The sequence below is a fragment of the Saimiri boliviensis genome, chromosome 2 (genome assembly GCF_048565385.1).
Source record: "Saimiri boliviensis isolate mSaiBol1 chromosome 2, mSaiBol1.pri, whole genome shotgun sequence".
Lineage (NCBI taxonomy): Eukaryota > Metazoa > Chordata > Mammalia > Primates > Cebidae > Saimiri > Saimiri boliviensis.
The window spans coordinates 200170545-200314723 of NC_133450.1; the positions used below are offsets into that span (position 1 = coordinate 200170545).

The window sequence follows — 144179 nt, forward strand, 5'->3', positions numbered from 1 at the left end:
AGAGGCAACAGTGTACCTGCGAAGGATAATATACTATCTTCTTTTTTTTTTTTCAAGACGGTCTCGCTCTGTCACCCAGACTGGAGTGCAGTGACACAATCACAGCTCACTGCAGCCTTGACCTCCAGAGCTTAAGTGACCATCCTACCTCAGCCTTCCAAGTATCTGGGACTGCAGGTACATGCCACCATATGATTAGTTGTTTTTTTTGTGGTTTTTTTTTTTTTTTTTTAGGGACAGTGTTTCACTATTTTACCCAGGCTGGTCTCAAACTCCTGGACTCACATGATCTTCCTGCTTTACCCTCCTAACATGCTAGGATTACAGGCATGAGCCACCACCACACTGGGCCTATACAATTTTCAAAGAGTGGAGTCATCCATTACATCTGTAACACATGTGTTAATTAACAATTAATATTCTAAGTATAGTTCCAAGCTCCCTTTGGCAACATAGAATAAATGGAGGGTTTCTGATGGATTTGACTTTCTCTGTGAAGACTGATACAACATCATATGAGCATAAGGAGGCAGTGTGAAGTTTGGAAATTCCTTTAAGGAAAGTAGAGATGCTTAAGGTAGCTTTGCAGAGAAGAGTAGAGCATGTCCACCAAACAAATGTTATAGGATTCCCATAGCTTGAAGGTTGAGACCTACCTGTGGATGATTGAGATGATTCATGTATTTAATGATACTAGCAGAATGATCCCTGTGAGCAAGCTGGACTCCTAGGATGCACAGAGAAAATAACTTTATTCTTCACCTCCAACTGGCCATTTGAGTCCTCTTTGGGACAGTTCTTTCCCCCTCCCTAACTGCAAATGAAATAATAGAAAGGTCTCTGGACTCTCTGATCATCTCAGATAATAAAATGTCCTCTGGTTACTTCAGTTCCAAACCACAACCTCACATTATAAATTAATCTGTCCAGAAACTCCCAACTTCATTGCAGGCTTGGTGATGCTTTAGACCAGGCGTCCCCAAACTTTTTACACAGGGGGCCAGTTCACTGTCCCTCAGACCGTTGGAGGGCCGCCACATACTGTGCTCCTCTCACTGACCACCAGTGAAAGAGGTGCCCCTTCCTGAAGTGCGGTGGGGGGCCGGATAAATGGTCTCAGGGGGCCGCATGCGGCCCACAGGCTATAGTTTGGGGACGCCTGCTTTAGACTAACAGGCCTAGAGTGGGGAATGAGATACTCACTTCTATATTCCCTTTAATGCTACTTCTCCATGACTCTGACTTTGTTTCCCCAGCACTTAGCTACCAATGTGTCCTCCAGGATGGGAAGCAGAGATGGCAGGAAGGGAAGAAGAAGAAAGGTCTTATTTGACCTACATACACATAAGTTGGTGTAGCTGCCCTCTGGCTCTGGCTAATGTTTCAAGTTGACTTTTATGCTCTCATTTCAGTATCTGTGGCCTCCTCAGACACTCACCTTCTGGACCTGTCCAACTGGAATTCCTTCACTCAGGTAGTGCCTCTCCTTTAATCAGCTGTTTACTATCTCCCTCTACTTCTCTGTCTAGTAAAACCTTCAACCTCTTTTTGTCAAAGACACACCATCCATTACAGAAAGCCCTCTGGGTTAGAATTCCTTTTAAAACAACTCAGACTCACACTCCTACTGTGGATTTTATTTGGTCCCAGGAAAAATGCAGCTTTAGCCTGGCATAGGCCAAAATGTGCTTACTTCCTAAATGCAGCCCTCTGCTGTGCTGACACAGTTCACTTCAGCCAGCCTCTCACTCAAAGACTTTCTCTTTGGGTATGAGTCAATGCCTGCCTATGTCTCCATGTTTCAACAGATACCTATCAAGATCCCTTTGAAGTTCTCACATGGTGGAGGGTCTGGGGGCAAGGTGGTAAGGAGTGTCAAGTAGGAAGACTTCACAGCTAAAGGTAAAGTACAGATCACAAAACCTGTTTTCATGCAGTTTCTTTAGAAGTCATTGATAGATGGACTAATACTTTGCCTTGGAATTTGACAGTATTTGGTATCTTTGGTTTGGGGGCCTCAGTGAAAACTAGAACAAAGAGTCCTATTTTAATTCTGTCTTCCTTCTATGCAATTTCTCCAGTACTGCTTAGCCTCCTAGTAGAAGAGAAAGATGGTTGGGCTCAAGTTGTGTCAAATAGAAATGATGAAAAATAGAGCAACCAGTGGCTTTGGGCTCTGGAAAGAGTGACTGAATCGATGCATCACAGAATCAAACTGGAGAAGGAAGAAAGGGAGATGATCAGTGGCTTAAAGGGCTCAGGAGGTTGAAGAATGTAGAAGAAATAGTTGAGTAAGCATTCTGGAAAGATACTGTTAACAGCTGATTGGCTAAAGGAAAGGGAGATGAGAAACAGTGGAATGGTCTTTGGGATATGTAGCTAATTCTCTCTCTCTCAGCTATTTTACAGGGTCAGAAGCTTCCAGTTGCTCATCACTGAGAGCAGCCTATCTTCAAAATTCCCCATTGGCAGTGACTCTCTGGCTTTTGATCTCTCCAATAGACGGCAGCTATTACCAGTTTAATTGGAGAGTAATTATCTTCTTGGCCCTCGCAATTAGTTCAAAGAGCTCTCTTTGGCTTCCTAGCTTATGACAAATCAGAAAAAGAAACATTGAAATGTGACCTATAAAACTTTTTTCTATAGTGGTTTTTTGTCCCATTGTGAGTTTCTCCATCAGTTTTCTGTTGTTATTGTTGCTGTTGTTTGGACTAGGCCATACTTCCCATAAGGACCTATGTGAATATTTTGTACTCATTAAACAAATACTTTTACAGGCAAATAGTTAATACTTGTTAAGTACATACTATGTATTAGATGTCATGCTAAGTACATCATCTCATTTAATTTTTTAGCTCAAAAAGGTAACAATCATATAAAACAATAATAATATAAAATATAAAGTAATAATATAAAACAATAACATATAACAATAATAATATAGCCGGGCCCGGTGGCTCAAGCCTGTAATCCCAGCACTTTGGGAGGCTGAGGCGGGTGGATCACGAGGTCAAGAGATCGAGACCATCCTGGTCAATATGGTGAAACCCCGTCTCTACTAAAAATACAAAAAAGTAGCTGGGCATGGTGGCGCGTGCCTGTAATCCGAGCTACTCAGGAGGCTGAGGCAGGAGAATTGCCTGAACCCACGAGGCGGAGGTTGCGGTGAGCCGAGATCGCGCCATTGCACTCCAGCCTGGGTAACAAGAGTGAAACTCCGTCTCAAAAAAAAAAAAAAAAAAAAAAAACAATAATAATATAAAAAAAGTCGTGCCGGGCGCGGTGGCTCAAGCCTGTAATCCCAGCACTTTGGGAGGCCGAGGCGGGTGGATCACAAGGTCGAGAGATCGAGACCATCCTGGTCAACATGGTGAAACCCCGTCTCTACTAAAAATACAAAAAATTAGCTGGGCGTGGTGGCGCGTGCCTGTAATCCCAGCTACTCAGGAGGCTGAGGCAGGAGAATTGCCTGAGCCCAGGAGGCGGAGGTTGCGGTGAGCCGAGATCGCGCCATTGCACTCCAGCCTGGGTAACAAGAGCGAAACTCCGTCTCAAAAAAAAAAAAAAAAAAAAAAAAAAAAGTTAGAGTGCTTGCTATATTCCAGGTACTTTTCTAATCTTTTGTGACAAAGTTAATTTAAGAAGTTAAGGCCAAGAGTGCTAAGAGATGGGAAGTGCTAAGAACAGTGCCTAACACTAAGTATTCAATAAATGTTAATTAATATTTAATCCTTGCAAAGATCATGTGTCATTAAAAATGACTATCATTCCTATTGTATAGATAAGTAAACTGAGACTTAAAGACCTTAAGGTATTTGCCCTAGATCAGCTGTTCTCAGTCTTTAATGTGCCCCAAAAATCATCTGGAGGGTTTGTATAGACAGATTGCTTGGCCCCACCCATAGATTCTGATGTAGTAATCTCCAGCAGGCCTTGAAGATTTACATTTCTAACAAGTTTCCCAGTGTTGTTCATGATGCTGTCCAGAGGATCTCACTGCTCTAGATCATTGATTTAATAAAAATTTCACCCCTAGCTAGGCATGGTGCCTTATGCCTGTAATCCCAGCACTTTGGGAGGCCATGGTAGGTGGGTTGCCTGATGTCAGGAGTTTGAGACCAGCCTGGCCAACATGGTGAAACCCTATCTCTACTAAAAACATGAAAATTAGCTGGGTGTGGTGGTAGGCACCTGTAATTCCAGCTACTCAGGAGGCTGAAGCATAAGAATCGCTTGAACCCAGGAGGTGGAGGTTGCAGTGAGCCGAGATTGCACCATTGCACTCCAGCCTGGGCAACAAGAGCGAAACTCCCTCCCAAAAAAAAAAAAAAGATTTCACTTCAGCTCTTCATACTCTGCACCAGTAGTCAACACTCCCTCTTTGTCACATTGATGGAGCTTGAAATGTCTAACATTCAAGCTAATGTCAACTTAGACAACTTTAAGTAAACCATAAAAGATTTTAAAGAGACAGTAGAAAATGACTGGCTCATATTAGATATTGGAAAACTCTGAACAAAACGGAGTATCAGTTCTTTTTTTCTTTTCTTTTCTTTTTTTTTTTTTTTTTTTTTTTTTGATACGGAGTCTCACTCCATCGTCCAGGCTGGAGCACAGTGGCACAATCCTGGCTTACTGCAACCTCCGCCTCCCCTGTTCAAGTGATTTTCCTGCCTCAGCCTCCCAAGTACCTGGGACTACAGACACACACCACCATACACAAAATACACTAATTTTTGTATTTTTAGTAGAGACGGGGTTTCGCCATATTGATCAGTCTTGAACTCCTGACCTCAGGTGATCTGCCACCTCAGCCTCCTAAAGTGTTGGGATTACAGGCATGAGCCACCGTGCCTGGTGGCATCACTTCTCTAAGGAGCATGCTCTCATTAATAAGCATCTTTTGCTCACTTCCAATATCTCTATTTTATAAAGTTTTCTGTTTTAGTAACTCATAGATGAGTTTTAGCTACCCAGGTATGCTGGCAAAGTTGAGTAATATCTTTCTTGGATATGTATTTAGATGGACCTTGCCATGCAAATTATGGCTTGTTTGTGCAGAAGAGTGATACACTGCTGTGTAAGAAAACCATCATGAGAAGTGTTTTCTGCAGACAGGAAAGGAGGGCTGTGAGATTGAGAGGAATTCACAATGCTTTTAATTAAAAACCAATGTTTTGTTCTTTAAAAAAAGTTTGAAGCAATTCTAGCAAAATATTGGGATTTGTTAAAACTGACCATTAAATACACAGGCATTTATTATACTCTTTGGGACATTTTTCTAAATCTTTGAACTGTTTTCTAACTACATATTTTTCAAAGGCCAAATGCCTACTATTTGCTACCAAAAAAAAAAAAACCCACAGAGAACACAAACAGATATAGCCCCATCTCCCACAGGAGTTACTGCCCTCTGAAACAAGTAGCCCATAATCAGATAATCATAGATAGGTACACAGTTACACAGTTACAAACTGCGATCAGTTTTACAAAGCAAAGGGCTAAAGAGCTATGAAAACTTCTAACTCTAGTACCTGACCAGGACTTCAAGTCAGGGAATGCTTTTCCAAAGAAGTGGAAATTCAGCTATGAGCCAAAGGGTACACAGGTGTTAACAAGGACACATGGGTTGGGGCACAGAAAGAACTATAAAAAGGCCAAGTGAGGCCGGGCATGGTGGCTCACACCTGTAATCCCAGCACTTTGGGAGGCTAGGCAAGAGCATCATTTGAGTTCAGGAGTTCCAAACTAGTCTGGCCAACATGGTGAAATACCGTCTCTGCTAAAAGTACCAAAATAAAATTAGGTGGGTGTGGTAGTGTACACCTGTAATCCCAGCTACTTGCGACGCTAAGGCAGGAGAATCACTGGAACCCAGGAAGCAGAGGTTGCAGTAAGCCGAGATGCTACCACTGTACTCTAGCCTGGGTGACAGAGTGAGATTCTGTCTCAAAGAGAAAAGAAAGAAAGAAAGTAAGAGAGAGAGAGGAGAGGAGAGGGGAGGGGAGGGGAGGAGAGAAGAGGAGAGAAGAGAAGAGAGAGAGAAAGAAAGAGACAGAAAGAAAGGGAGAGAGAGATGAGAGAAAGAAAGTGAGATTGTGAGAGAGAGAGAAGGCAAGAAAAAAAACAGATTGGAACTACAAATTTTAAACCTTGGCTGGGCATGGTGGCTCTCATCTGTAATCTCAGTACTTTGGGAGGTTGAGGCAGGTGGATCATGAGGTCAAGAGATCAAGACCATCCTGGCTTACACAGTGAAACCTTGTCTCTACTAAAAATACAAAAATTAGCCAGGCATGGTGGCAGGTGCCTGTAGTCTCAGCTACTCAGGAGACTGAGGCAGGAGAATCACTTGAACCCAGGAGGTGGAGGTTGCAGTGACCCAAGATCGTACCACTACACTCCAGCCTGGATGACAGAGCAAGACTCTGTCTCAGAAAAAAAAAAAAAAAAAAAAAAAAAAAAAAAAAAAAAAAAAAGTTAAATCTTGAGTATTAAGGATCTGTTGTATAACCAGTGTCATAATGGCAAACTAGCTCTTCAAATTGGGGGAAAATATGTAATCAAATCAGAAGAACTACAATATCAATCTAACCTTGAGTTTATAAATCTCATTCATCCCTTGCTTCCTTATTTGTAGAATGAGGAATCCTTTGAAGGGAGAAAATCTTCATTATTTTATGAAATGTGGTCTTTTATATATAAATCAAGATTTAGCTATGACCATTAAGAGTGATAGCTTTCTAGTTTCATTGTCAGGGTGTGGGGACACAAAAAAATCTGCCATCTGCTCGCTAGTGGTTGCTGACTCGTAAAATGGCATTTTCCCTCTTCTCTTTACATAATCATCACTGAGACTAGTTAAGTGATTTGACTTTGCATTTTTAACACCTAGTCCTGAGCCTACTGTGAGGAGTTATCTAATAACTCAAATATCTGTCTAACTACTATAAGCATTTTTTGTATCCAAAAATTTTTCCTCCAGAACCTAAGATTAATTCTACCATTAAAATTTTAGGCACCTGATTTTCCAGAGCCACTCTGGGACCTGGCTTACTGTATGCAATTCTCTGAGGGCCTCAGGCATTCCTGGCTTTCTAAAGAAGTTTAAAGGAAAAAATAATAATAATCAGGGCTGATGCTGTCTCATGAACCCCAGTTTGGTACACCATAGCTGTTTTCAATAGCTTTTATGCTTCAGGTTATACAGAAAGTAGAATTTCCCCAATTACAAAGTTTTTTTTAAGACTGCAATGCAAGAGTGGTCCAAAGGATCTCCCAGCATCAGTGACAACGGGCCACAATAATTACTCTTCTAAGATATTCTTTATGATTCATTTATTGCACTAAATAAAAGTGAATGGTGGCACATGCTCACATGGAATATCATTTGAAATCTCTCCAAGGACTTTTTATTACTTTTAAAACACCCCATTACAGTAATTTATCGTGATATCTTATTCACTTGTGTTTGCTTCAAGGGCTGTAATTAGAACCTGGAGAGCCATCCAGGGCACATGGCCATAGGTTGGCCATATTGCTTCAAGAAACTTTCTAAATTTTTATTATGGACATGAATCTTCAAACGGACCCCAAATTAGAGGGAACAGCAGAATGAACCACCATGTACCTAACACTTAGCTTTGATAATTATCAATTCATGGCTTTTCATGATCTCACCCTGTTTCCATTCACTCAATCACATTTTATATTCCAAGGAGGCTTTGAAAGGAAGTCATGGAATCTTCTGTGGCAATAACAACCATTCACATTCACTCCTGGAGATGTAGACTTTCTTGTGGCCTTACAGTTTGAGCACAGCCAACAAAGAAGGAATGAACATATTTCCCAAGACACTCTATTTACATACTCAGGGTGTTCCATCAATCATGTAAAAGAGGGTTACATTTTCAGGTCATATCAAAGTGACTCATCAAACCAGAGGGGTGAGTCATGGATGACATATGACACTTTCCAGTTTAACCTGCTGTGTGACTATGAACACCTGTAATAGTCATCTTGCCATAAATCTCTCCCTGACCTTTCTGTGACAAGAGAAATTGTTTACCAAATCCTGAATCCTACCTGTATAGTAAAAAATGATTTGTGTTTGTTGTAGAAATCCTCAATTTGGGGAATTTAAATCAAATTCAGAGGCAAATTCATATCTTACTTTGAAAGTAAAGCAAATCATTGGGAAAAGCATTGGGGAGAGAGATTGTAATAGAGAGAGAGATTCTCTTTCAATCAGTAATTCATGTCTATTAGCTTTTCTTGAAGAAGTAAGCAAGTCCTAAAAGATATATGTACTGGGTGTTTATTGCAGAAGATTGAGTATTAGAAAAATATTGAAAACAATTATTCAAAAATTTAAGACTGTGAAACTAAATTATGAAATATTCATACAATGAAATATGAAGTCTTAAAGAATAATGGGTAAATGTGATATATTGTTTTAAAAGCTGTATCTTCAATAAATAATGAAAAGAAAGAGATATCAGAAAAACCTATAGATTAAAAGAGACTTATGAAACATTTTTTTGAGGGAGGTTGCTCAGGCTGGAGTGCATAGTGTGATCATGGCTCACTATAGCCTCAACCTCCTGATCTCAAGTGATCCTCCTGCCTCAGCCTCCCAAGCAGCTGGGACTATAGGTGCACCCTACCATGTCAAGCCAGAAAACATATTAACCAGTTGCAATGTTATTGCATTTCCCTTGTAAGTCTAAGCATGCACACATATATAATATTGAGGTAATGTAAACACTGAGCAGTTATAGAATTATACTATGGAATTTTTATAAATATTTTTAAATGTGGTAAAAGTATGCTATTTTTGAGTTCTATACTTAGAGAAAAAATGCTATGCTGATTGGGGAATGCAAGGATATAGATGAAACAAGATTGATGAAGACAGAAGGTTTATTATACACTTATCTCTACTTATGCACATGTTGAAAATGATCCACTTGTTAAAAGGGTTTTCTTAAGTTGTAAAAGAATATGTATACTGTGACCCTATGTGTTAATATATTTTAATATCTTTTTTCTTATTCTTCTATATAAAACATGACAACATTTTTTTTTTTTTTTTTTTTTTTTTTTGGAGATAGGGTCTCACTCTGTCACCCAGGCCTGAGTGCAGTGGCATGATCTTGGTTCACTGCAGCCTCTGCCTTCCAGGATCAAGTGATTCTGCCTCCGCCTCACTAGTAGCTGGGATTACTTTTTTATAATAAATGAAAAGTAAAAGTAAAAGGGTGAGCCATTATACCTGGCTAATTTTTGTATTTTTAGTAGAGATGGGGTTTCACCATGTTGCCCAGGCTGGTCTTGAACTCCTGACCTCAAGTGATCTGCCTGCCTTGGCTTCCCAAAGGGCTGGGATTACAGGCTTGAGCCACCGCGCCCGGCTTGAGCCACCGCGCCCGGCAATTTTGCTCTTTTAAGATGGCTGGATTTACCTCAGCTCTCAGAAAAAAAGCAAACCGCCACAACGTAACATTTTCACACTCCTAAAAGAAGCTTTACATCTTATTTATTAATTTATGTATGTATTATTTATTTTTGAGACAGGGTCTCTCTCTGTTACCCAAACTGAGTGTAGGATCACCTGGGCACAAGTGATCCTCCCACCTCAGCCTCCCAACTAGCTAGGCCTACTGGCACACAACACCACACTTAGCTATTTTTTTAATTTTTGTAGAGATGGTGTGTTGCCCAGGTTGCTCTCAAACTCCTAGATGTAAGTGATCCTCCTGCCTCAGCCTCCCAAACTGCTGGATTACAGGCATGAACCACCACACCCAGCCAAGTTTTAAGTGGGCCTTCCTGAAAGTGACTGTGCACATATGCAACAGAATTGGAATAAATTAAATGTAACGAATGACCTTCTCATATCAACCTCTGTTGATGGGTGGGCTGTGCTATGTACTTGCTCCTGCTTCAAGACTCAACCACAAGTCCCATGTGCAGGAAAGACAGCAGTTTGGAAATGGAGGACTGTGATTCCGCTTGTGCTTTCCAAGGCTCCAAACTGTTTGACTAGAAAATTCTGCTGTACCTCTGGCATTGGTCTCTCCTTGCCAGGCCTCTCAACTGCAGGCCCTGAGCCCTATCTCAAGTAACTAAGTTCTACCCCACTCAACTTCTGCATCCAAGTTCACCATCTGTCCAGAATGAGTCTTTGTCATACCAAAGTGGGGTGGAGTGGGCCTTGCTACCCTGTCCTGTAGCCAGATGAGTGCTAGGTCTGGAGGCTTCTCCCCTGGCCCCTTGTCATTCAATAGCACCTCAAGACTTCTGTTTTGGTTTTCTGACTGTTCCCCTGGCCCACACCCAGGGAGAAGACTGTAATCTTATCCCCCCAGAAGTGGCCCCTTTCCTTTCTGTAGTAACCACAGGCTGAGGGCTGACTCCCTTATACGGAACCACCTGGAACCATACTGCCCTCTCCTGGATGCCATTCCTCTTGCTGTGACATCCATGCAAGCAACTCCCCACTCCAGACACCCAAAAATTTTCTTGGGATGGGATTGAATTCTAATTTGCTATGCCTGTAAAGCATAATTAGAACCACAGGATATGCCTCAGTGGTAATACAGAAGCAGGAGCTGAATGAAACATTTTCAGCTTTTTGCAAGTTGGACTGTTAAACACCCCAGTATTAAAATTTGAGTCATATAAACTTATAATTAGTTGACACTAAAAAAAGGTGATACTCAAAACTCATCATTTCTTATCTTACTACATTTTACTACTGTCTATGCTCTGGGTAATTTACATTGGCTGCAGTGTTATTTGCATGGTGGAAATTACTCCACTTATCAAATCATGGTTGAATTGTAATCAACAGTTGACTATGGAGACAAGAGTTAAGTAAAAATCAATGAAAGCATTCTGTGAGAGTCAACTGGCCATATGGGACTTAAAATAAAAGGTACTGCATATTTTATTATTATTTATAAATTGCATGCTACTTATCCTTTGTATCAATAAAATTTCTCAGCTGATGTATTTTTTTCTCACAGAGCCCACTGCTAAGCATTTCCCAGCATACTACTGTATCCCATCTACAGGACCATGAGCCCAGTTCTATAGTCTCATCCACTCTCTCAGTTCTGCTCACCTCCCACATTGATTCTGAGCCTGTTGCAGGAGGCTCATGCCCAAAGCACTCTCGATTTATCTCATCCATGTGGCAGGACATCCATTAGCATAACACACCTGGCTTCGGCTCCTTGCCACACTCCTCTAGGCAAACTGAGTTGCCCGGTTGGTGAATCTGGAAGAAAAAATGGGTCATATATAGCTTAGCTCTTTTCCTTTCCTTAGGAGCTACCTGCAGGAGGGGCATCTTTCTCCAGAGGCAAAGCCTGCCCTGTTCTGATATTGCCTAAGGCTGATGGGCAAGTTGGTCAAATCCCAAAGTTTAGTTGATAAGAACTGCACTTGCTTGAAGACAGAAGCTATGCTTTCCCAAGTAGCATTGAATCAATAAGGAGCTCCCCACAGGTAGGTATGTTGGAGGTATGTTGGCCTCCATCTGCTGATGACTTGGCTTTATTTCTCAATTGGCTCAAAACTTGAGTGGGGGAAAAGGAGTATTCTTTACTGGGCCCCTTAGAAACTCAACAGTGATCCTCTCCCATCAGCCTTTGCTCCTGAGGTCCCAGAGTGCCTTGTGACCGTGCCCATATTTCTTGACAGACATAAACCCTTTCTAAAAGTAGAAAAACTGAATGGCAAATTTACTTTATTCCGATCCCCTTATTCTCAATATGTATACATAATCATCATAATGTTTACACAATTGAGCACCTTTTATATGTTAGATATTGTACATACAAATAGCAAATAGACCTTGGAAAACGAGTGTTATTATCACTTTACAGATGAGGAAATTATGTCCTAATGTGCTTAAGTAACTTGCTAGGGGTCACAAAATGACTGAGCCAGTTGTCAGATGCCAAGGCCCTTGCTCTTTCCATTCCAATTTCTGTCCCTTCCCTTTCTCTTTCCTCCACCCCAAATCCGCCCGTCTTCTTTCCTCTTCTCTCTCTCGCCCTCTCTTCCGCCGAGCTCTCTACGACTACCTTTCCTCATTGTCACATTTTCTAGCCCTTTAACACGTCAGAAAATTGAAGAAGCATTTGAAACCTCAGATATTTCAGTATATTTAAAAATATCTGCAAAATCTTACCACAGCAGCTGGGCCCCCAAGAAACCTGGCAGCAAGCAGTAGGAAACTATGGCTGTCTTTTTAATATCCTCCTCAGGTTTCTCAGGAGGAATGTCCAGCATCCCATTTGAGGTCCTGGGGGAGGAGGTCACAAAGAAACTAGTACATACAGAGAGGGAGGCCACAGGACTTCATCAAGCTGGGGTCTGCCCAGGCATGACCTAGGAGCTGGGCCCTGTGTCAAAAATGCAGCCTTTCCTCAGATGGAGTGTGTGCCCATTACCTCTGAATCAAGGTTTTTTTCCCAGGGGTCAATAGTTGTGCAATAAGCTCAGGGACTGAGCAAACAGTTTAGCAATTGCTTGGGGAATGACTGAGAAAAGAAGAAAATATGTACATATCATGCATTCTCAACCAGGAAGTATTTCCCCCTACAACATAAAAGTTGGTTCTTGGGAACCCAGAAAAATACACAGTATATATATGATATTAAAATTTCATAGAGGAATTAAGAAAAATATGTCTTAAAAGGCTCCTTGGGAGAGCAATGATTTTGTTAATGGTTGAAAAACATAGATGAATATAAAGAACTTAGCATAGCATGTGACACATAGTAGGTTTTCAATATATGAGAATTGCAGTCACTATTATAGTCATTAGTTTTTATGATTGTCCTACAACCGAATTAAGAGAAGTCATGCAGACCCATCACAGTCAGGGCAAAGAAGGTTGTACTGTGCCAAGTTCACAGATGAAGCTAGCTGTTGGTGGATTTTGCCTGAGTTAGAGGTCAGAACTGCCCAGGGTTCTAGAAAATAGAAATATTCTCACACACTGCTGAGATGAGCAGAAAAATTTGTGTATGCAGTGCTAAAATTAAAAAAAAAAAAAGGCGGGGGGCATGGCATGAATGTTTGGGCTGTGTTCAGACTTTTGCAATGCCTGCTATCATCCTCTGGGGAAAGGATATGATTAAGAAATTAATGAATGTAGGGTTGCAGAAAATGCAGTGCTCTGTAGGCTTGTAAAAACCTAAATATCCAATGATTATTCTTAAAACCTATGTTTGCATGACTCTTAGTGTACAAAGGGGTTTCATGTAAATTAGTCCAACAATTGTGGAAAGCAGTGTGATGATTCCTCAAAGAACTAAAGAGAGAACTACCATTCAACCCAGCAATGCCACTACTGGGTATATACCCAAAGGACTATAAATAATTTTACCATAAAGACACATGCAAATGTATGTTCGTTCACTGCAGCACCATTTGCAATAGCAGAGACATGGAATCAACCTAAATGTCCATCAACAGTACTCTGGGTAAAGAAAAGGTGGTATATATACACCATGTAAAGCTACGCAGCCATAAAAAAGAATAAGATCATGTCCTCTGCAGGAACATAGATGAAACTGGAGGCCACTAGCCTTAGCAAACTAATGAATGAATAGAAAACCAAATACCGCATGTTCTCACTTATAAGTGGGAGCTAAGTAAAAAGAACACATGGACATATAGAGGGGAACAACAGGCACTGGAGTTTACTTGAGGGTAGAAGAGGGGAGAAGGGAGAGGTTCAGGAAAAACAAAAATGTTGGGTACTAGGCTTAGTACCCAAGTGACAAAGTAATCTGTACACACTAAACTCCCAACTCATAAGTTTACCTTTGTAACAAATCTGCACAGGTATCCCTGAACCTAAAATAAAAGTTAAAATACTTTTTAAAAAGTGATTTTGAATACATAGAACACAGGGAGGGAAGTATCACACATGAGGGCCTGTCAGGGGGTAGGGAGGACTAGGGGAGGGATATCAGTAAGAGAAATACCTAATATAGATGACAGGGTGATGGATGCAGCAAACCACCATAGCATGTTTATACCTATGTAACAAACCTGCACGTTCTGCACGTATACCCCAGAACTAAAAGTATAATAATAAAAAAGTCGTTTCACATTTCTTATGAAATCATCATAATAACCCTGCAAAGTCAGTACAAGATCCCTACCTAAAGGATGAAAAAGCAGAGGCTTAGAGTCCTCTCAGTTATTTGCTCTTTTTAGCTACCCAGTAGTAAGTATCAGAGCAAGCCTTCTTTCTACTGTACTCCACTCCACCACCTCTTTAAAATTCCTTTCCCACAGAGGAGGAGGACATAGTAATGGTAAAGCTATGGAGCAAAATCACATATTGGGACTTGGGGACTCCCTGGTAAGGGATATTATAGTGCATGTAAAGGGACACAACCAAACCATGCAAGAAGTGGTTATTATGTTCATGGAGTATGAATCTAGCCTATGGCAGAACCTACTGAGGCTGGTCAAAATTATCTACTTCCAAGTTATAGGGAAATGAAAACCCATCAAAATAGAACATAGAAGCATCACAAGATGCTGTGAAGTCTGGAACATAAATAAAAGACTTAGGGGCATAAACATTGAGAATAAAAATGTAGTATGAAAAATGAATGACTAGGTACATAGTTGGTGCCGGCTTTTAAGGCTGTAGCTTCAAATGTAGGAATGACAGCTATTTGGCTAAGAGTGGAGATAATTTTTCAAAGACTGAAAAGAATGTGTTTAGTCAGAGACTAACTCATCTGGCCAGAAGGGCTGTAAATGGAAAACAGATGGGAAGGGAGAAAAAAACACCTAGATAAAACTGAAATGGGTTTCCATGGATGATATTAAGGAGGGCCTGAAAGAATTTCAACAGTGAGGGAGGTGCCGAGTAGTTCAATGAGAAAACAGTTGGGAAGGACATCAGAAACAAAACATAGGCAGCAGATGTCCAGATATCATGCACAGAACATGAACAACATGGTAACCTTGAGATTACAGCACAGGGTGACAAACAAGACCTCACAGATGCCACTGAGAGTTGGCAGGCTGGAACAGATCCATGGGAACATAGCGATAGAAGGGTGTGCTGTGTACAAAAGATCTGTTGAGAGGAGGAGGAGCAGCACTGTAGGCTATGGTAACAATAGATTCAGAAGAATCTCTGAACACTTGGATGAAGATGAAAGGACAGAGGAACAGAAGTGATGTTTTTGTGGAAGCACAGCTGAGCCACATGGAGGAAAGCCACAAAATTGGCATGGTACACATGATTAACAAGGATAAAATTCAGGATACTTCACTCAGATAAAAGCAGAGGTTTTCACTTGCCTCTCTAATAATTTCATGTCCTGGAAGGTAGAAGAAGGAATAAAAATAACTGTGCTCTGACTGATTCCAATATGTAGCAAGAAGCCACCTGGCAGAGTAGAATGGACGACAGCTAGAGAATGTGCCTGTCATCTTCAGGGGAGGGCAGGCTTGAGCTAGAACAATGGTGGATACAGGACTTCAGCAAGTTAGACTTCAAAATATTTTAAGAAAATATGGCATAATTCCACAAGTTTCTAGAAAAGAAAACAGTATCAAGAAGCACTCAGAAGCATGGCTTTGGGTAATTCCAATGAGAAGAAAAAAGAGATGGAGAGATTCTCAAAGAAACTAATAATGGCACAGAGCATTTTAAGTGAGGATGTAGAATGGATGTTCAGAAAGATGGAGGTAAATGATCACTGCATGAGAGTGGCAAAGAACAACAGAAATAGTAGCAGGGATGCTAAAATCCTGGTAGGATCAAAGCATGCAAAAATGGGAAGGACCACAGAGAGTGTTATGTGGCCAAGGGGATTATGATAATGGATTGTAGAAAGTATGCACTATTTCTCAAGTATGTCACATTCTTTTAGGCCCTGTCAAGGGCTGTGATTGTAGGGCTGAAAAGGTTGTACAGAAGTAAATAAGAGTATGTTGAAATCCAAGTTTGGGGAAAATGTTACTGATCCTCTTTGAAATGTAATCTAGGATCAAAGTTCCTGGTCCACAGTCTGGGAATCAAAGAGCATATATTTGCTGATTTCAAAACTTTCTTATTCCTAAGTATTATGAATTGCATTTCAGCTAGTCGATCTTCAAATTCATCTTGCAGAAGCTTGGGAGTGAACTTGGGAGTGTAATTCATTTGGGTGAGAAGAACTGATTCCATTTTTGGATTATCTGCATATTCTCTTTTATTATCAGAATTTTTCAATTGGTATGTCCAGCTGAAGGCTTAAAACTAGCTAACTAGATGTAGAAGGACAGTTTCCAAGGTCCTCAGCAGGATGCTGTATGTATCTCCAGGTAAAGAAATGTTACTTAATTAAGGTATTCCATCTTTAAGAAAGCAAATTGCAATGTGTTCGAGTTTCCTAAGAATATTTAGAGTGGCTCTTCATAAAAGAACTAGTAAAAGTGGCTATCATTGCCTTGCATAATGGTTATGGAATTTTTCTCTAATTAGTACACCATTTCATAAAGTTCAATAATAGGCAAAACTAACTTGTGAGGATAGAAACCATAATAATGGTTGCCAGGATAGACAGGGGGCAGTGATAGAATGAAAAGGGACACTAGTGAGCTTCCTAGGATAATGGCACACTCTGTTTTTCATTTGGGGTATTGGTTACATGGGTATATGCACAGGTCAGATATCATCACTGTATGTCAAACTGTCACTGTATGTCATACCTCTGTAAAAATACATACAAATATATAAATCTGAGCAGTGATATGAAAAGCAAAAGAATGATTTTTCTCTCATGACTTGACAGTAAATAAATGAAGTTAACATAAATAGTTAAGGAATCAGAGAAAAGCAGAATCTCCGAGTTTGAAATCAGCTATCTTCCTCAAGTAGATTTGGGAAAGTGTAAGTCTTACCAACACCCTCAAGTTGCTAATTTCCTGTTGGCAATTTCTTCCATATGGAGAAGGTGGTGCATTGCTACTTTCTATCCTGGTTCCACTGGCACTAGGTACCATTGGTTTCTAAACTTCCATGCACATAAATAATCACATTGGATACTTGCTAAAAATGCAGACTCTGGGTTCATACCTGGAGATTCCTATGAAGTAGGTTTGGCTGAGTGTCTAGGACTTGCATTTTAATGATCATCCTTGATGAGACTGATGTAGGTCCACGGACCTACACTTGGAGAAACATTTCATTAGACAATCAAATCATAAAACTACCACCTACTTGCTCTAATTTTAGGCTCTCCAGACAACCTTCTAATAATGAAGTCTTTTTCATGGCTTCATGGAGAAAATATGTTGCTTACATCAACCTGTATTCCAGCCCATGTGCTAGCATTCTTTCTCATCTAAATAATAAATAGGCATTAGCTCTGTATCCCAATCTGATGAGCTTGCTAAACACTGGTTTGCCCCAATAGACGAATATGCTTACTATGTGATACTAAAAAAATCATGCCTCTGAGCTTGCAAGAGACAAAAACATGATTTGTGCTAAATTTACAGATATAAAGAATATTTCCAAAACAGGATTTCTTTTTACAAACTCTATGCTTAACATCATAACTATTTTATTTTTTAAAGTAATTAGACTTAACAATAAACATGTATATATAAATATAACATTTTCATTTTAAACATGTCAAATGAATCTTTTAATAATGTATATTGTGGTTTATGATACAAAATAAATGTTTATTATTGAAATTTTGGGAAAATGGGAATGTATTTTTTAAAAATTACCTGTTCTACCACCCTGAGCTAACCATGGTTAACATTTTAACTTTTTTCCTTCAAGTCATTTTTCTATGTCTTTATGTACATCTATTTATTGTACTGGTGGTGGTGGCACTGGTTCATCACCTAACAAACCTGGGATTATGCTAAATAAGTATTTCCTAACATGATATCATTGTATCATAGCTTAACATGATTTGCTCTCCTCTAATCTGATTTTATTTTTCTTCTTAGGTTATGTATCACTGCAACCTCTGCCTCCTGAGTTCAAGCAATTCACCCAGCTAATTTTTTATATTTTTAGTAGAGATGGAGTTTCACCATGTTGGCCAGGCTGGTCCGGAACTCCTAAACTCAGGTGATTCGCCCACCTGGCTTCCCAAATTGCTGGGATTACAGATGTGAGCCACTGCACCCAGCTTACGTCTTTTATTATATAATTTATTCCTTATTTTTGTACTCAGAAAGATAGGGATCTTGAGATAAGGTAAATATTCACCTCTACTTCTTGCTTGTTGTTTACAGGTTTCGTTTTTCACACATCAGCCCCTCATCTATTTGGAATAATTTTAGTCTATGGTATAGGATATAAATCTAACTGATTTTTTTTCATTTAATTAATGGTCCCAATATAAATTTAACCGAGTAATCTTCTTTTTCTTTGACTGTCATCTTTCATCACATAATCTTTTTCAGTATTCAGATTTGTTCCATTTTGTTCCAGCATTACCTTGTTTGACATCTTCCAACTTGATATGAATAAGGTATATTGCCTCAAATTATTTCCTTGTCAGTTCTATGTGTGATAACTAATATGTTGTTATCATTTCTGTTGAGTTTGAATACTGGTGAAGTGGAATGCTTTTTTAAATTTTGTTTATTTATTTATCTATTTGAGACAGGATCTCACTCTGATACCCAGGCTGGAGTGCAATGGCATGATCATGGCTCATTGCAGCCTTGATCTCCCCAGCTTAAGCAATCTTCAGCCTTGGAGTCTCAGCCTTGGAGAGCTTTTTCCTTTTCTTTTTTTTTTTTTTTTTTTTGAGGCAGAGTCTCATTCTGTCGCCTAGGCTGCACTATAGTGGCACAATCTCAGCTCACTGCAACTTCTGCCTCCTGGGTTCAAGGGATTCTCTTGCCTCAGCCTCCTGAGTTGCTGAGACTACAGGCATATGCCACCACTCCTGGCTAACTTTTGTGTTTTTAGTAGAGATGAGGTTTTACCAAGTTGGCCAGGCTGGTCTTGAACTCCTGACCTCAAGTGATTTTCCCACCTCAGCTTTCCAGAGTGCTGGGAATGATTACAGGCATGAGCCACTGTGCCCAGCTGGAGTGCTTTTCAAATGTGTATTTATTGCCCATTTGTATTTTTCATTTGTTCGTTGTCTATCCATATAATTTGGCAAGTTTAGGGTACTCATTTTTTTTTTTTTTTACTGATTTGTAATCACACTCTATTAATTAGAGATATGAACATAGCACGTGGTTTATCTTTGTCTTCATTTTAATTTTTCTTTATATTTTTATGCATAAAGGTAGCTGGAACATTTTACCCACCTATAACTGGCCTAATTTCTGCATTAGAAACCTGCTATTATTGAGGAATCCACTTTTTTCCCACTAATTTGAAATGTCACTTTTATCGCCTTGTATTCATAACTCTAAGATCAGGCTCCTGTCATTCATACACCACAGACCTCTTTACCTCAGTTTTCTATAAGGTTGTGAGTGAATTGGAACAGTGGCCTTTAACACATGGTAAATGGCATGTAAGTGATAGCTCTTATTATTGCACTGGCTAAAAGATCTCTCCTATTGTGGTTTTGTTTGTTTTCACTTCTTCCTTTATTTGGTGAGAACGATAAGCTCAGTAAGGCTCAACCTTTGCTCTTTGAATACGTTCAGCTACTCACCTCCCTAGAGGCAGTTTAGAAACTCCCTGGAGTAGAATAAATAAAGCTCTCCAAATTCTTTGTTTTGATGTTTCTGCCCACACCCACACTCCCGACATTGTCAAATATTCCAGCCTCTGTCTTTGGATCCTAAGAGACAAGTGGGAAGTTACTGTGGAGGTGACACACTCAAAGTATAATGGCAATCTGAAGGGGTACTGATCCCACCAAATTCCTTAGCACCCAACTTAGAAACTGACTGTGGCAAATCTCTTAGTTAGCAAGTACATCTAGCAAAGTGAAGGCTAGTGATTTCTGAAGTCCTGCACTTCACTTCCCAGCCTCCAATTCTATGAATTGGCTCAGGGCTGGCTCCTGACAGCAGTGCCTGGGCTCTGAGCTTGGAATTTTCTTCTTTGAACTCATACAGAAAAAGTTACCTATTTTTTTTTCTGTCAATATATTTCCAGATGCTTTGTATCTTTCAGAAATATAGCTGAGTACAATCTACCAAAAACTTAGTGGTTTAAAACAACAATTTATTATCTCATGAGCCTCTGTGTTAACTCAGTTTACCTGAGCTGTTCTGGTCTCACCTCCGGTCTCTCATGCTGTCATAGCAGCTAGCATAGCTGTCATAGCAGATAGCAGCTAGGACAGCAGTCCTCTGGAGGCTCTGCTGCATGGAAGCATACAGGATGACTTCTCTCACATGTTAGCAATTTGATGCATTCCAACATGGCCTCTCTCCTCATCCTTGAGGGTATCTCATCCTCCAGGGTTTCTACACATGACCTCTTCCTACAGCATGGTAGCTGGATTTATGCATGATGGCCTGCTTTCATGAGTACAAAAAAGGAAGGTGCTAGGCCTTTTAAAGGCTTAAATCCAAAATGGCACAGCATCACTGTCATTGCATTTTATTGATTAAAGTCCACCTGCAATATGGGAGGAGACTATACAGAGGAATAAGCACCAACAAGCGTGGTTCACTGGGACCATTTCTGTAAAACTATTACATCACTTTGTTTTGGTTTCCAGAGCTGTTGTGTTTTGGGAGGTTTTTAAAAATTACTTCAATGCCGGGCGCGGTGGCTCAAGCCTGTAATCCCAGCACTTTGGGAGGCCGAGGCAGGTGGATCACGACGTCAAGAGATCGAGACCATCCTGGTCAACAGGGTGAAACCCCGTCTCTACTAAAAATACAAAAAAATTTAGCTGGGCATAGTGGCACGTGCCTGTAATCCCAGCTACTCAGGAGGCTGAGGCAGGAGAATTGCCTGAACCCAGGAGGCGGAGGTTGTGGTGAGCCGAGATCGCGCCATTGCACTCCAGCCTGGGTAACAAGAGCGAAACTCCGTCTCAAAAAAAAAAAAAAAAAAAAAAAAGCCGGGCACGGTGGCTCAAGCTTGTAATCCCAGCACTTTGGGAGGCCGAGGCAGTTGGATTACGAGGTCAAGAGATCGAGACCATCCTGGTCAATATGGTGAAACCTCGTCTCTACTAAAAATAAAAATAAAAAAAATAGCTGGGCATGGTGGTACGTGCCTGTAATCCCAGCTATTCAGGAGGCTGAGGCAGGAGAATTGCCTGAACCCAGGAGGCGGAGGTTGCAGTGAGCCGAGATCGCGTCATTGCACTCCAGCCTGGGTAACAAAAGCGAAACTCCATCTCAAAAAAAAAAAAAAAAAAAAAAAAAAAAAAAAAAAAAACTTCAAAAAATTCAGAGAAGAGAAAAATGAATTCTAGTTTTAATTCACCATCTTAAAGTGGGAATCCAGTATTTGTTTTGAAAACAGCTATGGAAATTATTTTTTGGCATTTATCTTATTCTCTTTTTACTATGTGCATTATGTAATACAACGTATACAGTAATCTCATTTTCTAATCCTGTCAACATCACTTAATTGAAAAAATGTTTTCCTTTGAAAATAACATCTCTCAGAATAAGAATATATTTAAATCTTTAATTCAATAAACCTTTAAAAAAATACTTCTTACATGTTGGGTCCTATAATCAAGGTGCAGAGTGACTAATATTTTCAATTTGATTCAGTGATCAGTAATCATAAAGGATTCATTTTTTAAAAAGAGTACATTAAGCTCTTTTTAAACACACAGAACTATATGGCTATACAGGATTAAAAGGCAGCGTTGTCCTGAGGGGGCCTTAAAATAGGAAAAATTATTAAATGTAATAAAAATGAACACATTATACGTACACAAAAGACATTCTTGGGACCTTACCTAACACCACATATAAAAATTAATTCAATATGGATTAAAGACCTAAAGATCTAAAACTAAAAAACTTTTAGACAAAAACATAGGATAAAGCTTCATGACATTGACTTTGACAGTGATTTCTCAGACATGAACAAAAACCACAGACAACAAAGAAAAAAAAGTAAACTGGACTTCATCAAAATTTTTTAAATTTGGACATCAAAGGACACTGTCACCAGAGTAAAAAAGCAACTCAAAGAATAATAAAGTATTTCAAAAATCACATATCTGATAAGGGAGTAACATTCAAAATATAGGGGAGCTGTAAAACTCAACAACAATTAAAAAATGTAAAAATGAGCTAAGGACTTGAATGGACATTTTTCCAAAGAAAATATACAAAAAAACAATAAGCGAATTAAAAGATACTCAACATCACACATCACTGAGAAAATGCAACCCAAAGATACAATAAGATATCATTTTACACCCATCAGGATGACTATTCTGTTTTTACTACGTGAATTGTATAATAAAACATTCACGGTAATCTCATTTTCTAATCCTGTCAACATCACTTAACTGAAAAAGTGTTTTCAATTAAGATTTCCCCGCATTCTCACCAACACTTGTTTTCTATTTAAACAAGTGTTGGTGAGAATGCGGGGAAATCAGGACCTTTATGCATTGATAGTGAGAATGTAAAATGGTGTAGCCACTATGGAAAATAGTATGTCAGTTGCTCAAAAAATTAAACATAAAATTATTATTTGATCTGGCAATTCTACTTCTGGGTACATACGCAAAAAAATTAAAAGTAAAAACTCAAATAGATATTTGTAGATCCACATTTACAGCATTGTTATTATCATCATCATTATCATCATTTTGCTAGTTTGTGAGACTAAATTATCTGGTGATTTAGGGGTTTTTGTTTGTTTGTTTGTTTGTTTTTTTCTTCTAAATAAAAGGTCTCGCTATGTTGCCCAGGCTGGATTCAAACTCCCAGGCTCAAGCAATCCTTCTGCCTCAGCCACACGAGTAGCTGGGACTGCAGGCATGCCCCCACTGCTCCTGGCCACAACAGCATTATTCACAAGCCAAAAGGTGGAAAAATCTCAAATATCCATCAACAGATAAACAGATAAATAAAATCTGGCATATTCTCACAATGGAATATTACTCAATCTTAAAAGGAATGAAATTCTGATACATGCTACAACATGGATGAAACCTGAAGACATGCTAAATGATATAAGCCAGAAACAAAAAGACAAATATTGTATGATTCCATTTCTATGAAGTACCTAGAGTAGTCAAATTCATAGAGACAGAAAGAAGTATAGTGTTTGCCATGGCTGGGGGGAGGGAGAAGTGGGGAGTTATTGTTTACTGGGTAAGTATATTCATACTTACATGCAACCAACACCCATATGAATCTCCAGAACACTGAACTATACATTTTTTAATGATTAAAATGGTAATTTTAATGTACTTTATATTTATATTTATATATTTATAAAGTATTTATATATTAAATATAAATACTTTATATTTAATTAATGTACTTTATATTTTACTATAATAAAAATACATAAGTGAATGTACCCACACGTAAGTGTGAATGTACTTAATTTACTGGGTAAGTACATTCACACTTACGTGCAACCAACAACCATATGCATCTCCAGAACACTGAACTGTACATATTTTAATGATTAAAATGGTAATTTTAATGTACTTTAATTAATGTACTTTATATTTTACTATAATAAAAATACATAAGTGAATGTATCCACATATAAGTGTGAATGTACTTAATTCCACTGAACTGTACATTTTTAATTGATTGAAATGGTAAATTTAATGTAATTTATATTTTACTACAACAAAAAGTAATTTTTTGGCCGGGCATGGTGGCTCACATCTGTAATCCAAGCACTTTAGAGGCCGAGGTGGGCGGATCACCTGAGGTCAGGAGTTCAAGACCAGCCTGACTATATGGTGAAACCCCGTCTTTAAAATAATAATAATAATAATAATAATAATAATAATGTTTTAATGAACACATAACATGGAAAGTGATAAATGCTACAAAACAAGCACGAATAGGCTTTTCCAGAGTTTTCTTCAGAAGCCTATCTAAAATTTGAATTCTATTCCCACCCTGATAACTTCTTATCTTTTATATCAGCTTTATTTGTTCCTTATGGCTTATTACTATTTAATATTTTACAAATGCAACTTTTAGTGTTTGCTTGCCTCCTTAGACTGTAAGCTCCAAAAAGGCAGAAACTTTTGCCTGTTAATTGCCTTATCTTAAGTGACTAGAACACATAGTAAATGCTCAATAAATATTTTTTGAATGAGTAGATAAAATGCCCAGGGAAATGAGAGGAAGGAAAAATGACTTCCTGAGCAATTGAAGGAAATCTTTAATGACAATGTAGATTTAGCATTGCCATTTTGTTCATTGTGTTATAGTTGTTCAGCAGAATCGTTCCTTTCTTCCTCTCTTGCTGGCTTTTAAAAAATAATTTAATAATTTTTTAAATAATGGTATGCTTTGATTCCTTCTTCTTTATCTTTTGTGTATATCTACCACAAGTTTTTGTTTTGTAGTTACCATGATGCTAGTATAACATTATATAGTTATACTAGTCTATTTTAGGATGATAACTGAATTTTGATCATGAACAAAAGTTCTGTACTTATATCCTCCCATTTTATATTTTGATGTTTCACTTAATGTCTGTTTATATTGTATATCTATAAACAAGTTGGTGGAGTTATAGTAATTTTGAATACTTTCGTTTCAACCTTTATCCTAGAGTTGAAAGTTACTTACATACCATCATTACAACAGTTGAGTATTTTGAATTTGACTATTATTTGCCTTTACCAGTGAATTTTACATTTTTACATAATTTTATGCTGCAAATTAGAGTTCATATGAGGTTGAAGAACTCTTTTAACATTTCAGATCTAGCAGTGATAAATTCCTCAGCTTTTGTTTGTCTTGGAAAGTATTTCTTATTTTTGAAAGAAAGTTTTTTGAAACAAAGTATTATTGTTTGGCAGCATTTTCTTTCAGCACTTTGAATATAACATCCTACTCTTTCCTGGTCTGCAAGGTTTCTGCTGTGAAATTCACTGATAGCTTTATTCAGATTCCCATGTATGTCATATGTTTCACACAGAGACTGAATGTACTTTTAAGGATGCATAGAATTTGAATTATTGAGAGGCAAGAGTTATTTGCTCCTCAGCATGGCAAGAAAGAAAATTATAGAACCTATTAAGTATTGGCCAGGGGGCAGGGGAAACTGCTACTTTCAGATAGTGTTGCTAGAAGTATACATTAATGCAGTAATTTGGATGGAATTTTAGTAGAATATATTAAATTTAAAATGCACATTCTCTATGACCTAGATAGCTCACTTTTTTGTGCCTGTCATGGATAAATTTTTAGACACATACACAGAGGAAGAAAACAGAGGCACAAAAAGATTAACTAACTTGACAAAGGTTATTTCATAATTGACATGATTAAAAGTTAATCTCTAAGACATTTAGAAGAGGCCTTGGCACATAATAAGCACTACATAAGTGCATTTGCTCTCATTTTTATTTATTGGTTAATTGCACTTTATTAATAAATTTTCTGTGTAGTTTTTCTGCTCTGCTTAGTTGGCTCTTAATGCCTTCACTTTCAAGCTGTATGAGTAATTTGTATATTAACAATGTTAACTTTGTCATATGTTGGAAATAGTTTTCAGTTGCATGTTTTTTATTTTGTTTTACTACATAATGAGATATTAAAACTTTTATGAAGTCAATTCCATTATGAATATTTTTTAAACTAGAATATTTGCTGGCAATCAGAAATTTTGCAAATATTTGCTTATTTCTTCTGTTTTCATAGTCTGATTTTTAACATTTACTAATTCATGTGGATTATTTGTTTATTTATTTATTTTTAGAGAGTGTGTCATTCTGTTGCCCAGGAGAAAGTGGAATGGTACAATCTTTATTTTTATTTATTTATTATTTTTTTTTTTTTTAAAGACGGGGTCTCACCATGTTGGTTAGGCTGGTCTTGAACTCCCAACCTCAGGTGATCCGCCCACCTTGGCCTCCAAAGCACTTGGATTACAGGCGTGAGCCACTGCGCCCAGCCCAGAATAGTACAATCTTAACTCACCACAGCCTTGACCTCCTGGGCTCAGGTGATCCTCCCACCTTAGCCTTCCCAGTAGCTGGGACTACAGGCACACAGCACCACACCCAGCTAATTTTCAGTATTTTTTGTGGAGACAGAGTTTTGCCATATTGCCCAGGCTGGTCATCTGTCTGCATATTATGTAAGTATACATCAATAGGTTTTTATTCATTTCCTAAGGATGTCATAGCAAATTACCACAAACTGGGTAGACTAAAACAGCAGAAATTTATTGACTTACAATTCTGGATATTAGAAGTTTGAATTCAGGCCAGACGTGGTGGGTCACGCCTGTAATCTCAGCACTTGGGAGGCAAAGGTGAACAGATCATGAGGTCAGGAGATCAAGACCATCCTGCCCAACATGGTGAAACCCCATTGCTACTAAAACTACAAAATTAGCTGGGCATGGTGGCATGTGCCTGTGATCCCAGTTACTCAGGAGGCTGAGGCAGGAGAATCCCTTGAACCAAGGAGTCGGAGGTTGCAGTGAGCCAAGATTGCGCCTCTGCACTCCAACCCTGTAATAGAATGAGACTCCCTCTCAAACAAACAAACAAAAGAAGAAGTCTGAATTCAAGGTGTCAGCAAGGCCATTGGTCTCTCTGAGGAACATTCCTCCTTACCTCTTTCTAAGTTCTGGTAGTTGCTAACAATTCTTGGTGTTCCTTAGGTGGTAGCAATATCACTCCAATCTCTGCCTTTGTCATCACGTGGCATGCTTCTTTCTGTCTGTTTCCAAATTTCTCTCCTTATAAGTCATTGGATTCAGGCCCACTGTAATCCAGTATGACATCGTCTTAACTTGATAATATCTTGAAGACCCTATTTAAAAATAAAGTCATAGTCACAGGTACCAAAGATTAGAATTTGAACACATCTTTTGAGGGGACACAATTCAACCCACAACAGTTTTTAAATACCCAACAAATTAGTCTAGTCTTGATACTTTTCCTTATTAAAGATTGTTAAATAATATTCTATTGTGCCATTAGATCCCATATTAAACGGATATATACTAGCGTATCTTTCAGACTTTTGTTTTTGACTTTGTGATCTGTCTATTCTTGTACCACTATGAGTGGGAAACATATCTTTAAGTGGCTTTTAATAATTTTGACAAGTAGTTGAATGTGAAGACTTAAAAATGTCACATAATGCAACAACACAACCAAATTATTTCCCTCTGCCAAAAATCTGTACTCTGACCAACAGCCTTCTTTGTTTCTGACTTTCTTAGAGCCACTGGTTTTGTCATTAAAGTTATGTGGAAAATTTAGAGACACAGTTTTTGCTATGATAACGAGCATGTCCCATCCACAGACCCCCTATGTTTTTGGTTTTATTTTTAACTAAGCTACGATGTGGGCTACATTCAACTCTAGTGAGGAAACAAAGAAGAATGAGACAGACTGGAAATATAATGGGAACAAGAAACTATAAAATCAATTTCACATAATATTCATATATACAAGAAGAGACGTATCCAGCCAGGCAGGGCGCAGTGGCTCATGCCTGTAATCCCAGCACTTTGGGAGGCCGAGGTGGGCAGATCACAAGGTCAAGAGATTGAGACCATCCTGGCCAACGTGGTGAAACCTTGTCTCTACTAAAAAATACAAAAATTAGCTGGGCATGGTCGCACGCATCTGTAGTCCCAGCTACGCGGGAGGCTGAGGCAGAATTGCTTGAACCCAGGAGGTGGAGATTTCAGTGGGCCGAGATTGTGCCACTGCACTCCAGCCTGGCGCCTGGCAACAGAGCAAGACTCTGTCTCAAAAAAAAACAAAAAAAGAAAAGAAAGAAAGAAAAAATGTATCCAGTCCAGCCACCGTGGCTCACAACTGTAATCCCAGCACTTTGGGAGGCCAAAGGAGGCAGATTACCTGAGGCAGGAAGTTCAAGACAAGCCTGACCAACATGCAGAAACCCCATCTCTACTAAAAATACAAAATTAGCTGGGTGTGGTGGCACATGCTTGTAATACCAGCTACTCAGGAGGCGGAGACAGGAGAATAGCCTGAACTACGGAGGCAGAGATTGCAGTGAGCTGAGATCGTGCCATCGCACTTCAGCCTAAGCAACAAGAGCAAAACTCCATCTCAAAAAACAAAAAAAAAAAAAAAGAAAAGAAAGAAAAGATATATCCGTGGGATAACTGATATGTAAACTTTAAACACTTCAGGTCCCGGGGCTCTCCTTAACTATGGCTGACCCTTGAACAATATGAGATTGAACTCATGTATAACTGAAGGCCCACTTATTCATGGATTTTCTTCTGCCTATGCCATCCTGAGACAGCAATACCTCCTCTCTTTCCCGTCCTTAGCCTACCAACATAATTGTATTAATTTACTCAGAATTTGTGAGAAGATAGTATTCTAATGCTAATATAATTTTCAGAACATGTATCCAAAACATTTACTAGATAACCACCTGTGAAAGTAGGATATAGGGAGAGCTGGAAAAACACTGAGTCCCCTGTCCACATCCCACCCCACTCAAAGCCTATCAGGTCTCACAAGCTTTCTGGAACATTCCTTAGTCCCAGCACATATCACAGGTTGTTTATTTGTTTATCTTTCTTGGTAGGGCTCCCCAGGTCAGAGATTCAAAGACTCACCTATCATAGGGCCTGACATGTCACCACATCCCAAGAAATGTTGAAGAATAAATGATAAGTTAATTAACAAATAAACCCAATTTCAACCAAAGACCAGCCATGATTTTTAGCTCAAAAGATAAGCCAGGGATACTTGAAATAAATTATGTATTAAAATCTTTAAAATCAGCTTTAGCTGAAAATAAGAAAACCAGTTAGAATGAGAAAACAAATGTTGAGGAGAAAAGAATGCTTAAACATACTGAACTTTAGCAAAAGATCTATTTCACAATTTATTGCGAACAACTTTTCTACTCTCTTGCAAAACGAATGAGAAAATCAGTTCAAATGAGAAAAGGGAATGTTGAGTTGCGTAAACAGTGCTGTTTAAACATTAAAAATGTGAATGCTAGGCTTTTGCCCCAGTAGCTCGCTGACTGCACCATAAAACCAATTTTCCAAATCTTAGTTAGGTAGCTAAGCTGAGAATTGCTTCGTTTTAGGGGTATTCGTGTGTAATTGGCAAGGCTTTGGTGTGCACAAGAATTAAAATTCTAGAAGTTAAAAACCACCTGTACGGCTAAGTGGCTTTCCAAATGCTTGTAACAAGTGTAAACTCATCAGAAAACTATGAAAACACCATTTCCATCCACTTATGATATTATTGTGGGTTATTAGTCTTGATTGTTTAATTTCTCTATATAACAATATCATCTTGTTTCAATTTGCTTTGTTTTGATAGGTGACTAAGTTTGCCTTTCATTATTAATTGAGCTCATTCTCTGCTTCAGGTACATTTCCTGATGCTTAAAGAATGTGACAAAGATCTCTGTCTTCTAACAGGGGAGGTGACACTATACAAAAAATACAATAAACAAATAATATAGTGTAGTAGAAGATAAGAAGTTTAAAGGGAGAGAAAAGAAAGGCAGGATAAGGGGCACTGGGGAAAGCTGCACTGAGAAGTGTTGGGCATTTTGCTGTATGAAATAAGGGGTTAGGGTTCATTGAGAAGGTGGGAGGTGAACAAAGACTGGAGCAAGTGAAAGAAAGGGTATATAACTGCCGAGGGGGTTTGCATGGTGCAAGTGACATCCCTGTTGCAGCCAGGGAAGTGAACTGCTCAGACTGTACTTCCAAAAAATCAAAAAAGCACAACTTAGCTGTGAGAAGCACAATTAGCTGGCAGCTCTTCTAGGGCAGCCCCTAGCTACTGAGCATGGTGACAGCACCAGAATCTGGCAATTTTATCCACTGACTGGTGAGATGGGCAGTGTTGGCTCCAGAGCTGCCCATTAGGTTGGCTGAAACTGTCTGATCTGCAATACAATCTGACTCTCTCTCTGTCCAGTTCTGCCTCCTTTCCTCATTCCTTTCACAGGCAATATTATTGTGGTCTAAGGCTTTCCTTATCAAAACCTGCTTTCTTCCTTCTATTTTTCACAATTGATATCCACCAAAAAAGGGGCTAGTATTCCTAACTGTTTTAGCATCTGCTTCCCAGGTACCTGAATTTACACAGTGACTGAAAAATGTGTAAGAGATTTATAGGAATGAGAAGCTTGAGCTTTAAGAAGCAGGATGGAAGTTGAAGAAGCCAGAAGTCTAAGACAGAAGACAAAACATTACTAATAATTTTTTTTTTTTTTTAGATAGGGTCTCACTCTGTCACCCAAGCTGGAGTGCAATGGTGTGATCACAGCTCACTGCAGCCTCAACCTCCCAGGCTCAAGTGATATTCCCACCTCAGCCTCCCTAGTGGCTGGGACCACAGCTGGGCATTTACCACCACACCCACCTAAATTTCTTTTTTTGTAGAGGCAGAATCTCCCTATGTTGCTCATGCTGGCCTCAAACTTCTAGTCTCAAGTGATCCTTCCATCTGAGCCTCCCAATGGTTGGGATTATAGGCATGAGCCATGATACACAGTCTGACAAAAGATTTTTTTAAAGCTCAATTGTTGCAGGCTGAAATTGTTTTTTAAAGTGTTTAATTGTAGGATGCTGAAATGCTTTCAATAATGAGTTGAAAATTTTTGTTACAATGAGGCACTGTTTTTGTACTTAACAAAATGTCACCACTCTACAAGCATCTATAATTTGGAAAGAGGTTCTAAGAGCATAAAATTTATGTCATAAATCACAAATTTACATACAAGCAATGGGAAAAGGAGGAACACCTCAATGACTAGGCATTTGCTGTGACTTCTATTGTTATGATTTCTTTCTAATTTAATCTGAAGCTTTCTCTCGTCAGTGGCCATAAGCCAAGATAGCCACTCTCTAGAAGAGTCCTGACTGGAGCAAAGTTAGTTCTGGTGTGTTGGTCAGGGGAGACATAATGAGGAAGTGAAGCCAAAATGCACAAAACAGAATACATTTATTACTTACAGATCCCAGAGGCATTAGGGGTGCTGAGAAAGTCTGGAAGTGGCAGAGAGCTCAGCCAGTGGGTAGAGACAGACAGAGACAGAGAGGGAAAAGGGGAGAAAGGGAAATAAGGAGACAGAATGACAGAGGAGTGGAGTGGAAGAAAGAAGAGCACAGGCGAGGGAAGGTGAGAGAGGACCTGTGAGGCTGTGCCTTTATGAAGGTTCGTGACCTTTCCTGAAGAGGGCTGGGGATTAGCTAGTTTGTTTTTTGTTTGTTTGTTTGTTTGTTTGTTTTTGAGATGGAAGTTTCGCTCTTGTTACCCAGGCTGGAGTGCAATGGCGCGATCTCAGCTCACCGCAACCTCCGCCTCCTGGGTTCAGGCAATTCTCCTGCCTCAGCCTCCTGAGTAGCTGGGATTACAGGCACGCGCCACCATACCCAGCTAATGTTTTGTATTTTTAGTAGAGACGGGGTTTCACCATGTTGACCAGGATGGTCTCGATCTCTTGACCTCGGGATCCACCCGCCTCAGCCTCCCAAAGTGCTGGGATTACAGGCTTGAGCCACCGCGCCCGGCAGGATTAGCTAGTTTAAGGAAAACAAATGCAAAGGGGGAAACTTACTCACCGGCCCCTGGCGTTGATCATTAGGTTTTATCATGGTCAACATCTGTAGAATGTGTTGGGTTTTGGGTTAGCAAGATGGGGAGCAGAAAGGCTTATATTTCAAACAAACACAAGGGGACGTTTTCGTGGTTTTGTTTTTGTTTGTTTGTTTTAGATCTCACTCTGTCACCCAGGCTGGAGTACAGTGGCATGATCATAGCTCACTGCAGCCTTGACCTCCTGGACTTAAGCAACCCTCCTGCCTCAGCCTCCTGAGTAGCTGCTGCTACAGGCACACACCACCACACTTGGCTAATTTTTTAAATGTTTTGTAGAGATGGGGTCTTGCTATGTTGTCCGAGATTGTCTCAATCTCAGGGGTTCAAGGAATCCTCCCACCTCAGTCTTCCAAAGTGCTGGGATTGCAGGCATGAGCCACAGCACCCAGCCAGGAGGGTAAGTTTTAACTAAGTCCAAGGTGATAAGGTACAATTGGGTTTCAAATAACCTATGTCAAGTCTAAAAGTGGATGCCAAGACTGCAACTATATTAAATAAATTTATACAGTGTGTGTTCTGCCTACAGAAGGGGTTAAGTGAAACACTGCTATTTTTCTTAATATGATACAGAATCAAATCTTGCCTATTATTATATTTTCAACACTATGCCTTGTTCAGAATAGGTGCTCAGAGAACATTTGCTGGATAGATCAATGTCTGCAAAACACTGTGAGTCAGGGTAGACACATGTGAGTGAGGAGGATCAGAAGACGCCTAGGAAGTTTCCTAACATGAACTTGCATTCCGTGAGCCTCTTTCTGTCATATACCACATCAACTCCATCAGCAAAGCCTATTGGCTCTAGTTTCAATAAATCCAGAATCCAACTGCTTTTTACCACTTGTACGGCTTCCACCCTGATATGAGTTACCACTCTCTTCTGATATTATTGCCATAACCTCCTAACTGGCTTCTTTCCATCCACCTTTGCCTTCCTCCAGGAAGTTCTCCATACAGCAACCAGAGCAATTCTTTCAAAACTTAAGTCAGATCATGTCATTTCTGTCTTAAACCTTCCAATGACTTTCCACATTACTCAGAACTAACGCCAAAGTCTTTTCTTTACAATGGCTCTCAGCCCACTGCCCCACCTCATGTCTCTCTCCTCCTTGCTTCCTTGGCTCCTTCATGCCACCTCTTCCCTATTCCTTCAATCCGCCAAGGATGCGGATGCTCCTACCTCACGGCCTTGCATCTACACGTGATAAGTACTATATGAGTATGAACATTTATGGATATTATTGCTGTTCCCTTTATTCAGTTCTCTCTTTCTCCAGCATTGGCATGACTGGCTTCCTTGCTTTACACTACTCCAATATCACTCTCTTAAGGAGACTTTTCTTGATTAATGGGTATATCAGTCTCAGCAGAAAAACAGACATCACATTTAAATTAGATATTTTACGGGTTAAATTGTGTTCTCCCAAAGATTTGGTGAGGACTGACACCCCACTACCTCAGAATGTGACCTTATTTGGAAATGGGGTCATTGCAGATACAATTAGTTAGACAAAGTCATAGTGGAGTAGGGAGGGGCCCTTAATCCAATATGACTTGGTATCCTCATAAGAAGAGACACAGGGATAATGAACACACAAGGACAGATTATGATGGAAGCAGAGGCTGAAGTGCTGCAGCGGCAAGCCACAGAACACCAAGGATTGTCGGAAATGCACCAGAAGCTAGAAAGACATGAGGAAGAATTCTCCAAATCTCAGAGAAAATACAGCCCTACCAATACCCTGATTTTGAACTTCAAGCCACTAGAAATGTGAAACAACAAATTTTGGTTATTTTAAGCTACCCAATTTGTGGTACTTTGTTATAACAGCCCTAAAAAAATAATACGGATATATATTCTGAAAACATTCATGAAAGAGACACTTTGTAATGATGTGGAAGAGAGCACAGAGAAACTGCAGGGAGAGTACATTTCCCTGGAGTGAGAAATAAGAACCCTCTAGGCTTGAGGGGGCAAAGTGGGGAGCAGTTACCAGAATGTCATGGAGAGGAGCCACCCTACAGAAGTGGTGACCTTGTATCAAGTGCACTGCCAACCTCAAAGAGGCATAACAATTCTCTAACTTCACTCTCCTCCCTCAAACCTGTCTCCTGCAGTGATGCCACAGAAAGCCAATTGCGGTAGTCCTACAGATCAGCCTTCTTGCGGCTAATTTCTGGGTAAAGAAAGAGTCAAAAACATTGCTGGGGGTGGGATGAGACTGAAACATAAATGGAATAATCTGTAAAGCAATATTCCTTTTGCAGAGCACTATTCGTCCTCTTCATGCATTTGTTTAAATGGTACTTATCATCTGATGTATTACAATTGTTTTTATTTTTAGCATATTATCAGTTTACTACCATACTAAAATATAAACTCCATGGGTGCAAGAACTTGGTTCTGTTTCCTACTGAGTCCTTAAAAATTATTTGTTGAGGCCAAGTGCGGTGGCTGACGCCTGTAATCTCAGCACTTTGGGAGGCCGAGGCAGGCGGATCATGAGGTCAAGAGATCAAGACCATCCTGGCCAACATGGTGAAACCCCATCTCTATTAAAAAGTACAAAAATTAGCAAGACATGGTGGCATGCACCTGTCTGTAGTCCCAGCTACTCAGGTGGCTGAGGCAGGAGAACTGCTTGAACCCAGGAGGCGAAGGTTGCAGTGAGCTGAGATCATGCCACTGCATTCCAGCCTGGTGCCCAGCAACAGAGCAAGACTCTGTCTCAAAAAAAAAAAAAAAAAAAAAAAAAAAAAATCTATTTGTTGGATGAATGAGTTGTCTAGTCTGGCATTTTTACTCTGGATTTTTTAAGTCAGCAGCTGCTGTATCTCTTCTTGCTCAGCCTCGTCCCTAAACCGTTTGATGGATTTCCAAAAATGCAAGCAATGCTTGTTATCGAGCATTTGGAATTAATGACTTCCTCCCATCATTTAATCTTGGCCCAATAGCTCTAGAAGAAAGGCTCAAGGCCTATCCTACAATGCTTTGCTGACAAGAGCTTCATCTTGGTGGTTTTTGTGTTTTGGAGTAGGGGTGGAGGTCTTATTATCTAGCACGTCCAGTGTGCAGTTTTTCCAGAAATTCAAAACAAAATTTTATCTTTTGTACTTCAGAAAATATTGTGCAAACATTTTAATTAATTGACATCTAAAATCTACTGTTGCCACAGCTACAGTCGTGTGCCACATGACGTTTTGGTCAATGCTGAACTACATCTATGCATTGACATTTTAATGGAGCTGAAAAATTCCTAATGCCTAGTGACATCTTGGGTGTCGTAACGTCATAGTGCTATGTATAACTCACGTGTTTGTGGTGATGCTGGTGTTAATACACCTATTGCAGTGCAAACCATATAAAAGTCTGGCACATAAAATTATGTATCATATGTAGTACTTGATGATAAATGATTATGGGTTTATGTATCAACATACTAAATTGAAATTTCAAGACAAGGTCTCGCTCTGGCTGGAGTGCAGTAGCACCATCACAGCTCACTGCAGCCTTGACCTCCTAGGCTCTAGGGATCCTCCCACCTCAGCCTCCAGAGTAGCTGAGACCACAGGTGTGTACAACCAAGCCTAGCTAATTAAAGAAAATTTTTTTTAGAGATGAAGTCTTCCTATGTTGCTCAGGCTGGTCTTAAACTCCTGGGCTCAAGTGATCCTCCCATTTCAGCCTTCCAAAGTGTTGAAATTACAGACATGAGCCACAGCACCCAGCTTGTATTATACTTTTTTGTTTTTTGAGACAGAATAGAATGCTCCGTAGCCCTGGCTGGAGTGCAGTGATACAATCTTGGCTTGCTGCAACCTCCACCTCCTGTGTTCCAGCGATCCCCCTACCTCAGCCTCCCAAGTAGCAGGGACTACAGCTGAGTGTCACCACACTTGACTAATTTTTTGTAGAGACAGGCTCTTGCCATGTTCCCCAGGCTGGTCTCAAACTCCTGAACTGATGCATTCTGCCAGCCTCAGCCTCCCAAAGTGCTGGGATTACAGGCATGAGCCACTGTGCCAGGCCTTGTACTATACTTTTTATTTTCTTTTAGGGAGTACTCCTTCCACCTATAAAACAAAAGTTAACTGTAATACAGCCTCACGCAGGTCCTTCAGGAGGTATTCCAGAAGAAGGCATTGTTACTATAGGAGATGACAGCTCCATGGGTGTTATTTTGTACCCTGAGGCCCTTTAGTCTGACAAGATATGAAGGTACAAAATGGTGATATTGATGATCCTAACTGGTGTAGGCTTAGGCTAATGTGTGTTTCTTAGATCTTAAAAGTTTAAAAAACAAACAACAACAAAAAAAACAATGGCCAGGGGCAATGGCTCGTGCTTGTCATCCTAGCATTTTGGGAGGCAAAGGAAGTAAGATCTCTTGAGGCCAGCAGTTTGAGGCTGCAGTGAGCTATGATCATGCCACTGCCCTTCAGCCTCAGTGACAGAGCAAGACCCTGTCTCCCCCAAAAAAAAAAAAAAAAAAAAAAAAAAGCTTACAGAGTAAGGACATAAAGAAAAATATTTTTGTATAGCTGTACAATATGTTTGTATTATAAGTACCAGAGTCAAAAAGTTAAAAATTAGAAGTTTATAGTTACAGCAAGCTAATATATTACTGAAAAAGAAACATTTTACAAATAAATTTAGTGTAGCTTAGGTGTGCAGTGTTTGTAAAGTCTATAGTAGTGTACAGTAACACCTTAGACTTTCACAGTCACACACCAGTCACTCATTGATTCACCCAGAGTATTTTCTACTCCTGAAAGCTCCATTCATAATAAGCACCCTATAAAGGTGTGCCATTTAAAATCTTTTATATCTTTTTTTAAATCATATCTTTTCTCTGTTTAGATATACAAGTATTTACCACTGTGTTACAATTACCTACAGTACTCAGTATAGTAGCACGTGGTGCAGGTTTGTAGCCTGGAAGATATAGACTATATCATATAGCCTAGGTGCATAGCAGGCTATACCACCTAGGCTGTGTACGCACATTCTATGATGTTTACACGACATCGGAATTGCCTGACACATTTCTCAGAATATATTCCCTTCATATTCCCGATATATTGGGGAAATATATTCTTTTATATACCTAGAAAGTTTCTAAGAACTCAAAACAATGCTTATTTCTAGGGACGTACAAGTGGGATTTTATTTTCAATCAATCCCTCCCTTTCTTTTTTTTTTTTTGAGATGGAGTCTCCCTCTATTGTCCAGGCTGCAGAGCAGTAGCACAATCTCAACTCACTGCAACCTGCACTTCCTGGGTTCAAGCAATTCTCCTGCTTCAGCCTCCTGAGTAGCTGGGACTACATACAGGTACACGCCACCACACCTGGCTGGTTTTTTCGGATTTTTAGTAGAGACGGTGTTTCACCATATTGGCCAGGCTGGTCTTGAACTCCTAACCTCGTGATTCACCCATCTTGGCCTCCCAAAGTATATGAGACCCCACGCCCAGCCAATCCCTCCCTTTCTATACTGGCTTTTTTTCTTTTGCCATGAGCAAGAAAAACCCCCAAAAAACAAAAAACAAACCCCCCTTTTTTTTTTGCATGCACTAACATATGGAAAGGCATCTCTCTCATCCCCTTTTTTCCGCAGACAGTAATAGCTGTAGCAGGAAGTTGTAGAATTGAATATTATAACAACTTTCTACAGCATATTCCAGGTTTTAAAATATTTTCACATTTTCTTACAGCTGTTGTAAATTATAACTAAAGTGACTATCATGTTTTCAAACAATATGTATAGAGTATCTGTATTACGCTAGCTTCTTCAGATAACAAGATGCACAGGACTGACTCAGCCTCTGTCTCATGGAGTTTACAACTGAGTTAGGTGTCAGTCAACCTACACTATTGAGCACCTACTGTGTTCTAGGCACTGTTGCAGGTGCTGGGAAAACAGTTGTGAATAAGAGAGTGTCTCTCGCTAAAAAGAAGTGCCTTGCCTAGAAAAAAGGCTTAACACATGTTTATTATATATTATTAAATATGTTGGAGAAGTCCTCTCTACAAACGTAAAATTTGAATTGGAACCTGAAGACGAAAAGGAATTAGCCATTCAAAGATCTGGGAAGACAGTTTCAAGCTGCAGGAACCTCAAGTGTAAAGTCCCTGAGGCTAGAAGCAGTTTAGTCTGTTTGGGCTCGGAAAGGGAAATGGATGACAGTGAATGAGAGGATGAGAGAAGGAAAGAGATGAGGTCAGAGAAATTGACAGGAGTCAGATCCTGTGGGCTCTCCAAGGCCACATAAAGAGTTTGACTTTTATGCTAAAACGTAATTAGATATTAAGCATAGATACAACATGCTCTGATTTATGGGTTTAAAAGGCCACTCTGGCTGCTGGGGAGGCTGTTGGGGGTAAAGAGTGGAAGTGGCGAGACCAGGTGGGAGGCAGGTGAAGGATAATGATGGATTAGCTTAGGGCTGTAGAAGTAGAAACAGTGAAAATAGGTTGAGTTGGGGATACACTTGGAAGAATAAGGTTGACAGGAGTTGATTATAAATTGTATGTGGTAGCTGGGATTGGGTGAAGGAGGGAAGACACTTACCAGGGATGAGGACCAGATTTTTGGTCTGAGCACCTGGGTAGATTGTGAGGCCATGAACTATGATGGGGGAAACTGGGAGAGGAAGCAGTTGCTCTCTTTGGCCATATTAAGTTTCAGAGGCTTGTTACATATTCAGTGAAGATATTGCTTAAGCAATTGGCTAACTCTAAAGCAAAGGGGAGAGATCCAGGCGGGAGGTATTTCAAAACAAGGGCCAAGATGAAACCACCTGGTGACTAAGAGAGATACACAGGAAGATAGAGGGCAGAAGAATGCATATTTAATTACTATGAAGGGAATTACCTGCTGTGAAAGGGGAAATACCACGTTAGTGGAGGGGGAGGCTGGTCAAGGAAAGTTTCACAGAAACATTAAACCCAAGCTCCTAGAAGCCACTGAAAACCAAGCAGTGACATTGTATTAGTGAGGATGCTGTCCCAGAGAAGTAATTTGTAATGGTCCCTGGATGACAGAGACCCTTAAAAAAATAATATTTAAAACAAAAAAGGAAGGGAAGAGTGGCGCATCCTGGGACACAGGCTCTGGAGTCATCCCGCCTGAGGTCACATTCTGGATTTGCCACTTACTACTGGCTGGATGATTCCAGGTACGTTACTCAACATCTCTGTACTTCACTGTTCTATCTGTGGAGCTAGCGGCCTGACTAGAACTGTGTTTTATCCTTGAACTAAATCAAATGTGCCACATGCGCAGTGTAAAACACAGGAGAAAAGCTGGGCGCGACGGCTCACATGTAATCCCAACACTTTGGGATGCCAAGTCAGGAGGATTGCTTCAGCCCAGGAGTTCAAGAGCAGCCCTGTTAACATAGGGAGAGCATATCTGCACAAAAAATACCAGCTGGTAATAAGCAGAGGTGTGTACCTGTAGTCCCAGCTACTCTAGGGGCTGAGGCGGAAGGATCTCTTGAGCTCAGGAGACTGAGGCTGCAGTGGCCGTCTTTGTGCCACTGCACTCCAGCCTGGATGAGAGACCCTTAAAAAATATATATATTTAAAACAAAAAAAGAAGGGAAGAGTGGCGCACCCTGGGACACAGGCTCTGGAGTCATCCCGCCTGAGGTCACATTCTGGATTTACTACTGGCTGGGTGATTCCAGGTACGTTACTCAACATCTCTGTTCTTCACTGTTCTATCTGTAAACGGACATTCTGCTAATAGTTAACCGCTTACAGACTGTTTATTATGATCCTGGTACTAAGATTTTACATACAGTACTCAACTTACCCTCCAATAATCAATGAGTGACACTGTTCTTCTCATTTTACTGCTGAGGATCTGGAAGCACAGTCACGCATTCCACAAATATATACTGTGCACCTGCAGTATGCCAGCCATGTTCATGGGTGGACAAAGCAAAATCTTTGCCTCTGTGCAGTGCAGCTTCAGTCTGGGGTTTACAGGAAAGGGAGAAAGATGAGAAACAAGAGATACATACATTACTTGGTAATTAAAAGGGGATACCCGCTATGGAAGAAAACAGCGCAATAACAGATAGCAAGTTGCGATTTTAAGTAAGGCAGCCAACGCAGACCTCACCAAGAAGGCAATATCTGAGCAAGGATTTTAAGGATGGGAGCCAGGACAGGAAGTGCAAAAGGAAGCCCTGAGGCGGGGACAGCCTAGAATCCACCAGCGGGAAGAGTAAGGCAACGTGGGGGAAAGGTGAGGGGCTAATGCATCCGTTCTAAGAACTCTGACTTTTAACTCGGGGCTAGATGGGGAACCACTGGACAGTTCTGCCCCAAGGTGTGACAGAACTTGACCTCCGTTTTATTGTTTTAAAATTACTATCATTATTTGAGACGGAGTCTCACTGTCGCCCAGACTGGAGTGCAATGGCGCGATCTCGCCTCACTTCAACCTCCGCCTCCAGGGTTCAAGCGATTCTCCTGCCTCAGCCTGCCGAGTAGCTGGGGTTACAGGCGCCTGCCACCACGGCCGGCTAATTTTTGTATTTTTAGTAGAGACGGGGTTTCACCACGTTGGCCAGGATGGTCTCGAACTGCGGACCTCAGGTAATCCGCCCGCCTCGACCTCCCAAAGTGTTGGGATTACAGGCGTGAGCCACCACGCCTGGCCGACCTTCGTTTTAAATCGGCCCATCTGTTTAGGCCCAACGTCCCAAGCCTAGTGAGAGAAAACAAGATTTGAACACGGGCAATCCGGCTCAGGAGCCTGTGCAGGCGGGATTAAAGACTCAGTCGACACCCCGGGGCTGAGTCCCGTAGCGAGCCCCACGCGGGCGCCGGCCCCTAGCTGTAGTTACAGCCATCCTTACACTTAAACTCCGCCCCGTGACTCCCCCGCTCCAGGGCTCGGCATCCACTCCGCCGAGTCTCCACGTAGCGCTTCCCGGGCTACAGATTGCGTAACTTCGGCGGCCGGGCGGAGTCTGGAAAGAGGCGGAGCGGCGGCGGGCGGAGAGAACTCTCTGCAATAGCTGCGAAGAGGAAGCCGGGAGAGCCCCGGCCGCCCAAGGAACGCCGCGCCTGCGCAATCCGGCTCCAGGCTGCCGACATTCCAGAGCCGCCTTCCGCCCCGCCCCCAATTCCGGGGCGGAGTCCTCTGCCGCGCCGGCGCAAAGCGTCGCCGCAACCCCCTCGCGCCTGCGCGCTTTGCCCGCCCGGCCCCATCCCCCGCCAAGGTTTTTCGGGTGGGGGAGGGGGCACGTCTCGGCGAGTCACGATGATGGCGGCCACCATCCTCTGGTGAGCTAGCGGATTCCTCGCTGGTCTCGCAGAGCCCCTCGCGCCTCCTGCAGACTCGGTGGCTGGCGCCCGGCGCGTGAGGAGGTACGGCGGCCCGATATCGCGGGGAAGACCGCGGTCGCGGAAGCAGCGGCGCAGGCCGGAGCACGGGCTGGGGGAGAGGCCGCTCCGCTAGGCGAATGTGACAAGCCCCCACCCCCACCGCCTTCCTCCCCAGAGCGCGAGGAGCGCGGGCGACCCCGGGGCCCCGCCAGGCCACAGACCCCGCCCAGCGGCCAGCACCCGGCGCAGGCCCGGCAGCAGAGCTGCGCGGCGGCACCATGCAGGTCACCCTGAAGACCCTCCAGCAGCAGACCTTCAAGATAGACATCGACCCCGAGGAGACGGTATGCACGCGGGCCGGGGGCGGGGGCGGCCGCGTGCGGGCCGCGGGGAGCGCCAGGATCGGGGAGTGCAGCCGGGCGGGGCGCTTCCGCGGGGGAAGCCCCGGAGGGTGCGGGGAGGGCCCTGCGTCTGGGTCTCGGCCCCGGCCCCGGCCCCGCCGGCGTGCCGCAGAGCCGACCCTCCCGGCTTGGCCGGGGGCTTTGTGGCAGAATAGGGAAGCCGTGGCCGGACGCAGAAGGCCTGGTGGCAGATGGCGTGGAGCGCACGCCCGCGGGCCCGGGCCTAGGAGCTGGTGCTGGCAGGGCCGGAGGGGGATGGGGAGGTCCGGGCAGCCTCGGCCGTGGTGCCTGGCTTTCTGGTGTGGGTGCACAGGTCGGGGAGGGGGACGTAGGCGTCGCCACCACTCCTGTGTGGACCTGGTTAGGCGCTTAGGTCCCAGAGTTGGTAACCCGAGAAGATGAGCTTTAAGAAAAAAAAAAAAAAAAAAAAAAGCATCAGGTTTCGTTTGCCGCCGAGTTAGAGGTGTGCGGTGGTGAAAATGAATTTGCCCCTTTACCCCCAGAATTGCTAACTCTTTTATTGGAAGTGAATTGTTCTGCTGCCTTCCTCCCGGCACCCAACCCACACCCTGTAGATTGCACTTTGAGGCCTCTTTGGTGGTGAAGGTTTTAGCGTTGGAGGCCTCAAATCCATTCCAAGCTCAAACAACTTCAGATTTAACGGGTTCTCTGCTTTATCTTCAGATTGTTAGGAGTTGTAACCCTTCACTCACACTCCCCCAGGCCCCCAAACAGTAGCTGTTGAAGGGGGGAAAAAAGAAAAAAAACAGCTTTGAATCCCTTCTGCAGTTTAAAGTCTTACACATTTCGGAAGTCCACGTTATACATTTTTCTGTATTTGTGACTGCATAAAGAGACACTGTTGAGGTCAACACAACTTTATGCCAAGAATCTAATAATGCCATGAGTGTAAATTTACTGCTTCTGTTCTGGAATACACCGCTAAGATTGTCATAATACTAAGTTTAAACCAGCAGTTTCCTGCCCAACTCTATTTTTTAAAGTAGTTGTTTCTATTTCGGGTGGAGATCAGGGGCTTTGGTGTTAATTAAGTAGACCTGAGTTCCATTTGTGGTTTTGTAACTTACTTGGTTTGACCTTGGGCAAATTACGCTTAGTTTCATCCTCTGTACCATAGGGATAATACCTGCCTTGCGGAGATGAGAGGATTAAATGGTATGTATTTACTTGGTGGTCAGTAAATGGAATCGATTGTTTAAACAGTGGATTCCTTTGAGTGGAGATACAGCGTTACGTTGTACTTATTTAATCTTAAATTTTGCACATCTTTGGTTAAGAAATAAGGAGAGGTCCCCCAACCTTTTTGCGATTTTGGTACAAAATTATTTGATTTCAAAATATTTATATGTAGGTGTAGCCTGTGTGATTAACTTCTTAAAGGTACAGGAGATACCAGTTACACATGAAAAACTTCTGTGTCCTCAAGTAATTGACAACACCCTGTGGACTGACAGTACTAACAGAATCAAATTCCTCTTGAATATTTCTTTACTGCTTAATGTGAGTTAATAAGTTGAAGGGTGAAAGTTAAAATGGGGTTTGTTTGATGATTTCAGGCAAACTTCGTAAAATACCTATTTATTTGCCTTTGGTTCTTTGTGGTAACAAATGTTGGGGCCACAGTAACTTAATCAGCTTATAATAGTTTAATTTTAGAATTATTGAAACCTAAAGAAATACTGTGGCTTTTTGATAAATATGTGTGAGTGTACTGAAGTTACGCAGTGATTCTTTCAACAGCTCCACTAAAGTATTTATATTCTGTAAGATTTGTTTAGCGTTTTAGGCACTTTCCACCTACAGTGTTAACTGAGAGCCAATGCTACATCTGAATTTGTACAAATTCTTTTTTAATGTTTTTAATTTTTTTTCCATTCTCCACCCAACTTGTACAAATTCTTAACTATTTTTGCTATTTTCCAGTTTATTTCCAAGGAAAAGTAGTATGTTATACATTTAGAAATAATATTTTTGAAAAGCTCATTGTTAGGGAGTGGCTTCTACAGCTTTTGTTGCTATTTATATAAATATAATTTTGTTGCTATTAGCATAAAAAAACTAATATTGTTAGTCTGAGGCAAGAAATTAAAGCATTTCCTCTGTGATATATGGAATGTTTGCATTTAATGACTTGTCAGTTTTTATTTTAATGATTTCAGGAAATTTTTTCAAGGCAACTGTTTCAATTCTATGTAGTGGGTTTTAATTATTATTTATTTTTGATATGACACCTCAGGCTTCCAGTAAGAAAAGAAACAGTGAAAACTATATTTAATGGGGCAACACTAAGTGTCCTGTTTTTAAGTTCTTGTGAGAACTGGGTAACCAGGGATATTAGAAGTAGATCTAAAAGACAAGATAGGATCTTACTGAGACCCGTTTTTGTTCTTCTCAGAGGTTTGTCCTTGTTTAATTTTTACCTAGGAAGAACCAAGGAAATTTAGTGACTTAAGTAGTCAGTATAGAAACTCTTGTGAACTTGAGATGAGTGTGAGCAAAAATGGAAGAAAGGACTATGTGATAAGGGGAATCATGGTACTGATTCATTTGTTGAACAAGTAAATGTTGAGTGAGCTTTGCTGGCAGAACTGGAGGAGTTACAGAACGTGGTCTGGGGCATCTGGGAGCTTTATTGAGTTAAAGTGCATGGCTATAGAGTAGGGGATATACAGAGTGGAAAAAACAAGATAATTTTAAGGTGTTTTTATTTGCTCTAGTTTTAACTAACAAAACTTTCTTAGACTTATTAGGCATTTTGTACCATTTACTTGACTATTACCGTGATACATTACGTGACCACTGCCTTTAGTGTTAACCTTTACAAAGATCTTTTTGTTTTTGCAATTGTAATGCTAACCTTCTTATAAAATATTCAAACAATGCAGAAACAAAATGAGAAGGTGGTGTGTATGCAGTAGGGAAACCATTGCTCTATTTTTTTTTTTTTTTTCCATTATATGGTATTCTGTCTTCTGTAAAAATTGTGGGAGACATTCAAGTAGCCTACATATTAAAGCATTGTGAGATGTGTAATAGACCACTGCTTCTCTGAAATTCTTTAAAATTCTGAGGTTTAGTGGTGTGATGGACATTTAGAGGGGCATGGAATACAGTTTTTAAGCTCAGTTTCATAGTCACTTAGTTTTTTATATTGCTGTTAAAGCCACTAAGAAAGGTATGTTTAAGAATAAACCTTTTGAGTTAGAAAAAAAATACAGTGCAGCATTTTATTGCATCAGTGAAATGACAACAAGAAAGAGCGTGTGGTGTACAAATTAATCCTGCAGTCTAACTCTGGACACTGTTTGCTTTGAATAACTAAAACCTCAATAAATTTGAGATGAGACTTTAAATGCAAAAGCTGAAATGGGGTTGGATTACTATGCAAGTGATATTAAAACTGTGCATATACATTGGATTTTTTTTGCTAAGAATTTTAAAGATACTGTTTTAATATCTATAAATAGCATATTAGTGTGCTGTGAAGAATTACCTCATTTTGTGGTTTATCTCTATAATGTGATTGTTAGAAAATATTGCTTTACCTTGCACTTTGGGAGGCCGAGGCAGGTGGATCACTTGAGGTCAGGAGTTCAAGACCAGCTTGACCAACATGGTGAAACCCCATCTCACTACTAAAAATACAAAATTAGTTGGCGCATGGTGGCGCATGCCTGTAATCCCAGCCATTTGGGAGGCTGAGGCAGGAGAATCGCTTGAACTCTGAAGGAGGAGGTTGCAGTGAGCTGAGATGCACCATTGCACCCCAGCCTGAGCAACAAGGGCGAAACTCCATCTCAAAAAAAAAAGTGTGTGTGTGTATAGCTTTAGTACTTCCGTATTATACAGTATTTACTAGCTATCATTTATTAGTGATTTACTTACTAGCTATCATTTATTATTCCTGTGGTGGTTTGTTATATTTTTAATACAGTCATGCTAGTTTCATATTATAGAAGTTTCCTAGATTATTAAGGCAATAAGTAGTAAATATTAAAAGTTATCACAGGCGAAATTAAAAGTTCTTGGCATACTGGTAGAACAAGACAGGAAGAAACTGAGAAATCTAGTATACTTTTTGCCAGACTTCTGCTGTGTTGATGCCTTGCACACAGTAAGCATTTAGTAAAGATCTTTGAATGAATTGAATATATTCTTTTGGTGAACTGGCAAGTGTGATCCCCCAATGTAGAGTGTTTGCATGTTGATTCGTTTATTTAATAAATATTTTCTGTGTACTTAGTGGTCAGGCCCTGCTGTGATGGTGTATGCATTCTAGTGGGATAAAACCATCAAAAACAAATTTTAAAAACCAGGTAATGTTAAGTCCTATGTAGAAAGTTGAAATAGGATAAAGTATGTGGTAATACTTCACTGGGTGGCTACTTTTAAATTAACTAGTCACTGAAGGTCTTTCTGAATAAGGTGACATTTTAAGCTGAGAGCTGAATAAAAATGAGCACACAGGATAAGAAGAATGTTTTCTGTAGGGAACTGCTGGGGTAAAGACCTTTAAAAATGTGTTTTGGAAACTTAAAAAAAGCCTCATTGCTAAGGTGATGGGTAAGAGATAAAAGAGTGAGTTAGGCAAGTGGCCAGAGCATTCCTCGTAGGCTAGGGACTTTCAAGGTAAAATTGGAAACATTTACAGGCAGGACAGAAATCTTTTTCTCTTTTCTTTTTCCCTCCCTCCCTCCCGTCCCCGCTTCCCTCTCTCCCTCCCTCCGTTCCTCCCTTCCTTCTCTCCCTAACTCTCCTTCCTTCTCCTTGCCTCCTCTTCCTTCCCTCCCTTCCTTCCCTCCCTTCCTTCCCTCCCTTCTGTCCCTTCCCTTCCTTCCTTCCTTCCCTCCCTTCCTTTTTCGACAAGGTCTTGCCCTGTCACCAAGGCCGGAGTACAGTGGCATGATCATAGCTCACTGCACCTCCAAACTCCTGGTTTCAAGTGATCCTCCACCCTAAGCCTTCCCAGTAGCTGGGAGTATGGACGCATGCCACCACGCCCAGCTAATTTTAGTTTATTTTTTGTAGAGATGGGGTCTTGATGTTTTGCCCAGGCAGCTCCAATTCCTAGCCTCTAGTGATCTTCCTGCTTCAGCTTCCTAGAGTGCTGGGATTACAGGCACGAGCCAGCACACCCAACAGAGAAATACCTCTTTTAGCATTTTTGAAGGTTACTTTGATACTGTGGGGTGGGTAAGAGTGAAAAGCGGAGAGATCAGTTACGGGGCTTATGCAGTAGTTTTAAGTTATTGGAGCTTGAACCAGGGTAGTAGGAGTGGAGATGTAGAGAAGTAGTTGGAATTAGGGTATGTTTGAGGGGTATAGTTGGCTGTGCCACTTGCTTTGTGACCTTGGGCAAGTTACTCAGTAGATGCCTGTTGGTCGGTCCTCTTCTATGAAATGAGAATGCTAGTACTGAAAGTACTAAGCTGTGGAGTATGTGAGTTTGAAATAATATTAACAGGGCTTGGCAATGTGGTCCCACTCTCCTTCCGTTGTTCTTGCTTAGAAAACCTCAAATGTGATTAAATTTTCCTCAGTGTACTTGCACCTGAGCAGCCAGAGATGCACCTGTAGCCGCTTTGACTTGTCTCGCCTTAAATTCATGAACGTTACCCTTAATTGGGTCCTTAGTGTGCAGCACCTGACAGTCTTACAGTTTACTAGTCCAGTCACTCTTCCACTGCCACAGGACAGTTTCATATCATCTGCTCTCCTTATTTTCACTTGATGGCCCTAGTTTTTATTTGATTGATAATTTAGAAGTAATCAAGACAATGTCTTCAAGGTCTTACCGTAGCTACCTACCTGCAAGCCTCCTCTTACTGTAGGTAGTTCTGAATTGTGGATGGTGCTATCAAAGGCCAGTCCTTCCACTTTACGTTCTTTCTTCCTTTCTTTCCTTTCTTTTCTTTCTTTCTTATCTCGCTGTTGTCACACAGGCTGGAGTGCAATGGTGCGATTTTGGCTCACTGCAACCTCGCCTTCCTGGTTCAAGCAATTCTCCTGCTTCAGCCTCCTGAGTAGGTAGGATTACAGGCCTGTGTGCCACCAGGTCCGGCTAATTTTTTTACATGTTTAATAGAGATAGGGTTTCACCATGTTGACCAGGCTGGTCTCGAACTCCTGACATCATATCCACCTGACTCGACCTCCCAAAGTGCTGGGATTACAGGTGTGAGCCACCGCGCCCAGCCCTCCACTTTTCCACTGTACTTCATCCCCTGTCATGTGTGAATGACGTTACTCCATCAAATCTTTCTCTTTATCACTGATTTTTCCCATTTCTAGAGTATACAAACATTTTTTCCTCATCTTAATGATACACTCCCTTGTCTCCACATCCCTCTTCAGTTACTGCCCTGTTTCCCTGCTTCTCAAGCAAAACTCAGGAGTATCTCTCAATTCTGTTTACTTTTTTCCACATCTTTCTCTTTTCAGATCCACCATACTGCTCATAAAAGGGATTTCCCCCACCTTTGTACTTGTGCTTTGTCCTTAAGCACGATACTTTTTTTGTTGTTAAGATGGAGTTTTGCCATGTTGGCCAGGCTGGTTTTGAACTCCTGACCTCAGGTGATTCGCCTGCCTCTACCTTCCAAAGTGCTGGGATTACAGGCGTAATCCCACGTACAGCCACTGTGCCTGGCCTAGCACAATACTTCAAAAAAAAAAAAAAAAAAAAAAAAAACTTTTTCCTCATTATTAAAATGGGAGTAATTATAATTGACCTGCTTTCCTAACAGTTGTAAAAATCAGGTAAGATCAAAGTCATGGAAATATTTAGTGAATTGTGAAATTAGAAATAAATTTTGCAGCTTTTAAATAAATCCTTTCATCAGTTTTTGTTTTGATCATTCTTTTCACTATCCTTTCTGAAAAAGGTTTGTATGAATGAAATCTTTTCATTCTCTTAGCTTGACATAATCAGCAATTTTGAACAGTGTGTAAAAGCAGTGAACAAGGTCCTGCTGTGATAGATACTGCATAGGATTCCGGTTAATTTCTGGAAAAAATTTGCTAAATTTAAGCCTACTGTGGCACAGTGAATTCTACTGAAGCACACTACTTCATTTGTTCCCTATAAGTTTAGATAAATAAATGTCATTTGTAGTGTCATGAAAGCTAATTTTACAATTGAATCAACTTTATAAACCTCTTAAACATTATGTAAACTTATTTCAGCAGAGGAGATAGACCAGCTACAAATGACTGGTAATACATGAATAGATCCTAGAGCCTTAAACAGGTAGATAAAATTGTTCTTACCTATTATTCCCCACACACTTCTGGTTGAATTGGGTAGGCACCTTGTTTTTGCTAGTGCACTGGAGCAATCCATTATTTGCCTATATAGAAACTTTAAAAGTTACAGGTGTCTTGGGAATTCAAATTCTTATGTTTCTTTTGGCCTTGTTAGAATCATACTGTTAGGAATATATTTTAGAATAGATTAAATTGGCATATATAGGTTGGCTTAAGAGCCTAAATACCATTTTACATAGTTTCTGCGGGAAAAATGGGTTTTGGATTTCAAATCATGTATTTAAGATAATAAATAGCCTTTGGATTATAACCCCAATTGGAGGATTGCCTTTTTTTAGTGTCTGCCTCTTCTCACATAATTAATGTTATACTATTGGTTATTGTTTGAATTATAAAAATCTCTTGTACTAAATTACTTTATTCCTTAGGTCCAGTGAGGAGACTTTTCCTGTTTTTACTGACGTCAACTGCCATTTTTTAAATCAAATTTGTATTTGTAGAATTAGCAGGAACCTACCTTGGGACAGAAATTCAGGAAATAACTCTGGTGCCTATACCAGTTTCTGCAGTGGAAGGACGCCAACCAAAGAACCAAAAAACGGAAAGCATTGCCTGCAGTGTAAACATAAATCCCTTAGTAAAGATATTTGGCTTTAGGAATCTCCTTTATTTTGCTGATTGTTGATTGCCAAAATTTAGTTGCTATTATTTTTTAGTTAACTAAGCCATGTAGTATTAGAACTGCCTTAGACCTTTTTCTTTTAAATGAAATAAATCTCTTTTTTCTCTTTGAAACTCCAGTTTTCCCTAAATTACTCAGATAATTCAGGCTTGTTATAGTAAATAAAGTATATATAGTAAAATGTAAAAGGCTTTTGCCTCTGGTCTGAGTAACCACTGTAGACTGTATATCCCTCTAGTCCTTTTAAAAAATATGTTTACACATAATGAGTGAACACAGTAATGCTGTTTTAAAAAATTAATTGCTTAGCAACTAGCTGTTTTCCTCAAAGATACAGATATTTCATTATTTATATTGCGTAGTGTTCTAATGAATGTATGTGCATTAATTCATTTTTCTCTTTCCCCTTGATGGATGTTTAGGGTTGCTTTCAATTTTCAGTATTGCAAACAGCAGTGTAGGGCACATACTTTGCACCTTTGTCTTTGAAGTTCTTACATGAGCATCTCTAGCATTGATTTCTAGATGTGGAATTATTTGGTCAAAGTGTAGCAGATTGCCTTAAAAAGTGCCTGGTCAGTGCTCACAAATTTTAACAATATTTGTTATGTACAAATACCATATGAGTAGCCAGGATTCAAATTTAGGTACTCTGCCTCCAGAGCCTATGTGTTTAACCTTTCTGTTTCATCTGCCTTGTGTCCCCATCAGTAAAAGAGGATAATAGTGTCTACCTGTGTACCAGTTAACCTATTACTGTGTGACAAATTACCCCTTAGTTAATTAAAAAAGTAAACATTTTCTGTTTGATAATTTCTATGAGTCAGAAATTCAGGGATATTTTAGCTTGGTGGTTCTTCAGAGTCTCATGAAGTTGCATTAAGGGCTTCATTCTGTGCATTAAAGGCTTGACTGGCTGGAGGATTCCCACTGAAAGTGACTTCATCAATGGCTAACAACTTGGTGATGGTTCTTGACGGAGACCTCAGTACCTCCCTGTCGGGGTCACCACCTGCCAGGGGTTTGTCCTGCAGGCCCTGACTTAATGAGGATGAATAAATTCACTCACACAGAACACAGGGAACAAGTGTGCTGGAGGAGAGTGCTGTAAAGAGATAGCAGCCACTGGTCCCTACTAGCTGCCCCTTCAGGCATTTTATTCAGTATAGATTTAGTAACAGAGGCTCTAAGTCAGCACACTTAGGGATAATGATTAAAGGCCAGCACACATTAAATGACAAAGGTGTTGAGTTAACACTAGAGGGTATAGATTAAAGGCCAAGTTCTGAAGCCTAAAGCAAACACCATTAGTGGGGTAATATCCCTGGTTGACCTCCCCCCAAGAGAGCCATCCGGAATGAGTAAGGATTAGTTTATAGAACCACTTGGATACCCAAGTTAGGTAAATTCTCCACATTCCTTTGTTTCTACTCTTAATTTATTTAAGGGGAAAAGGCTGCCTTCAGCTAAGTATTATAGTAAAAACCCTTGGGCCTTCCAACAGGGTTGTATATATTCTCTTGTAACTAAACTTTGTCTCCCCATCCTGACTGAATCGCCACTCCTCACCATATGGGCCTCTCCCCAGGATTCCTTAGTGTCTTCATGACATTGTGGCTGGCTTCTCCCAGTGTGAGTGATCCAAGAGAGCAAAATAGAAACAATGGCTTTTATATATAAACCAGCCTCAGAAGTCACACACTTTTACTTCAGCAGTATCTTACTGTTCTTGTGGACTAGCTATAATTAAGTATGCAAAGGGTATGTACAAAGGCTTGAATACCAGGAGATGGGCGTCATTGAGGGCTGTCTTGGATGCTGGCTACTATGACCTTATAGAGGTGTCATACAGATTAAAAGAGTTAATTATTGTGAGGCCCTTAGTACACTGGCTGGCATATGGCAAGTACATAGCATACATTAGCTTTTATTCAGATTTTATATTTCAGGGCTACCCATTAAAACTTTACACAATTCTTTATACTGTATGTAGTTACAACAGTGATAAGAAATAACATAGTTACAAAAATAAGGAAAAATAATACTGTAAGGTTGAGCAAACTGTTACATGAAATATGTAATTGCTGACCTAATTAACAAGCAGTAGCCTAGAAATCTTATGCAAAGTGCTGTGGAAGAAGATTGACATGGCAGCCCATTATACTATCATAGGAATATGATTTGCAAGGTACTATTTTGATGTCTCGTGCTTGACCTAAATTTGTTGAAAGAAAACTACTTTATGTTAAGAGGCAGGGTCTTGCTCTGTTGCTCAGGCTGGAGTACACTGACAGGGTTATAGCTCACTCTAACCTTGAACTCCTGGGCTCAGTCGGTCCTTTCCCCTCAGCCTCCCAAGGTAACTGGGACTACAAGTGGGCACCCATCTAATTAAACATTTTTTTTGAGATGGTGGCTCACTATGTTGACCAGGCTGACCTTGAACTGTTGGGATTACAGGAGAAATGACCACTTTTAATGGTTGTTGGCCTGAACTAGAATAGTGCCAGTGCATCAGAGATGCATGGTAGTGCTCACATTAGGAAGTAATTAGACGGTAAGTTTAGCTATGTGGTGGCAGTTTTAAATACAGTATTATGATTGTTTTCCTTAGGAGGAAAAAAGAAAAACCATGCCCATAATGTTTAATATTACATTGAGTACATTTTTATTTTTTTTTATTTTTTTTTATTTTATTTATTTATTTATTGAGACGGAGTTTCGCTCGTTACCCAGGCTGGAGTGCAATGGCGCGATCTCGGCTCACCGCATCCTCCGCCTCCTGGGTTCAGGCAATTCTCCTGCCTCAGCCTCCTGAGTAGCTGGGATTACAGGCACGCGCCACCATGCCCAGCTAATTTTTTGTATTTTCAGTAGAGACGGGGTTTCACCATGTTGACCAGGATGGTCTCGATCTCTCGACCTCGTGATCCACCCGCCTCGGCCTCCCAAAGTGCTGGGATTACAGGCTTGAGCCACCGCGCCCGGCTATTTATTTATTTATTTTTTTTTTTGAGACGGAGTTTCGCTCTTGTTACCCAGGCTGGAGTGCAGTGGTGCGATCTCGGCTCACCGCAACCTCCGCCTCCTGGGTTCAAGCAATTCTCCTGCCTCAGCCTCCCGAGTATCTGGGACTACAGGCGTGCACCACCATGCCCGGCTAATTTTTGTGTTTTTAGTAGAGACGGGGTTTCACCTTGCTGACCAAGATGGTCTCGATCTCTTGACCTCGTGATCCACTCGCCTCAGCCTCCCAAAGTGCTGGGATCATAGGCGTGAGCCACCGCGCCCGGCCCCATTTTTATTTTTAAATACATAATTTTGTAAGAGAGATTTAAGTAGCTAGAAAAAAAGTCTGATTTCTTGAATGTTAACCATGCCATTGTCTCTAGTGGAATTGATGATAAACCACCATTATTTATATAGGAGGGAATAAGCAGCACAATGGAAGTTCTAGCCCCACTTATATACTGAGACTATGGTGCTCAGGTTTATATTCACCCTTGAGATGGCTTACTGGAATGGGAGCATTGGCGTGGGGTTCAGCACAGTTGGAGGAGTTCTAATTGCATCTATTGGGGGCCACGTTTTCCAAGAGAAACCTTGTGCTAAGTTCCTATCTCTGCCATTGAAGCATCCAGAAAGAAGGCAGTCTTTCTTGCTAATCTATTTTAAAGTATGCTCAATTTGGTTGTGTTAGGGGTGATTTAGACAAAGTAATTTAGACACAGTTGTTCCACAAATACATTGTGGTTTAAATGCCTCTAGGACATCCAGTGAAGGTATTCAGTAGAGAGTTAAGTGTGCATAAATGAAGGTTGAGTAGAGAGACCTGGGCTAGAAATACAGATGACATCTGCATGGTTATTAAAACTAGAAGTAGACACAGTGGATTCTCCTGGAAATCTAAATAATACTTAAAGGCTGGCCAGGGAAGAGGATTTTGTGAAGCAGTGAACAGAGAGATAGGAAAACCAAAAGTACGGCATCATGGAAGCCAAGGGTTGGTGGTATGTAAAGAAGGGACAGCTCAGTGCTGTTGCACATGGCAAGAATAAGATAGGCGAGGATTAAGAAGTGTCTTATGAGTTTTGCGCAGTGGCAGTATCATCACCAATGAGGTTTATCTGAGGCGTGATTATTGCTAATTGAAAACTTTTCCCAGTGCCCCGCCATGACGACTTGAAATATAGTCAGCATTGGCAATTTTTGACAATCTCTATGGAGAGTGGAAAAAAAAAAGTTAAAGAAGTGTTGTATGATGTTGCAGAATTCAGCAATGTTGCTAAAGAGCAGTGTTAATGGAATGGCCACAGGGTTGGGGGAGCACTACCAAAGAAAATAAGCAAAATGAGAACAAATTTCATGTTTTTGTTTCTTAGCACAGTATTGCTTTCTTTTGAGTAGTCGGTTTGGGATTATGATTAAGTGAAGACAATGTGTGTATTTGCATTTTTGAAGAATTAGATTAAGGGGAGAGAGTCAAGGAGGAGACAAGGTTGTTAAGTGTTTGTTTTTAAGATGATAAAGAGTTAGGTCTAAATGTGAATGAAAGTGAAACTGACAGGCTGAAAAGGCTGGGGGAGATAGGAAATACAATGAATTTAGTAAGATACTGAAAAATACTTGGAGGAGAACCAGAGGACAGGTGGAAAGAATTAGGTTTGAAAGAAAGGGATACTACTATTATTTAATAGGTGAAAAGGAGTGTAGGTGGGTCTGGATGCAACAAAGTTAAGCAGAAAGTTGAAAATAAGTTCCTCTGTCTTCTGTTTTAATAAGGTACAAAGTGGTCACCTGTACAGAGTGGGAGAGGGTTCTGGGAATCAGATTTAGAATGCAAATTTGAAATATCCTTTTGGAGGATGGAGAAGAGAGCTAAACAGGTGAACAGAGGATTTAGTGTATCCTTTTCTCCGCTAGCATTTAGAAAATGTGGTGTAAATGTAGATAGGCAGTCTCGTAGGTAAAAGTTGAGATTTGTTAGCTAAGTAAGGTTAGGAGAATGAGACACCACTGAGTGGTTGGAGTAAATTTTAGGGGTTAAGTACTGATCAAAATAAATGGTGTTGGTCCAAATACAGAATTTTGCCTGTCAGGAGCAGCAGAAAGACAAGGAAGTCTTTGATATTACAAAGAAGGTGATAAGAGCAATGACAGTGTTGTGTAAGCAAAATAGAGCTGATAGTGAAGATGGAAATGAAAGTAGAGACTTTAGGGACCAAGAGCCCCCTTAAGGAGGCTCAAGAACAAGTGTAGTGAACAATTGCTAAGAGCTGGTAGGAACAGGAGACTGTTCACTTATAATTTTAAAGATGGAGTGGTTTTTGGATGACAAAATTTGGCCTGTGTTCCATGAGTTTAGATAGATGAGTTAAATAGATTTTAAGTAACAATTATTGTTGTGTTCAAGGTAAAGGAGCAACGCCAGAATTTTAGACAGGTCAGCGAACCTGGTTCTAAAGTCTGGTTCAGTTATTTTCTTTGAAGTGATACTGTTGGGTCAAATCCCTTCACCTCCCCCACCACCTTAAAAATGTTGAAGCGTCTTGGCATATTGCCCTCAAAAATTTTAGTCATTTGATACTTTCTTATTCTGAGAATGTGTCTCTTCACTTTTAATGACAAGACTTCCTCAAAACAATCTTTCCAGTGTGAAAGTTTATTGGATTAATAACATGAGGCATCAAAGTTTATGTTTGGGCCGGGTGCAGTGGCTCACGTCTGTAATCCCAGCACTTTGGGAGGTGGAGGCGGGTGGATCACAGGAGGTCAAGAGATGGAGACTATCCTGGCCGACATGGTAAAACCCCCATCTCTACTAAAAATATAAAAATTAGCCGGGCATTTGGCACCCGCCTGTAGTCCCAGCTATTTGGAAGGCTGAGGTGGAAGAATCACTTGAACTCGGGAGACGGAGGTTGCAGTGAGCTGAGACTGCGTCACTGTGCTCCAGCCTGGTGACAGAGCAAGACTCCGTCTCAAAAAAAAAAAAAAAAAAATTATGTTTGGTTACTAATGAGGTTAAGCTTTTCTGTGTTATGATTGTGTAATTGTGAATTGTCTGTCCTTTGTCCAATTTTTTTATTAGTGTAAAAATTTGTGCCTTTTCTCTTTTTTATTTTTTTTCTTGAGACAGTCTCACTCTGTCACTTAGGCTGGAGTGCAGTGGCGTGATCTTGGCTCACTGCAGCCTCCGCCTCCCAAGTAGCTGGGATTACAGACGTGTGCCACTGTGCCCAGCTAAGTTTCGTATTTTTAGTAGAGACGGGAGTTTCACCATGTTGGCCAGGTTGGGCTTGAACTCCTGGCCTCAAATGATCTGCCCACTTCGGCCTTCCAAAGTGCTGGGGTTACAGACATGAGCCACTGCACCCAGCTGCCTTTTCTCTTTGTTATTTTTTTTCTTTTTATTATTTGTCCATTTTTCCTGTTTGAGTTGTATGTTTACCCTGTTAATTTTCTTCTTTTGTTGAATAAAAATTTTTAGTATTTAGTCTATGATTCTTTCTTTAGCCAAATCATACAGGTATTTTGGAGTTCCCACTGTTTTTAATATTCTGTGTTGGGTGGTTTTTGTTTTGCTTTTTAGTTTTTGAGGTGGAGTGTTGCTCTTGTCACCCAGGCGGAAGTGTAATGACATGATCTTGGCTCACTGCAACCTCCGCCTCCCGGGTTCAAGCAATTCTCCTGCCACAGCCTCCCAAGTAGCTGGGATTACAGGCATGTGCCACCATGCTCAGCTAATTTTAGTATTTTTAGTAGAGACAGAGTTTTGACATGTTGGCCAGGCTGGTTTCAAACTCCTAACCTCAAATGATCCATCTGCCTTGGCCTCCCAAAGTGCTGGGATTATAGGTGTAAGCCACCGTGCCCACCCTTAATATTGTTTAATCAGTTATGATTTCTTTGAAACAAAAGTTATTTAGTAGTTAATGATTAAAGGTCCTTTTTTGGTTCAGGTTTTCTTAATTTATGGGGCTTTTTTCCTTCTCTCCTCCCTCATTTTTGATACATAAAGCTAGAGAGTCCATTATTTAGGCATTTTGAAATCCGAAATGTTTTTACCTCACTCTAACCTGTCAAGAATGAGATATTTCTGCTTATTTCCTTTTACTCGTTGCTTCATATGTCTTTTTTCTTCACATATGTCTATGCTCTGTTCATTTATTCATCAACAGAAAAATGAAGCACCCACTCAATGCCAAACCACTATGTATTGTTTTGAGAACTGAGTTCGCCCATAGAGATACACTTGGTCTGTAATTTATTTGTAGTTTTCACCAAATAATCACACTTGCAAGTATTGTATACTTTTGTCCCTCTGTAAACAGAAAAGTTTGAAAGGAAGTTTACCATTCACCCCTGAGTGTACCACTCATGCTCTGCCATCACTTGGTTGACCTGGAAAGTCTTTTTTAGCATGTAGGATAGCAGTGCTCAAATGATTTGGCTTCAAGACTTGTTTACATTTAAATAAGTTATTCAGTGCTCCAAAATAACTTTTGTTATGTGCTTAAATTTATTTAATTTATTTTTTAGGATAGATTCTCACTCTGTCACCCAGGCTGGAGTGCAGTGGCGTGATCTTGGCTCACTGCAGCCTTTGCTTCCAAGGTTCAAATGATTCATGTGCCTTGGCCTTCCCAAGTAGCTGGGATAACAGGAGTGTACCACCATGCTCGGCTAGTTTTTTAGCATTTGTAGTAGAGACAGGGTTTCACCATGTTGGCCAGGCTGGTTTCGAACTCCTGGCCTCAGGTTTTCCTCCCACCTCAGCCTCCTAAAGTGCTGGGATTACAGGCGTGAGCCACTGCGCCTGGCCCAATGTACTTATATTTATTAATGTTTATCATATTATAAATTAAAACAAACTTTATTAATGTTCATTTAAATATAATAAATTTATTATAAATATTAATGTTTCCTGCAAAAATATGTGCCAAAAAAACTAACAACAACAAACCACTGAGAAGACTGACACTGTTTTACTTTTCTTTGCAAGTCTCATGTTTGGCTTTAAAAAGACTTTACTTGTGTTGGTTTTACCTTTGAAATGGGGAACAGTAGAAAATAGTGGATTGAGATTTTTGTGATGGATTTCTACGTGAGGAAACATCAGAGTAGCAATTAGGCTACTAACCCATTTCAGGAATATTAGTGTAGCAAGGATGATTTATATGGTATTTGCAAACTACCCTGCTTGCTTGGAGTCATAAGAGATGGTAACCTCTTTATTTCGGTTTCCTCATTTATAAAATTGAGTGGGACAGTTCCTTTGGTCTCAAGAGTTTTGGGGATTCCGTGAAATTGTATGTGAACATATTTGAAGCTAAATAAACTTTTATCTTTGAAGTACACACCATCACTTTTTAATTGTACAAAAGAAATCTTTATTTGTATACCTTTGTTAGTTTTTCAGTTAAACTCAGGGAACTGTCAACTTAGATAATTTTCAAGAAGTATCCTGGGAAAATGAAGGAATTTGAATTTTTCTCCTTGGTTCTTGTGCCTTTAAAATAATGAAAATAGTTATATTAAGGCACATGGGAAAGTCATCTCTGCCTTTTTTTTTTTTTTTCACTCCTATGCCTCTCTACTTAACAGGTTAAGAAGTCCATTAGACTCATTTTTCCAAATACTTTATAATGAGCCTACTGTCACACAATTTTAGGAATTGAAGAGACTATAAAGGTCATGGATTCCAGCTCCTCTTATAGATGAAACTGATGCTGAGAGAAGCTAAGCTACTTGTTTAAGAGCATTGAAGTCATCTAGTGATTCTCAGCCTGGGCTGAACTTTGGAACCACCTGTAAAGCTTTTTAAAAATACTGATGTCACGGCCGGGCGCAGTGGCTCAAGCCTGTAATCCCAGCACTTTGGGAGGCCGAGGCGGGTGGATCACAAGGTCAAGAGATCGAGACCATCCTGGTCAACATGGTGAAACCCCGTCTCTACTAAAAATACAAAAAAAAAAAAAAATTAGCTGGGCATCGTGGCGCATGTCTGTAATCCCAGCTACTCAGGAGGCTGAGACAGGAGAATTGCCTGAACCCAGGAGGCGGAGGTTGCGGTGAGCCAAGATCGCACCATTGCACTCCAGCCTGGGTAACAAGAGCAAAACTCCATCTCAAAAAAAAAAAAAGTACTAATGTCAAGATCTCACTCTCAGAGATTATGTTTTAATTGGTCTTTGTAAAGTCCCCCTGGTGATTGTAATGAAATATAATACAAAAAAAAAAAGAAATATAAGACTCTTAAAATGAATCATTTGCCTTTTAACATTCACAATTTAACCTTTAACATTGAAGTATTCTTATTGATGAGACTGTTTTATTTCTTAGACATTTTAGATGATCGAGCTTTATTTTCTTGCTCCGTGGGAAATAAACACATAAACATTATGTAAATCAAAACTTTGATGTTGGAAACTTTGTTTTAAGTTAATGAAATCAACTTGTAAATTTTAAAGAACCTGTGTGTATTAGATGGCTTTAAAGTTTATGCCCATCATACCCTAATAATGTGAGTTCATGTTAAATCTTTTTTTGATATAAATTGGAGAAACATAATCTTTGAGGTTTTGGAAGGATTAATAATTATGTATATAATTTTTTGTCTTCCATTATTTATTCAGATTCTGGATTGTCATTTTTTTGTTTAGACTTTCTCCAAAAAAAAAAAAAAAATCTTTATTTTTCCTATAGGTGAAAGCACTGAAAGAGAAGATTGAATCTGAAAAGGGGAAAGATGCCTTTCCGGTAGCAGGTCAAAAATTAATTTACGCAGGTATGAATTAAATATTAAAATTAACGTGCCATGTCTTGCTTATAGTGATAATCTTTTAGAAATGTTATCTTACAAATTGTAGTGTATACAAATTGATTGTCAAAAAAATGATTATACAAATAAAAGTGAAAGAGCAGTCATTTAAATATATTAATATTCAATCTTCTCTTTATTTACATTTGGTTCATGTATTTTTCCATCAAATGGTGTTAGTTTTGTTTCGTTTTATCTTTTGTAAGCATCATGTAACTGGCTTTTGTGTTTTTAATCAAACTGAGCTTTTTTAAAAAAAATTTAATTGAAACCATTCGTACTGATTGTGTTATTTATTATTAGTGTGCTTGGAATCATCCCTGTGAAATTAAATTTTAATGAAAACTGAAGAATACAGAAAAACACATTGCACAGAAAGACACAAAAAGAAAAGTAATAATCAGATTATTTAAAGAATTCTTAGAAATGTTTAAGGAAAAGATGACCAATAAAGCAAAAAAGGGTAAGAATAGGAATGATAAATTTAGCCTCACTAGTAAACAGGAAAATGTATATTAAAAATACACTCGATATCCAAATTTAGTAGAGAAAATACTTCCATTGTAGATGTTGGTAAGGTGGGTGTTTGACCGCCCATGGGTTCTTCTTTTTTTCTGAATAGTGCTTCCTAAACTGAGACAGCCTGGAGGAAATGCTAATGTGGTGATTCAATCCCATTATTTTTATAGGTCAGAATTCAGAACCTAAAGAAGCAGACATAAAATTTAAATTTCCAGTTCCTAACTTTGACCTGTTTTCTCATTCCTGACTATATTCCTTTCTGTCTTAATGTTAGTATCTTTTGATTCAATAGCTTTTTGAAGATGGAAGACTAAATTCACGGAGCAGGAAACATCAGGGAGTCCTACCTACCTACCTTCAACATGACCACTGTCTTGTGTACTTCTTCGTCCATTTTGAGTTCTGTAGCATCTTGCACTTTCTTAGATATCATGTCATTTTCTGAAATAATTTTAAGTATCTTGCTTTGATAGTGTTAGAACATTTCTGATTTATCAGGCATCAGTATTTTGGGAAGCAGGAAATGTATTCCTCTCCCCTTTTTCATATCAGAAAAGAGTGTCCAGAGGACCCCTGTGCAATCAAAGTATTGAATTTTCTTTATCTTCATGATCTCCTATTCATGGCCTTTTTCATGTTTCCTTGCCTAGTCAGTCTTTCATATAATTAAGTAATATATTTGTAAAAAACTGATTGTCAATTTTATATACACTATATAAGTTTGGCATCTTTTAGTCAAATGTTTATGCCTTTTCAGTTTTATTTATTTGGAGAGAGGGTCTGGCTCTGTCACCCAGGCTGGAGTACAGTGGTGCGATTATGGCTCGCTGTTTCCTGAACTCCTGGGCTCAAGTCATCCTCCTCCCTCAGCCTCCCAAGTAGCTAGGAGCATAGCTATGTGCCACAAATGCCTGGCTAACTTTGATTTATTTTATTTTTTTATTTTTTGTATAAACAGGATTTTGCTATGTTGCCCAGGCAGGTCTCAAACTCCTGGCCTCAAGTTGTATTCCCTCTTCAGCCTCCCAGAGTGTTGGGATTATAACTGTGAGCCACCATGCCCTGCCACTTATGAGTTGTTTTATTTTTATCTTGATTAATTGGTGTTTTGGGGGGAAAAGTACTGATAGAATTTATAAAGTTGGTGATTCATATTTTAATATTTCCGAAATTCATATTTCAAGTAGAAAGTTGTTTTCTGTATAAGGGAAAGATTACTGTGCCTTAAATGATGTTTTTTTCTCTTAATGTATTAGGCAAAATCCTCAATGATGATACTGCTCTCAAAGAATATAAAATTGATGAGAAAAACTTTGTGGTGGTTATGGTGACCAAAGTAAGTTTCAACCTCGTTTTCTATATCTTTGTGCATGTAAGTCTTTTTAAAAATGATGATCCCAAGTCCCCGCAACGGACACAGTGTATACACATCCATAGTGGTGGTGTGCACTTAACTACTATGAAAGGTTTTAAGAATTTACCTTAAGTCAATCATAAAGTTATTAATGTTTTACATTAATTATACATTATAATAGTTTTAATATAATTTTGTTTACATCAAAACAAATATAAAATGTCATGTTAAAATTATTGCTAGAGTTTTGAAATCACTTACGTAATTCTTTTAAAATGTGCTTAGAAATTGAATAAATGTTTATTCTGTAGTTTTTATAAGCTTGCCTTAAATAGACTTGCTAAATTATGCACTAGTCCTAACAAATTCCTCAAGGCTAAAAAGCATGTAAGCTAGTTATTACAGTGCTATTTCTTAGCGAAAGAATATGCTTTTAGAAACTTAGGAAAAGGTAACGAAAGAAATGATGGAATGATTTTCGTGAGGAAGAAAAGACTACCTTATGTATGTAGTTAATTTAAGTTATATAATCATGCAGTGTAGAATTAAGAGACAAATGGAGAAGTACTCATGACATTCATTTTTAGGATTGGATTGACATAATCTGAGAAAGAACAGTGTTCCTTGTAGCACTGAAAATAAGTTTAAATCACTAATTGAAACCAATTTCTCAAAGGCCGAAAGTGGAATAAATGTGAGTTCTTAAGTCACAAAATAGTTAGTAGTAGAAAATAGAGTTGAATAAATTTTAATTATCACATACTTTTGTACTGGGAAACAAAAAGCAGCTAAATAGTTTACATGTGTTGAACTTGAACATTTTTTAATCCATTACGAATATTGATTTTGCTTTACTGAGGAACTTAATTATATGTTAAGCTTTAAAAACAGAAGCAGAATCGTGAGGAAACCTTGTATCATCTGGGTTTGTATCATCTAGGTCTGTGGTAAAATATACATAATGAATTTCCAGTTTAATCATTTTAAGTTTATAGTTCAATTACATAGTAACATTGTTTTGCAACTGTCACCATCATATAAGTGGAATTCTGTGGTATTTGCCTTTTTGTGACTGGCTTATTTCACTTAATATAATGTTATCAAGGTTCATCTATGTTATAGCATGTGCCAGAATTTGCTTCCCTTTTAAGACTTGAATGCTATTCTCTCTAGATTTAGCATACATAGTACATAATAGGAAATGTGATAGCCACACATTTGAACATGTTTTGTCACTCGTCTTTTCTTTTAATATTGCAGTAATCATGACTATTTAGAACACAACTAATAAGCAGAAAAAATGTCAATAGGTACATATATTTGAGGAATAGATACTTGAAGCCTATTATATTACATACAATTCCTGAGTTTTTCCTTAGTCTTTCATTCCTAATATTACATAAGATTCTAATGATATTTATGATTATTTTATTTTGAAGTTAATAGTAGAGGACAGCTATAAGAAGGGACGGAAGGCTGCTATAGTAAGGCATTATGGAAGCACTGAGAATTGACCTTATTAATACAAAAAAGGGAAAGAACAAGCTACTAAGATCAAAAGCAAGAATAAAAACTAAAATGCAGAGAGGGGCTTGGTACTTTTTAGAGTAAAGTATGTCCTTGGCAGTAGGAATCTTGAAGCCAAGTTATATTGCAATATTATTTTGATAACAAATAAGGAAAATATTAAATGAGTATACCATGTTTTAAAATACATTTTTATCTAGATTGGTTATTATAAAGTTTTGATGCTTAAAACTTTGAATTTTTACCTCTATGAAGCTCCAGTTTATCCAGAATAACTGAGGATCCAGAGTGACTTGAGGATTTCAGCTAATTGAAGTTTCAGAACATTAATAATCTGCAGAATATTATATCGGCTGTTAAGAAAGTTAAGCTACATAGGAAAGGAAGGGCGTAATGCTACTAGCATTTTTTTAAGACCTGTCTTTCACTAGTCTTTTTTTCCCCCCAGTATCTTTATTAGCTCAAATGAAAAAGACAAAAGGCAGCTCATTGGTTTTAGAGTTTATTTATGCTTGTGGCAGATTGTGTTGAATTTAAGCTCTGTCTTCCACCAAAACAGTTACCTTTTGTCCTTGGGAAAGTTATGAACTAAACAAGTAGTGAGCTTTGGTAGGCCTTAGGAGATTAAAACTTGTGTAGTATGATTTTTACAAATTTACAGTTGACCCTTGAACACCACTAAGGGTTAGGAGTGCCAGCTTCTCCCCTACAGTCAGAAATCTACATGTAACTTTTGATTTGCCTAAAACTTACCTACGGTAGCCTACTCTTAACCAGAAGCCTTACTGATAACATAAACATTGAATTAATACATGTTTTGTATGTTACATGTATGATAGTACTATATTAAAGTAAGCTAGAGAAACTTAAGAAAATGATGGCCTGGTATGGTGGCTGACGCCTGTAATCTCTGCAACTTGGGAGGATGAGGTGGGCGGATCACTTGAGCTTAGGAGTTGGAGGAGGACCTGGGTAAGATGGCGAAACTCTGTTTCTACCCAAAATAAAAAAATAGTGGGGAGTGATAGTGTGAGCCCAGAGTCCCAGCTGCATGGTGGCGGGGGTGGGAGCAGTAGCTGAGGCAGAAGTGTTAGGAGGTCGAGGCTGCATTGAGCTGTGATCACACCACTGCTTTCCAGCCTGGGTGGTAGAGTGAGACCCTCTCTCAAAACAAAAAATAAAAATGTAAAGAAAATCACAAGAGAAAATTTTTTAGTGTTCTCTAAGTGGATCATCGTGAAGGTCTTCATCTCTTTCTTCACATTGAGTAGGCTGAGAAAGAGGAAGGGTTGGTCTTGCTGTCTCAAGATGGCAGAGATGGAGGAGGTAGAAGGCAAGGCACACACACTCAGAGTAACTTATATTAAAAATAATTATTATATAAGTGGACCCAGTGTAGTTCAAAGCCTTGTTCAGTGGTCAGCTAATTGTTTTTTACTCTGTGGGAAGCTTTATGGCTCTAATTCCAGTTCAGAAAGTGCTGAGCACATGGAGGTAACTTAATTTGGCCTTTATTTTTCTGCTTAACTGTACATCTCAAAATATTGTGAATCTGTTTGTACTTGGACCTGTTGGTTTGTAGTCAGTTTTGGGATTTTCCTCCCTCTTCTAAAATACAGTACAGCAGAATATTTGACATGTTCATAAATAAACATTTATACTGCCATTTCAGGAACATTATTTTGGGCTGGGTGTAGTAGTTTATGCCTGTAATCCTAGCAGTTTTTGGGAGGTGGCGGAGGGAGGGTTGCTTGAGGCCAGGAATTCAAGACCAGCCTGGGCAATTGTAGCAAGACCCTGTCTTTAAAATTAAAAAAGAAAATTATGTTGGTAATGCTTTTAAGTGGTGTTAGATACTTTAAAGTTAAAACCCAGGTACGGGCCGGCCACGGTAACTCAAACCTGTAATCCCAGCACTTTGGGAGGCTGAGGCGGGTGGATCATGAGGTCAAGAGATCGAGACCATCCTGGTCAACATGGTGAAACCCCGTCTCTACTAAAAATACAGAAAAAAAAGTTAGCTGGGCATGGTGGCACGTGCCTATAATCCCAGCTACTCAGGAGGCTGAGGCAGGAGAATTGCTTGAACCCAGGAGGCAGAGATTGCGGTGAGCTGAAATTCCGCCATTGCACTCCAGCCTGGGTAACGAGCGAAACTCCGTCTCAAAAAAAACCAGGTACATGAAATTTTTTTGGAAAATGTTGTGATTTTTTTTTTTGATACTATATATATTTCAAATTTTTGACTTTTTGTTTTATATTGATATGAAGACAAATTGTTGGGTAAAATTAATTATGGTTGATAGTTAAAATAACATATGCTCTCATGACCTTTGAAAGTAACCATGAGTCAGATTGCTCATATTGATCATTTATTGTGTCATTTTACAAAATTATTTTTAAGTTACCGGTTCTTATTAGTGCTATTTTTGTGGCATCCTATAAAGGTACAGGCTTTATCCTAAGTATTTTGCTTTTTAATGTGTTTAGCCCAAAGCAGTGTCAACACCAGCACCAACTACAACTCAGCAGTCAGTTCCTGCCAGCACTACAGCAGTTACTTCCTCCACGGTAACAACTGTGGCTCAGGCTCCAACCCCCACCCCTGCTTTGGCGCCCACTTCAACACCAACATCCGTCACCCCGGCATCAGTGACGGCATCTCCTGAACCTGCACCTGCTAGTGCAACTAAGCAAGAGAAACCTGCAGAAAAGCCAGCAGAGACACCAGTGGCTACGAGCCCAACATCAACTGACAGGTAGGAACTGGATTCTAGGAAATTATGTCTCAGAATCTGTGTTTACAGGAACTTCATGCATTTATTTTGATTATTGTTTTGCTAAAACTGACTATACTATGTTAAGCTTTCTTTGTACATTTAAAACCTATTCTGTGTCTATTTTGATTGTTTACTAAGGAGAATATAAGTACAGATTTTCATAATCCAGATTTCTCTACTCTGTGTTGATTTGGGCAGGGGGAGACATTGGGAAGGGGAAAGCAGGTGAGAGTCATTTGTTTCAAGTAGAAATGTTAGGAAATACAAATAACCAAAAAGAATAAGGATTGTAACATGACATTGCCACCCTGATCATGGTTTGTACTTGATCTGTATTATGGTAATTGTCATATATATCATAAGCATCCTTCCATGTCAGTAAATCTTTTCAGTTGTTAAATATCATTGTGTTTGGTTCTGGTATTTGTTATCTCTTGTAATCTGAACCTGTGGATTGTTTCAGTTTTTCACTGTTATATCTGTATCTTTGTGAACTTAAGTAGAAATTCAAGCAACCTTCTGCCTGTGTAGATCTTTAGGGGGGAAAAAAGGAAAAGAGTGTTTGGATATTTGAGGAGCAAGAAGTAATTTCTTGTGAGAAGTTGACAGCAGAAACACCTCAACTAAGTTACTACTTAGAAAGTTAGGATTATTGAGCAGTTTAAGACAAGATTTCCCACCCCCCGCCACCCCTACCATGGCCCCCAGATGATCAGCTAAAATGACCAAAGCAGATGCTTAAGTCAGAGTTCTGTTAGTTGAATATCATACAGCACAATTACTTGACCTAAGAGCATGAGTTATATTATGGCCAGCCTTCACTGGCTCTGCAGCTGTTTGTGTTTTGTGACTTAGTGCAACTCAGGACCTCAGAGGCAGTAATTTCGATCTTTGGAGTCAGAATCAGACACGATGGAAAACTAAGCAATGACTGGAAGGATTTTCAGACATAGAAAGGGGTTATGATATATATGACAGTGATTAGAGAGATAACTTGCGATCCTTCATTTTAGTGTTCTGCCTTTGAGTGTGGTTTCTGTGTCTGACTTAGTCAACCGTGTTTGGAGGAGTCCAAGCCACCTGGTGCATTGTTCACCGGGTGGTCTCTTTCTAAGTAATTGATTCCATGAGAAAAATCATGGGTTTAGGCAATTAAATATTTGCCCTGTTACTTGCCTGGAACACTGCTTTAAACATTCTGTGACACCATTGCCTAACTTGATTCATCTTTCCCGTGTACAGCTGGAAATGCGTTCAACCATCTTATCCTAGTGGATACCTAGAGTCAGGTTAAGCTGTTACATTAAAGTTCGGTTGATGAGGTCTGTGTATGAGAGGGAACTTAAAAATTTAACCAATTGATTCACCAATGGCTACTAGCAATATTTGGTTCACCAAAGCACATAAATATTGTGAACTTAATACGTCAGTATAGTACCTCTTACTCTCTTTTTATATATACATTTTATTGCATCTTATTCTCTTAATTGCTTTAAGTTCCTTTTTAAAAAAAGCTTACAGTGTGAGAATTTTAAATTTGATCAGTATGTTTTAATGTGCTAATGCCATCAATTTAAATTTGTTTGTTCGTTATCTCTACTTTTATTTTTCTTCCTGGAGTTGCAGTTTTACTTACCTGTTCTAAAAAGACCCAGGATTATCTTTTCAGGCGTACAGAAGTTGCATGAGTAAGTTGATGGTCAGCGATCCAGGAAAGTAGACACTACAGTTTCTTAGTTGGACTTTACACCAACTGTTTATTCTTATTTCTTAAAATTTTTCTTCAGAGAAGGATAACACAGGAAGAGAGAAATGAAAGAAACTCAGAAAACAAGCTGCTTAAATGTTCCTTTATCTTTGCTGGAAAATATCTAGCATCCTGTGAAGCACAAAACCTAGTGAATAATTATCAGGAGATAAGCTGATATGAGTTTGTGGAGTATCAGGAAGTCTGTTTATGGCCGTTGACCTGACATTTTGTTATTAGGGATTTTTTTTAAAGTCAATTTTGTTCTTTTAAAAACTATTACAGTGCAAATTCCACTTGATATCTACCTGAGAGAAACTACACTTGTGCACATGACTGTATTGTTTGTAGTAAAGAACAAATTGGATTCCTAAATTGACCTGTGGTTTATTCGTAGTGGATAACAGGACTCTCAAAGTGTAGAATTCAATAGGCCACAGCAGCATCACTGAAAGTGTGTTTGACATGAATTATTGGGCCACCCTGGACCTTTAAGTCAGGATTATCTAGGAGTGGATCCCAGAAATCAACAAGCCCTCCGGGTGAATTCTTGGGATTCTTAGACTTTGTAAAATTTGAGAAGCCTTACTACCTGATACTGCAAGATAGTTAAAATATGTTCTGTATAAGCATATTCAATGAGTATGGTTTTGAGGCTTTGTTATTGAGTGAAAAAAAAAGCAGATTGCAAAGGAGTATAGGCAATAATCATAAACCAGACAAAACCCATAAACAATACTGTACATTTTCTATGGGTATATATGTTAATGTGTAGAAAAAAAGTAGGCAGAGTTGACACATAGCTGACCAGTGGTTTCCTTTGTGTCTGGAGAAGGGAGAAGCAGTGAGACAGAATCAAGATTAAAGAATAGTGGTTAATAGTGTACATAATAATAATAATAGTATATGTACACGCAGTTTTATCTGTGCTGTTTAAAGAGAACTTTTTAAAAACAGTGTATGATAATAGTGTAAATTCTGAGGGAGACGAGTCTGAATGGATTTTAAAATGTATTACACAGTAATGATTGAAACAGTTTAGAGCTGGACGCGGTGGCTCAAGCCTGTAATCCCAGCACTTTGGGAGGCCAAGGCGGGTGGATCACAAGGTCAAGAGATCGAGACCATCCTGGTCAACATGGTGAAACCCCGTCTCTACTAAAAATACTAACATTAGCTGGGCATGGTGGCGCGTGCCTGTAATCCCAGCTACTCAGGAGGCTGAGGCAGGAGAATTGCCTGAACCCAGGAGGCGGAGGTTGCGGTGAGCCGAGATCGTGCCATTGCACTCCAGCTTGGGTAACAAGAGTGAAACTCTTGTCTCAAAAAAAAAAGTTTAGAATGGCTCATATTAGAAAGATTGTTGAGGGAAATTGGAAATTTCAACAGTAACTTGGAAATTGACCCAAAGAGATACAGGAACTTAATATAAAATAAAGATACAATTTCAGAACAATGTTGGGAAAATGCTGAGATCTCACCATCTGGATTGGAAAAAGAATGACTCCTCGTACTATACACTTGCAAAAATAAATTATAGATGGATATGGATTTAATGTAAAAGCAAAGCTTTAAACTTAATGGAGAACAAGGGAAAAAAAGAACTTCACTTTGAGAAGTTATTCCTAAGCAAGACAACCAAAAAAATCTGTAACAGGAAAGTTTGACAAATTTGACTGTAGAAAGAATTTCAGTGCAGAAAACCAGACTACACATGCCTTAATAAGAGCTTGATTTGGTCTTCTAAATGAAATATTGTGCATCTGTGGGAAGAAATTGAAGTAGATTTGATTGTGCAGACAAGAATAATTGTTAAGTTAAAAAAAAGAGCTTAAAAAAAAAAAAACCCAAAGCAAGACACAAGTTATTCTTTTAAATAGAAACTGGTGTCATAGTGGTTGTCTCTGGGTTAGGGTTAGAAAAATTTAGTTTTTATATAGTGTGCTTTTTGAAATTTTATCCATATTAGTTTTACTGTATATTTAATGAAGAACTTAAAAATTATACCAAAGTATTGATCATAATATTCCTATTGGGTGTTAGGATGCCAAACACTTTGCTAAGCACCATACTAGCATAGCCCTACCCGCAACACTTGGGAGTATATGATACTGTCGTTGACATTGTACTGATGAAGAAACTGAGGCTTAGAAAGGTTAAGTAATTTATGAATCCAGACTTGGGTTTTCTACTCTTACTATACTACCAAGGGCTTTCTGAGAATTGAAATATAATGTGTGTGTTCTTTTTAACTGAGACACAGGTCTAAGTGTGTATTTTAATTTAAACTTCTAACTACTACCTTTACCACTGTTGTAAACTTCAGTTCTTTTTCTTTGGCCTGTTTTTCATGGTCTTTCATAATTTTTTCTATTGCAGACTTCTCTGTAGTTCCCCAAGAGAAACGTAATCTTTTTGAACTGGTTTCCATTACATTTAAACTTAGATTTAGCCCTTATCTAACTTTTTTGCATATGCTATATATTTCTTTATTTGAATGCCTTCTTTCAGTTTCCTCATTTAGAACTTACCTATAAGATCTCATTATGTGAAAGCTTTCTAGCCTAATTTGGTTTCTCCATGTGCTATTTTTTTATATACTGCTTTTGATATTTCTTCTGGTGTGGCTTGATTTATAAACTATTTAACTTCTCATGTAAATTCTTTCAGATAAATAATTATGCATTATCTTTTACCTATCTGTTAGGATATTATTTTTTTATATCTTTGGACATTTTAAATGATGGATTCTCAGATAGAAGGAGTACCAAGATTGAAAATTTTTCCCAAACCACAAATGCTGTTGATAAAGCTTTTGGATTTAATCTAGAAGGAACAGTTTAAATACTGTAGTCAGACTTTTATATTTAGTTAAAATCAAAGAATCTCCTTAAAAATTGGAGAGTTACTAAACTCATGTAAATTAAATTTTATATTCTTTTTAAAATGTGATTTTTCTAAAATCCTTTTATAGTACATCAGGCGATTCTTCTCGGTCAAACCTTTTTGAAGATGCAACAAGTGCACTTGGTAAGTATCTACTTTTCCTTATAAACCTATAGGAGATCAGAGGTTTCACTTTTCTAGAGCATGATAAGTAAGTTAATAATTTGCATGGCTGTTTGTAATCAAGCTGTAAAATGATTGATTTAGGTAATTAATAATGTTACTAAAGACTTTTAAATTAATATTTATGTATTGAGTTCTTTAAAACTTGTTCTGAGTTGAACATACTTTGTTAAAGCAAATAAATTTCTATTTTCCAGATGTAAATTTCAGATATGATCCTTACATAGTTTCTGTGTATGTGTTTATTACAAAGGGTCTTTGAAATGGGTATGAAATTTTTCTAGATCTGCCTCACACTTCATGTGTATTCCCCTTCAGACTTAATTCCAACTTAATGGCACTATACATTCCCATCTACATCTTGTTGCTTGCATTGGCTTGTGGCAAAAATGCCTTTTTATCCCTACTTTTAGTTTTATCTGCTGAATAATGCCTGTCCATCTCCCATCATCCCAATCTGTTAAAATGAAGCAGCTTTTTTTTTCTTCCTGTTGTAGCATCTGATACAGTTCCTGCTAACAACTGGTTTATTGGCTAACAACTCCATTCCTAGTCTTTGGTACTCTTAAGGAAGTAAGAGTACTTCTTTCCCATGGCAGGAAGGGAGAAAGCGAGAAATAGGTAGAAACAGCAACTTCGATGCAGTACAGGCTTCTGGATTCCTGCTTAGCTTCTACAGTAGCAGGGTTCCAGCAGCAGTAGTACCTCTGACCTAATTGGGCTGGAACTCCATGATGCCCTCATTGCTGTGGAAAATGGTGCATATACGTAGTGGCAAAACAGTAGTTTAATCAATCTAAGATCGCCTGGGTGTGCCAACCCCAGATTTTCATCTTTGAGGAACAGTGTCTTAGAACTACTCTGCCAGCAAATACTGTATGAGTCTCCAGCCAGGAAAACAGAAATGACTCTATCGCAAACAGGGAAAGGATTAATTTTAGGAAATGGTTAGGAGTTGGAAAGGCTGGAGAATAGCATTACCCAGAAATCAGTAAACTGTGTGTGGCCTCTGGGCTGGAGCCAGCTGGCTCTTGCCCCTGATGGTGCTGTAGGCTCTGGTTGTGGTCACTGCTGCTGCAGCTGGAATGCGTTAATGCTCCTGAGTGGGAGCCTGGGAGGCCATGGCTATAGCTGTTGCTGCTATACTTAAACCTCTGTGACGATGTCTTACTTCCCATTCTCGACTTAATGGTCTCAGGATCCCTCTACGTTTTCATCTTTAATTTACTCGAGTCTCTATGTTAATTCCCTGCTTATTTTGTTTTTTTCTGATTTCTGTTGTTGCTGCACAAATTAACCCTGCTTCTGTAAATTTTCCTTCTTTGATTTCTGTGATACCACTCTTTTCCTGATGCATAGGTCAGGCTCTTCCTTCTCAGGCTTTCTAGTTAGTTCATTTTATTTTACCTGACCATTAAATGTATGAGTTTTCTGTGGTTCCATTCTAGGCCAAAGTTTAAACTGTAGGAATGGCCAGTACCATCTATATTCTATATGGATTCCCCAAATTATACAGTACAGATCTCCCTCTGAACTCCCACACTCGTGTCTTGACACTGTCAACCAAAAAACTTAGAAACTCCATGACCCTAGATTCCAAACTGACTCATTTTTTATTTTTCCATCTGATTCTTTTCTTTGTTCCTCTTCTTACTTGCACCACCATTCATTCATTCACCTCTGCCTCTTTTGGCCTGATGAATCTGTTTCTTTTCCTTCCCCTTCCCCCTCCCCATCCCCATATGCTTACATTGTCCTTAACCATTTGGTCTACCTCTTCCTTACCAGATTGGATTTTCTACAAGGCAAATCTAATGGGGTCTTTGTTAATTCCTTTAATAGTTCCTTGTGACCTAGAAGATAAGTCCAAAGCTTATTATTTTTAATTTTTAAAATTTATATATATTTAGGGGTACAAGTACAGATTTCTTACATGCATATTTTATGTGGTGGTGAAGTTTGGGCTTTTGGTGTAGCACCTGAATAATGAACTGTATCAAACAGGTAATTTTTGAACCCACACTCCACTTTCCTTTTGTAGTTTCCAGTGTCTTTTATTCCACTCTACATGATCTGTGCCTATTGTTCAGCTCCCACTTGTAAGTGAGGGCATGTGGTATTTGACTGTTTCTGAATTACTTCATTTAGGATAGTAGCCTTCACAGTTCTATTCATGTTGCTATAAAAAAGATATTTCTTTTTTATGGCCGAGTACTATTACTACACACACACACACACACACACACAGATTCCACATTTTATCCCATTCTTTGTTGAGGATTCCCTATCTTTATTATTGTGAATAATGCTATGATTAACATACAAGTACACGTATCTTTTTGATGTAATGATTTATTTCCCTTTGGGTGTGTATACATGGTAGTAGGATTTCTGGATTAAATGATAATTCTGTTTTTAAGTTGTTTGAGAAATCTCCATACTGTTTTCCTTGAAGGATACACTAATTGACATTCCCACCAGCAGCGTATAAGCATTCTGTTTTCTCCGCATCCTTGCCAACATTTGTTTTTTGACTTTTTAATAATAGCCATTCTTACTGTTAAAAGATGGGGCATCTCATGGTTTTAATTTGCATTTCTCTGAGGATTGGTGATGTTGAGCATTTTTTCATGTTTCTTGGCCACTTGTATGTCTTCTTTTGAAAAATGTCCATGTTTTTTGCCCACTTTTTAATGGGGCTAGTTGTTTTTTTCTTGATGTTTAAGTTCTTATAGATTCTGGATAATAGCAGTTTGTTAGATGGCCTAAGCCAGTGTCCAGAAGAGTTCTTCTAGATTTTTTGTAGTTTCAGCTCTTAATATTTAGGCTTTAATCTGTTTTGAGTTAACTTTTATGTTTGGTGAGAGGTGTGGATCTAGTTTCATTCTTCTAAATACGGCTGTTCAGTTTCCCAGCACCATTTGTTTAGTGGAGTGTCCTTTGCCTGGTGTATGTTTTTGTTCACTTTCTTGAAGATCAGTTTGGTTGTAGGTGTATGCAGCTTTATTTCTGGGTTCTCTGTTCTGTTCCACTGATAGATATGTCTGTTTTTATTAGAAGTACCATGCTGTTTTGGTTACAATAGCCTGGTAGTATAATTTGAATCAGGTAATATGTTCAAAGCTTATTCTGAATAACAAATGTAAGGTTCTTTATCGCCACGTCTTTTTCCTCATTAACTCTGTTCCTTGTCCAGTCTCTCTAGTTTTTTTGTTTTTGTTTTTGTTTTAAGATGGAGTCTCACTCTGTCACCCAGGTTGGAGTGCAGTGGTACAATCTTGGCTCACTGCAACTTAAGCCTCCTGAGTAACTAGGATTACAGGTGCCCACTACCACACCCAGCTAATTTTTGTATTTTTAGTAGAAATGAGGTTTCACCATGTTGGCCAGGCTGTCTCGAACTCTGGATCTTAGATGATCCACCTGCCTTGGCCTCCCAAAGTGTTCGGATTATAGGCATGAGCCACATACCCAGCCTCCCTAGTTCTTTTTACAGTCATTTGTTTTCAGAATTTTAAGATCTAAAACATATCACACTGCTTATGGATATTTTTGAGGTTTTATAATTTAACTCAAACATAATTTTAGGAGTCATAGTGTACTGATTAGATGTGAAGACTCTTGACTCTCAGTCTGCGTTTGTATCTCTGCACCATGACTTAATACTTCTTCCAAATTATTAATCTCTCTGAGCCGCGGCCTCGTATTTTAAAGGAGTTGAAACTAAACTTTTTAAATGAAGTAGTGAGAGAGAACTAAATCAGAAACATCATGTCAAAATAGTGCAGTTCTTATTTTCTGTAGCTCTTAATTTTGTTTGTGTTGATACTGATTTCTGTATCTGGAAAGTGGTTACTGAAAGTGTATTCATTCTAGAGTTGCTTTGTTCTCGAACTATATGAATAGATATGAAAATAAATATTAAACTATTGTTTTATGGGATGGGAAAAGGAAAGTTATTATTTTAAGCAGTATATCAAATCCTTAATCTGTTCATGGTACTTGGGGTTTTTTTTTAGCTATTAATCACCTGTATATTTGAAAATTCTGCAGGAAAAAATATTCAGCAGATAATGAGTGTCAGCTTTGTATCAGCAAAACATGCAAAATGACATGGTTTCCTACACAGTCAAATCTTCATTCAGTTGGTGCAAGAAAAAAAGAAACATTTTTTTAAAAAGATAAATGATATTAAAAGCATAAAGGGCTTCCCCAAAGAAAAAAGGCTATGGGCCAGGCGCGGTGGCTCAAGCCTGTAATCCCAGCACTTTGGGAGGCCGAGGCAGGTGGATCACGAGGTCAAGAGATCAAGACCATCCTGGTCAACATGGTGAAACCCCGTCTCCACTAAAAATACTAAAAATTAGCTGGGCATGGTGGCATGTGCCTATAATCCCAGCTACTCAGGAGGCTGAAGCAGGAGAATTGCCTGAACCCAGGAGGCGGAGGTTGTGGTGAGCCAAGATCGTGCCATTGCACTCTAGCCTGGGTAACAAGAGCGAAACTCCATCTCAATTAAAAAAAGAAAAAGAAAAAAGACAAAAGGCTATGTAGGATGGCTAGGCAATATCTCTTAAATATAGAACTGAAACATGTTGAGGGAACTGACCATCCCAGACTGCCGGTGTTGTGTAAAGGCTCTGGGGCAGGAAAAGGTGTGGCCTGGTGAAATAACCCCAGGAAGATGACTGTGGTGGATAGAGGATTGCTGAGGGCTGGGGGCCAGAAATGAGATGAGGGTTCTTTTTTCTCTGTGTGTGTGTGTGTGTGTTTGTGTGTGTGTGTTTTAATTGACTTTTGCACTGGCTGAGGAATAGATTGTAGATACAGAGGCGAATTGGAAACGGGGTAACCCCATCTAGAGACTGTTGTGGGCTTGTTGTCTTCAGTGATGACAGTAGAGAATGAAGAGATGTGCTTGGGGTGTAATTTAGGGATAGAACCTACCAGGTGTGCTGGTAAATCAGGTGTGGAAGGAAGAGGAAAAGGAACTGAAATCACCAGGGTTTCTGTTCAAGCACTTAAGTGAATAGAGGTGCCTTTTGTTTAAAGAGAGCAGACAGATAATGGGGGAGAACACATTTGAGAGGGGAATTGGAATTGCAATGAGGAATGAGTGGAATGCGAGAAAGGGGACACATGTTCACAGCTATGGCTGTGATGGGAAGACGGCTGATGATTCCTGAAAGAGGAATTAGGATGAAGTCAAAGGAGGGAGGTGTGGAGAGAGATCCAAGATGGCTGATCACTAGCAGCTCGGGAGTGTAGCTCCCAGTGAAAACGCAAAGAACGAGAGGACGCCACACCTTCACATGAATTCTTGTTGCTCATGCACCAGGAGATTCCCAGCGGAGGAGCCCCACGGGTCGCCAGCGCGACTCTTGTGACCGGCGAGGCGGTTTTGCCGGTGCCTCACAGCGTCGGTTCTCGGTGCAGAGTCAGAAAAGCACCACCAATCTTAACGCCGCTGATTTAGTCGGTGCAGTGGGTTGCTCAGATTTCGGCGCTGAGAATCAATAAGTTGGACGTCCACTCAGAAACCCAATTACAAAGACGGTAATTATAAAGACCACAGATGGATAAATCTACAACGAAGGGAAGAAAACAGTCAAAAAAGGCTGAGAATACCCAAGATCAGAACGCCTCTTCCTCAGCAGGGGATCCCAGTTCCTCATCAGCAACGAAACAAGGCTTGATGGAGAACGAGTGGGTTCCAATTACAGAAGCAGGCTTCAAAACGTGGATAATAAGAAACTTCTGTGAATTAAAAGAACTTGTTATAACACAATCTAAAGAAACTAAGAACTTTGAAAAAAGGTTTGACGAAATGTCAACAAGAATACAAAATTTAGAGAGGAAAATAAGTGAATTGATGGAGCTGAAAAACACAATACGAGAACTACGTGAAGTATGCACAAGTTTTAACAGCCGAATTGATCAAGCAGAAGAAAGGATATCAGAAGTCGAAGACCAACTTAATGAAAAAAAACTAGAAGACAAGATTAGAGAAAAAAGGATAAAAAGGAATGAGCAAAGTCTCCAAGAAATATGGGACTATGTGAAAAGACCTAATCTACGCTTGATAGGTGTACCTGAATGTGACGAAGAGAATGAATCCAAGCTGGAAAGTATGCTTCAGGATATTATTCAGGAAAATTTTCCCAACTTAGGCAGGATAATATTCAACTCCAGGTAATACAGAGAACACCACAAAGATATTCCTCAAGAAGAGCAACTCCAAGGCACATAATCGTCAGATTCACCAGGGTTGAAATGAAGGAGAAAATACTAAGGGCAGCCAGAGAGAAAGGTCAGGTTACCCACAAAGGGAAGCCTATCAGACTTAAACAGCAGATCTCTCAGCAGAAACCCTACAAGCCAGAAGAGAGTGGGGACCAATATTCAACATCCTTAAAGAAAAGAACTTTCAACCAAGAATTTCACATCCAGCCAAACTAAGCTTCATAAGTGAAGGAAAAATAAAGTTTTTTGTGAACAAGCAAGCACTCAGAGAATTCATCACCACCAGGCCTGCTTTAGAAGAGCTTCTGAAAGAACCACTATACATAGAAAGGAACAAACAGTATCAGCCTTACTAAAAAATACCAAAAAGTAAAGAACAACAATATAATGAAGAATTTACATCAACTAATGGGCAAATGGCAGTATCAAACTCACATATATCATTATTAATTCTAAATTTAAATTGACTAAATTCCCCAATTCAAAGACAGACAGCCAATTTGGACACAAAACTAAAACTGTATGCTGCATCCAGACCCATCTCACATTCAAGGATACACAAAGACTCAAAACAAAGGATGGAGAGAGACTTACCAACTAACCAGAGAGCAAAAATAAATAAATAAAAAGCAGAAGTTACAATTTTTGCCTCTGATAAAATAGTATTTAAAGCAACAAAGATCAAAAGAAGCAAAGAAGGACATTATATAATGATAAAAGAATCAATGCAACAAGAAGAGTTAAAGGTCCTAAATATATACGCACCCAATACAGGAATACCCAGACATACAAGACTTATAAAGAGACTTAGACTCCCACACAATAATAGTGGGAGACTTCAACATTAATATTAGACAGATCAATGAGACAGAAAATTAACAACGATATCCAGGACTTGAACTCAGATCTGGAACAAGTAAACGTAATTAACATTTATAGAACTCTCCACCTTACACAAAATATACACTCTTATCAGTACCACATCATATCAACTTAGAAGTTTAAACGAAATGTTGGTTGGCTCCTTGTTTGTTACTCTCTTCCCTCATTTTCTTTCATGTCTCCATTATTAAGGACAATTATAGGCATACCTATATTTAGACTGCATTCTAGCCCGGGCAGCAAAGCAATACCCCCATTCTCTCTCCCTCTTCCTCTTTCTCTTTCTTCCTCTTCTTTATTCTTTTTCTTATTATTCTTTTTCTAAAAAAAAAAAGGAGGGAGGTGTGTTTTTGTTTTACGATGAAATATAGGATGTAATTAACTACTGACCCAGGATAATCACATAGAGGGGGAAAGGTATTGGTGGGATAATCACATAGAGGGGGAAAGGTATTGGTGGAGAAGAGAGAGGATAACCAAATTCAGTTTTGTGAGGTGACAGTAAAGGTAATGGTCCTAGAAAGCAAGTGGAAGAAAGGATAGTTTTAAGTGAGGTAAGTTTATGAGAGAAATAACTTTAATTTATTCAGCGTGTTGTCTGTGCTGAAAGGAGGGAGGATAGGAGTCTGTAAGAAGTTACTTGTTGAAATGGTAGTATTTAGGGCATTTTGCCAACTTTGTATAGTGTACAGGATTTTAACTTTCTAGCTCCTAACTGCTCTTTCCCCACTGTTTTGGTTATATAAGGTGTCAAAAGGAAACTGAACTTGTTGCATCAGAGTTAATTGTTGAAATGCCGTCCCTTCACCAGCATGTTTTCAGAAATCAATGTCTCTTCTTACCGGTTGCCTTCTCTGATCTCCTGCTAATTCTCCCTTACCTTTGTACCTCATTTTCTGTTGTACTATGAAACATATTATATGAATTTCCTGTTGCTACTGTAGTAAGTTACCACAAACTTAGTGGTGTGAAACAACACAGGTTAACTGTCTTCTAGTACTATAGAAGTCTGACACAGGGCTCACTGTGCTAAAATCAGGGTCAGCATTCCTTTCTGGAGACTCCAGGGAGGAATTTTTTTTCCTGATCCGGTTCAGCTTCTAGAGACTGTTCACATACCTTAGCTTGTGGCCATTTTCTTCATCTTCAGAGGCAACAGCATAGCATCTCTCATCCTGCTTTTGTCTTCTCCTCCTCACACCTGTTTCTCTGACCCTCTCTTCTGCCACCTTCTACTATTCTTAAGGATTCTTGTCATTACGTTGGACCCGCCTGAATAACCCAGAATGAGGTCTCTATCTTAAAGTCAGCTGATTAGCATCCTTAATTTTATCTATAACCTCAATTCCCTTTGCCATATAACTTATTTATAGCTTCCAGTGATCAAACCAGGGGCATCTTTGGGGAACCATTACCTAATACATATATGTTATAATTTATACTGTTACTCATCTTTGTATTCCTAGTACAGCAGTGCCTGAAATGTTGTATATGTGAATCAAGAAATGTATAGAGAATGCTTATTTATTAAATGTTCCTTTTCTTTCTTGTCCACCCTCCCTTTTTAGTGACAGGTCAGTCTTATGAGAATATGGTCACTGAGATCATGTCAATGGGCTATGAACGAGAGCAAGTAATTGCAGCCCTGAGAGCCAGTTTCAACAACCCTGACAGAGCAGTGGAGTATCTTTTAATGGTGAGAAACATGTTTGACTTTTCTCTGTTCTAGTTGTTTGAGATCAAAGTCAAAGAAAGAGATTTTAAAGGACCAGTTAACCAATCACTGATAGATGATATGCATAATACTTTTATTTTTCCTATTATGTTAGTATTTTGTGTTAATAAAATACAACCTTTTCTAAAAGATTCTGATTAGGTTTTAGTTAGAAACAACATGGCTAAATGAGTTGTAAGACTGACTATCCGGTTGGGGTGTAGCACCTTGTACCCCAATTAATGTCATCCTCAAAGGATGTGTTGGGGGTAGGGGGCAAATTTTTAATCCAGTGGTCCAACATTATAGTAGCTTTTTAGGTACCACTATGCATGAATCATTCGAGCAAAAATTTCAAGCTTGAGAGCCCAGGCCAAATTCTTTTGCTCATACTATATATATCTCTGTGATAAGTTGCCAACTTTTTAAAAACTGGGAAATTCCACATTAAAGTACAGATTTCTGGTTTATCTAGACAACTTTGATTTCAGATTTTTGCAAGAGATTTAGAAAAATATTTTAGATTGCGGACTCTAATTCATTATCCTCTGATTCACTCTGTTACCAATACAACGTCATGCATTTAATGAATGATGTTACTTACCTGGTTCCATTGGCATTTGAATTTGTTTTTATAGTTAGTAGGCGTTGAGGGACTTTTTAAATAAGGTTATCTTTTTTTTTTACTGGTAATGAAAGTTTTTGAGAAATAGAGTATTGTGGACATTGACTGAAACCCTTGGTATTAAGATGAAAGTCTGCTAGTTTTACAGATGTAATACAGGCTAAAGTGATTGAATTAACTTTTTTTTTTTTTTTAAAGGCAGAGTCTCGCTCTGTCACCCAGACTGGAGTGCAGTGGTGTGATCTCAGCTCACTGTAACCGCCGCTTCCTGGGTTCAAGCGATTCTCCTGCCTCAGCCTCCCAAGTCGCTGGGACTACAGGCACGGGCCACCACGCCCGGCTAATTTTTTGTATTTTTGGTAGAGATGGGGTTTCACCATATTAACCAGAATAGTCTCAATCTCCTGACCTTGTGATCCGCCCACCTCAGCCTCCCAAAGTGCTGGGATTACAGACGTGAGCCACTGTGCCCAGTCTGAATTAACTTTTTTAAAATCTTAGATTTTTATTCTATAATTGTCTTTGGTGTTTTGGAGTATTTTTTCTAAGTCTGAATTGCCCAAGTATCATCTTAGAGTTGCATGAATCTAACTCTTTTGGGAATTATGTCCACAGTTTAATGCATTCTTTTGTGTCTAGTTTGTACTTCTGTTAGGAACTCCTTTCAGGTAACTAGCTAGTTTCAGAAGAGTCCATTATAAGCCTCATAACTGTACTCTGCCTTCACCATTTATTGCCCATGCATTTGCTTGTGAAGTTCTCAAAACCTTTTCTTGGCATATTATTTTATCTTTTTCAATTCACTTTTTCATTGTTGTCTTGAGTAGTGTCTTTAAATGGTGGCAGTTTATCCAGTTTGTGTGGAATTAATAATTGTTGTAAATTTGTTTGGCGAGGAATGCATGGCCTAAACAGATTGTATAAAAGTATTAGTGTTTTGGAGGGGCTTTCATTTACATCTGATTTAGAATTCTGCATAAATTCAGTAGTATCAGTTATTTTGATCTAATGGGTATGGAATTTTGAGGTATAAATTAAAGATATCATTGTCATGAAAGTTGCCAAATGCTAAAACTGCTGTATAGCATCGAATGCAAATAAACAGATGAGACATGAGTTCATCAAACATTAACAAATACTTTTTATATATTTGCTATTTGTTTCATAGACAGGGGTGGGGAGCTGCCTTTAACTGTTACTAGTTAACAGATAAGTTGAATGGATGGAAGGAAGAAATGTTGATCCCTTATCTAATAAGTAAGAGGCTTTGTAACATGTGAGAATAGAGGTAGTTCTATAGCAATGAAGGTTAACTTTTTAGTTTAATAAATTAAACAGAATGTGATGGATACAAATTTGTTTGTAGTTTGTTAGCACTGAAATAACTGCCCATTGAAGTTAAGGGTTTGAATTGGTGAACTCGTTCAAAAGCATTTGTTTTAATGCCTGGAGTGACATCTAATGCATGCAGCCATATTCCTGCTCTGTTATTCTTCATGCTTTATACGTTGTTGCTTTTGGCTTCTGGCTTGTTATGAAATGGAAGCATTTATCATCTTACTCAATTTTAATACTTAGTTCTCCTCTTTTCAGAATCTATAAGAACGTGATAAAGACTTTTGAAAAATTTTAAATGACAAGTCTGTCAAATCATGTGCATCAAAATAGGGTGTCCTAAAAGATTTTAGTGCATGCAGGTTTAAGCTCTAACAACTGTGGCAGATAAATACTACACACTTGCAAAAAGCATCACCTTTGAAAACTAAATGGTTTCAATTTATTTTAGATCGATTTTGTGGTTTTTGAAAAATTAATTTTTTATGAGATACTTTCTGAGTGACACTTTCTCAAAGTAACACTTTACTCAAAAGTATCTCAAATTTATGATATACCTTCTGAGTGACAGTTTGTCAGTACCATGGATCAGTAGAAGAGATCCTGCTGCCTGGCCACTGTGGTACCTGGCCTATCCCTTAGATATTTTTTCCCCAGGAGTCATTTTAGAACTGTCAGATGCCCATCAAAACTTCTGTGTTTGGATTATCTTAAGCTAAGATTGTACACTCAATCCTTTTTATCACTAACAGCTGATGAAGATTTCTAAGAAGTTAAAAAATCAACTGAAGTAATAAGTAGCACCAAAACCTTTGGTTATGTTATGTTTTAAGAAGGTACATGTATAGATAGTTTTCAGACTTGAATAATTATATGTGCCTGGTATTTGGACAACACAGAGACTATTTTTCCATCATCATGGAAAGTTCTGTTGGTCAGTACTGCTTTGCATTATTATAGCAATGTGGATTTTTCTATAATGCACCCAGGTTATTTCTAATCTAATTTGAATCCATGCAGGTTAATAATCCTTTACTTTTAATTGAAGCAGACATCTGTTTGATGCTTTTGAAAAGCAAACAATATGTTAAGTAGACTATAAATCTTTTACTCTGTATAATATTTAATTTTGCATGATGGGATATCTTAAAGCTTGGAAATTTTGTTTTAGGGAATCCCTGGAGATAGAGAAAATCAGGCTGTGGTTGACCCCCCTCAAGCAGCTAGTACTGGGGCTCCTCAGTCTTCAGCAGTGGCTGCAGCCGCAGCAACTACAACAGCAACGACTACAACAACAAGTTCTGGAGGTAAAGTGGAATCTTTTGGATGGGAAGGGAATGACCCTGAATTTTTAGTGTAGGGTAATTTAATCTGAAATGCTTCAGAAATGAGGTTCATTCCCAGAGCAGTTGGGTAACTCTAATGTTTGAGAAGGGCCCAAAAGAAACTCTCCCAAGTGAATATAAAAGGTATGCTTGCTGATATTAAGCATCAGTGCTGCAGTTTTGTCAAAAGGCATATTGTTTTATTTGTTCTAAGGAAAAGATACTTTCCAGTTTGTATTTGGTGTTACTCTCTACTGGCATTCAGAATGGTTTGCTCACTTTGTCTCTTACTCGCTCCATAAATGTTACAAAGTGTATGTGATTTCAAAGCCAGCAGGATTTTAGCAGTTATACAACCAAGGAAATGAACCTTGAGAGGTTTAAAACCTTGTGTCTAGAGGAGAAAGCAAAGCTAATAAAATTCAAGTCAAATGTTAATAACCAAAGTCTTCCTTACTCGGGTACTGACTATACCCACACATTGCTACAGGTCTGACTGCAGAGCAAAGCCTGGAGCCTCCATTTGGCTTACCAGTTATGTAGTGTTCTCCTTCGTTCTTTCTTTTATATTCGTGTATATTAATAAAGTAAGCTATTGATTTTGAAAAAGCCATTCTTTAATCCATTTCCTAGCTCTGATTGACAAAAGTCACTAAGTGCTTTGTGTAGTCTCCAGAGGACAGGCCTGTTGTTTGTTGAGATTCAGCAAGGTAGTAGAAAGAGATAGCCACAGCTTTGCTTTGGATTTGGGGTCCTAGTCCTTTCAGCACTTACTAGGTAACATAGTCTCTAAATCTCATTGCCTTTTTCTATGAGGCTAGTATTATATATGGAAGAACAAAAAACCCATGTGTTGTGACCGTTTTAATTCAAATGACTGTCTTACTGAATAGGAAATTACAGCATACATCTAAAAATTCTTTTATTCATTAGTAACCTCAAAAACATACTTCCTTATTATGTATAATTTTTGGTTTCCTATAACATAACCAGACAAGTACTGGCACCTTGAAAAAGCCACAAGTTCTGTATTTTATTTTATTTTTTATTTGGCATTATTAACATTTACTATTGTGAATGGATTTTAGACTGAAGAGCTCTACATATTTAGTACTAGATTACTATACGGCTTATGTTTGAAATTTAATGGTAATAACCAAAGTCTTCCTTAATGTAAGTAAGTTTGTATTAAAATTTCTCCTGCTTTGCAAACCTGACCTCAAACTTTAAATATTAAATATCTTTCTCTTCTTTGGTTTAGCATTTCCTAGGAATTCAAGCTCAGATTGTGTTCTTTAAGGGGTTTTGATTGTTTATAAAGTAAGTGAGTTTTTGTTTTTGTTAGTTGTGGCATATATTTTTCTTAAGAACTTTTAAGCAACGGGACCAACTTTTAGTACTTTTCATTTTGATAAAACATGCGCAGGGGGCAAGTTCCTAGTATAATTTTATAATATTGAGTGCCAAGGCCAATTTTAGGAAAGTTTGTTACAGTTAGTGTTCTGCACTCACTTTCTTTGCTAATAGGAGTAATTTTTGCTGTATAAAACTTGCAAGTTGGTACAGTTTGAAGATTTCATCTTCTCCTTTGTTTTATTACATCTGAGAACTCAGATAATTTTTTACTTAGTGTTTGCTGTCTAAATGTATTGTTTAACCACTCTCTATTTGTATTTACTACTTTTGTTTAACAATGTTTATGTGTATTTTAGGACATCCCCTTGAATTTTTACGGAATCAGCCTCAATTTCAACAGATGAGACAAATTATTCAACAGAATCCTTCCCTGCTCCCAGCATTACTACAGCAGATAGGTCGAGAGAATCCTCAGTTACTTCAGGTGACTAATCAGTGTCAGTTTCACAAGTGGGTTAGAGTGTGTCACATTTTTTAAAAGTTTGTGAACATCCTCCCCCCCCCCCCGCCCCCGCCACCAACTCTGTATTCGAGAATCGTGAATGTATTCTCCCAAGCTACACTCAGTAGAATATTGTAATCTAGACAGGTGTACTAAAAAAACAGTTGAGATATGGAGGTTGGGTTAATTTAATTTGACCAAATAGTAAGTTTGGGAAACATTTTATATTTCCTTCTTGGAGTTTCCCAGTACATATTAACATGTTAAAGAATTTGGGAAGCTGTTTAACAAAGACATTGCCTAACTTTAAATCAGTTTTCACAAGCTTATTACTTAGTTCATTTTTCTTAGGAACTTTTAAGCAACAGGAATAGTTATTCTTAGAAAAAATAGCTGTGAGACTTACTTGATGCTCAGATCACCAAGTATTTGAATTTTGTACAGCATTTTAGTGCTCACTAGTGTGGAAGGCAGAAATATATGCAAGTATAAAGAATAAGTTCTGTAGTCCTGCAGTAGTTTTTTGTTTGTTTGTTTATTTGTTGTTGTTTTTTTTTTAAGCATGGGGGCTCAGAGTACTTAGGAATTTGAATTTCTTCACCGTTTACTTTACCCAAAGTAGTGAATTTCTTTACTAATGTACAAGAAATCACTTCCTTCCAAAGACTGAATAATTTGGAATCACTAAAATACTATGTTTGTAAAAGTATAGCTTTTTCTCTTAGTAATATTTAGAATTCCCGTTCCTGCAGATACGTAATATATTGTTTTTCTCTCTCCTTCACATCACCACAGCAAATTAGCCAACACCAGGAGCATTTTATTCAGATGTTAAATGAACCAGTTCAAGAAGCTGGCAGTCAAGGAGGAGGAGGTGGAGGTGGCAGTGGAGGAATTGCAGAAGCTGGAAGTGGTCATATGAACTACATTCAAGTAACGCCTCAGGAAAAAGAAGCTATAGAAAGGGTGAGCTTAAGTACAACTTTAAAACATTAGTTTTTGGCAGGGCACGGTGGCTCCTGCCTGTAATCTCAGCACTTTTGGAGACCAGTGTGGGCAGATCACCTGAGGTCAGGAGTTCAAGACCAGCTTGGCAAACATGGCAAAACCCCATCTCTAATAAAAATACAAAAATTAGTTGGGCATGGTGGCATGCACCTGTAGTCTCAGCTACCTGGAAGGCTGAGGCAGGAGAATTGCTTGAACCTGAGAGGCAGGGGTTGCAGTGAGCCAAGATTGCACCACTGCTGAGTGAGACTCTGTCTAAAAAAAAAAAATAGTTTCTTAGTCACACTAGCCCTGTTTCAAGTGCTTAGAAGTCACATGGGGTTAGTGGCTACTATTGGATAGAACCAAAACAGAACTTTTCCATTCACTGGAGATAGTTCTGTTGGACAGAGCCAAATAGAGCATTGCCTTATGGATTGTAGTAAATGTTGTCTCTTCTTATCCCTGTTCCCTCATCTTGTCTTTTGTGAAGCCAGAGGATGAGCAGTAAAGGTATAATTTCATTGATTTGTTAAAATCCAAGAAGAAAAAGTCTTATAAGTATACACCCACCTCTAGATTTTTCATTTTTACTTACATTTTTATTTATATTAAACATCAGAACTCTGCTATTCTGATTCCAGTAACCTAGTTTTTATTATATCATGATTAGTCATTCTTTTTTTCCCTCATTTTTACTGTAACAGGGAATCATAGGAATTGTAGTACTTGCCCTTCCTTATATTACAAAGTGTTTTGACATGGAAATCAGATAAAGTACATTTTAACTTAGAAAGTCACTGTGTGGCTTTCTAGTAAGTTTTGAAATTGGGAAGTGTTAGTTACTCCAATTTCATTGTTTCCCAAGGTATGTTTTGGCTGTTCTGGATCCTTTGTGTTCCTTGCATGAATTTTAACATCAGCTTGTCTGATTCCTGCGAAAGAAAAAAAAAAGCTGCTTGGGATGTTGATACGGATTGTTTTATTCTGTAGATGAATTTGGGGAGTATTTCCATATTAATAATAAGGTCTTGCTATAATTTCTTTCCATAGTGTTCTATAGTTTTCAGTGTAAAAGTTGTGCAGTACTGTTAAATGTGTTCCTATTTTTATTCTTTTTGATGCTGTTAAATGGAATTTTTCTCTTAATTTCATTTTCAAATTATTCATTGCTAGTTATATAAAAATACAATTTAATTTTGTGTATTGATCTTTTGTCCTAAAATCTTCTTGAACTCTTACTTATTCATTAAGCAGTTTGTGTCTGTGTTCATTAGGATTTTCCATATACAAGATCATGTCATCTGCAAATAGAGACAGTTTTACTTCTTTTCCAATATGAATACCTTTTATTTCTTTTTCTTGTCTAATTACCCTATCTAGAGACTCCAGTTTATTATTAGACTAGCAAGAGCCAACATCCTTGTCTGGTTCTTGATCTTAAGGGAAAGCATTCAGTCTTTCACCACTAAGTATGATGTTATCTATGGTTTTTTTGTGGATGCCCTTTATCAGGTTGAAGAAAGTCCCTTCTGTTCCTAGTTTGTTCAGTGAAACAGGTGTTGGATTTTGTCAAATGTTTTTACTGAGATGATCATGTGGTTTTTGTCCTTTGATACGCTTTATTACATTGATTGGTTTTTGTATATTGAACCAACCTTGCATTTCTAGGATAAATTTTACTGGTCACAATGTGTAATCCTTTTTATATGTTGCTGGATTTAGCCTGCTAATACTTTGTTGAGGATTTTTACATCTGTTTATAAGTAATATTGGTCTGTAGTTTTTTTGTGATGTCTTTGTCTGATTTTGGTATCTGGTTAATACTGGCCTTCTAGAGTGAGTTGGGAATTATTCTCTTCTGTTATCTGGAAGTATTTATTAAGAATTGGTGTTAATTATTTGAACAGTTGATAGAATTCATCAGAAGTCTGAGCATGGGCTTTGCTTTTTGGGAAGTTTTGTGATTATTGATTCAGTCACTTGTTACTGGTCTGTTACATTTTTCTACGTCTTTTAGAGTCAGTTTTGATGAGTTTTGTCTTGGAATTTGTCTATTTTGTCTGAGTTATCTAATTTGTTGGCATACAGTTGTATGTATTTCCTTATAATCATTTTATTCTTTTGAGAAAGTAGTAATGTCCCTGTATTTATTCCCGATTTTAGTAATTTGAGTCCTAAGAGTTTTTTTCCCCAGTTTAACTAAACGTTTTTCAATCTTGTGATTTTTTTTTTTTTTAATAATGAAAATAATGACTTTTGTTTTTGTTTTTTAGGTCTCTCCAATTTTAATTTTTTCTCTTCTTTTTTTTTAGTTTGGTTTGTCTTTGTTTAGTTTTAGTTTAAGATTAGATTATTATTTATCTTTGTTAGCACAGATGTTTACAGCTGTAATGTTCTTTCTGTGTTTATGCTATAGCAGCATCCCATAAGTTTTAGTATGATGTGTTTTTGCTTTATCTCAAAATATTTTTTAATTTTCCCGTTGGTTTCTAAGGATTGTGTTAAGTTCCACAAGTTTATGAATTTCCCACATTTTCTTCTTTTGCTTTCTAAGTTCATTCCATTATGATCAGAGAACATACTTTCAACTGAGGTTCTTAATGGTATTTCTGAAGAATGTTCTGTGTATACTGAAGAAGAATATAATGTAGTTCTTATTAAGTGGTCTATAAATACAGATCTAACTGGTTTATAGTCAAGTCTTCTTCCTTAGCTGTTTTATCTGTTATTGAAGGTGGGAATATAGAGATCTCCAACTATTGCTAATTGCCAATTTCTTCCTTTAATTTCAGTTTTTATGTGTTCTGCGGCTCTGTTATATATGTTGATAATTGTTGAGGCTCTGTTATATGTGTTGATAATTGTAGTGTCTTCCTGATCCTTTATTATAAAATGTCTTTTGATCTATATTAACAATTTTTAACTTAAATCTGTTTCTTCTGTGTAGCCATTCCAGCTCTTTTTTGGTTACCATTTGCATGGTATATATCTTTTTCTGTCAATTTACTTTCAACCTACTTGTATCTTTGAATCTAAACTGTGTTTTGTAGAAGCAGGTAGTTGGATGGTACCCCGTCTTTCACTTCACCTATCCTAGCTTTAATCTGGATAAATCATTTTTTAGTTTCTTCTCCTTTGATAGATCAGTATTCATAATGAATTGGGATTTTTGCTCAGATTTTAAGGGTCATTTCTGAATATAATCTAACACAGTAGTCCTCACCCTTTTTGGCACCAGGAACCAGTTTTGTGGAAGAACATTTTTTCTACCAGTAGAGGTGGAGTGGGTGGTGGTTTTGGAATTGAAACTGTTCTACCTCCCATCATCAGGCATTCCTTAGGTTATCATGCAGAGCACACAACCTAGATCCCTCACATGCGCAGTTTGCGGTAGGAGTTCATGCTCCTATGAGAATCTAATGCCGCTGCTGATCTGACAGGAGATGGAGCTCAGGAGTTAATGGGAGTAATGGGGAGCGGCTGTAAATAAGATGAAGCTTCACTTGCTTGCCCACTGCTCACCTCCTGTGCGGCCCAGTTCCTAACAGGCCAATGGCCAGTGCCGGTCTGCGGCCTGGGGGCTTGGGAACCCTGATCTAACACAAGGTGATGAAGACAATTGAGGAGGATGACATTTGGCTGAGTTTTTAAAGGCTTTTAAAGGCAGTAAGTATTGTCACAAGTGATTTTTAATAGACTAGGAAAATGAAATTAAGTAGCTGGTATCACCATTTAAAATGCTGTAACTGTTAAGCAGATAAAAATAGAACGCTGTCTTCAAAATGTATCATGTATTACTAATAATTGGTTACCCGTTTTTCTAGTATGGAATGTTGAATAAAGCAAGGAGATTGATGTTTGATCCAAATGAAAGACATGAATTGGCATTAATAAATAAAACATTTGCTTTTACTGTACAAATAATTAGGTGAGGTGGTTAAACTATACTCCAGGTACTGTCATCCTTACCTTCACTCTTAATATACTAGAAGCTGTTTGATTTACATGTTTCTGTAGGGTCATTTATTTTTAAACCATAGCACTTAGCAACTAATTTTTTACGCCAAAGAGTATTAGCACAGTATCTGTTAAGCTTTAACTAGAAACAAAGATTTTTTTTTTTTTTTTTTTTTTTTTTTAACGTGATTGGTAAAGGAGAGGGTCTAGATTCCATCTAACCCCTTGGGTTGGGCAGAAAATCCATATTCAGATAGAGATGAATTCATGTAAAATTCTCAAGAGCTTTTTTTGGTTTCAGTATGTTTTTGAGTAATGATCCAGATAAAATTAAACGTGCCATAATTGGTGTGTTGGACTTACATATTTTTTCCCTTTTTCTTCCAGTTAAAGGCATTAGGATTTCCCGAAGGACTTGTGATCCAAGCATATTTTGCTTGTGAGAAGAATGAAAATTTGGCTGCCAATTTTCTTCTACAGCAGAACTTTGATGAAGATTGAAAGGGACTTTTTTATATCTCACACTTCACACCAGTGCATTACACTAACTTGTTCACTGGATTGTCTGGGATGACTTGGGCTCATATCCACAATACTTGGTATAAGGTAGTAGATTGTTGGGGGTGGGGAGGGAGGGATCTAGGATATAGGGCAGGGATAAATACAGTGCATGTCTGCTTCAGTTAGCAGATGCCGCAACTCCACACAGTGTGTAAAATATACAACCAAAAAGCAGCTTTTGCAGGTCTTTATTTCTTCTGTAAAACAGTAGGTAACTTTTCCTAGGTTTCATTCTTTTTAGTGTAGATCCAGAAACTTAGTGTAATGCCCTGCTTTATATTTCTTTGACTTAACATTGGTTTCAGAAAGAATCTTAGCTACCTAGAATTTACAGTCTCTGTTTCATGGCAACACTGGATAATGGCTTTGTGAAATTTAAAAAATTTTTGTAGCGACTGTAAACAGAAATGCCAAATTATTGATGGTTAATTGTTGCTGCTTCAAAAATAAGTATAAAATTAATGTGTAAGGAAGCCCATTCTTTCATGTTGAATACTTGGGGTGGGAGGGGAGAAAGGGAACCTTTTCTTAAAATGAAAATAATTACTGCTATTTTAAAATTTCTTGATCATTGAATGTGAGACCCTTCTAACATGATTTGAGAAGCTGTACAAGTATAGGCAGAGTTATTTTCCTGTTTACATTTTTTTGTTTTGTTTTGGTTTTTTTTGTTTTGGGGAAAAATTGGTAGGTGTCTAATTACTGTTTACTTCATTGTTACATTGCAGTAAAAGTTTTAAAACAACCATTGCATGTTTGCTTTTGATGTATCCCTTTGTGAAATTAGCACTTTTGGGGCCAATGGAGAAATGCAGCATTCACTCTCCCTGTCTTTTCCCCTTCCCTCAGCAGAAATGTATTTATCAGCAAGTCGTGAATCAAACTGCTGCCTTTTTTTAAAAACCCACAAAATGCTGATTCAGTTCAAAATTAATGCAAATGTTTCAAAACTGGGTTTCTGATATTTGTAAATGTGTTTATTAGGTAAGAGTGTATTACCATTAAAATCATTAGTATATTGCTTTCAAAAAGAGATGGTAGACAAAACTATAATCCAGCATTTTTTATTGCATTGGAAAGACTGGCAAAATCTTTTGGAAGGGTTGGGAGATGTGGCTGGAAAGTACTTTGAAAAATATACAATCAAGGTATCTCATGGCATATTAAAAGAAAAATCTTAATAGCAGTGTTGGCTTCTATTTGGATTTTTTCATCTCAGTTTTTTCTTTGCAGTCTCCTTCATTGGCATTGTTATTTGATCATAAACGGGGTAGATGTCTACTTGTTCAGTTTTTCAAATCTGTTTTCCTGAGTATAAATAAGAGTATTTAAAGAAATAATTTGGGTTGTTTTTGTTTTTCTTTTTTTTAACCATCTGATACTGAGTAAGAAGATGAATTTGTACAAATTTCTCTCTATAATTCCTCAATATCTTTAGCACAGGTTGGTGATAATTTTTAAGCTTTTACATCATGCACTTATAACCTATTATGAAAATAAATGAAACTGGCTGGGCACGGTGGCTCATGCCTGTAATCCTAGCACTTCGGGAGATCAAGACGGGCAGATCACTTGAGGCCAGGAGTTCCAGACCAGCCTGACCATCATGGTGAACTGCTAATACTAAAAATACAAAAATTAGCTGGGCATGGTGGCACCTGCCTGTGGTCCCAGCTAGTTGGGAGGCTGAGACATGAAAATTGCTTGAACCCAGGAAGTGAAGGTTGCTGTGAGCCGAGATCACACTACTGCCAGTAAATATGACAGGCTTTTGGACTTTATATTACTTGTGTGTTTTATAATGGATCATGCATAATTTCCTAGGAGAATAAAATGAGAAATTGTAAATATGTTCATCTTTCAAGGCAGAGCAATGAGTTGAGAAAAGAGGTGGCATTTCTGGTCGGATAATGGAATACTCTATTTTATGACATACTCTGTCTACTCAGAGCATAGTGAAAACTGAAAAGGAAAAAAACCAGCCTTTTCCTTGGAAGGTGACAGCAGAAGGTGTCATGGAGCTTTTGTCCTTGGACAACAAATCTGCACAACTAGGATTAATTATCGGAAGACAGCTCAGGCCAAGTTTTGATTGTTCCTTACAGTACCTTGTTTATCTGCTTCTTAAAGAATCAGCTGAGACACCATAAAAGAACAGGCTTGTTGTGCCTTTTGCTGTTATTGTTTAATTTACAAACTGTTTTGGTAAATCTCTTAATGTAAGTGGCTATTTGGAATTTTGCATTTGAGGTATACTGTCATTTCTTGAAATACTTTTATTGTTTAGTTGCTCTGTGGCAAATATGAGGAAACCTAAGTTTGTGTTTGTAAATTTCTTATGCCATCCTCTAGTCAAATATTTTTTTCATTGTTTAAAAATACTGAAGTGTTCCAATAGAATTTTTTCCTGTACTGGATGGCTAGGATTCTAGAGACTTGATTATAAAATATTTTCAATACATCCAACATTGCATTTCTCATTTTTTAAATGATTCTGTCACAAAGAATCAGATTGAAAGTTGACAATGCTTCTGTCACTGATACTTCTTTTTTCTTCAGTAATTGGTGAGTGTAGCATATAGGAGGCCCAGGCACTAGATTGACTTTATTGGGTCTCCTGGTTCTTTTCTCAGCCAACAAAGAGATGGGATACTTGATGGGATGTCAGTTAAGTTTAGTGAGGGCTTTTAGGGAATGCATAAAATTTCCATTGTTCCATACTACTTGTCTGAAGCAGCCAGCAAAAGGCTGCTACAGAATGTTCTACCGAAAGTAAGCATTTGCAGGGAATGGGGTGTTCTGACCCAGTCACTGCTGGTGGATTCTCCAGCCATGAAGTTCAGTTGGCCTCTGTCTATTTTCCCCATTTTTCACCCCTAAGCCAAGACCTGGCAAACTACAGCTTCATGAGCTAAATCTGGCTTATACCTGTTGTGTGTCTGTAAACTAAAAGTGGTCTTTACATTTTTAAATGATTTCAATTATATATTGTTTATCACCTGAAGGTTTCAATTTACATTTCAGTGTCCATAAAGTTTTATTGAAACACAGGCACGCTCATTTATTTATATACTGTCTATAGCTACGTTTGTGCTCCAAAGATAGGCTTTTGGATAGCTGCAACAGACAAGGTGCCCTGCAAAGCCTAATCACTGGCCCTTTACAGCAAAAGTTTGGCGCTCCTGTTCAAAACTGACTAGTCCACCCTAAGTTATATGATGCTTTTTATTTCTCTCCTAACATTCTGGACTCGAATTCAGGTCTTAGCTATAGTTCGGCTTCCATGTGACCGTCCTAGGTGCTTTCCAGAGGAGTAGTATCACTCCTATTATCCACTCAAAAGGAGTATCGTGAGCCTGATGTACTGACCTAGTGGTGTCTTAAGTTATTCTTTGCTATTGCTATACTGTTTCTTATCTTTACAATAAGGTAATGAAGTTCATTGCCACACTGTCAAAAGCGCCTGGCATAGTATTATGACCAGTCAATCACAAAAGCAAAGCCAGATGAATGCATCTGGAAATCCTTAGGCCCTGGGGTTGGAGTTGGGGCAACTGGAGGAAGCATCTTCACTGCAGCTGGAAGAAGAGAGTGGTTGGAACCCTGGTGGGAGAAATAGCATTGGACTTGTTTTGGTGGGGTGGGGGTTGAGGGGTGAGAGCTTCCAGAACTGCATACTTTGTGTATGGGAGGATAGAAAGGGGAGTGATGAAACTGAGTGAGGCTTGGACTTGGTGGGAAAAAAAAATGCAGCACCGTCAGTAACATTTGGGGAACTGCAAGAACAGTAACAAGCTGGTTGTAAAGAGCCTTTACTGTGGTGAAGAAGATAGATTTGGAAAGCAGTGGTCCATCATGTAGGCTTTTCACTGTGGAGAGGAGGCTGGGAGGACCAAAGAAACCAGTGACAGGTTTGCTTCATGTGTGGTATGGTGCTGTGGATACCAAAATGGTCTCTGCCGTTGAGCTTGATGTACTGTGACAGAGGTCATTTTAATAGTAATGGATCCTTTACAGATCTAACTTGTCTTCATGAGCACAAACTAGAAAAGTCATCCTGTACTTCTGCCTCATGTCTTAGTCAAACTTAATTTTCCATTCTTCTTGCCTTTGATTTATGCACTCCTCTTCCTATTCCAGAGCTTCCTAACTCAGCTTGCAGTAGGTATAGATGTTTTGAGATAGTGATTTTCCTCAGCCCATGTGGTCGTCTTCAAGGCAGCTGGAGAACCTGGGCTCTAACCCCAAGCAACCTCATCTGTTTTGTTTTACAAGTATCGTGTTTGCCATGAAAGATCAGGAAGCTCTGTCTATACTTCTGTTAGCTCTCTAAATCAGCATTGCATAAGTCAGGGTTCTCGAGAAAAACAGAAAAGGAGATTTATTATGGAAATTGACTCATCTGATGATAGAGACCTAGCAGTCCCACAGTATGCTGTCTGCAAGCTGGAGAAGCCAGAAGGGCACTGGTGTAATTCAGTCCAAGATCAGAGGCCTGAGAAAGCCAGGGTGGGGTTGGGTGCACTGGTGTAAGGCCCATACCTAGGACAGGAGAAGGTGGATGTTTCAACTCGAGCAAATTTGCCCTTCCTCTGCCTTTTTGTTTGGACCTTCAACAGAATGGATGACACCTACCTGCACTCGTGAGGGTGGGCATCATGTACTCTGGTCTACTGGTTGAAATGCTAAACTCTTCTGGAAACACCCTCACAGACACACCAGAAATACCATTTTGCCAGCTATCTGGGTGTCCCTTCACCCAGTCAGGTTGATGCAAAACCATCACAGGCTTCTTAGCTATAAATGGCCCTCCACACTTCAGTGTGCTGACCAGGACGGGAACTGCCAATTGGGTTGCCACCTTGAGGCTCATGGGATGTTTGCTCTGGGTACTGGATTTGGATGTTGACCGCTTCCACCTCTGTAAGTCCAAAATTGTTTGAAAACTGCTTTTGTTTCGCTGCACAATCATAGAAGCCATATGGGTTTTGTTGCACACAATAGCAGATTCGAGCCCAATATATTGGTTAAAAATTTGTTGAGAATGAATTGTTGGTGGGACTATGTCTTAGAATAGCATTTGTTGTTTTTTGTACAGAAATTGTCAATTAGGCCTGCTTCTGCCTAACAGCATTTTGACTATAATTTTTATATTGTCTTCAGTTCTAAGGTAATTGCAGTTAAACTTCTTTAAAACCAATTTGTTACTACTTAACTAAAATATTTTCAGCCATATCTTTAACTGTTGTGACTCAGGATGGTATTATCATGTTTATACCATGTTTTCATTTTTGCAAAGAGCATTGGCAGTTTTTCAACTTGCAGAAGAGTTGCAGGAACAGCACAGAGAGCTCCCACATACCCCACCACCACCTTAGAGAACCTTTTAAAATTGTACACTATGCCAACATTGTCCTCCAAGCGAAGGCCCAATCCATGTTAATACACTGCGTTTTAACTGCATTTAATGAATCTCCAGTTCACACTCTCAGTCCCTCTGTGATCTCTGTGACCTTAACATTTTTTGAAGACTGTGGGACAATTGTCTTATAAAATGTCTCTCAACGTATGTTTGGTGTTTCCTCATTACTACACTTGATACATGTGTTCAGAGGAAACAGAAATGCTGTTGTGCCCCTCGCCACACCCCATAAGGTGACACAGGGTGTCAGTGTGTCCCATCATTGGTGATGTTCACTTGAACCCTGAAGAAGGTTGCTCGTTGTCCATTTGTATTGGATATTTTATAGGGAGGTATTTTGAGCCTTTGTAAATACCATGTTTCTCATCAAAATTTGGCCCATTCATTTTAGTATTTATTCTTGCCTGAATTATTACTGTAATGGTTTCCAAGTGGTGATTTTCAAATTCCTTCTGCATTTGTCATGTATTCTTACTGTTTTCCTCATTATTTCTATCTGTATGGACGTGGATTCCTATTTTATTCAATGGTGTATAATCCCTTACTGTCATTACTTTGATGTTGGAATTGTCCCAGGTTCTGTGAGAGTGTGTGTGTGTGTGTGTGTGTGTGTGTGTGTGTGTGTGTGGTGTGTGTGTTTTAGTAGAGACAGGGTTTCACCATGTTGGCCAGGCTGGTCTCAAACTCCTGAGTTCAAGTGATCTGCCTGCCTTGGCCTCCCAAAGTGCTGGGATTACAGGCATGAGCCACCGTGCCTGGCTAATTGTGTGTCTTCTTAAAGCTGGCTTCTGTGTTCTGACATGCCATTACCCTCTGAATACTTACTACTTTCTGGCACAGTAATGTTTTACAGGCTCTTCCACTTCCTGTGCCCCTAGTACTGGAATCAGCCATTTATCAAGGAGCTCTAGCTCCCCTTAATGTAGATTGTATTTAGAAAGCAAACCCTTGTTCTAGGCATGCTCACTGCTATTAGAATCTCACATCTCCCAAACCATCTAAGTGGACACACGGTAGATACATACTTACATTTACATTTGATACATACATAGATACTGAAAACGGAGTTCACTGCTACCGTTAATTCTGATCCAACGGTAAGGTTCAGGCTGGGCATGGTGACTGATGTCTGTAATCCCAGCACTTCAAGAGGCCAAGGTGGGTGGATCACTGGAGTCCAGGAGTTTGAGGCCAGCCTGGACAACGTGGTGAAACCTTGTCTCTACAAAAAAATACAAAAATTAACTGGTCATGGTGGTGCATGCCTGTAGTCCCCGCTACTTGGGCTGCTGAGGTGAGGATCAAGTGAGCTCAGGAGGTTGAGGCTGCAGTGAGCCGAGGTCGCACCACTGCACTCCAGCCTGGGTGAAAGAGGAAACCCTGTCTCAAAAAAAAAAAAAAAAAAAAAAAAAAAAGTGCCGTAAGGTTCGTTCTACTGCCTTCCCATATTTCTAACTCCTTCCAGGACAGTGAGAAACTTGGCTCCCAGTATCCTCAACATAATTTCTCCTTCCCTGAAGGTCACCAGTGCCCTGAAGCATTCTGCTGTCTTTCTTGTGCGGCCACTTTCCTGCATAGCCGGGGCATTTGTATTTGAAGTGGACTTGGAAATGGAAGTGAAATGTGCTTAGATGATTTCCTAGTGTGGTGCTCCTATGATGGAGCTTCCGGGAAAGCACCATTGCATGGGCAAGGAAGGGCCTTATTTGTTCTGCTCCAGTTGCTGTTCCACTGGAAGATTACCTCCTACTTGGAGTTTAGGACCTGTGTGTTTTAGGTGCTTGTGGTGAGAGACAGTGGTGGAGTTTAGGAGGAAATGCAGCCCCACCCTGGCATGGTGCCCTCTCTGTCCTGGCACGTGTTGCTGCTCTGATGCATGCATTCCCTGAACAAGGAGCAATCGCCATGGGTGAGCCTGTGGTTTGGAATTTTTCCACATCCTTTATCTTGCTAATTTTTCTTTATGCAAAATATGGCCCCTCTTCCAGGAAGACTTCCCATGACCCCCTATTCCCCTCTAATTTGGGCCAGAGAACTCCTGGGCTCCCTCAGCCACTTCTAAGTACCTGCATAAAGGTGAAAACCTTGAACTGGGATTGTGTGCATTTGGTGTGTCACTGTAGGTACTGAGCAAGAGAAAACTGATGAGCTCTTCAAACTTCAGTGCTGTGCCTTTCATCTCTGTATCCCCAAAATCAGGTCAAGGGCTGGACCGAAGGAGATGCCGAGACAACACTGCGTGGACAGACGGTGAACAATGGGTTGAGATGCCTTTTGCCATCTTTCCTGTGGTCCTAAGCTCCCTCTTTACCTTTGCCAGAACCCCTTTGGCTCTGAAAGTGGCCTGAGAAGATAGTCAATGAACAGTGCCTCAAAGGCAGCTCTGTTTTTCGTTCCTCAGCTCCAGGGAGCTTTCCACCGGGTTCTTGACACATAATGCAGTGAACTGTCTGGTGGTGGAGACTGCAGGGTTCTACTGACCAGTTCCAGATGAGCGTGCATCTGAGACTTAGTTGGAGAGCACACTGACAGCAGCACTCCAGAAAGCCTTTGCCGAGGTCAGGTCTGAGGGTCTGGGTTGGAACCTGGAGTCCATCGGTCTCCCATTGTTTTCTTCACAGCCACATCAGCTGAGTGGCCTCAGCCAAGTCCGTCTCCCTCTGCTCTGTTTTTCTCATCTGCAAAATAGAGCTGTGGATGCCTGCCCCAGGTTGCTGGTGGAGATCAAGTGAGAGAGTAGATTGAGAGTATCTTTACGAAGGCCAGGTCTCTTTTTTGATGTGGGTGCCAACTGCCTACCCTACAGTCAAAGACTGTCTTGGAAGAGAAGTTCTTTTTGCCTTTCTCCCACAAAGCGTGTTGCTCCGTGCGTGAGCCTCTTTGATCTCAGGGTGCTGCTGCCTTCCCTGCCTCACTGTGATTGGCTCAGTGTTCCCAAGCAGCCAGTGGGCATCCCACTCAGCTGGGCAGCACAGCCCAAGCATTTGGCATTTGGGGAACAAAGTTTTCATTTTTACGACCTGTTTCTGAGTAATGCCATGTTTTCTCCTGTCTGTTTCTAGGCCACAGGATTGGCAGCTACATACAACCTCCAGATCAACTTTGGCAGAGAGCCAGGCAAACCTGCCAGACAAAATGCCCACTGCTCCTTCTTCCTGTCTCGAGGGACTGTTTCTTCTCAATGTTTTCTTTTGATTTCTTCTGACAATCTTGCTGCTCTTCCAGAGGCACAGGAACTCAGAATTGGGGCGGGTTTGAGGGGGACCCCCGCAATGGAGTGCTTCCCACATGCGTGACTTCAGCCTCCACATGCACGCTTCCAACAACCGCAGGCAGTCCCTCCAGCTCAGACCTCTTAGATTTCAGATACTGCAGTGGTTGAAGGGTCGCTGCATTGGGATCCCTGATTTTCCTCTCTAACCAGGCTATCTTCAGGCTCTAGTTCACTTCTGGGGCTCACCCTGAGCCAATTTAACCACCCTTTCCTGTGTCCGTCCTTTAGGTCTTTGAGAAGAGTGATTGCATTCTCTCTGACCATGTCCCACCCTCTGGCCAAGTCTTAAGCTGCAAAAAGTCCCTCAGTTGGAATGAGTGAATTGAGTCCTTCCCCATTTAGATGAACCCAATACTTCAGGAAGGGCTGAGCAATATGAACTACAGGGGAGCCCTCACCTCCCTTGTTCTGTGCATAATACCTCTATTAATGCAGCCTAAATTTAGTCATGCTGGCTTGGCAGCCACATCACACTGTGCCTTTAGACTAAGTAACCCTGGTAATACACCAGACTTTTCAAGGTGTCTATACATTTGGGTGTCATTTCTGACCCATGTTACAGAAGCAAAAGCAGCCTGCTAAACAAATACTGCTGTTTTCATAAAGTTCTATTCTGGACCAAGGAAATGGATCTGTCATTTACAAGTCCAGTGTCTCATCCTGTGCTAAGTGCTTTTCTTATATGACACAATTTTGCCATTTTACAAATGGAGTAACAGGTCAGTCAGGGAAGAGCTATGCAGCTACTAAGTGGCAGAGCCAGGTGGCAAACCTAAGTTGATTAGTTCCGAAGTCAAGTGACACTGCCTCCCTGCAGCCCCTGACCCTTCACACTCCCTGAGCCAGTCTCTATCCTGCCTGTGATTTCTTCCTGTCTCCTCTCTTTGCTGTTTTCACAGTTATTTGTTCCACTGGTGATTTGCCTGGTTATTGCTAGACCAGCAGTTCTTAACATGCAGTATGAAGACTGTTTTCAGGAGCTGGGAGAGGCAGGGGTCTATGAAATCAAATTTTTTTTTTTTTTGAGTTGGAGTCTTGCTCTGTTGCCCAGGCTAGAGTGCAGTGACATGATCTCAGCTCACAGCAACCTCTGACTTCTGGGTTCAAGCAATTCTCCTGCCTCAATCTCCCAAGTAGCTGCAATTACAGGTGCCTACCACCACACCTGGCTAATTTTTTTTTATTTTTATTTATTTTTATTTTTTAGTAGAGATGGGGTTTTACCATGTGGGTCAGGCTGGTCTTGAACTCCTGACCTCAAGTGAGCTGCCTGCCTCGGCCTCCCAAAACTGTTGGGATTACAAGTGTCAAGATTATTTTCATAAAAACACTAGGTTAGGCATAGTGGCTCACATCTGTAATCCCAGCACTTTGGGAGGCTGAGGTGGGCAGATCACCTAAGGTCGGAAGTTCAAGACCAGTGTGGCCAACATGGAGAAATCCTGTCTCTATTAAAAATACAAAATTAGCAGGGTGTGATGGTGCATACCTGTAATCCCAGCTACTTGGGAGGTTAAGGCAGGAGAATCGCTTGAACCTGAAAAGTGGAGGTTGTAGTGAACCAAAATCCTGCCATTGTAGTCCAGCCTGGGCAACAAGAACGATACTCCTTCTCAGAAAAAAAGAAAATACTAAAACTCTCCCTAAGTTTTCATTCTCTCTCTCTCTTCCCGCTCCCTTTCCCTCCTTTCCTCCCCCCTCCCTCTCCCCCCTCCCTTCCTCCTCTCTGTCTCTCTCTCTGTCTCTCTCTCTCTCTCTCTCTGTCTCTCTCTCTCTCTCCTTTTTCAATAGAGACAGGGTTTCGTCATGTTGGCCAGGCTGGAGGTCTTGAACTTTTGGCCTCAAGTGATCTGCCCACCTCGGCCTCCCAAAGTTCTAGGATTACAGGTGTGAGCCACAGTGCCTGGCCCTCACTCTCTTACGAGTATATTTTGGAGTTTCCCAAAGGGCACACAACATGTGACATCACAACAGATTGAGTGAAGAAGCAGATGTGAGAATTCAGCTGTCTTCTGTTAAACTACACAACAGAAATTTGCAAAAATCAAATCTAATGCCATTCTCGCTGATTTTTTGAAGGTAGTTATTTTTCATAAAAAGATACTTTTAGCCGGGCACGGTGGCTCAAGCCTGTAATCCCAGCACTTTGGGAGGCCGAGGCGGGTGGATCACAAGGTCAAGAGATCGAGACCATCCTGGTCAACATGGTGAAACCCCGTCTCCACTAAAAATACAAACAATTAGCTGGGCATGGCGGCACATGCCTGTAATCCCAGCTACTCAGGAGGCTCAGGCAGGAGAATTGCCTGAACCCAGGAGGCGGAGGTTGCGGTGAGCTGAGATCGCGCCATTGCACTCCAGCCTGGGTAACAAGAGTGAAACTCCATCTCAAAAAAAAAAAAAAAAAAAAAAAAAAAAAGATGCTTTTAAAGAAATCCTGCCATGTAATCAATTTATTTTAAATGAATTAAATATTTTTGACATTTTTGTTTTAATGTCTAATCAAGTAAATACTGATACATGAAACCCAAATGAACAAAAAACTCCTCTGGAGGCTGGTTGCTGTGGCTCACACCTATAATCCCAGCACTTTGGGAGGCCAAAGCAGCTGGATCACCTGAGGTCAGGAGTTCGAGACCAGCCTGGCCAACATGGTGAAACCCCTTCTCTACTGAAAATACAAAAATTAGCTGGGTGTGGTGGCACGTGCTGTAATCCCAGCTACTTGAGAAGCTGAGGCAGGAGAATCACTTAACCTGGAAGGCAGAGGTTGCAGTGAGCCGAGATCATGCCACTGCACTCCACCCTGGGTGACAGAGCAAGACTCTGTCTCAAAAATAAATATGAACTCCTCTGGGTTTCTCGATAATTTTTAAGAGGAAGAAAGGGCGTGAGACCAAAAAGCTTGAGAACTGCCGTGTCGGGTGCTGGATTCTCTGTTAGATGTGTTAGATGACTCAGAAAAGAGTGCCGGGGAAGGACACTGGGGCACTGGTGAAGTGTTCCCTCTTGTCTTCCGGAGGCACGGTTGGGAGCTCAGATACCTGGTGCTTGTGTGATGCTCTCCATTCCTGCTTTCAGGAAAACAATTCTAAACTCCCTGCTTGGCTTTCAGCATCCCTTATGAACTATCTCCTGGCCTTTCTCCCTCCCCACGACATTGAACAGCGCTTTGTTATCGTGGCTTTTTCCGCCCCTCTGTGCATTTACACTGTGGTGTGCTCTGCCCAGAAACTCTCCCCTATTCCTCTCCTCATCTGGCCTTCTACTCAACATTTAAAACCCGCTTCAGCGTTGCAGGCTCTGTGAAGTCTTTCCTGCTCCAGATCCAGCAGAGGATTGTTCCCTTGTTCCACCCCCTGAACATGTGACACACAAACTGTGCGTATCTGACCATAACTATTGATTTACACCTTTGTTTTATGGACGTTGGTCTCAAAGCCAAAAGCAAAACTGGCCCCATCGGCAGTAGTGGGAGCTCAGCACCTACAGCTAACAAGGGAACTGGAAGGAGGTGTGTTTGAAGTCTTTGAAGGAGATAGGGTGGGACAGGAGAGAGGTCTCACACTGTAGGGTGGGGAGAAGTAACACGAAAAGTCCAAGTGAGTGATGGAAAAAAAAGCCAGGACCTGACCTGCAGCAGACTGGACACCTGGAGGGCAAATGCTGTCTGCCATGCGCCAGCAGGCCCCCTTGTGGTGAGGGAGAGCTGTGTAGTTTCAGGGGAGGAGCCCGAAGTGTGGAAGACCCAGGATCCCTGGGTGGCTGCAAAGCTGTGGGAAATTGGGTTGGCAGAGGAGGGAAAACACTGGTCTGGAGACCCAGCTCATAACTTGCCTCTATTGCCCAGACTACAGGGGAAGGAGGAAGAGAACTAACCCCTTGTGACTGCAGGTACCAAGAGCTCTATCTGCATTGACTCATGTAATTCTAAGAAGTGTCATGCAAACCTCAAAAAAATTGAGGTTTAGAGAGGGTGAGCTGTGTGCCCAAGTTCTTATAACTAGAATCTAGCTGATGGAGGATGGGGACTCACCTGGCTCCAGGACTCCTCTGAGACCCATTTAGACCAATTTGTGTGTGTGTGTGTGTGTGTGTGTGGTCTATACAAATATTAGGGTTGGGGGGACAGTGGGATTTTCTTCAGGTATCTGAGATGGCTTGAACTTTTGTCCTTCTAAGTCATGGCTGAAGGGAACACTGATAGAATCTGGAGTCAGATGAGTGGGTATTTTCTTTTTCAAATTTATTTGACTGTAAATGCAGCGGAGTAGGGATAGGGAAGTCTGTCCCTTTAGAATAATCAGTGTTTCACCTTCAAAAGCCATCTGAACAAAGACAACTCGTGCAAGCAGAAAGCCCTCTGTGAGGCATGCATAGGTCACGGCAGGATCCCCTGTGTGGCCTGTGACACTACCTGAAGCTCCCTGTCTCCTCTGTCCGGCCCTGAGCTAGTCCAGGTGCTACCTTCCAGCTGGAGCAGTGACCCTCACTTGACCATTCTTAAGCCAGAGGTCCCTGCAGCCTCTGGGCAGGGGATGCTTCTGGGGAAAAAGTGAACCAAGGTCTTTCCAAAAGGCCATTCTTTCTTGTGGCCTGAAATGCCTTTCAACTCCTGTATCCCTTTCTGTAGGACTTTACAAAGCTCTAACCTCAAGCTACACAATGCAGCTTTGAGCGATGATGGATTTGCAGTAACCCCAGAAAAGCTGGCTTAGGCCTCATAGATTTCTCAGTTAGCTTGGGACTCACACACATTACAAATGGCTGTTAGTCTGTTTCAGGGCCGAGGGAAAGAGGGCTGGCCTCCAGACCTTTGTTCATTCTCCTGCAGGGTCTCTCTGGACACTTCTTCCCCTGGTTTTCCCATTCAGCCTTCTACACTCAGCCCTTATTCCTCATCCCAGATATTCCTTCTTCCTCAAGCTTTGCATGACACCCCCAGCCACTGGATCAGGGGCCTCCCATGAGCCTCTCATTGGACCAAGGGCCTCTCATGAACCCCTTCACCACCCACCATTGGACAGGGAGTCTCCTGTGACATCCCTCACAACCCTCACTGGACCAGGAACCTCCCATGGACTCTCCTGTCATACCTGCCTCAACACAAAGCATTGCCTTTGTCTGATTTTTTTTTTTTTCTCCATCATGAGTGTGTGAACTCCTGGAGGGCAGGCCTGTGTTTTTTTTTTTTTCTAGATATCCTTACTACCTGGCACTCAGTAGGCGCTCAATAAATTTTGGTTAAATAAATGAATCAGTGACAAGGCGTTTCAAGCCTCAGATTAATAGTCGCCTCCCTAGAGGCTTCCCTGAGGCTTCCCTACCACAGTGGAAAAAAATAACAAGTGGACGGCTTTTATTTTCAAAACATTTTTCTTTTTTTTTCTTTTTTCTTTTCTTTTTTTTTTTTTTTTTTTTTTTTGAGGCGGAGTTTCGCTCGTTACCCAGGCTGAAGTGCAATGGCACGATCTCGGCTCACCGCAACCTCCGCCTCCCGGGTTCAGGCAATTCTCCTGCCTCAACCTCCTGAGTAGCTGGGATCACAGGCACGCGCCACCATGCCCAGCTAATTTTTTGTATTTTTAGTAGAGACGGCGTTTCACCTTGTTTACCAGGATGGTCTCGATCTCTTGACCTCGTGATCCATCCGCCTCGGCCTCCCAAAGTGCTGGGATTACAGGCTTGAGCCACCGCGCCCGGCCTCTTTTTTTTTCTTAACCAGTGAATTCATGTCATATACTTTCAACGTTCCTGCAGCAGAGTGATATGGGTTCTGACCGTGCCTGTTGATATTGTCATTGTATGTCTGTAAGCCCAGTTTTCTCATCTAGAAAATACAGATGTTTATAGCCGTCCTTCAATAATCTGATGAGCAGCAGGAGAAGTGAGAGGAAATGCATCCCAAGTAGAGGAAAAAGCTTTTGCAAAGGCACAGATTAAAAATAAAATAAAATAAAAAAACAAGCAAAGTAGGGAATGAGGAGATTGTTGGTGTGGTTCAGACACTGGTCTAGAGGGTAGGAGATTAAGTTAGGACAGAGCCAAATTTACAAGAGGCTTAAATGGCGTATTTGGAGGCTCAGCCTTGAACTCAGGGTCAGTTGATTATCAACTGGGTTCCATGAACAGGCTCCAAAGCTTTCTTTATTAAGCCAACAAATATTTTACATAATACCACTGCATGCCAAGCACAAGGAGAAGGCTCAACAGGCGGGGTTCCGGGCCCCTTGTCTCCAAAGCTTCATTTCAATGTTTTACATTTGGGGGCTTCTGCATATGAATCCATTCTAGGTAAAAGAGATGTATTAGCTAAAAAGAAACAAAAACAAGCAAAGTCTGCAGCAAATTGCTTCCTCGGAGATCCATTGCAGGTTTTGTTTTTTCTTGGAGTGGGGTAGTGTTGTATGTTTGTTTTCAGCAGAGAACAGATGTGTTTCGATCTATTTTCAAAGGGTAAAGATAATTATGAGGCTTCCCAGCCCTTCCCTGCTACCATAGTACAGGAAACAGGAAGCTCACAGAAGCAGGGGTTATTTCTCTGGGTCCTGAGCTCAGGACTGGTTCTTTCTACAGCTGGGTGCTCCCAAGGGAAGCCAACAGTGTGGTTTCATGGGTTCCAAAAGGAAATATCAGTTTCTTCTGGGAAGGAACTTGAGGCTGGGAGCATGAAGTCAGTGCACTCAAAATACCATCCCATTCTTTTTTCGTTCATGGGGAAAAAAGCCAGCTCTGAAGATAGCCTGGTGGTGGGGAAAGAGCTCAATCTTTGAAATAACTCAAATCTGAGTTCAGATCCCCCTTCGGCCACTTAGCAATGTGATCTTAGACACTTTCTCAGGTTTTCCAAGCCTGAGTATCTTCATCTGTGATGATGATTATTACTTACACATACCTTCTTACCAGTTACTAAGACATACTAGAAAGCCAGAGCCAAAAAAGCAGGTGACAAAGCAAACAGCACGAACTAGAAAATCCTAAAACAAACCTATGATTATCCTAGAACTTGATAGGTGATATGCATGTTATCAAGAATCAGTGGACAGAGGATGGAATATTTAATAAATGGAGTTGGAAAACTGGCTCCTATCTGAAAAAATAAATCTTCGTGTGTGTGTGTGTTATCTTTGGTTGACTGAAGACCTGAATGTAACAGGTAAAACTGTAAAAATTCATAAATAGACTACGAAAATTATAGGCCAGGTAGGGTGGCTCAAGCCTGTAATCCCAGCACTTTGAGAGATCAAGGCAGGTGGATTACCTGAGGTCAGGAGTTCAAGACCAGCCTGACCAACATGGTGAAACCGTGTTTCTAATAAAAATGCAAAAATTACCTGGGCTTAGTGGTGGGCAGCTGTAATCCCAGCTATTAGGAAGGCTGAGGCAGGAGAATCGCTTGAACCTGAAAGGCGAAGGTTGTAGTGAGCTGAGATCATGCCACTGCACGCCAGCCTGGGAGACAGAATAAGACCCTGTCTCGAAAGAAAGAAGAAGGGAAGAAGGGAAGGGAAGGGCAGGGCAGGGCAGGGCAGGGCAGGGCAGGGCAGGGCAGGGCAGGGCAGGACTGGATTTTTTTTCTTAGAATTTTTTTTCTTTTTTTTTTTTTGAGACAGAGTTTCACTCTTGTTGCCCAGGGTGGAGTGCAATGGCACAATCTTGGCTCACCACAACCTCCGCCTCCCAGATTCAAGTGATTCTCCTTCCTCAGCCTCCTGAGTAGCTGGGATTACAGGCATGTGCCACCATGCCTGGCTAATTTTTTGCGTTTTTAGCAGAGATGGGGTTTCTCCATGTTGGTCAGGCTGGTGTTGAACTCCTGACCTCAGGTAATCCACCTGCCTCGGCCTCCCAAAGTGTTGGGATTACAGGTGTGAGCCACCATGCCTGGCTGGTAAGAATTTCTTAAAGGAAATCCCAAAGTGGGGAGGTGAGACAGAGGTGGGCCCTATGGGAACACATGGTGCTATGCAGAGAGGGCCCTGTATATTGTCTTGAGGGATGGGGAGGGTTAACCCAAAAAAAAGAGAGCTGGGCCATGTTTCTGGTTCCGAGGAGTCCGGAAAATTGAAATATTCATGGGCATCCACCCAGATATCCCTATCCTATTGGTGAGGATCCCAGGTTTTCCAAAACAGGGACCTTACCTTGGCATAACAAGCTTGCCCTGGTTGGGCAGTTAACCACTGTATTAAGTCTTGGGCTTCTCCTAGTTAGGCTCTTTCCCCACTTCCGTTTGTAGAAGATGAAAGCTTCTTTGCATGCAATTAAAGAAGCCCTCTGGCTTCCATTTCTGGCTTTCTATTACTTGTTAGTAACCTTTTGCTATTCACTATCTTTCTGTAGGGACATAGTGGTGTTCAGCAATGGCCATTCAGTCCTGTTACTTTCCTAGCTACTATCCCCACTCTCAACCCTCAACTTCAAGTGCCTGAAACATTCATTGACTGCCAGCACACTCCATCCACAAGTACCCCAGCCAGTTCACCATGGTGGGAAGCCACTGTGTGCACAGGCTTTCCTATATTCCACCTGCCATGGAGTTGTGGTCCTCCTTGCTGACTGAGAGGTGAGTAACACAGCTCCCAAGCTCCATCTAGTCACCTACTTTCTTGGATCATTCCCAGCACCAACTGCTGCAGATAAGGTTCTTGGAAAGAAAACACTCAGATGGATGTTTATTAGGGCTCAACACCTGTGAAAGAATTGAGTGGAGGAAGAAGCCAACTGCCATGAGGACTTGATAAGCCTCCATCAGGCCATAGGGAGACTGGGAGCAAGCATTGCCTAGCAGAGCTATCATACACCTGGCAGAAGTGGCTGGGCCTTCATACCCGACCCGTCAGTCCCCATCACTCGGTTAGCAGGTATGGCTGTCCCAGGAAGCACAAGACCTCAGGCAAGACTTCTCCCTGCAACTGGGCCACAAGTCTTTCCATGAAGAGGGAACTGAACAGTGGTTTCCATGTCTACAACCACCTCTGACAGCAGTTTGAAGACAGTGTGAATAATAACAATAGCCAACATCTATTGAGTATTTGCTGTGCTGGACAAGGCTAAATGCTGTTCAAACTCTGAGGCAGTTATCATTACTACCACCATATTTGTGGCTCCAGATGAAGGAGCTAAGTAATGCACATGAAGAGAGTGTAGGCCAGGCATGGTGGCTTACACCTGTAATCCCAGCACTTTGGGAGGCTGAGGCAGGCAGATCACCTGAGGTTGGGAGTTCGAGACCATCCTGACCAACATGGAGAAACCTTGTCTCTACTAAAAATACAAAAAATTAGTCAGGCATGGTGGTGCATGCCTGTAATCTCAGCTACTTGGGAGGCTGAAGCGGAAGAATCACTTGAACTGGGGAAGCAGAGGTTGCAGTGAGTTGAGATCGCGCCATTACACTTCAGCCTGGGCAACAAGAGGAAAATTCTGTCTCAAAAAAGGAAAAAAGAGTGTAAATGACTCACATAGTATGTGATGAAGTTAAAATTCCATTTCAGAGAATTTTTTAATTAGTGGAATAAAACTTTTTGGAATAATTTTCCGCTTTTCAAAAAAAGTTGCAGATAAGGTAGAAAGTTGCTGTGTACCCTTCACCCAATTTTCCCTCATGTTAATAGTACACAACCACAGTCAATTCATCACAACTGAGAAGTTCACACTGGTACTTTACTGTTAGCTAAACTGCAACTTTTTTGGGGGTTTCCACTCATGTCCTTTTACTGTTCCAAAATCAAATTCAAGATGTTAGCTTTTATTTAGTATCCCAGAGACGTGAACTCTCAGGTGTAAACTTTTGACCTGTCCACATTATCGCCTGCTGTTTCCACAAAGGCTTTGCAGACATAAACCATTCAGGTGCCTGCTTGCTGCCTCAGGTGTGTGTGGGCAGCCCCAGAATGAGGCCTGCTGGCTGACTGGGTCACTGTTTCATCTGTGAATGTTTCCTTTATACTGACATGTGGAAAAAAACTCCCACCAGGCCCAACTCAGCAATGTACCAGTGTTTACTTGGCCCAGCAGGCATTTCCTGAGCCTCTGCTGTGTGTGTGTGGAGGTGGGTGTTGTATGAAGGTGCCAGGGCTGCTTCAGGCTTGACCCTGTTCTCCAGGAGCTGCTAGCAAGCATGCAGCTTCTCTCACCTCCCCATTGCCTGTGCTCAGCGGCATGCAGGTTTGGCTTGAGTCAAAGAGGAGTTAAGTAAGTGAATCCCTGCTCTTGCCCCCACGTCACTGAGCTACCTTGCAGAACTCGAACATGCCCATCGTGTCTGCTCTGAGTTCCAAACCCCTTGAGCTCTTTGTGCCTCAGTTTCCTGATCTGCAACGTCTACTTTATAGAGTTCTTGTGAAGATGAAGGTAATTACTAGGTGCAAAACATTTAGAACAGTACAATATGTGGCATGGATAAGCTCTCAATGATTAATAGTTGTTTTTACCCAATTCACATGGATGTTTAGAGAGAATCTAATGAGATTATTATTGTAAAGATACATTATAGATGGTGAGGCTTGCTAAAAAATGTTAGCACTGATTTTTTTTAAACCACAGTCATGTGTGGCTTAAAAATAGGAATACATTAGTGAAATGCATCATTAGGCAATGTGGAACACCCTAGAGTGTACTTACACAAACCTAGATGGTATAGCTTCCTCCACACCTGTGCTATATGGGATAGCCTGTGGTTCCTGGGCTGCAGGCCTGTACAGCATGTTACTGTACTGAATACTGCAGGCAACTCTAATACAATATTTGTGTATCTAAATATAGTCAAAGAAAAGGTCATGCATTGCACTACAACATTATGACAGCTATGACATCAGTAGGTGATAGGAATTTCTCAACTCCGTTATAATCTTATGGGACCATTGTATACATGGTCTGTCATTAATAGAAACATCATTATGTGGCATATGACTGTATTTTATAGTATCAGGAGACATAAGTAGTCCATAGGAAATTATTGTCTGTGTAGGTTTGATTACTATGTCCAAGTACAACTGAAAAATGGATGAGTTCATGAAGTCTACAATCTTTATGGAATCTTTATTAAGTGCTGCCCATAATTTTAGGCATGTGTATTCATATTTTCTCATTTACTCATCACAAGCAAACTGTGGGGTGACTATTTTTAACCAGATTTAATGGCTGTCTAAACAAAGGTTCAAATATTTTCCATTCCTCAAGAAGCAGGAATCAGCCTTAATCCGTCAATATTTCTTGAAAGCCTCCCAAGTGCAGATATTTCTCAGTGCTGAGGAGTAAACACAATAGACCCTGCCCTAAACGAACCTGCATTCTGGTGGGAGACACACTGGACATGGGAATGAGTGTACCAGTTATTTCCTGTCTGCTCTCAGATCTTTGCCTAGCCTTCCCTGGTTCCAGTTGATATCACACAGGTGGCCTCCCTTACGCACTAGGCTCCCTTGCCAACTGGCTGTAAGTTTTTCCAATGGATGTACTAGAAAGAGTAAAAGGAAGGGAGAAGTCAGAGGATTCTGCCCCCATCACCACCAATTTTCCTTGCTTTAGGTGATGTCTCAGGCAGGGGCAGCATCTCCTCCCTTGCTCTGGCTCCTGCTGGACAGCTCCACCTAATGGTCCATCTTTCTTCACCAGGCCCAGTGATTCCAGCTTTTCTGGGTAGTATCATTTCCTTGCCTCCTCTTTGGTTCCTCCAATTCTCAGGGTAGGATGCTTTCCTGCAGTTGAGGGGCACCTTTTCAGTTTCCTCTTCTAGCACCTTGCTATTAATTGCCTATGTTAAATCCTTTGCTTATGTTAAATTGCCTATGTTAAATCCTTCCTGTTGAATTACCTGAAGTGTACTTTATTTTCCTGCTAGAGCCTGACTGAGACCACAAATGAATAAGGTAATCTCAGACAATGACAAGTGCTTTGAAGACCACAAAATGGGGTGGCTGGGGGGCATCTTTAGCTAGGATGACCAGGAGAGAGGGGTCTTCTCTGAAAAGTGACTTTTGAGTTAAAATCTGAAGGATGAGACAGTGGCAGCTCTGTGATAATCTGTAGAAAGAGTGTTGGAAACAGGAAGAGTGGGGAACACAGTGGCACCGAGCTAGGGATAAACTTGGTGCATTCTAGAGGCAGAAGTGAAAAGAAGGTGAGATTATTCTTCAGTAACTCTAATACCAGACTGACTTCATACTATAGCAGGAGAATCCGACATCATAGAAGGTTCAGGGTAACACTGCCACGGAAGAACAGGCAATGGAGTTCAGACACTCTGTTACTGCTTCTTCTTCTTTTTTTTTTTTTTTTTTTTTTTTTTGAGACGGAGTTTCGCTCTTGTTACGCAGGCTGGAGTGCAATGGCGTGATCTCGGCTCACCGCAACCTCCGCCTCCTGGGTTCAGGCAATTCTCCTGCCTCAACCTCCTGAGTAGCTGGGATTACAGGCATGCGCCACCATGCCCAGCTAATTTTTTGTATTTTTAGTAGAGACGGGGTTTCACTATGTTGACCAGGATGGTCTCGATCTCTTGACCTCGTGATCCACCCGCCTCGGCCTCCCAAAGTGCTGGGATTACAGGCTTGAGCCACCGCGCCCGGCTTCTTTTTTTTTTTTTTTTTTTTTTTTTCCTTTGAGTTGGAGTCTACCTCTGCTGCTCAGGCTGGAGTGCAGTGGTGCAATCTTGGCTCACTGTAACCTCCACCTGCCAGACTCAAGTCATTCTCCTGGCTCAGCCTCCCAAGTAGCTAGGACTACATGCGTGTGCCACAATGCCTGGCTAATTTTTGTATTTTTGATAGAGACAGGGTTTTACCATGTTGGCCAGGCTGGTCTAGAATTCCTGACTTCAAGCAATCCACCTGTCTCAGCCTCCCAGTGCTGGTATTACAGGCGTGAGCCACCACGCCCGGCTGGAGGCATTGTTATTTCTAACAAGGGGTGGTGGGAAGAGGCTTGGGTTCCAGTGCAGCAGGAACTGGTAGGAAACTTCATGAAATACCCATGAGTCTTGAAGAAATGTTTGAATGAAATAAGTGCACATGAGAGTTAAGACAGAAGCTCCACAGTTTGCAGAGATGCGGAGACAAGACTATGGGGTGTGTGTTCTCAGAGGGAGGACGGCTTGTCTGGAGGGGAAGGTGTGAGTCAGCAGGATGGAGGCAGGTCTTCCCTGATTCAGGAGAGTCGGGAGCACTGACTGGCCTGACTTACTGGGCAAGTTTCTCTTAATGACAGTGCTTCAGCTTTTCCCTTCACTAATCAGGAAGAACAACACCCACTGTCGGGTCTCCAACATACCGTCTTCTTTTGTTGACAACACAACAACAATGAACTGAGCAGCTCCAGCTGGGCTAGAGGTGCTGGTGCCCAACCGGGTCTTTCCAGGACATGACTACCGATATGAAGGCAGGGATATCCATACGGAGGGCACTCTCAGATAACTGGAGCTGTCTTCTGTGCGACTGATGTCTTGAGCTCTCAAGGGCCGCAGAAATTGTAGAAAAGTAGCGCCTTCTGTTTCGGACTTTTCCTTCACCGCATGTGCTTATTCCAAGGACCTAGATGTATTTGTTTCCCAGGGCTGCTGTAGCGAGGACCATAAAGTGGGTGACTTCAACAATAGAGCATTTTTTAAAACTTGTGTTTTAGGATGAGGGGTACCTGTGCAGGTTTATTATATAGGTAAAATCATGTCATGAGGGTTTGTTGTAAAGATTATTTAATCACCCGGGTAGTAAGCCTAGTACCCAACAATTATTTTTTCTGTTCCTCTCTCTTCTTCCACCATCCACCCTCAAGTAGGCTGCAGTGTCTGTTATTCCCTTCTTTGTGTTCGTGAGTTCTTTCTTTAACTCCCACTTACTTATAAGCGACAATATGCACTACTTGGTTTTCTGTTCCTGCATTAGTTTGCTTAGGATAATGGCCTCTAGCTCCACCCATGTTCCTGTAAAAGATGTGATCTCTTTCTTTTTTATGGTCTGCATAGCATTTCAGGGTGTATAGGTATCACATTTTCTTTAACCAGTCTATCACTGATGAGCATTTAGGTTGATTGCATGTCTTTGCTACTGTGAATAGTGTTGCAATAAACATACATGTGCTTGTGTCTCTATGGTAGAATAATTTATATTCCTTTGGGTATAGACACCCAGTAGTAGGATTGCTGGATCAGATCGAATGGTAGTTCTATTTTTAGTTCTTTGAGGAATTGCCACACTGCTTCCCACAATGGTTGAAATAATTTATACTCTCACCAACAGTGTATAAATGTTCCTTTTTCTCCGCAATCCTGCCAGCATCTGTTACTTTTTGACTTCTTAATAATAGCCATTCTGAGCCTGGCGCGGTGGCTCAAGCCTGTAATCCCAGCACTTTGGGAGGCCGAGGCGGGTGGATCACGAGGTCAAGATATCGAGATCATCCTGGTCAATATGGTGAAACCCCGTCTCTACTAAAAAAAAAAATACAAAAAATTAGCTGGGCGTGGTGGCACATGCCTGTAATCCGAGCTACTCTGGAAGCTGAGGCAGGAGAATTGCCTGAGCCCAGGAGGCGGAGGTTGCGGTGAGCCGAGATCATGCCATTGCACTCCAGCCTGGGTAACAAGAGCGAAACTCCGTCTCAAAAAAAAAAAAAATAATAATAATAATAATAATAGCCATTCTGACTAGTATGATATGGTATCTTATCGTTGTTTTGATTTGCGTTTCTCTAATAATCAGTGATGTTGAGCTTTTTTGCATATGCCTATTTACTGCCTGTATGTCTTCTTTTGAGAACTGTCTATGTCTTTTGCCCACTTTTTAATGGGGTTGTTTGTTTTGTAAATTTGTTAAACTCCTTATAGATGTTGGATATTAGACCTTTGTCAGATTCATAATTTACAAAAATTTTCTCCCATTCTGTAGGTGGTCTGTTTACTCTGTTGATAGTTCCTTTTGCTGTGAACAAGCTCTTAAGTTTAATAGATCCCATTTGTCAAATTTTGCTTTTGTTGTGATTGCTTTCGGTGTCTTCATTATGAAATTTTTGCCTGTTCTTACGTCCAGGATGGTCTTACCTAAATTGTCTTCTGGGGTTTTTGCAGTTTCAGTTTTGCATGTAAATCTTTCATCCATCTTGAGCAGCTTTTTGTATATGGTGTAAGGAAGGGGTCCAGTTTAAATTTTCTGCATATGACTAGGCAGTTATCCCAGCACCACTGAATCAATAGGAAATCCTTTACCCATTGCTTGTCTTTTTCAGATTTGTTGAAGATCAGATAGTTGTAAGTGTGCAGTCTCATTTCTGGGTTTTCTATTCTGTTCCATTTTTCTGTGTGTTTGGTTTGTGGCAAGGCCATGTTGTTTTCATTACTGTAGCCCTGTAGTATAGTTTGAAGCCAGGTAATATTATACCTTCAGCTTTGTTCCTTTTGCTTAGGATAACCTTGGCTATTCAGGCTCTTTTGATTCTATATGAACTTTAAAATATGTGAAGAATGTCATTGGTAGTTTGACAGGAATCGCATTGAATCTGTAAATTGCTTTGGGCAGTAAGGCTGAGGCCATTTTAATAATATTGGTTTCTTCCTATCTGTGAGCCTGGAATGTTTTTCCATTTGTTTGTGTTTTCTCTGATTTCTTTGAGCAGTGTTTTATAATTCTCATTGTAGAGATTTTTCACCTTCCCAGGAGGCTCCTGAGTCTCTCAGGTAAATAGATCCTAGAAGGGTCGAATTAAAGACACCTCCCTATCCCTCCAAGTATGAATCCTAAATTAAGCACTGTTCAGCCCCATGCTGGAGTCCCACCACTCAGTTTTCCAAAAGAGGTTGTACATTTCTTTCTCTACTCCAAAGCATTCTCTTATTTTCTTAACGTCTGTCTGTAGTCAGCAGATAGATAGTTTGCTACCAACAAATTTCGAAAGCAGAATCTTAGAACTGCAAGGCCCTTAGATATCATTTAATCTAATTTTGCCTTTCAGAAATGGGAAACAGGAGTCCAAACTAGAAAGTGACTTCCTCTCTTAGAATGGCATTGGGAAAATGCAGCCTCACCCGTGGGGTAGCAGTCTTGCCCTTGGGTTGAAATAATCGTGTTAGGTAAACTCAGGTGCTGCCTATCACGACTGGTGAATCAGTCACTCAAACTCCAAGAAAAGGGAATTTTCCGACTGTATCCTGTGAGACACTAGGCAAGAAGTCAGTACATTCGGTGAATGATCCTTTGGTCAGAATGGCACCATGCATGGAGTAGGCACCCAAGAAATGTGGTACATAAATGAGCAGCTCTTTTTTATTTATTTATTTATTTATTTATTTATTTATTTATTTATTTATTTTTTGAGACGGAGTTTCGCTCTTGTTACCCAGGCTGGAGTGCAATGGCGCGATCTCGGCTCACCGCAACCTCCGCCTCCTGGGCTCAGGCAATTCTCCTGCCTCAGCCTCCTGAGTAGCTGGGATTACAGGCTCGTGCCACCATGCCCAGCTAATTTTTTGTATCTTTAGTAGAGACGGGGTTTCACCATGTTGACCAGGATGGTCTCGATCTCTCGACCTCGTGATCCACCCGCCTCAGCCTCCCAAAGTGCTGGGATTACAGGCTTGAGCCACCGCGCCCGGCTAGCTCTTTTTTATTAAGCTGGCTAGTGGTCTGTCTATTTTGTGGATCTTTTGAAAAAAAACCAGCTCCTGGATTTATTGATTTTTTTGAAGGGTGTTTTGTGTCTCTATCTCCTTCAGTTCTGCTCTGATCTTATTTATTTCTTCTCTTCTGCTAGATTTTGAGTTTTTTTGATCTTGCTCCTCTAGCTCTTTCAATTTGATGGTAGGGTGTCAATTTTAGATCTTTCCTTGCTTCGCATGTGGACATTTATTGCTATAAATTTTTCTCTAGACACTGCTTTAAATGTGTCCCAGAGATTTTGGTACGTTGTGTCTTGGTTCTCATTGGTTTTGAAGAACATCTTTATTTCTGCCTTCATTTCATTGTTTATCCAGTCAACATTCAGGAGCCAGTTGTTCAGTTTCCATGAAGTTGTGCGGTTCTGAGTTAGTTTCTTAATCCTGAGTTCTAATTTGATTGCACTGTGGTCTGAGAGACTGTTAGGATTTCTGTTCTTCTGCATTTGCTGAGGAGTGATTTACTTCCAATTACGTGGTCAGTTTTAGAGTAGGTGTGATGTGGTGCTGAGAAGAATGTATATTCTGTGAATTTGGGGTGGAGAGTTCTGTAGATGTCTATTAGGTTTGCTTGGTCCAGATCTGAGTTCAAGTCCTGGGTATCCTTGTTGATTTTCTGTGTCATTGAGCTGCCTAATATTGACAGTGGAGTGTTAAAGTCTCCCACTATTTTTGTGTGGGAGTCTAAGTCTCTTTGTAGGTCGTTAAGAACTTGCTTTATGTATCTGGGTGCTCCTGTATTGGGTGTGTATATATTTAGGATTGTTAGCTCGTCTCGTTGCATTGATCATTTTACCGTTATGTAATGCCCTTCTTTGTCTCTTTTGATCTTTGTTGGTTTAAAGTCTATTTTATCAGGGACAAGGATTGCTACTCCTGCTTTATTTTTGCTCTCCATTTGCTTGGTAAATCTTCTTCCATACTTTTATTTTGAGCCTATGTGTGTCCTTGCATGTGAGATGGGTTTCCTGGATATAGCACACCAATGAGTTTTGACTTTTTATTCAATTTGCCAGTCTGTGTGTTTTGATTAGGGCATTTAGCCCATTTACATTTAAGGTTAATATTGTTATGTGTGAATTTGATCCTGCCATTTTGATGCTAGCTGGTTGTTTTGCCCATTAGCTGATGCAGTTTCTTCATTGTGTTGATGCTCTTACGTTTTTGGAGTGGTGGTACTGGTTTTTCACTTTGATGTTTAATGCTTCCTTCAGGAGTTCTTGTAAGGCAGGTTTTGTAGCGATGAAATCTTTCAGCAATTGCTTGTCTGTAAAGGATTTTATTTCTCCTTCACTTATGAAGCTTAATTTGGCCAGATATGAAATTCTGGGTGAAAGTTCTTTTCTTTAAGGATGTTGAATATCGGCCCCCACTCCCTTCTAGCTTGTAGAGTTTCTGCTGAGACATCCACTGTGAGTCTGATGGTCTTTCCTTTGTGGGTGACTCAACATTTCTCTCCGGGCAGCTCTCGCCCTGCTTTGGCTCCCTCCCTGGGCTACTTTCAGAGTCCTTCCAGTCCCCCCAAAATGAACATGGTGCCTCACTTGGAATCCTGAAGTCCTCTATCCCTATGCCTCTCATTTGCTGGGAGCTGCATTCCGGCGTGCCTCCTCTCGGTTATCTTGACACTGCCCTCCCATTATTTATTTATTTTTAAGATAATTTTTAGAGATGAGGTCTTGCTGTGTTGCTCTGACTGGTCTCAATTTCCTGAGCTCAAGAGGTCCTCCCTCCCACCTGAGCCTCCCAAAGTGCTGGGATTACAGGCATGAGCTGATGCACCTGGCCATAAATTACATTTAAAAAGGACCCAGTAGGCTGGGCATGGTAGCTACACTTGTAATCCCAGCACTTTGGGAGGCTCAGATGGGCAGATCTCTTGAGGTCAGGAGTTTGAGGCCAGCCTGGCCAACATGGAGAAACCCCATCTCTACTATAAATACAAAAATTAGCTGGGCATGGTGGCGGAGCCTGTATTCCCAGCTACCTGGGAGGCTGAGGCAGGAGAATACTTGAACCTGGGAAGCTGAGATCACGTCACTGCACTCCAGCTTAGGTGACAGAGTGAGACTGTATCTAAAAATTAAAATTAAAATAATAGTTTAAAAAGGGATCCAGCGCAAAATGAAAGTACAAGGCCATTTGTTCAAAATTCTGAATTTCAGGACAGTGACAGTAGAGTTCATCCAGCACAGGACCCTGTGCAACTGTTCTTCCTCCACCAACTGGGGTGACCAAGACTGACTTCCTTTGTGTGTTTTTTTGTGGGGAGGGCGTAAGCATAAGAGAATATATCTGGGTAGTCACAGAGATCTGGGTTTGAGTATCAGCTCCAGCACTTTGTGTCTGGGTGTACTCAGAGCTTCTTGCTCTAGGACTGTTTTCTCATCAGAATAATGGAGTTAATAGAAGTCCCTACCTGTAAGGCACGTTTATTTCCCTCCATTTCATCTGAGAGCAATTCCTAAGTTGTATTTGAGTATCCGCTCACTCTTCCCCTCCTCTTGGTGTTTAAAGTAGGAATAGGAGGGAGGAACATCACCATTAACTAAGCCAAATATCGTGGACTTGGCGTGAGTCCGTGACTCAAGCCCATTCAATCCAGGTGAATCTCAGGACTCTGCTGAATGACCTCAGACTTCCTGCCATCTAGAACAGCCTGAGTATAAGCTGGAGTTGCTGCAGTCAGGAGCATATGTTCAGAGCTTGGGAAGTCAGCAGTTAGCTGCAGAAAAATTGAGTTTTGATGGTGTCATTCACATCCTGAATCTAGCTCTGCCTGAAGGTAATGTTCTGCCTGGACTATTTTGTCTAAAACAGTTAAATTAAACAGTCCTGCCTGATTCACCTCCTCCTGGAGCCGCTGTGAGGATGAGGTGAGAAATTCCATGTAGAATACACAGACAGCGCAGACAGCGTACAAGCACCCGACAAAAGGCAGCTATTATTCACTTAAAACGACAAGTAACTATGATTGTTGCTGTTGCCATTGTTGTTGTTGTGGCTGTGTCTGGGTGTAGCCTGGCTTGCAGTTGTGGCCCAGACTGACTTCCAGATGCAGAGATTTGGGGCAGCCCAAGGAGGGGCTCCCCAGGGCTGGGTTTGTTTGGAAGCTGCGTCTCGGTGTGGGCTCCCAGTGGCAACCCTGCGTGGATAATGCTGTAATTGCAGCCTTCCCAGCTGTTGGCCATGGAGACAGCCCAGAAAATGAGGTTGGCTCAGTAAATATTGAACCAAATTATGCAAATGAGCTCAAACAAGAGACTCAGCTGCAGAGACAGGGTTTGATTGGTAGGCCCTGGCCCAGCTTGCAGGAGACCCCTCCTCTTCCCCCAGACTGCTCTGTCAGCCTAAGGCAGCCACCTGGGCCTGCCACGGAGGCTGGGTCAACCCTGGGGCTGGGACAGGTGGCCCTGGGGTCACCCTTGCCTGCTACTGATCTCCATCAGGAATGAGAGGTTGAACAGCTTTGGGTAGCAGGGGCAGGGATATTTAGTTCCTGCTACATCCTCGTCTCACTGTGAAAGGATCTGCCTTGGCAAACAAATCGTTGAGGGCATAGACCTGGTCGTGGCGATGACTTCTCTCTGCTCACTATGCCTGCTGCTGCTGAAAGATTAGTACTGTGCAGGGACAGAGGCATTGGGATGATGGAATGATTAATTTCCCCTAGAAGAACAGCATTTTAGTGGCTCTTCCCTCTGGGCAAGTCAAGGCCCTAAAAACTCCTGCAGTGATTCGGTCCACTACTGCAGGGAACTCAAGATTCCAGAAGCAGGTTAGGAAGCAGTCAGGGTGTGGGAAAATAAAATCTGAAGCTCTTTTGTGCTAATGGACAAAGGTCTTTGGCTGGTCCCGGTGGCTCATGTCTGTAATGCTAGCACTTTGGGAGGCCGAGGCGGGTGGATCATGAGGTTAGGAGTTCGAGACCATCTTGGCTAACACAGTAAAACCCCGTCTCTACTAAAAATATAAAAATTAGCTGGGTGTGGTGGCCCATGCCTGTAGTCCCAGCTACTCAGAAGGTTGAGGCAGAAGAATCGCTTGAACCTGGGAGGCAGAGGTTGCAGTGAGCCGAGATTGTGCCACTGCATTCCAGCCTGGGTGACAGTGACAGAGCAAGACTCTGTCTCAAAAAAAAAAGGTCCCTGTGACCTCCTTGGGGACAACATGTATCTGGGTATATCTGGTGAATGAGTGGGTGTGTCTGTGGACCTCATTTACTACATGAGGATATTTGGCCAAAGGAGCAGGACAAGTTGCAGGTAGAGCCTGGAAGAAGCGGGGAATGGGAGGGATGGCTGGGGTGGGGGCCACAGTGCAGACCCAGTCCTTCCCCAGGGACTGCACTCCGAAGGCAGGAGCAGAGGCACTCCTTTGAGGCCCAGATTCCTGAGAGAGACACAAAGTGGGGAGCTTTCCCCACTCCTGCATGGACATTGGTGAGTTCCAAGAGATGAAGATGGCAGGGACAGGGTGCTGCTTTGGAAACTCAAGCATTGGAGGCTCTGTGTATCCTGCAAGATGGTCCCGTGGGATGGACGTGGGTGCTCTCAGGGGACACCGACAGCAGTGGCAAAGCATGGCCAGGGGCCACATGGGCATCAGACACCAGCAAAGGAACTTAAGTGGAAGAACGTGGGAGAGGGATCTGTGCATCCTCATGAGTCAGCCCTGGGGGTGTCTGTGCAGAATCAACAGTGAGACTTGGAGGTGGGTGGAAAGGGCCCAGCTCCCAGGGCAGCAGGTAAGGCATTAGATTAGTTTCTCATTTCTGCTACAACAAATGACCACCAGCTCTGTGACCTAAATCAATGCAAATATGTGATCTTACAGTTCTGGAGGTTAGACGTCTCACATGATTCTCCCTCGGCTAAAAATCAAGGTGCCAACAGAACTGTGTTACTTTCTGGAGACATTAGGGGAAAATTGGTTTCCCTTCCTTAACCGGCTTCTAGAGGCCACCCACGTTCCTTGGCTTGTGGCTGTAGCACTCAGGCCTCTGTTTCTATCATCACAGCTCTGTCTTCAACTCTGACACTCCTGTCTCTCTCATACAAGGACCCTTTTACATTGGGCCTACCTAGATAATCCAGAACAATCTCATTTTAAGGTCAGCTGATTAGCAACCTCAATTCCATCTGCCACCTTAATTTCCATTTGCCAGGGAATCTCACATATTCACAGGTTCCAGGGACTAGGACATGAATGTCTTTGGGAGGCCATGATTCTGCCTATCACAGGCATAGACTGAGGAATTGAGTTGATACTGCTCAGTGTAACCCTAAGATTAACCGCAGGTTGGTAAGGCTTGGAGAAACTAGATTATGCCTAGAAATGTTTTTATTTCCATGAAAATAAGATCATAAAGGTGGCATCTTGGCAAAGCACGTGCTGGTGACTGTTATATGTGTAAAATTAGAAATTAGGGGTACCATGTTATTTTCTATGTACCATGTCTTGCTCAGTGTAAACTTTAGAACTGTTTTCTCCCCACAGTTTCAAGAAGAAACTTAGAAATTTGTTTTGCTGTGTTGCAGACAAGGTAAGAGGAAGCTTTTTGTTTTCTTGTTTTTTCCTTATTTTAGTCTGATCCTTTATCCAAGTAATCAAAACTTTTCCAGTTTTACAACTGAGTGTTTCTAAGCCCTTCTACTTACTTTTTTATTTTTTGAGACAGTCTCACTTCGTCACCCAGGCTGGAGTGCAGTGGTGCGATCTTGGCTCACTGCAACCACCGCCTCCCGGGTTCAGGTGATTCTCATTTCTCAACCTCCTGAGTAGCTGGGACTACAGGTGTACCCCACCAGGCCTGGCTAATTTTTGTATTTTTATTAGAGACGCTGTTTCACCATGTTGGCCAGACTGCTCTCAAACACCTGGCTTCAAGTGATCTGCCCGCCTTGGCCTCCCAGAGTGCTGGGATTGCAAGGCGTGAGCCCTTGCAACTGGCCAAGCATTTCTACTTTCAAATCCATAAGAGATCATCTTTATCTAAAATTATCCCAGCAGTGGGAAGGGTAGACTGTCAATCTAGGGAAGCCAGAATTAACCATGAGAAGAGAAACAGATGAGTTCATCCAACAACAAAAATGCTATTCTTGCTGCTCATCAGTTGTGAGGTAGCTGTTGGCACTGAGGAGATTCTGTGTTCTTTCCATTCGACCTGAAAAAGCCTCAGTTTGATTTGAACCCCATCAGGGAGCCCTCCCTCCCTCCCCCTCCCCTGTTCTAAGCCACAAGCCAAACTTGTTATCAGTTTAACCCTTGGGAAGGGTCTAAGTCCTACCTCTTTGTTTCTCTGGGCTTATCTCTCCCCACACCCCCTCAGGCCACCTGCTAGGTCCTACCACAAGGGACCAGTCATCCTTTGGAAAACCCCAGGTACTCTCACACCTGGATCTTTGCTCCTGCTGCTCTTGGCTGCCTCCACCTTATTTGTCTGACTTGTCATCCTTCAAGCTCTGCTAATATGCCAACCATTCTGTGCAAAGCACTGCCCCAAACTCAAAGTTCTGGAAGTGCAGGCCTCCTACTGCCAGAGGCAAGGGAACAGAACTGGATCTAACAGATTTTTTAAAGACATGGCAAAATATCTTAAAAATTCATAACAGGTGCTCTTACTGCTCACTTTCAGTGTAGCCCTTGTTCAATGTGCTGTGCTCATGGTCTCATTTTCTCACTGCATGTTGTGATCCCGCAGGGACCTTATGAGTCAAACTCATCATCAACTCCACTTTGTATGTAGCTAGCCATACTTTAGAGAGATTGAGAACATGCCCAAAATTATAAATTGGGCATTTATCCTCAGGTCCACAGCTTTAACCTCTGTATAATCTTCATCAGATGGGATGAATGCATAAAAGCCCTGGTGATCCTTCTCAACCGAGCACTGGGGGATTCTTATGAGGGACATCAGGAAATGCTTCCTGGCAGAGATGGCAAAAAAAAAAAATGCAGGCCAGGATGAGCATGATGGCTCACAACTGTAATTCCAGCATTTTGGGAGGCCAAGGCAGAAGGATCACTTGACCCTAGGAGATTGAGACCAGCCTAGGCAACACAGTGAGACCCCATCTCTACAAAATTAAAAAAAAAAAAAAATAGATCGAGCACAGTGGCTCACACCTGTAATCCCAGCCCTTTGGGAGGCTGATGTGGGCAGATCACCTGAGGTCAGGAGTTTGAGACCAGCCTGGCCAACATGCTGAAACCCCGTCTCTACTAAAAATACAAAAATTAGCTAGGTGTGGTGGTGCACACTTGTAATCCCAGCTACTCAGGATGCTGAGAAACGAGAATCGCTTGAACCCAAGAGGCAAAGGTTACAGTGAGCTGAGATCACACCACCTACACTCCAGCCTGGGTGATGAAGTGAGGCTCTGTCTCAAAAAAATAAAATAAAAATAAAGTAAAATAAAATAGCCAGGCATGGAGGCAGACCCCTGTAGTCCTTAGCTACTTGAGAGGCTGAGGTGGGAGAATTACTTGAGTCCACTAGGTCTGCAGTGAGCCATGATTTCACCACTGCCCTCCAGCCTGAGTGACAGAGTGAGATAGTGTCTAAAAAAAAGAAAAAAAAAAAAAAAGAAGAGAGAGAGAGAGAAAGAAAGAGATGCAGAAACAGATGGCCTCTGTCTTATATGCCCTGGAGGCAAGACGCTTGGCAGACAGAAGACACACAAAGAAGCCCAGCTGCACAGGCTCCAGTAGTGCTCCCAGATGCTGCAAGAATGTGGGCAGGGTGGGGTGGGGGGAGCTGAAAAGTGGGATGGCCCTTGGCTTGGTGGCATCCTACTGAGAGAATCAGGTGTGTTTTGCCGTAAGATTAAAAAAGTAAAACAAGCCGAGGGAGAAAAATCCAGGCTTGCTGAACTAAGAAATCAGTGGGAGAGATGAGCGCTTGCCCTAGTGAGGTATTTATGACTGGCTCCCTTTCACTGAGCCACACGTTGAGCTCACTGGGGGAGCAGACCCTGGCAGAGCAGGCCTGCAGATGGGCAGGTTGGGCGGTCCAGTCCAGGCTGTGCTAATCTCTTAATCTTTCAAAGTCTCAGCTTCCTTAGTTATAATACAGGGGTGGTAGCTGTTCTACCTACTTTACTATGGTAGAAAGAGTCACTGAAATAAAGAAAATAAAAATTGCCAACCGGGCGCGGTGGCTTAAGCCTGTAATCCCAGCACTTCAGGAGGCTGAGGCGGGTGGATCACGAGGTCAAGAGATCGAGACTATCCTTGGTCAACATGGTGAAATCCCGTCTCTACTAAAAATACAAAAAATTAGCTGGGCATGGTGGCGTGTGCCTGTAATCCCAGCTACTCAGGAGGCTGAGGCAGGAGAATTGCTTGAACCCAGGAGGCGCAGGTTGTGGTGAGCCGAGATCGCACCATTGCACTCCAGCCTGGGTAACAAGAGCGAAACTCCATCTCAAAAAAAAAAAAAAAAGAAAAGAAAAGAAAAGAAAAATTGCCTATAATTCACAAAGCTCCTACACAAGAAACCAATAATAGTATTTTTTTACCGGGTGAGAAATGGGGTGGCTGGGAGACAGGAATGGGAGGGAGACTTTACAGTGTGTATCTTTGTTTTGCTGTTTTGAACCACAAGAATAAATTATTCATTGAAAAAAACTGACTTAGAAAAAAACCTATAAAGTCAATAATAAGGTCAGAACTAATAATGTAAACAATCATCATTATCATGGTCAAAATCATCAACATCATTATTATTTTATTTATTTACTTATTGAGACTGAGTCTCTCTCTGTTGCCCAGGCTGGAGTGCAGTAGTGCAATCTTGGCTCACTGCAACCCCTGCCTCCTGGGTTCAAGTGATTTTCCTGTTTCAGCCTCCCAAGCAGCAGGGATTATAGGCATGCGCCACCACGCCTGGCTAACTTTTTGTATTTTTAGATGTTGGCCAGGCTGGTCTCGAACTCCTGACCATCTGCCTGCCTCGGCCTCCCAAAGTGCTGGAATTACAGGCATGAGCCACCACACCTGGCTCATTTTTTTTTTATTGCATTTTAGGTTTTGGGGTACATGTGAAGAACATGCAAGGTTGTTGCATAGGTACACACATGGCAGTGTGATTTGCTGCCTTCCTCCCCTTCACCTATATCTGACATTTGTCCCCATGCTATCTCTCCCCAATTCCCCACCCCCTGCTGTCCTTCCCCTATTTCCCCCCAACAGACCCCAGTGTGTAGTGCTCCCCTCCCTGTGTCCATGTGTTCTCATTGTTCAACACCCGCCTATGAGTGAGAACATGCAGTGTTTGATTTTCTGCTCTTGTGTCAGTTTGCTGAGAATGATGGTTTCCAGGTTCATCCATGTTCCTACAAAGGACATGAACTCGTCGTTTTTGATGGCTGCATAATATTCCACGGTGTATATGTACCACATTTTCCTTGTCCAGTCTATCATCGATGGACATTTGGGTTGGTTCCAAGTCTTCGCTATTGTAAACTGTGCTGCAATGAACATTCGTGTGCACATGTCCTTATAGTAGAACGATTTAAAATCCTTTGGATATATACCCAGTAATGGGATTGCTGGGTCAAATGGAATTTCTATTTCTAGATCCTTGAGGAATTGCCACACTGTCTTCCACAACGGTGGAACTAATTTACACTCCCACCAACAGTGTAAAAGTGTTCCTATTTCTCCACATCCTCTCCAGCATCTGTTGTCTCCACACCTGGCTCATTATTTGAAAGGTTATTTCTACATAATCTTCCCAGTTTACTCTCACCAGTTAGTAAGGAATTTAGGAAATTAGGCCGTTGTCTCCAAAGTTCCTGGTCTAGCACCGTACCATGCTGTCATATTCAGTGCATATTCAGCGGCCTTCTGCCTCTGCAAGGATCAGAGGCCCCGAAGGTTAGTGCGGGGGGCAGCTTTCAACCTAACATAACCTACCATGGAATATTAAGCAGACATTTAAGAAGAGATGGAGTCCTTCTAGGTGACCCGGAGAAATTTCTGGGAGTTTCTGCTGATGGAAAAAAGCCAGATACAAGGAAATGGGTGATCTCATTTTATAAGACGAAGACCAGTAGCATACAGCTACAGGCAACAAACACTGTAGATTTGCATGTGTATGGAGAAAAGGAAAGACAAGTTCAGAATGTGAACAAAGATTGTCTGAGGTGTCTGGATGAGATAGGGAGCTGGTGTTGGGGGGTGGCAGGGGATAGTGTCGATGATTTTAAAAGCCCGGCACCTTCTCGCTTATGATCATTTACACACTGTGTATGGGTGTGCGTGACTGTGCGAAGAGATGCAAAGAAATATGATTGCCAACCATCCTGGCCAGCATGGTGAAACCCTGTCTCTACTAAATATACAAAAATTAACCGGATGTGGTGATACGTGCCTATAATCCCAGCTACTCAGGAGGCTGAAGCAGGAGAATCGCTTGAACCCCAGAGTCAAATGTTGCAGTGAGCCGAGATCGTGCCACTGCATTCCAGTCTGGTGATAAGCGAGACTCCATCACAAAAAAAAAAGAAAGAAAGAAAGAAAGAAATTTGATAGCCAATATTTGTAGTAGTTCTCTCAGGGTGGTGAGATTCTAGGTGACTTTTTATTTTTGGGCCAGATATTTATGTGAATAGTTTTGATTATGAGACGTCAACATGTATTATTTATGTAATCAGAAAAATCTACCTCTAAGGTGAATGGTAATTAAAACAAACTAAATGACTGATAGGTGACACTTTATCATTCATCAGCTGGAGTTACAAATGAGGTAGAAATTTTAAAATTCAAATGGGGCTGGGCATGGTGGCTCACCCCTGTAATCCTAGCACTTTGGGAGGCCAAGGCAGGTGGATCACCTGAGGTCAGGCGTTCGAGACCAGCCTGGGCAACATGGTAAAACCCCATCTCTACTAAAAATACAAAAATTAGCCAGGTGTAGTGGTGTGCCTGTAATCTCAGCTACTCCAGAGGCTGAGGCAGGAGAATCTCTTGAACTTGGAAGGCAGAGGTTATACTGAGCAGAGATCGTGCCATTGCACTCTAGCCTGGGTGACAGCTCAAGATTTCATCAAAATACAAAAATTCATATGGGATAATTCTAAGACTGCTGACAACGAGGGACATCTTTTGCCCCTCCCTGGTTCTCCTTACTCTGCTAAATCCAATAATCACAGAGGTGCAGTTTTTACCCCAGTCGTGTCCCTGGGGTGTTCTGCAGTCACCTGCTCAGAGCAGGGTCACCTGCGTCGCCTCAGCTGGTGTACTCCAGGGAAGGCTGGCTGCCAGTGGTCATGCCACCACCATCTCCAGCCTGCCTGCCATCGCTCTCCCTTGCTCAATCCCAGGGCCAACTTGAAGCTCTCAGTTCAACTCAAGCCCAGTGCTACCGACAGTTGCCACCAGGGATGCTCATCCCCTGGGTCATTCCTCAGCACGGGAGGCTATTCTCTCAACAGTGCCACCCTGGGGAAGTGGGAATGGGGGACCCACTGCAGAAACCAGCTGCCAGTGGTTTTCCTACAGCAGGGTACAGTGCTTTAGTGACAGGGCTCTTTCAGCTTGCGTGCACACACACGCACGCACACAGCTACTTTCTACCAGGCAACCCCATGGTCTCAGAAGGACTGGGTCCAGAGCACAGTGATCCTAGAGCCAGCCCACTCCTACCACCTGGGTGAAGGAGCACCCAGTCTCAGTGCAGTGTCAGCCCTAGTGTCCTTGTTGCTCAATGATAAATCTCAAATCACCCTCAGACTATACCCCTAGAGGCTGGGGAATCCCACTGAATCTGGCAAAGCCACAGTAATGTGGGGAGAAGAGGTTGGGAGCATTTTCAGGAAAGATACCAATGGTCTCTCTCTTGACACAGAGGTCAGGGGACTCTATTCTCTGTAAAGAATATCCTTTCTCTCTCATATATTTTTTAAATTAAATTTAATTTTTTCTTTTTGAGAGAGAGTCTCACTCTGTTGCCCAGGCTGGAGTGCAGTGGCATGATCTCAGCTCACTGCAACCTCTGCCTCCTAGGTTCAAGTGATTCTCTTGCATCAGCCTCCCAGATAGCTGGGATTACAGGCATGTGCCACCACGCCTGGCTAATTATTTTTGTGTTTTTAGTAGAGACGGGGTTTCACTATGTTGGGCTGGTCTTGAACAACAGGCTGGTCTTGAACTCCCAACCTCAAGTGATCCACCCGTCTTGGTCTCCCAAGGTGCTGGGATGACAGGCGTGAGCCACCTCACTCAGCCTCTCTCTCCTCCTCTTTACTTGTCTTCACGGTAGGTGGTCACTCAGGCAAGAATGCAGCTGCTTGGTCCAGTGGGCTGGCTTTATTCTTTCAGACTGTACCAGGATCTGCGTACTCCTACATGGAGCTCCCAGCCAGCCCCTGCATGGGAGGCCAGGATTAGCGTTTGGGTTGCAATTAGGGTCATGATCAGGGTTAGGGTGTGCCTTGATGGGTGAGGGGAAATAGTAGAGAGGTCCACATTGCATTCTTGAGTCCAGCTGACATTGAGAACCTGATGCTTTTTGACCTTGTGGCTATTTGTCAAGTAGCTCAGATCTCAGGGAGCAAAACCATGTGATTTATTAGCCAAAACCCTCCCGGACCACCGATCATCAGCCCTTGACAACCTCCACCATGAGAACTGACCTCCTGGTCTTGCCACACCACACCAGTCAGTTCACCAGAGGAAGCCCCTGTCTGGTCCATTTCCAAGGGCCCCCTCATTTCTGCTCCAGGATGATGGGCAGTGGGAATACCCACTGTTTTGTCACCGTAGCACCGTAGAGAGTGAGGAAAATAAAGGACAGTCGACATTTCCCAAGGTCTTGTTGAGTCACATTCCTGCTGAATGAATGAACACACTGATTTTTAATCAGCTGGTTGTGCTAACATTTTAGAGAAGGGAGAACTTTACTCATGCTGCCTGATGTGTCCTCACAGCAGCCCTATGAGTAGGTACCATTCTCCCTCTATTAATAAAGAGGAAATGAAGTCTCTGAGAGGTCACATGCCTGGGTGAGTGGCAGAGTCTTGGCCTGACTCTCTCTAATGCCAGAGCACCTGCTCCCTGAACTCCTGCAGAGTGGCTGAGGAGGGAGGCTGAGACAGCTGACATGAGGCTGACATGCTCTGAGAGTCAAGTCTGTAGGTAGAACATCATCAGTCTATAGATGCATATGGGGTCATGGTAGGCTGACCCAATATGACTAGATAGATAGATAAATAGATAGATCCCTGATTTCTAGCACAGGGCTTCTAACATTCTTGTCATTTCCTGAGTGATAGTGGTGCTAGGAGCATTTTTTGTTCTAATATTTGATCTTTGACCGCAGTTCCTGACACAGAGTTCCTAAGTCCCTTGGAATTTCCTGGGTGATAGGAGTGTCCTTTGTACTAATGAGACAGCTCTCAGTAAACCCCTGAATAATGTCAGGGTGGGGGCTGGTTGTCAGGAAAACCAAACTGTGATTAGAAGCTGGATCTTTCAGCCCCACTCCCCATGCTCCAGAGAGGAGAGGAGCTGGGACTGAGTTAGTAATCTGTCAAGCCCACGTGATGATACAGCCATAAAAATCCAGAAAAGGCAGAATGGGAGAACTTCTGGGTCGGTGACTATGCTGTGTGCTGGAAATGGGGCACAACTGAAGTCCATGGGGACAGAGACCCTATGCTCACACCTTCTGGAGCTTGCCCTATGTGCAAGATCTTCATCTGGCTGATTATGTGTTGATTCTGTCAAACCTTTTGTAATAAACTGGTAAATGTGAGTAAGTGTTTCCCTGAGTTCTGTGAGCTGTCATAATATTGAACCTGAGGAGGGTGTTGTGAGAACCCCAGATTTGTTCCTAAGTTGGATGGAAGTGTGAATATCCTGGAGATCCACTGTCCTTGTGGTTGGTGGCCGAAGTGTGAGTGGTCTTAACCTGTGGGGTCTGTGCTAACGTTAGGTAATTAGTGTCACAAATGAATTGTGAGACTGGAGAGTTGGGGAATTGTTTGGTGCGGGGAAACCCCCTGACACCCACCGTCACCAATTTATATGAGTCCAAGTCCGCATTCTGCTTCCAGGGATCGTGCCCAAGTAGTTCCCTCTTCTTCCATCTCTATGTCAGCATCCTGGCTTCCGGCACTTTGTCTCTGGATCCTGCACTGTCCCTGGGATTTGACCACAGCACCTGCAGAATATAATCTTTCAGAGTTATTTTTCTGAAATAAAGGTTTTAAATTATAGGGCTGGGTGCAGTGGCTCATGCCTGTTATCCCAGCACTTTGAGAGGACGAGGCGGGCTGATCACCCAAGGTTGGGAGTTCGAGACCAGCCTGACCAACATGGAGAAACTCCACCTCTACTAAAAATACAAAATTAGCCATATATTGTGGCACATGCCTGTAATCCCAGCTACTTGGGAGGCTGAGGCAGGAGAATCACTTGAACCCGGGAGGCAAAGGTTGCAGTGAGCCAAGATTGTGTCATTGCACTTCAGTCTGGGCAACAAGAGCGAAACTCTGCCTAAGGAAAAAAAAAGATTTGAAATTATAGACTAAATAATGAATAATTTAGGAGTCATATATGTTTTTATTACTCATCTAAATATTGCTGGCCTGTCAACAGAACAGCCAGGCTTGTAATAGTAATTACATGTACTTGTATTTGATACTTTGCTGATTTTACATGAAAAACATAGTGTTTACATATTTTTGATCTGGTCAAAAATCAAATCATCAAAGTAGGAGAATAGGAATACTTGATTTAGCGGTTTGTTAGCTTGATTTATAATAATTAAATCTACACATATAGTATGTAGACCCACTTTCATCTCTGGCTTTGATAAGTTAGGCATAGGACTCAGCTACCCTCATATTTCTAGGAGTTCAGTGATAAATATTATGGACTTCAATGATTAAAAATTAAACTTTTAATATTGCTTTTTCAAAAAACATAACATTTTAACTTTAAAATATTATGGCTGGGCACAGTGGCTCATGTATGTAATTCTAGGACTTTGGGAGACCAAGGCAGGTGGATCACCTGAGGTCAGGAGTTTGAGACCAGCCTGGCCAACATGGTGAAACCCCCGTCTCTACTAAAATACAAAATTAGCTAGGCATGATGGTGCATGCCTGTAATCCCAGCTACCTGAGAGGCTGAGGCAGGAGAATCGCTAGAACCCAGGAGGTGGAGGCTGCAGTGAGCTGAAATAGCGCCACCGCACTCCAGCCTGGATGACAGAGTGAGACTCCATCTCAAAAACAACAACAACAACAACAAATTGTGTATTCCTTATCAAATCTTAACTCATTGCAGATCAGTGGCACATGGCCTCATGCTGCCAGGGAAAGGCCAAGGTAAAGTTTTCCCTGTTGTCTCCCCTTAGCTGAGGAGTGTCTGACACAGCAAGGCAAGCTCATGTAAAAAGCAGTCATGTGCAACTACTGCTTGAAACAGATGTCTGTTTTCTCAGCATTGGGCAACCAATGAAAATCAAAATTCAGAATAAAGTCATGCAGAGGCTGATTCCAGGCAGTTAGCAAGCATCCACAGCCTTCCCAAGTTCCATTTGTTTGTTATTTGTTCAAACAATTGCATGTTTATATTCTTATTATAATAAGAAAATCAATACATTCAGATACATAGAGGCTTATGATGAGCTGTGGCTTTTACCTAATTTTTATGAAATGGAATAAGATTTTTTCTCCCATTACTGCTCCACAGGACATGGCACTGGTTCTCAGAAAAGAGAGGAGAAATCCATTTTTAGCAATAGCAATTCACCTGAGAGGAAGTGATCTAAAAAATCTGAAGGTTCGAATTGTCATACAGATGCCTACTCAATACACCTATGCTGACACCAAGTTTATAATTAGAATAAGAAAATGATGAGGCTGGGCATGGTGGCTCTCACCTGTAATCCCAACACTTTGGGAGGCCAAGGCGGGAGGATAGCTTGAGACCAGGAGTTTGAGACCAGCTTGGGCAATATAGTGAGACTGCATCTCTACAAAAAATAAAAAATTAGCCTGGCATAGAGGTACACACCTGTAGTCCCAGCCACTTGGGAGGCTGAGGCAGGAGGGTTGCTTAAACCCAGGATGTCAAGGCTGCAGTAGACTATGATTGTGCTACTGCACTGTCACACTGGGTGACAGAGTGAGACTTGGTCTCAAAAAGAAAAGAAAATGATGAACATTGGCCAGGCGCGGTGGCTCAAGCCTGTAATCCCAGCACTTTGGGAGGCCGAGGTGGGTGGATCACGAGGTCAAGAGATCGAGACCATCCAGGTCAACATGGTGAAAGCCCGTCTCTACTAAAAATACAAAAAAGTAGCTGGGCATGGTGGCACGTGCCTGTAATCCCAGCTACTCAGGAGGCTGAGACAGGAGAATTGCCTGAATGCAGGAGGCGGAGGTTGCGGTGAGCCGAGATCGCGCCATTGCACTCCAGCCTGGGTAACAAGAGCGGAACTCCGTCTCAAAAAAAAAAAAAAAAAAAAAAAAAGATGAACATTCTAAAGATGGAATCAAAGAGAGGTGTACAAAGTTGAGAAATGTCAAGAGAAGAAAAAGAGGGTCCCAAATGTGAAAGCCATGGTTGTGAAAGAGGCTTTTGGAACCAAGGATGATGAATTTATACCTGAACTAAAAATCTTTGATTCAATCTTCCGGATTCAGAATGGTGATTGTAGATTCTAGCACTGAGGATTTGGTAATGCATTGAACCACTACTCTTTCTCTTCACTAAGGGCATGGTACTGGAGTTACAAATAGACTGGGCTCTGTGTAAGACTTTGTTCATTGAAAGGGTTTCACTGCTTAAAAACAAATAAACAAGACAGGCAGGCAAGGTAGCTCACACCTGTAATCCCAGCACTTCGGGAGGCTGAGGTGGGCAGATCACCTGAGGTCAGGAGATCAAGACAGGCCTGGCCAACATGGTGAAACCCCATTGCTACTAAAAATATAAACATTAGCCAGGTGTGGTGGCACATGACTGTAATCCCAGCTACTAGGGAGGCTGAGGCAGGAGAATCTCTTGAGTCTAGGAGATGGAGGTTACAGTGAGCAGAGACTGCACCACTGCACTCCAGCCTGGGTGACAGAGCAAGACTCTGTCTCAATTTAAAAAAAAAAAAAAAAAAGACATTGAAAACAGTTTGTTCTCTGAGTTGGGACAAAAGGGTTTTGTTTTTATTTTTGTTTGTTTTCCCACAGAGACTCTTCAGACATCAGCTTCACAGAGAGAATCTTGATGCCCAACCGGGACAGCATTTTCAGAGATGTACCCTTACAGGGGGGTCCCTGTACAAGCTTGAAATGGCAAGTGATGTGTTTCATGTTTTCCCCGAAGTAAAGATCTGACAACGTTATACTCCTATGTTCTAATAAGCTAAATTCTATGTCTAAGATATAAGTAATCCATATGGTATATTTTAATTTACAAAGTGCTTTAGTATAGTCACTAAACATGCAAGAAGTATTTATTGAGAGCCTACTGTATGCCAGGCATTTGCTACATATCTGGGAACAAAACAGACAACAATTCCTCCCTTACATTCTGGAGAGAAAAGATAGTCGATAAACAATACGGAAGACCTCTGCTCCAGGCCAAGATGAAGTAACAGAGACTGGATTTACTCTTTTGTTTGAAACAATGAAAAATTTGGAGAAATCTTATGAAACAACTGTTTTAAAGACATTGGACATCAGGCCATGAAGGACCTGAAAGATGGGACACAAAGAGGCAAGCCCCATGATGACTCCAGCTCGCCGCCTGGAGAGAATTTCCAGGCTGTGGCACAGGAAGAGGAAGTTCAGATGGAACCTAGGGGTTTCCCTAAATTGAGGAGGTAGAGCTGGGTTTCCAGGAGGACTCACGTGGCAGTGTATGAGAGAGCAGAGAGCTGCTCAGAGATAAAAACCCTTGAAATCTGAAACCTTTGAGTGTTCAGATAAGTACTTGTCAGCACATGCATGTAAAAAAATGACTCAGTAAGTCCTCAAAAGAATTAGAGGAAATACTTTCTACGGAGGTGTTTCCTACACAGAGCCAGGATCGTTCCTGTTCCTGTCGTTCACAGTAGAAACCCTCAGTCACTGAAATGAGAATGCACTGGTTGAGACTAAGAGCAGATTAGACAGGGTAGAAGAAAAGGTTAGTGAATGTGAAAAGATTAGTGAAAGATTAATGAAAACATGGCAATGAAATTATCCTAAATGAAACCCGGAAGGAAAAAAGAAAAATAATGAGAGGGTTTATCAGTGAGTAGAGGGACCGCTTCCAGTGGTCTGTCTAGTGTGAGTCCCCAAAATGTGTTGGGGGAGAAGAAATTTGAAAAAATAATGACTAAACATTTGCCAAATTTGATGAACATGATCTATTCATAAATCCACAAAGTTCAATGAGCCTCAAACACAAAAAACATGATAAAAACTACAAGGCCAGGCATGGTGGCTCACACCTGCAATCTCAGCACTTTGGCAGACTGAGGTGGGTGGATTACTTGCACCCAGGAGTTTGAGACCAGCCTGAGCAACATGGAAAAACCCCATCTCTACAAAAAATTAAAATCCAGCCAAGTATGGTGGCATGTTCTTCTAGTCCCAGCTACTCAGGAGACTGAGGGGGGTGGATTGCTTGGGCCAGGGAGATTGAGGCTCCAGTGAGCCATGACCAAGCCACTGCACTCCAGCCTGGGCAACAAAGCAAGACCCTGTCTCAAAAAAAAAAAAAAAAAAAAAAAAAAAAAAAAAAATTACAGCAAGCTGTATCAGACACTCCTCAGTTAAGGGGAAACAACAGGAAAATCTTTACCTTGGGCTTTCCCTGGCAGCATGAGGCCATGTACCACTAGTCTACAATGAGTTAAGATTAGTAAGGAAAATACAATTTTGTTGTTGTTGTTTTCTTGAGATGGAGTCTCGCTCTGTCACCCAGGCTGGCATGCAGTGGTGCTATCTAGGCTCACTGCAGCCTCTACCTCCTGAAATAGAAAGAAGGCGAAGGCCACTGGAGAAGAATGAGTGAGAGGGGGACAGTCGGAGATGACGGCAGAAAGATAAGGAGCTGTGGGTAGAGACAGATCACAGGAGCCACAGTCTTACTCTCAGTGAAATATGGAGCCATATCCGGGCTCTGAGGATAAGAGTGACCTTCTCTGACATATGCTTCAAAAGCATTAATCTGAGCCTGTTTTGAAAATACACTTCTTTCCTCTTTTTTCTTTTCTGCTTTTCTGTTGATTGTGTGTTTTGTTTTTGTTTTTGTTTCAAGACCAGATCTCGCTCTGTTGCCCAAGCTGAAGTGCAGTGGTGCAATCTTGGCTCACTGCAACCTCCACCTCCTGGGATCAAGTGATTCTCCTGCCTCAGCCTCCTGAGTAGCTGAGACTAAAGGGGAGGGCAAAGGTAGGGAAAAGATAGAATCAGGGGGACTAAGTAAGGGGCGATTTAACAATTCAGCTGAACCATGATGGAGGCCTGGGCCACAGAAATGGCAGTAGAGGGAAGGAGTTGTTGGATTCTGGATTTATTCTGGAGGTGGAGCCAGCAGCACTTCCTGTGGAATTGAAGATGGAGTTTGACAGGAAGGGAGTGAGACATCAAGGTTGATCTAAGGTGTTTTGCTTGAGCAAATGGAAGGATAAGATCCCCACTGACAGAAAAGGGGAAATCTGTGGGTACAGCAGATTGGAAGCAGAGTAGTTCATTTTGGAGATGTTGAATTTGAGATGTCTATTAGACATCCATGGGCAGATGTCAAAAGGCTGATGGAGGGATCTGGGCTGAAGATAAATGTCGGAGAATCAACAGCTTAGAGATGATATTGAAAGTAAGATCACCAAGGAGAAAGTGTAGATAGAGAAAAGGAGAAGAAAAGTACCAGCCTCTAAAAACACTCCAACAGAGAGAAAGAGGGGCCAAAAGAGACGAAGGAGGTGGCCGGGTGCAGTGGCTCACTTCTGTAGTCCTAGCACTTTGGGATGAGCACCAAGGCAGGCAGATGGCTTGAGCCCAGGAGTTCTAGACAAGCCTGGGCAACATGGCAAAACTCCATCTCTACAAAACAATACAAAAATGCCTGTAGTTCCTGCTACTCAGGAGGCTGAGGTGAGAGGATCACTTGAGCCTGGGAGACTAAGGCTGCAGTGAGCTATGACCACGCCACTGCACTCCAGCCTGGCAACAGAGCAAGACCTTGTCAGAGAGAGAGAGAGAGAGAGAGAGAGAGAGAGACACTAAGAAGGAGCTACCAGTGAAAAGGTGGAAAACAAGAAAGTAAGATGACCAGAGAGCCAAATAAAGAAAGTGTATTGACCGGGCATGGTAGCTCACACCTGTAATTTCAGCACTTTGAGAGGGCAGATTACCTGAGGTCAGGGGTTCAAGACCAGCCTGGCCAACATGGTGAAACCCTGCCTCTACTAAAAATACAAAAATTAGCTGGGCATGGTGGTGGGTGCCTGTAATTTCAGCTACTTGGGAGACTGAGGCAGGAGAATAGCTTGAACCTGGGAGGTGGAGGTTGAAGTGAGCCGAGATAGCGCGATTGCACTCCAGCCTGGGGAAGAGAGCAAGACTCCGTCTCAAAACAAAAAAAAAAGAGGGTATCAAGAGGAGGGAATAGTTAACGATGTCAAACACTGCAGATAGGCTAAGTAACAGGAGGACTGAGAACTGACCATTGAATTTCACAATGTGGAGGTTGCTAGTAATAAAGATATTTTTGGTGAGGGAATTGGAGGGAAAGTCTTAGACTTGGTTCATGAGAAAATGGGAGGAGAGAAATTGGAGATGACACATGTAGTTTAAGTCTTTCAAGGAGCTTTGCCTATTAAAGGGATCAAGGAAGAAGAGGGACAGGAAGGTTTTTGTTTTTTGTTTTTTGTTTTTTTCCAAATATAGGAAGAATAACAGCCTATTTGCTTATTGGAATGATCCAGTAGAGAGCAAAAATCATGTAGGCAGGAGGGGGAAGAGCTGCTAGGGCAATGTTCTTGGAGGCAAGTGGTTGGCAACATAGAACGTGAAGGGAGAGACCACGAATCCATTATTCCTCACCTCTGATGCTCAGAGTTGTAAGGTTGGAATTGTTTTATTTCATGTTATAGAGCCAGATGGCATCTGAGTATTGGGGCCATGTGTCTATTTCTTGACATCTCCAGAAAGATGGATTCTGGGTACTTTGGGAGATAGTTTGAAGAGAGACCCAGCAGAATTTTCCCTGGCACTGAAACACAGTTTTTAACTTCTTGGACACCTCTGTCTGGGTTTGCCAAGCGCTTGGTCATCAACTACAGTGTGATTCTGTATAACTCCAGTAAGCAAATGCACTGGGACCTCACGTCTCATGTACTCTGCCTCTAAGTATCGGTGTCTGTGTGTTCATCATAACTGAGGATGCAAGTGCAGAAAAAGGTTCATGTCTAAGTATAACCACAAAAAAGCATGAGTTTCATGAGAGAACGTGAACCAAAAAAAAAAAAAAAAGGGAAAAAGACAGTTGCCAAGATTGTAGGAGGGGAAACCTTGAGAGAAAGGTGTGGAAACCTAGGGAAGTGAGTTTCATGAAGAATGGGGTGATTGACGTGACACTCTCCAAGAGAGGTCAAGTAAGATAAGGGCTGAAAAGCACCCACTGTGTTTGGCTAAAGGAGGCTTTGTCAAAGCAGTTTCAGTGGGAAGGTCAGGAGGGAGCCAGATTGCTGTGGGCTGAGGATGTGTAGGAGGCAAGGAAGTGGAGACAAAGCGTGAGGGATATCTGTTCAATTTCATTTGGCTGCAAAGTGAGGGGAAGAGATGCAGTGACAAGGACAAAGCATGGAGAAGGGAGAGCTATTTCAAAACGGAAGACGTTTGGAGTGCTTATCTGCAGAGAGGAGAGAAACAGAGGGTGATGGATTGGAGTAAAAGACAGAAAAAGGAAAATCAATGGAGCAATGTTTTAAAGGGGATGGAAGAGACTCAGAGCACCAGTAGAGGGGGAGAAAAGAAGTGAAAATACAGAGATATTTTGAGGTGGACAGAAATTGGGCATTCATGTGGTGCAGTAGGAGGTGAGGTAGGATAAAAGACTTCGGGAAATGCTTGGGGTGTTTGAGAAGGCAAGATATCTTGGAAAAATTGGGGCAGAAAAGGTGCTAAGGCTGGATAAGAGGACTATGGAACAACACCGTGGGGCCACTGACTCTTGAACATGAATTTAGAGCCTGCTAATATTACTCCCTGCTCCTCCAAAAAGGAGCAACTGGATGTAGCAGAAGGACAAAGGGTGGTAACATAGGGTCCCCAGATCAGGATTAATCAGAACCATATCACTATGGGAAGCAGTACGGAGGTTCCTCAAAACTAAAAATAGAGTCACCATATGACTCAGCAATTCCTCTTCTGGGTATTAACCCAAAAGATTTGAAGTCAGTAATATCAAAGAGATATCTACATCCCCATGTTCATTGCAACAGTATTCACAATACCTAAAAGCCCATCAAGGGATGAATGGATAAAACAAATGTGATACATGTACACCATGGAATACTATTTAGTCTTTAAAAAGGAAGAGATGGCTGGGTACATTGGCTCACACCTGTAATCCCAGCACTTTGGGAGGCTGAGGTGGGTGAATCACAAGGTTAGGAGTTTGAGACAAGCCTGACCAACATGGTGAAACCCTGTCTCTACTAAAAATACAAAAATTAGCTGGGTGTGGCGGTGGGCGCCTGTAATCCTAGCTACTCAGGAGGCTGAGGCAGGATAATCACTTGAACCTGGGAGGCAGAGGTTGCAGTGAGCCGAGATTGCACCACTGCACTCCAGGCTAGGCAACAGAGAGAGACTCCGTCTCAAATAAATAAATAGGAAGAGATTCTGTCATTTGTGAAAACACAGATGGAATTGGAGAACCTTGTGTTAAGTGAAATAAGCCAGACACAGAATGACAAATAACCACGTTCTCAATTATACGTGGAATCTCAAACAGTTGAACTCAAGGAAGCAGAGAGTAGAAAGATAGTTACGAGAGGCTGGAAGGCAGGAAGAAAATAGGGAGATGATGGTCAAAGCGTATAAAGCCTCAGGAGGAATAAGTCGGAACTTTTCCTTCTTTGTTCTTTTGCTGAGATCAATTACATAGCATGATAAATATGGTTAATAATTGTGTACTGTATATTTAAATTTCTCTAAGAGTACATTTCAAATGTTCTTATCAAAAAATGTTAAATACTTGAGGTGATAAATATGTTAATTAGCTTGATTTAACCATTGTATTCAAAAGTCGTAACACCACTTTGTACCACATATAATCTATAATTTGTCTATAAATTTGTTTAACATATAATTTATGCTTATAAATTATATTTATAGGCAATTTATAATCTATAATTTATTTACAATTTTTACTACATAATTTATAAAAATTTGTCAATAAAAAATCTAAATTAAAAATTAAAAAAATTTTTTTAAATCATAAATGAGGAACCTGTCAAGTATTTTGAATCCATTTCCACCCAGAGGTAACCCCTCAGAAGCAGTTTCGCCATCCTTGCTCTTTGACCTGTTGAAATGTGTTGGGAACACATGGACACAGGGAGGGGAGCACTGCACACTGGGGTCCGTTGGGGGGAAATGGGGGAGGGACGGGGGGTGGGAAGGTGGGAATAGATAGCATAGGGAGAAATGACAGATACAGGTGAGGGGACGGAAGGCAGCAAACCACACTGCCATGTGTGTACCTATGCAACAATCTTGCATGTTCTTCACATGTACCCCAAAACCTAAAATGCAAAAAAAAAAAAAAAAAAAAAAAAAAAATGTGTTGGGACAGAAACTCAAATTTCCCCTTCTGTCAAAGAAAAAATAAGGCAGTCAGAGAGGAACTGTTTAGAATAGTTCCAGATGGCTCAGTCAAAAAAAGAAAAACAAAACTGAGCTATGTGTGACTCTTTATAAGTAGGCCAAAAAGTAGGGTTTTTGAGCACAACAATGCCAGGGCCATTGTGTTGGAAGGAAAAGCGTCAATATTTTCTTGGTGGTCACAGTGGCTAGGCCTGTAATCCCAGCACTTTGGGAGGCCAAGGTGGGAGGATCACCTGAGGTCAGGCGTTCAAGATCAGCCTGGCCAATGTGGTGAAACTCTGTCCATACTAAAAATACAAAAAACTAGCCGGGCTTGCTGGCATGTGCCTGTAATCTCACCTACTCTAGAGGCTGAGGCGGCTGTAATCCCAGCTACTTGGGAGGCTGAGGCGGGAGAATCGCTTGAACCTGGGAGACAGAGGTTTCAGTGAGCCGAGATCGAGCTACTGCACTTTAGCCTGGATGACAGAGACAGACTGTGTCTCAAAAAAGTCGAGTCGATATTTTGTTTTTATTTTTCTTCCTTTTTTTGTGTGTTTGACGAAGTCTTGCTTTGTTGCCAGGCTGGAGTGCAGTGGAGCAATCTCGGCTCACTGCTACCTCCGCCTCCTGGGTTCAAGCAATTCTCCTGCCTCAGCCTTCCAAGTAGCTAGGACTACGGGTGTGCACCACCACACTCAGCTAATTTTTTGTATTTTAGTAGAGACGGGGTTTCCCTATGTTGGCCAGGATGATCTCGATCTCCTGACCTTGTGATCCACCCCAAGTGCTGGGATTACAGGCGTGAGCCACCATGCCCGGCAATATTTTCTTAATCAAAGAAATATATATCCAACCTATGAAACTACACTATTTCCTTCGGAACTAGTTCATGTTTGCAGAGGTGAAGGGTGTTGCCCTCAGGTAATTCAGAAGGAATCGGTGAAAGCTTCTATGGTGGGGAGATCAAACTGCAGCTGGAGCACCCCAAGCCTTCCTGATCCTTCCTCACCCCAATTCACAGGACTGTTTCCAACAACGGACAAGGAGCATTTCCACTGACAACTGGTAAAGCTTGAGGTACCAGAGTTTGAAAGATGCAAGAATGGAGGGTCAGGACCCTTTCATCACATGTGGGGCATGGGATTTCCCAAGAGGGGAGGTGGGAACACTGGATTGAGGGGGTGACTTGAAGATAGGATATGGGAGGAATCAGACAAGGAGAGATTGAAGAGTCAGAGAAAGATGGGAAATAAATAAGTGCTCATGTGGATGGCAGGGCTGGCTTCATGAACCTGAGACCTGGGCAGTCAACCTATGAGACTAGACCGCTACCTTTGGAAGAAAGTTAATGTTTGCGGCAGTGAGGGGGGTCGCCCTTAGGTAATTCAGCAGAAATGACCTTCTAAGCACAGTGAAAGATTTTCTGTGCTTAGAAGTTCCCTACGCTTGGTTTAACCCTCTAAGGTTGCTGTCTTTAAAATGCTTCATAATTTTTTTTTTTTTAGTAGAGACAGGGTTTTACAATGTTGAATGGTGAAAAGAATGAGACCATGGGGTCTCATTCTGTCATCCAGGCTGGAATGCAGTGGTGCACTCACTGTTCAGTACAGCCTCAACCACTAGGCTCAAGCAATCCTCCTACCTTAGCCTCCAGAGTAGCTGGGACTACAGGCACATCCCGCCATACCCAGCTAAGTTAAAAAAAAATTTTTTTTCATATAGACGTGGTCTCACTCTGTTTCCCAGGCAGATCTCAAATCCTGGGCTTAAAGGATCCTCCTACCTCAGCCTCCCAAAGTGTGTGATTACAGGCATGAGCCACCGAGCCCGGCCTGTATTATCTTAGATAAATTATTAACTTCTCTGCACTTCGGTGGCCTTACCTGCAGAATGGAAATACTAATAACAGTAGCTATCTTATGAGGTTATTTGGGGGATAGTAGGAGATAATCCATAATAATGTTTGAGTAGTAGCTGGCATGCTGTAGATACTCAACATAAACCACCTATTACTGTTATAGAAAATGTGCAGATGTAGGGTAGCTTGGAAAATGTTTACAATGCAACAACAAATGCAAAATAAACCTACTAACTACTGTGTATCTTATGATTGCAATTTTGTGAAAACGATGTCTGCTTACGGAAAAAGATTTGAAGAAAATATGCTTGTATGAAAAGAATTTGTTACAGGGATGGGATTATGCATAGCTTTTTATGTTTATTTATTTCTTTGAGAGCAGGTCTCACTTGGTTGCCCAGGCTGCAATACGGTGGTGTGACCCCAGCTCCCTGCAGCCTCAACCTCCTGGGCTGAAGTGATTATCCTGCCTCTGCCTCTTAAATAGCTGGGACTACAGGCATGTGCCACCATGCCCAACTAATTTTTAATTTTTTGTGTGTGGCGACAGAGTCTCCCTATGCTGCCCACATTGGTTTTGAACTCCTGGACTCAAGCAATCCTCCAGCTTCAGCCTCCCAAAGTGCTGGGGCTACAGGTGTGAGCCGCTTTGCCCAGTCACGTGTAGTTTTAATGCTTTTATGTCATTCCGTAATGAACAAGTAAGGGAAATAAACTGTGGACTTAGCTCTTGAAGGTGTGAAGGAGGTTCATAAGCACCTTCAGACCAGTGCCATACCTCTAAAGGGACTATCTGGCCATGCTTTCTTCTATCCGATGGCACGCCGGTGGCTTTGTCTCCTTCATTCATTCATCCATTTTGTTCGTTAGGTGTGTGTAGAGAGCTTCCTATGTGCTAGACACCATTCTATGCATGGGACATACAATGGCAAACAAGATAGTGAATCATGATTGCTAATGAAATTAGGCAATAACTCCCCCAAATGTAAGCAAGAAATAAGGAGACAGTAATAAGTGCTACACAGAGAATTGATATATGAGCTATGATCATTGTTGTCTGTATGACTACTTTAGATAGGTGGTCAAGGAAGGCTTCTCTGAGAAGTGGATGACAAGAAAGTCCTGACCTAGGAAAACCAGGAGAAGAATATTCTGGAGCATTAACAGCATGCTGCAGGACTCTTGAGCAGAAACTCGCTTGGTAGGAATGAAGCATGAAGAAAGGCTAAAATGTGGCTGGAGGATGGTGGCCAAGGGTGAGAGCAGAATGAGATGAGGTTGGATCACGTGAGGCTTCATGGAAGAGGGCAAGAAATTTAAAGTTTAAAGTTTGAATTTCATTCAAAGTGGAGTGGAAAGTCATTGGAAGAATTTAAGTGAGAAAGCGATTTGATCAGATTCATGTTTTTAGAAAGATCCTTCTAGCTGCCATATGGCAAATAGATTGCAGAGATACTGGAAACAGAAACAGCAGTTATAAGAATGCTGCAGTGATCCAGGCAGGAATGACCAGGAATTAGATTAGGGTGTTGGCAGTGAAGAAGGAGATAAGCGGATGTCGGGATATCTTTTGGAGACAGAAGCTACAATACTTCCTGAAGGACTGGTCATGGAACATGTAAAACAGAGAAATCAAGGATCATTCTAGATTTTTGGCTCGAGGTTAAGCAGGTGCTATTTACTTTGGTGGAGAAAACTGGAGTAGAAGCAAACCTGGTGGGAGGGGAGTGGATTAATAATCTTATTAATTTTTTACAAGTAAAAATGTCAGACAAAGAGTGGATTATCTGAGCCTGGATTTGCAGAGACAGCTCAGAGCAAGAATAGCAAATTTGAAAATCTCCATATGTGGATGGTATTTAAACCAGGAGATTGATGGACTCAGCCAGGTGGATTGTAGGTGCAGAGAAGAGCTCAGGGTTGCATCCTAGGTATTCTAAAGTTGAGAGGGTAAGCAGAAAATAAAGAGTAACAAAAAGGAGACTGAGAAGGAACTGACAGTGAAGTAGCAGAAACATCAACAAGTGAGATTTCTATTTGGAAGGGGGATCATTAAAAAATCTGGAGACAAGAGATGCTGTAGAAGATGTGGAGAAATAGGAATGCTTTTACACTGTTGGTGGGAGTGTATATTAGTTCAACCATTGTGGAAGACAGTGTAGCAAATCCTCAAGGATTTAGAAATAGAAATACCATTTGAGACAGCAATCCCATTACTGGGTATATATCCAAAGGATTATAAATCATTCTATTGTAAAGACACATGCATATGTATGTTCACTGTGTCACTGTTTACAACAACAAAGACTTGGAACCAACCCAAATGCCTATCAATGATAGACTGGATAAAGAAAATGTGGCACATATACATCATGGAATATTATGCAGCCATAAAAATTATGAGTTCATGTCTTTTGCAGGGACATGGATGAAGCTGGAAGACCATCATTCTCAGCAAACCGACACAAGAACAGAAAACCAAACACCACATCTTCTCACTCATAAGTGGGTGTTGAACAATGAGTACACAGGGACACAGGAAGGGGAACATCTAACACCAGGGCCTGGGTGGTGGGGGGCTAGGGGAAGAATAGCAGGGGATGGAGGTATTGGGGAGGGATAACATTAGGAGAAATACCTAATGTAGATGACAGGGGATGGATGCAGCAAACCACCGTGGCATGTGTATACCTATGTAACAATCCTGCACATTCTGCATGTGTATCCCAGAACTTATAATTAAAAAATTTTTAAAAAACAAGTGAGATTTCAAGAGAAGAAAATGTTTTGAGAAGAGGAACACACAGGTAGGCTTTGTGGAATGTCACGGAAACATCAAGTGTGATAAGAACTAAGGAAAGGCCGTTGGATCTGGCAACAGAGGGATCACTGGATTTTATGACAGACAGTGTGAGTGTTAAAAGTGTTCCCATTTGGAGCCCAGTATGACTGGGTTTGAATTTTAGTTCTACCGCTTACTAGCTGTGAGAGCTTGGATGTGCTCCTTAACCTGTCTACACCTTTCGAAAATGACATTTACATTATTGAACTGTAAAGTTTAAGGGAGGTAAAGTTTATGAAATTGCAAGCACTTAATAGGCACTCATTGGTTTCCATGTTTTAGGCAGCATTGGAAAGTCAGGGATTTTGGGATAACCCCAGGGACGAGGTCCTTGTGTCCTCGGTTCTGTTTTTGAAGCTGCAGTAGTGTGTGTTGTCAAAGTAAAGGAAAGCAGAGGGTTATTGACCCAGAGACCTGAGAGCTGTAGCAGCTGACTCTGTCCAAGAAGGAGGTGAGGGCAGATTTCTATGCTCAGGCCCCATACTGAGCCCTTCTTGCTTTTTGGCCTGACCTCAAGCATCCTTGCTAATGAAAT

At 41.0% G+C, this 144179-nt stretch overlaps 1 protein-coding gene, 1 long non-coding RNA gene and 1 other non-coding gene across 4 annotated transcripts; 2 read left to right on the forward strand and 1 right to left on the reverse strand.

Annotated features, from left to right (window-relative positions):
- Positions 1-9422: 9422 nt before the first annotated feature.
- On the reverse strand, positions 9423-40907 carry LOC141583766 (uncharacterized). The gene is made up of 4 exons (XR_012516659.1): positions 40628-40907; positions 39574-39736; positions 26739-26937; positions 9423-11284 (listed from the first exon to the last, which is right to left on the reverse strand). It is a non-coding gene; the product is annotated as an uncharacterized LOC141583766 (long non-coding RNA).
- Positions 40908-40979: 72 nt separating this feature from the next.
- On the forward strand, positions 40980-92242 carry RAD23B (RAD23 homolog B, nucleotide excision repair protein). 2 transcript variants are annotated; one of them, XM_010335991.3, is made up of 10 exons: positions 40980-41443; positions 59178-59259; positions 61071-61150; positions 65186-65454; positions 70197-70252; positions 78985-79112; positions 82262-82397; positions 84128-84255; positions 85069-85239; positions 89608-92242. In XM_010335991.3, the coding sequence occupies exons 1-10, from the start codon at positions 41378-41380 to the stop codon at positions 89719-89721; spliced, it is 1230 nt and encodes a 409-aa protein (XP_010334293.1). In that variant the 5' UTR covers positions 40980-41377; the 3' UTR covers positions 89722-92242. The 2 variants fall into 2 exon arrangements, with proteins under 2 accessions (XP_010334293.1, XP_074251232.1); XM_074395131.1 differs by lacking the exon at positions 59178-59259 and having other exon boundaries at positions 40981-41443.
- LOC120366527 (U4 spliceosomal RNA) lies at positions 53557-53697 on the forward strand. Its single transcript, XR_005581167.1, has one exon. It is a non-coding gene; the product is annotated as a U4 spliceosomal RNA (small nuclear RNA).
- Positions 92243-144179: the final 51937 nt, after the last annotated feature.

Bases quoted from the DNA above. Each gene is read 5' to 3' on its own strand.
- RAD23B (XM_010335991.3), top strand. From the start codon at position 41,378: ATGCAGGTCACCCTGAAGACCCTCCAGCAGCAGACCTTCAAGATAGAC. The intron at 41,444-59,177 runs GTATGCACGCGG...TTTTTCCTATAG, and splicing joins ACATCGACCCCGAGGAGACG to GTGAAAGCACTGAAAGAGAA. The intron at 79,113-82,261 runs GTGAGAAACATG...ATTTTGTTTTAG, and splicing joins CAGTGGAGTATCTTTTAATG to GGAATCCCTGGAGATAGAGA.